The 103,649-nt window shown below is 27.8% G+C and overlaps 3 protein-coding genes across 3 annotated transcripts; all 3 read left to right on the forward strand.

Moving 5' to 3' along the window:
• The first annotated feature begins 15,238 nt into the window (after positions 1-15,238).
• Positions 15,239-70,344, forward strand: LOC103568137 (receptor-type tyrosine-protein phosphatase kappa). The gene is made up of 12 exons (XM_014440900.2): positions 15,239-15,509; positions 47,836-47,957; positions 54,406-54,493; positions 55,962-56,038; positions 57,015-57,149; positions 58,434-58,735; positions 60,897-61,032; positions 62,058-62,307; positions 62,388-62,464; positions 68,930-69,169; positions 69,461-69,805; positions 70,169-70,344. The coding sequence occupies exons 1-12, from the start codon at positions 15,239-15,241 to the stop codon at positions 70,247-70,249; spliced, it is 2,124 nt and encodes a 707-aa protein (XP_014296386.1). The 3' UTR covers positions 70,250-70,344.
• LOC106693398 (uncharacterized) lies at positions 70,262-74,896 on the forward strand (the record flags this gene model as incomplete). The annotated part of the gene is made up of 1 exon (XM_014440899.2): positions 70,262-74,896. A coding segment is annotated over one exon (3,633 nt), but the record flags the coding sequence as incomplete, so codon positions are not given.
• An 8,499-nt stretch (positions 74,897-83,395) lies between these two features.
• On the forward strand, positions 83,396-87,745 carry LOC103568136 (transcription factor Jun). Its single transcript, XM_008544847.3, has 2 exons — positions 83,396-83,892; positions 84,037-87,745. Exon 2 carries the CDS (start codon positions 84,221-84,223, stop codon positions 85,022-85,024), a length of 804 nt encoding a protein of 267 aa, XP_008543069.1. The 5' UTR covers positions 83,396-83,892; positions 84,037-84,220; the 3' UTR covers positions 85,025-87,745.
• Positions 87,746-103,649: the final 15,904 nt, after the last annotated feature.

The raw sequence follows: 103,649 nt of genomic DNA on the forward strand, positions 1-103,649 counted from the left end.
TCTTACTCATTGATGAATAAATATTTAATATTTATCATCAGTAATGACGCGTAGCAGTAATTTCCTAATTAAAGGTTATTAAATATACGACAATTTTTTGAATGAGTAAGTTGGTGGATAGAAAGACCAAGTATTCTACAATTGCGTCCCTTACATTGAGCATTACAACGGCGATGTGTGTGCACTTATATTGTAATAACTACTATTAAAAAAAGTATGTATCGACTATAAAAAATTACAATTATTATTAATTAATTAATTGATTAATTAAATGTTGTTAATATAATTATTATATTAATTAAATACATTTATATAACAAGCATCAATTCACATTAATCCGAACTTGTAAATACTGTAAATGCTCATCCTGGTAAATTGTAATGGTAAAAATGATAAAAAAATAATTAATAATAATAGACTTTAGTCTTTCATTAATAATTATTTTTTTTTAATATTCGACTTTTTTTTATATATAAAAAAAAACTTTGTGCTGAGCAATTGGTATTTAAATTTAAATAAAGTAGCAATAAGGTGAAAAAAAATTACAGTTATGAAAACGTAAAAAAAAAAGAAAAAAAAATAATTATAATTCGTCCGATAGATAATTTGTTTTTGTAATATATTAAGTAATTGAAAATATATAATCATTTATAATCTTAAATAATTTTTTTGACGTTTAATTTTTAGGCTTGTCCTCATTTTATTTAAGAAATGACGTCAGACAATAAAATTTCAGCAAAAACGTCTCATGAAAAAATATCTACGCTGAAATCTATGTCTATAAAATTAGGTATTTTTTTTCAAAATTTGAACCATAAACTTTTGCGTATTTCAAAAAAGGTTTTTAGCTGTGCATTATTATCATTTTTATCATAAAAACTATATTTTTTTCGAATATCATTTCAATCGACTTTGGAACCCGACTTCCTTCGATTTGGCTGAAAATTTTCGCTCTTTTTTTTAATCGATCAAAATCATTTCTCTGAATTTTTTCAAAATTTTTTATCCAACCAAAAAAAAATTACGAATTTAAAAAAAAGGCTTTTTTTTTAAATAGTCATTTTCAAATTTAGTTTTTGAAAAAAATTAGAAAAAAATTATTGAATTGTTTTAAAAAAATTTTCCCATTAGTATAAAGTTCATATTTTATATTACTAATAATTTTCTATTACTCGAAGCAGGCGGGATCTACTTGTTATTGTATATAAAAACAATATTATACATATTATAATTACGATCACGATATTTTTTCATAAGATATATGACAGATATTTCACCTGATATATTTTGACTGATATGTTTTTGGTGATGTAAAGAAAGGTCACCTAATTTTTAATAGATTTTTTTTTGTCTTTTTTTTTATTAAATGCTAGGGTGTTAGTGATGTAAAAAAATTCAGTTACATACTGACTAGATGTCAATTGGTTTGAGAAAATGTTGGTTTACTAACACCTTTTGTATAGTGCATCAATTAACGGAAGCGATGAAGCGTGGACGATAATGGAGCTGAGCTTTTGCGAACTTTATAATATTTCCCTACAGCTTCTCTCTTTCTCACTCTATAAGAGTATGAGAATCAAGTCAATTTAACTTGGTTGCATCACCGTTATTATAGAACAAAGGAGCCGATTTTAAAAATACGTCGCAAAAACAAAATGTGTATAAAAAAAAAAATAGTAAATATTTTTGTCGTAAAAATGAGAAATAGAATTTAGAGACGGGTATTGATGTTGATATTTGATCGTTTTCAGTACATATAGTTTTTTTTTGTTTACTTTAGCATACGTGTTTTTAACGACATCCATAGGATTTTCAATAGCAGCGGTTGTTATTAAAGTTTTAATTAAAAAAAAAAAAAAAAAAAAACAAGTCATTGCTTTATTTTATCATTGATTATTTTTTTTTTCATTTAAAAAACAATTAAATACATTCAGTTCCATATTTGCGGAATAACATGAAATAGATAAAGCCTGAGGGCATCAAAAAATTACGTAAAAAAAAAGTTTATTTCGGGCAGTCGACGTGAAATTTTAATTCTTGACCCTTTTAGATGGTTTTGATTTTTTTTTTTGTGTAAATGGTTTTTTATGTTCATTTTACTTTAATAGCTTGTTTTGAACTGTTCTAAGATAATAGAATTACAAATTTATCGTACAGTACTAGAAGCATACGGGCCGATATTAATGACATTATGTGTCCGTACATGATTTTTAAATTTATTAAGTTTCAATAACGAGACCAGATGAATTTTACCTGCTATATTTCTTCGGTCATGGAATTTGAATTGTTAAATTAATTAACTTCGAATAGATGCTTGTAATAATTTAAAAAATTAATTACTGCTTTAATAACTTTTTAACAAATAATTTTTAAAAATTAAACTCAAATAATTGAAATTTAAAAATTGTCATTTCCAAGGAAATTTCGGTCTTTATAAAATGTAAATTTAGATATCTAAAGTACATCTCATGATATTAATTTAGATTTAAAATTGAAAAAATATTTTCGCGGGGATTTTTAAAAAATTTGTTTATGTGAAAAATACTCAGTTTCTAGTTGAAAAAATTTATATTCTTAAAATAATTATTTTATTAGAACTAAAGGCTTGGAATTTTCATAATGTAAAAAAAAATTTTTAATTTTAAATTTAATTTAAAAATGAATGAAAAAGTTTAAAAAAATTTTTTTATTGAAAGTTTATTAAATTTAGAACGAGAAAAATTCCGGTCATTTTTTATGTCATGTCGATAGTGTCTGAGTAAGTGGACTTAGAAGCTTCTGGAATTTCAGAAAAAAAATCAGTAAATTCAAGTGAGATTGATTTAAAAAAAGAATGAAAAATAGGAAAAAATATATCTAATATTTGAAAGTATATAATGTAGAGTAAAGTGAAAAGTAAATAAAATCGTTGTAAGGTCGAGTTTAATAATGAATTTTTCTCGTAAATTAAAATGCTTTATTCATATTTACTTTACATATTTAATTATATATGAATACGTTTGACTTGTTTATTTACTACTGCACGATGTGTATTCAGTAAGAAAATAAAGTTGATATATAGTGCAGCAATGTTTGACAAATATTAAAATTTAAAGTGATTAAATAGAGGTTTTGTTTTTTTGCGATGACGACTGAGGATGAATTAAAATGTTACCGCACCGGACACATGACAAAAACTTTCGCTCTGTCATAATGCTCAGCGTATTTCCTACTGCATGTTTGGACAACTGCCATGATAACAGTGAAATAATAAATGTAATTTAAGAGGGAAAGAGGAACGAAATAGAGTTAAGAACAGGAAATAAATGAAAAGAAATCCCTTGATTTCATATTTTCGTATATTTTTGTATTTCTTGTCCTGCTTAACAACTCAACCGTCAAGTTTATAATACATTACATTTTCATTTAGCTTTTCAATACTTCCACTCTCGCCCTATAAAGATAAAAGGATTTATTCATCTGTTTTAGACACCCATTGTTCACTTGCCAAAAATGAAACTTGAACAAAAAAAAATTTACCTTATTGACGTGAATTATTGACTCGACTTTTGCACGGAATAACCGACCTATTTATACGATCCATTGTCATAAATGTCCATTTCCTGTAATAATTTAATGCTGTGTAGTGAAAAATTTTATGTTTTTACTCATGTCGATCCATCTGGTGACATTGTATGTTAAATATTTTTAAAAAGGTTTTACTGTACCTCATAATCGCTCCGTTTATTTTTCATTCCGATGGTTGCACATATTTTTAATCATAAAAATTTTTTTTTTCATTTTTAAAACGATATTTGCAGGATGGAAAAAGTTATAAATTCTGATATTAGTTCATATTTAACAATATGACCTGTAAAAAAACATGAGTGAATTCGGAGTGGTTCAGTAAAATTTTGATCGGTCATCCCAAGTCTAATTCAAAGACGTGATAAATAAATTTTAGAATCTATACGGATTTGGTAGACTAAGTTGGAACAATTCATGATGAAAGTCATATTTGTGTTACGATCTGAGTTTCATAATTAAATTCAGATCTGAAGTCATCATCTTGGGTTGCGTAGAAATTTTTCCATCAACAAATTGGATTTATTTTACTTGTCATAATTCCTACAGATGATTTCGAATCCTCAGGGTCAATCGATCCCAAAAAATAAAATTGGTGCAGGGTCAGACCCTCGAATGCCCGAGTTTGTGTTCTTTAGCTGCTGTGAGATGCAGTAACTCATCTCGGGTCGTGTAAAAATTTTTTCATCAACGAATTGGATTTCGGAATTTAAAAAAAAGGCAAATCTAGATCATTGTTAGACATCTGATGCACACGTGCTTGATTTTTTTTACAATTGACGCGTTATATCAAATTCTAGAGCCATCAAGTTGTTTCTGAGAAATTTCCATAAATTCAAAATTTAAAAACTGACTTTAAAAATATATAGCAGAGTTAAATTCACACGCGTAAAATAATTAATTTTTTAAATTCACACTAGTGAATAAAATTATTAAATAAATTCTAGAATATTTTAATCTCCAACAGCGAAGTAGCATAAATGCATAATCAAAAATTTCAGGGTAAAAAAAATGCATTATTTGAATGTATAAATAATTAGCATTCATGTTATCAGCGATAATAACAAAGCTAAATAAATAAACAATACATGAGATTATAATAATGTACAATAAAGGTTATTTAAATGGCATTAGTCGGAGAGAATAACATTCAGATGACTCTTATTTTGTCACAGTACAATAACTGCGGAATCAGTGATGCTTATGAGTCCAAGGAATGCTTGGCCTCTTGGCTATTTGCCAGTGCTTCCCGCGAATACAAACTTCCACTCTGGTATTACCCGCGTGTTACAATTACACTAAACTTCACTCACTCAATTCAACAGTTGAAAATTCCTCTATACCTATTTCTACATATACTTATTCCCCTTTTCCTGCCTCACCCCCAAATGTTCTCTTCAACTCCACGAATATTACGTCGCTTTAACAAAATAAAATTCTATCCAACTCCATCACTTAAATTTTACTTTAAATTATTATTTTAATGTACAATTAAGTTGGGTGATCATTAAAAGTTATTGCATAATATTGTGTAGGAAAACAAAAAAGACATTGGAGCTGATTCTTAACGGCTGACTATTTATAAATTCGACGGTCGACTGTTAACCTTGCCCGCTGTTTAAACAGAAGCGTTTAAAACTATATATATATATACATACATATGTATGTAGATATATATTTAATAAGAGATAGGGAGCCATGTAGTCATATACTGAGGTACGTTACCTCGAAATGTTTCCTCACATTGCGATATCACCAATGCATGCTAGAGATTCGTTCCAATTGGGTCAGGTCCACAACTACTCTATACTACATACTACATGTAATGTATATATGTATGTATACAATTTACCCTACAGTACTCTAAGTATATATTTGTACGTACAGATGTATGAACAGGCTACAGAGAAATTAAACGTTTCATTTACCAGCAGGTGCGTGTTACTGACTCGTCCATAACGTACCATACTCAAATAACATTTTATATTACGTTTCGTTTTGAGATAAAGATAAAGATTTAAATGGAGATACCAGCATAAAGTGACCACGTGGAAATTTTAAATGCTAGTTTTAATTCCACGTTTGTTTGGGAAAAATAATTATTTTGATTTATTTGAGTTTATGTGAGAAGTATAATTTTTATACGGGGTAGGGAGGGGCAAAACGGAATACTTAAGAAAATATTAAGTTTTTGAGGACTCAAATATGTTAAATTTTTTTTTTTTTTTAATGATATTCAAAGTTAATAGAAAAAATTTTCAGTTACTGGTGAAAAATAAAATTTTTCAATTTTGCAAGCGAAATTTCTGGATATTGAATAAATTTGATTAAATTAAATTTTTTTTGTAAGTAATTTGAATCGTTTATTTGAGAAACCCCATAAGTCAAGAATAAAAAATTTTTCAGGAAACACAAAAAATATTTTTCTGGAAAAAGTTACCATTGAAATAATAAATAAATAATTGAAGAGAATAATCTTTGCGTCTCTGAAAAATATTCGAACAAAAAAAAATTCAATATTTTAATTGAAACTACTTGAAGAAATTATTTAACGTTGATTAACTATGGGGTTTCTCAACCAAACGGAAGAAAAAGTTATAAAATTTGTTTTTTTTATTTTTTTCCACTCAAATAATTTATTAAATTGATAAAATGAAGTTTATAATATCTATGTAAACTCTGAAGCTCAGAAATTACAAAAAATAATAATTAATTTAAGTATTTTAATTAGTCATGTTATTTTGTTTTCCCAAAAAAAGCGCGAATTTTAAATAAAAAAGAAAAAATTATTTTTATAAAACTAAAACTGCGTCTGTTTATTTGAAAAACCCCATAAGTCAACAACTTTTCAATAAAATGAAATTTTTATCACCCCGTTAGTTGTTTTTTAAACACTGATTTGATGGATATTTTTATTAATTTCTATGGGAGGACATCCATAGAACCCAAAAATGCAAAAAATCAATTTCGAAAAAGCATGACTTATGGGGTTTCTCAAATGAACGATTGATTTATAGAAAGTATAATTATATTTCATATAATTATTGAAAACGAACAAAGAAAAAAAAATCAAATAGTTTTTATAAAAAAAAAATTAATATTTTTCGACTGACACTCGATTTTTGAAAAAGTTTAACAAAGATATTCGAAATTATACTTAAAAACAGTATTCCATTTTGCCCCGGTCCCCTATATTTAGATAATTAAATATATGAAAATTTTTGATGGCTGTTACATTTAATTACGGAAATGTAAAAATACTTTTCAAATACTTGATAAATTTGAACATTTAATTTTATCGACTTAGTAATTAGGGAGAGAACTCCATTTTATTTAAAATGTAAATAAATTTATTTAATGATGCGAATAAATATTTTTTTAGCTTATAAGAGTTTGAGAGCTTTTGGTACTGTAGTTTAAATAAAAAAGTTTGTGAGCCCACTCTACTCATTAGTGATTGAAAAAAATTTTTAATTAAATATTTTTACTTTATTTTGAAACTGTAATAATTGCCTGGAACTTTTGAGAGGTCATAAAATTTTGTCATATATTTCTTTCAACGTTGGTAAATAAATTAAAAAAAAAAAAAAAAAAAAATACTAATATCAATGTGTGAGTACAAGGATAAAATGAACTTGAGAAAAAAAATCTATTTAGTTCTCTTAAATAAATTTTAATGAAAAGTAAAAAAATAAAAGGGAAAAAAAATATTTCATGACAGGGTTAAAGAACACATGCAACTACAACAGTATCTTTTGTTAAATTTAACCATAAAGGGCAAAGGAAAATCTGGATACTCAACACTAAAGTGACTTTTCACTTGGTATTCTCCATAAGTCTCAACGTGCTCCATTATTTCCGGGTTTGAACGCCTTTGGCTTCACATGCAATCATAAAATATAAATATTTAAATATATACATAAATTCAGTACATATATATTTTTATATAACCATTAATAATTTCTAAAATATAATAAAACGTCGAACAGATATTCCCAAGCTCATTTTTCCATTTTAAATTTATTTACCACGGGCTTTTATTTACAATCACAATTATTATAAATGCAACGGCAAAAATTCGCCGGAATCCTGAAAACGGCTAAAGTCATCAAACAAAAAAACAAATAAATAAAATAAACAAACCAAACCAAAGAAATAAACAAACAACAGACTCGCAGTTCTTTAAAATACTACAAGAGAACTCTTATAAACCTTTTCGACAAGCTGTTTATTTTTTTTATCTCAATTTTTTTACTTTTATTCGCATTCGTCTTTTCCTTTATTTTAAAAACTTGTCGTTTTCTTCTATATTCTACACTTTCTCAACACTCATCCGTAACTTTTGTCCCTACAAAGTCCCCGGAGGCAATCTTTGACCGCATGGGTTTGTAAAGACTCAGCTGAGAGATGTTTGATGCTAGAAAAAATATAAAAAAATTGCATACATATTTGCAAGTATGACTTTCCTCAGGATCAAAAAATCCGTGTAGTAAAATAGCAAGGCCAAAGTTTCGTTATTACATAGAGCTACTAGGCTTTCAATATATATATATATATATATTATATATAGAATTCAAAGAGTCATTGAAACAAGTCCCTGACCTCAGATTTGTTTAAAAGAACGTAGTAGTTGTAAAGTAAAAGATTCAAATTTAAATCTCAAAGTCTTAAATTTGATTTATTCAGTGGATTGACGTAGAAGAGGAGTAGATTGAGCTAAAATAGAGTCGATAGAATCAGAATTGTAGAATAAAAACAAGTAAAATATATGAAGTTGGTTAGTTGGTTGATCTTAACTCATAGTACAAGCGGCATAACATGAATAGGAGTAGTACCCAGTGTATAAGTAGAGAGTAGAGAGCAGAATGATCCGTCTGTGGTGTGGGACCACGCCCTCGCAAAGAACCGTCGCCGTCGTGGCCCTGCCAAGCGTTAGAGCCCTAGTCTCTACAGCGCGAGCTCGTCGCGCCGGCGGCGGCGGTGCCGGCTGCCAGCCCACCCACCCAGCATCCTCAGCGTCGCGACGCCGCTGCCGACGACTCGACAGCTTTTAACATACACCGGACTTACCAGTCTCCCACCTAACCGGTTATAAGTAACATCGTACTAACCACGGAATTATTTACTCCGCGATTTGTACCGCGTCTTCGGTACGGTGTTTTCAATTTTTTTATTTTGTGACTCATATATTTGTTATTTATTTTGTTTAAGTAATAATTAATAATTATTATTTTTATTTTAATTATAAAAAATAGTTTAAATTTTGGAATTGAGTTCTGACCACTCGGACACGTGTCAATGGATTGGAAAATTTTTATGAATAATTATTTTTTTTATAAACTTAAATTTTTTTAGTTTATGTGGTTTATTTATAAAGTTTATTAATTATTTAAGTGCATAATTACGTGATTGGTGGATTACAAAAGGTATGTGATAATATTGTGGAAAATTGTAGAATAAAAAAAAAGGGAGATAAAGAGAAAGAGGAAGAGAAATAGGAAAAGGTGGATAAGAGTATAATGCTTGAGGTTGTTTTTAAAATGAAATTGAGTGTGTTATGATTGGTATTGTCGATTTATCGTGGTTTTGAAACATTGATAATTTGGTTATTGGGTATTTTGTCCACTTGATTGTACGGTGGTTTGTATTTTAGAATGACACGTGTGCGTACGACATCGAGGGGTCAGTAGTTTTCGAGGATTGTTTGTCAGTGTCGAGGGCCAAATGTCATCATTTTATTTTACCCTTAAATTTATTTTTTATAAATTATTTTTCTTGGGTTATTTATTTATGGGTCTGTATTTTTGTCACGTAAAATGTTAAAGTTTCAAAGTAAGAAGAAAAATTTTTATTAACAAGTAATAGTGCCAGTAAATAAAAATAAAATTTTATATTTTAAATTGATGGGGTATTCTTATGAGAAGTAGATTAATCGCAACAAGGTCAGACAAGTGTCGTAAAAATATTAGCCGCTAGCAATAAATTGGCGATGGCTATATGTCATGTCAAGTTAGCTTTTGTATGTATAGCATATACATATATACATATATATATATATATATATATATATATATATATATATAGATATAGATGTATGTTTTATGTTGTAAGTAGACAGGCAACTAAAGTAAAGTGAGAGTTTGTGATCCTGGTAAAATCCTGCTAGACTACACCTTATTTCCCAGTAGATATGTCTCAGATATGGTCAGACCATTTTGCCTCAGTTATTTATCTTAAAATTTTTATGAGTGACAGCTTATCTTTATTTTATCTCAGTACTTTCTTCTATTTCATAAAGATCATTGAAATAATTTATTTGTTTTTTTTTTTTTTTTTTTTTTGTATCAACCATTTTTACAAGAATATCAAATACTGAAAAAAAAAAAAAAAAAAAATTATGAATCATTGATACGAATTTATATTTGAGATACTTATTATTTCAAGGGATGTTGATATTATTCAGAAATTCTAGGTAACGTGGGTATAAAAAATTCAGGATACATTTTCTTGTTAAATCACAACTTTTTGTATGATGATTTTATTAAACTTTTTATACGGCAATAAATTACTAAAACCTAAATACTGAAGTTGTAAATGATGTGTTGAGTTACGTTGAAAGTGTAATAAATTTTCCAAATCATAAACCTCAATAAATTCGGGTCAATTATTTAATTAAATATTATAATAATATTTGTGATTTTTAAATTGGTTTAGGCTGCGAAATACATGAGAAAAAATTTTAACTCTTTGAAAGTGGATGCGAAAAAAAATTTATGGTTGTTAGTGTTACGAAAATAATGACGTGTTGCGCACTGATAACGATAATAAATAAATCCAATAAAGACAATGCTGATAATATAGGGAAATATTATATAAACCATAATTCGCGTAATTTTCCAATGCTTAGCATCCATAATAAACAGATGAGAAGAGCAGTTGGTTCATCGGTTTAATTCAGTCGCGATCAGCATAACCAAATTTATAACGGAATTATTATTCGGCGAACGGTAGTATAGATTTCGCGGATCGAGATATCATTCGTTGGGGTGACGGCAAATTAATTGCATATGAATCCTATCCGATGGATCTAGTTTTATGAATTTGATGAATAAATAAAATTTTTTTTTGCCACCGAAATATTCGACAATCTTTGGCATGCCAGAAATTATTCCACTTTCATGACCCGTGATTTTGTAATCACTGAGTCTATTTATCTTTTAAACGTACTCGAAACTTTACAAGCAAACATATATTGCAACATTTATTTTTAATGTGCACTTCGGTTACCGATTCATACATTTTGTATGTGTGCAGTTTCGGACATTTTTATTGAGATCAATATATATAAATATATGTAAGGGAACCCGGGGAAAAAGGAGACAGTATCTTTGAAATAAAAAAATTTTAAACTTCCCGCTAAAAAAATTTAAAATTAAAAAAAAAAAAAAAAGTGTTGGTTTTGATCCGATTTTTGAAAATTGAATTTTCAACGAATCGTAAGATTTTGAGGTTCTAGGAAATTAGTTTGACTAATTTCGAGATGGTCCGAATTTATGTATGTGTGTAAATATTCTGTAACTTTTGAATGAATAAACCGATTTAGATTTCCGAGGTGGCGTTTGAAACGGCTCATTAATTCCAAAATTTGAGAGAAATTGAGAATGCTTGGTACAGTATATTCAGAGAAGAATATTTAAAAAATAAAAATTTTTCAAAGATGTTTTTTTCGGATTACTTGTATTATTTTAATTGAAAGTATTTCTTACTGTATGGATTGATTCCAAAATCTGATCAGCTCTAAAAATCTATAAGTCGCGTCCAATGCCACCTCAATCATCAAAATTGAATCATCTATTCAAGAGATATCGTTAACGAAAAAATTTCAAAAAAGTGTTTTTTTCGAATAAAATCAAAAACTTTTTATTTTTTTTTTCTCAAAATTATCCAGCGTGAGACTAAAAAACTGCGTCGAATACCGTCTTAAACACCAAAATTCCTTGTAAAATAAAATTCTGCATTTCTATAGCTCCCATCCTTATATTAAAGTTTAACATGGATCTGAAAAATAAAAAAAATTATATTTATATTAATCTATATAAAATATAGGATTTAGATCTTTATATATCTTAGTTATTTTATCACAGTAATATTTTTGACATTTTCTAAATATTTCATTTACCTTTTATATTAAAAATACGACATCACTTGATAATTAATTATATCATCCCGGATTCTATGACTGAAAGGTCAATAGGGATATATATGACGTGTGTTATTAATAAAAGTTAAAAGTCAAGCATAAGTGATTCCATTTTTTATTTTTTTTTTTCATAAGCTTTATGTTTATTTAATTATTTTTTCCTTTCTGTTTGGGAATTATAAAAGCTATTAATAGATCTAAATATCCAATAATAAAATTTATATAAATAGTTTTATTTATAGTTTGCGTAGTTGTTTAGTAAAAAAATAATCCGCGAGTTTGGCAAATCATACGGTATGTAAAATGAGAAATTGCAGGATCTCACCGCTGTGTTAGTGAGTAATTTTTCTGGTTTCCAAATGAACCGTAAAAAAAAGCAAATTCGCCTACACAATTTACTTGATTTTTCAGCCGCAATTATTATCTCGTAAATTATAAATTTCAAGTGAAATGAAAAAAAAAAAATTTTACCCTTGTTATAAATTTTATACCTGAAAATAATGATTAACAAGGTTAATAAAAATAAATTGAAGATTCTGGTATCTTGAAACTTTTTTTTTTATAAATTCTTTGTCATTATTTTCAGGCTTTTTTCTGCTTCTCCTTTTTTTGCTGACGGAGGTTTTTCATACTTTTTTTTTTGTGTTTTCGTGAAGTTATCTAAGAAACAGAATATCCTTGAACGCGAAAAAGTCCTCGTCTGGCACTTGAACCCACTAAGATGTAGGATCTCTCTTACAACGAGGGTCTTGACCTCGTCAGGATAAGCCGCGGTTCGTCAGAGTACTGTCGATTTTTTGTGTAAAAAAAAATTATATGAAATAAGTGTTGCTAAATAAATATTTAAGTGTTTAAAACATTTAAGAATTCTGAAACTTTTTTAATTCTTCTTTGATTTAAAAAATCACACTTTATCTCTTACATTTTTATTTAAATGTTTTTTTTTTTTTTTTTTTTTTTTTTTTTTTTATTTGAATAAATTATAAATTTTTTTATCTCGCTCCTTAATTTAATTAAGTAAATTTACTCTATCCTACATAACTAGACCCAAATTATTTAAATTTAAATATTCCTTAAATCAAATAAAACTTTTTTTAAATTTACTTACTTAAAAATTTTTTTATCTGAAAAAATAATTTTCCAAATTAATTACAATTTAAATTGGAAAAAAAAAAAAAAAATTTCTTGTCTTGAGAATTAATCCCGTATTTTCTTCAAAGATAAAAATAATTTCTCAAAGATTTATTTAACATTTAAAGTAAAAAAGTGCATTCAAAGTTTTAATTCGTAAAACATTTATCAAGCTTACGATTTTAACGGATAACTTTACAGATACTTTATAAAGGAAATCAGATACTAGTTGATTAAATTCACAAGTCGTCACGACTTTACTTCATCGCTATCTTCCATTGACTTTTTTTTTTTTTTAGTATTTTTATCTCCAGAGGATTCTTTTGAAAATTTATGATAAATATCTTAACAATTTATCTAATACACAGTAAAATAAATTGTCTAAAATTTATCATCTGTGTTAAAAACAGTCTACTCAAAATTTGTATTAAAATTTTAACGTAATTCAGGTAATGCAGAAACACAATATTTTTTGCTGTGTAGCAAAGTGATGAAAAAAATACTCCTCTCTCAGTAATCAATTCAATTGGCATCACTTTTCTAAAGTGATTCGATAAATAATAATTTTGTTTGACTATACTATTGAAGATTTTGTATCCAATAGAATTAATTTTATTACGAGAAAGTTATCAAGGCCGTAAAATATTATTTACTGCGTTGTAAAAAATAATCGAGACAATACAATGTATATATATTCTTCATATATGTAAAATAAAAAAAAATTATTATTACGAGTATTGCTGCCAGTTGGCTCATACTACTACTGCATTGTTGTTATTTTATTGAAGTTATTCAAGCTTTTAAAATATTACTTATTTATTAAGTTCATAATTTATTTGTTTATTTAAAATTTTTTTGCAAACTGATAAAAAAAAAAAATCTGAAAAACGGTTGATCCTGGCGAACAACAAAATTTCCTACAGTTTCCGAGCTCCCTGAGCTCGAAAAAATTAGTACACGTAAATTTTAGAGCTTGTCAAGCCCAAAAAACTGTTTGACCGACATAACCTTACTATTCGCTAAAAAAAAATAATTTTTGTCTAACAGTACCTTTGGAACGAACCAACCGATTCATGCGTACATGGTGGCAATCGAAAGAGCTGATTAAGACTTAGATCTGGATACATTTTGAGGCAAATCAGACAAGTGGTTTATGAGTTATAGGAAAAAAACCTCAAAAAACAATTTTTCAAATTTTTATTTCTCGTATAACTCGTAAACTACTTGACCGATCGACTTGAAATTCTATCCAGTTCTAAGTTTCGGTCAGCCCTTTCGATTGCCGTCAAGAACGTTCAAATCGGTTAATTCGTTTCAAAGATATCGTACGACAAAAATAGTATACATGCACTCACACACCCACACACGAATACAAACACGTTGACGGCCGTCTAAAAATCGTCAGAGTAAATTTCTAAAAGCACAGAACGTCGAGATCTTATTAAAATTCGATTTTCGAAAATCAGACCGAAACTAATAACTTATTTTTTTTTTAAATTTTCAATTTTAATAGCGGGAAGTTGGAAATTTATTTAAAAATAAAAAATTGACTTATGTTTCTGAAGATAAAAGAATAAAATTTTATTTATTTAATCAAAAGTAATCTTTTAAAATACCTTTGCTGTGAAGTAGGTCATTTACAAATGCCCGTCGATATTTTAAGTGATAAAATAATGATTTATTGAGTGGATTAAAACTGACGTACATTACACTCAATAAAAAATGTTCATCTTGCTATTTAATTCACTTTCTAATGCTACACTTTTTTTATTTGCGATAAAAATAAATTTATTTGCTTAATTTAAATTTTTATTTAGGTTCTTATCAAATAGAGTAGATGGAGAATGTATAAAATTATCTGAAAAAATAATATAATTCTAGTTTTTGTTGAGATTGCGTTGGATGAAAATAATCAATTTCAAGCTCGGTATATTTTTTTAAGACACTTTTGATTGCTTTGGTATTAAAATTTATTCAAAAAAGCTACAGGTTAAAGAAGTGGACTGCGAAAAATCGTAAAATTTTTTTTCTCTTTTCTTTTAAGTAAATTGCAGCTTAAAAGCCTAAAGTTTTAGTCGTTGACATGAAAAAAAAAATTGAATTCTGTGATTTTTTTTTTTATGATAATGTAAAATAAAAAATTGCTGCAGGAAAATTAAAAAATTAAACAGAAAAAATTTTTCTGCAATTAAGGGGCAAAATTCAAAAATTTTTTAGTCGATTTTTCAAACTGTCGTCTTATGAACTGAATTTTGATATTAAAAATAATTTAAGTATAAAGTAGAGATTTGAATTTTTCTTATATATTTAATATAAATTTAAAAAATATGTTAACAGAAAAAAATGTCTTCTCTACGTACACAATCAAGTGGTGGCGCAGTAGTGGGCTTCGGTAGTGTTGGATCAGATCGTACTGGTGCAACATCAACAGCAGGTGGTTCGCATTCGCATTCACACTCACACAGGAAACATCATCACCATCATCGAAGTAGAAGTGCACCGCGAACTCCAGAGAAACCGCCACGTAAGCGTCATCTCAACACTGGTGCAAGTCTTGCCTCGATACCCAGTCAGATAAAGTTGTCGATGCTCAACAGCGGTCTTATTTCATTCGGTGAGTCAACTTCAGCTAAACTAACTTATAACTAACAACTCTCGGATAAATCCCCTGCCTTTTAAATTTTCCAATTTTTATAAATTAAATTTAAAAAGAAGCCAGACGTAATTAAACTTCCATGTTAATTTAATTTTTTATTTTTACGCCCCTTCTTTGTTCAACTTTTTCCCTGGTTTATCTATCTGACTATCAGACAAAGGAAATAAGGGAAAAAGAAAACAAACTTGGGCAAACACCAGTAGATGGTGATGATTTGAATGTTAAATTTTGTCACCATTAGCAAGTCAATACACAAGCATATATAAGTAATTCCGCCATCGCAAGTAGCGACTATGTCGTCCCTGAACGCTTTCAAGCTTCTCTTGTATTCAGACTTCATTTTACTTCAGAGCTTTCTGGATAAATCTGTGATTATAGTAGAGGTTGAGGGGTAAGATGGCCGTCTTTAAAAATTTTTTACAATATTATCAAACTAACTGGGATATTTTATCACGATTGACTACGAAATAAGTTTTCATAATTTATTTAAAAAAAGGAGGTATGATGGCTCCACCAAAAAATTCTGATCCTGAAGTTAGCAGACAATTAATAATTTTTGGATTTTTTTTTTCAGCAAATGAATTATAAAAAAAAAAATCTAAAAATATGCACATGTAGAAAATTTTAAAAACTACAAGTGCAATTTTTTTAAATATTTTTTTTTTATAATTTATCGTTTTGAATAAATTTTCAAAATTATTAGACGTTGACTAACTTTATGGTACTGAAGTTAGCTGACGTCTAATAAATTTTGGAATTTTTGTTACCGATAAATTATAAAAAAAAAAAATATTTTTAAAAATTGCACCTGTAGTTTTTAAAATTTTCTAAATGTGCATATTTCTAGTTTTTGTTTTTTTTGTAATTGATTTAGAGACAAAAAATCCGAAAATTACTAATTGTCTGCGAACTTCAAGATCATCTAACTTGAGTATCATAAAAAATTAACTTTTTAAAATTTTTGTACTTTACGCACTGTAAGAAGTCAGCAGTGAATTTGGAGTAGTTACGGATTTTATTTAAATCCAAATTCATTCCGTCACTCGGAGCTTCAGAGTTTTTAAAAAAAATTACTACGCGTACGGAGTAAAAAAGGAGTTTGGCTTCTCTAGGAGTTAATTTTCCTCCGAGGGAAAAAATAAATAAGCAGTCGTCTGTTCCACATTCACTCCGAATTTAATTCACGTACATTTCGCAAATTTTTTACAACGTAGGCCCAATAGTTCATAAAAATCGCAGAGCTTTTTAATGTAAGCTGGACTTTGAAGCTTAAAAAAATTTTTTTTTTATTATTTTTAACTCCGCTAAGAAAAGTGTAAATTTTCAAAAATTCAAGAAGTTATTATTTTTACTAAAGATGCCATTTCAGAAAAAAATTTTCTTTGGGCACTCAAAAAATTTGTCTTCCCATGTTATTTTAATTTTTTAAAAATTTGAGTAAATCGAAACAAATCTCCGGTCGTAAAATGGAGAGGAAAAAAATGACTTTAACGAGATAAATATTTTTTCTGAACTAGTAGCTCACTTTACCCCAGATTCCTTATATAAAAATATAAATTTATATTTACTGAAATATGAAAGGTCAATTTATCTTACACCCACATATCATTAAAAACCATAACTTGTTTAAAAAAAAGCCATGAAAGACTTTAGTGCATTAATTAAAATTGATTTTAGTATGCAATTAAATGCATATATATACATATACCTGTATATATACTTATAACGCCGTGTGAGTTAAAGTTTTATATATCACTAGTTTTTATTTGCTCCCATGAATTACATTGGGTTAGCAAGTGTTGAAAAAAAAAAAATAAAAAATGCAATTAAACCTTTGGAAACATTTAAAACGCTTGGGAGATTAAAGGGGGAGTAGCCGACAACTGATGTCTTGTATGCACTTGCAATTTTAAATTCCCATGGCAGACTGCGCTCTCATATATTTCCGTGGAATTGCTCTGTAAGACTTACGGGTCCAGTAAAATAAGGATAATATATATTAAATGTAACATGTGATATTGTATCACGAGAATTTCAGACAATTCTCAATATATACATGTATATATTTTTAGCCCTATATTTATACTGTGGTTCAAACTGTCGCTTGAATTATATTAGTTAATTTTCCTTCACTCTCAGTCACTTACTCCCACTAAAAGCTGATCTTGACACAGATTTTTGATGACACTGACCGAGCATTATTTCTTTCGTTTCTTGCACTCAGCTCATATTAATTTTATTTCATTAAAAAAAAAAAAAACATTTTTTTACATAAAAAAGAAATGCATTTTTTGATAAATTTATTAAATTGCTAATTTGAGTTTTGCGATAAATAAATTTAAATTATGACTTAATTTTGAATTTAAATTTTAAAATTTTAATATCTAATTTTATTAAAGATTTAAAGTTTTTTTTTTCAAGGACTAACATCATAATATATTATTAAATTTTTTATTAAAAGATTATCATGATTTAATAATATTAATAAACTTTAAAAAAAAAAAAACGCTTGTTACAAAAGCATAAAAAATAAAATTTTATTTCGAGCAATAATGTAAAGTAACTATTTTTCATTATTTTTTATTATAAAGAAAAAGATATAAAATACGCACTTCGCCAAGTTGTAAAAAAATAAAAAAGTAAAGAAAAAAGTATATAAACTAAACTGAAATGAAAGCTTGTAATATAAAAAGAAAATTACATTGGGTTGAATTTCTCCCCAGTGGCGGGAAAAGTAGCGAATGATTTTTTCAAAGTATCTCGGTCGCACGTTAACATCGAACGGGGACACATTGCGTTATTTGAGGCGGAAACTAGACGACAGGATCTCGTTAAAAGACCTATTTGCAAAGACCGTTTGCCATTTTCAAGCGCCGGTATAAGAGTTTGAGAACGTCTATAATTCAACGTGAGATATACAAAACATTTACTCGGTTTTATTTTTCTTTTTTGCTGAAACAAAGAGTCAAAGGATGATTACCTGAGATATGCAATTGAATTTTTTTAAATGAAATAAATTTTTTTAATGTCAGAGCACATGAAATGTGAGAATGGGTAATATCTCAGGAGTCACTGGAAATTAACAAATTGTGTTTATAGTGACAAAGCACTCGTGTAAACGTCCATTAGCATAACCCAAGTGAGCCTGACTATTCGGTAATTGACCGTAGTTGGCACTGCGACAAGTACAAAGTTTGTTTCCTGTGATTTAACCTACTACTTTAGTTTCTAATCTACATTGAGTCGAGCGAAATGCCTCCTTGATTAATTTCCATCATTTGCTCCAGTAAATAAATGAATTTTAAAAAATCTGTTTTGTTTTTTTAACTTTCTCCTGTCAAAAACTTGGCGGCATAAAAAAATAATAATTGAAAATTTTTCATTTGAATTTTTATTGAAACCAGAATTTTGGATTTGACTCATTCAAGTTGCAATTTTTTCTGACAGTAAAGTCGACTACCGTAATAAACTGGTCTAGAGGACGTAGGGGAAATTTTTCTTGAAATTTAAATCTCCCACTACCGTGCGTTTAGTTTTGTTCTCGACTACTCGTTATAAGCCTGTTTTATTTTATGGGATTTCAAACGTCATATTTACGGTTTGTTACATACGTCAGTGTCCCGATTTTTCTAGTGCTTATGGCGCTAAAATAAATACTTATCTTTTTACACTAATAATTATTTTAATAGAAAAAATTATAATGACAAGGGTATTAATTACAGTAATAATAATAATAATTGTTATTGATCAACATAATGCTCAATAAAACTTTTAAATTGTAATAGAAGCTTTAATTGTAATTAATGATTACAATTATCAACAATAAATTATATTTTACTTAAGATTGATTAAATTATTATCCGCAAAAGATCGATAGTAAATTTTCATCATTAATTTTGATATTTTGTTCCTCTTGTTAGTTTATAATTTAGAGAATTTTAACGGAGGCTTATAACGGGATGTCTGGTACGAAACTCAAAAAAGTGGTTAAGTGGGGGCTGTTTGGACTCAGTACCTATCGATTGAGAGGAAGAGGCTTATAACGGGTAATCGACTATTAAAAAAATTTCGATTTTTTTTTTACTCTTTTCATATTATCTTCACGGACTGATTTTCGATATAAAATATATTTGATTAAAGTTGAATCAAATTTTGATATCAACAGTGATAAGTTAATTTATCATTTTTTCATAAAAATAAAAGAAATGAAATGTGAATTTTTTTTTTGTCAATCAAAAAGTTAATAAAAAAAATGAGAATACTTTTATATAGTAATTGACAATTTACTTTTTATGACACTGGTAGATAGATGACGAGTGAAAAATGCGAACAAATGATAGAAAAATCTTAAACCAACTAACGAGTTTGCCCCGAGTCTAGAGTGCTTCTATAAAAAAAAGGTACTAGAAAAATAAAAATAAATAAAACATCAAGAGTTTCCCGCTGGTGATCTCTTGCAATTTCTACAAATGCCCACAGGCATCCTAAGGTACTTTAGTAAATAAAATTTTTCGCAGTACTCCAAAGAAATGGAATAAAAAAAATGAAATAAATAAATAAAAATCTAAAATTACCGAGGAAGAGTTAAAGATGGAAACGATCTCAGCTTGTTGAAAGTGGATAGGTGATTTAACTCGGTTCCCAAGAAACCTTATGATTTTTAATTGCAATTGCGAAACTGAAAAAGTTTCATTTTTAATCGGTAGCTCTTTTTTATCCACTATTCTTTAGTTTGACTTTTGTTTTTTAATTTTTTTATCATTTATTCTGTTTTAAATATAGTCACGACTATGTTGAGTATTTTAATATTCAAAAAAAAATTTTTCATTTTAAAATTAAATATATAAATTACTCGGATTAATAAATAGGAAATTGAACAATAAAGCTTTGAATTAACTTATGCCCTAGTAAATTTATTCAAATCAATTTCATAGAGTTTATTGTGTAATTACACAATAAAATAATAATAATAATAATAATATTAAAGAAATTAATAATTACTGAAAAAAAATATATACAGGGGGTGGAGGGGCAAAATGGGGAACTTGATAGAAAAAATTTTTAGTTGCCGTTAAAAAAAATACATTTTTTGCGGGTAAAATTCGGCACTCCCTAAAAAAAAGTGAAGAAAAAATTCTGGAGAATAAATAAATTTGATTAAATTAAATTTTCTTATGTGTAATTCACCTAAATAAAAATTACACTTCACATAACTATAGAATGCAATTGAAGAAAAATATTTTCAATAATTTTTGCCATAAAACAAAAATCGTGAACATTTTTGGACTGAAATTTTCAGTTTTTGAAAAATTTTAACAAAAAAAAAAAAATTCAAAATAATTCTCAATTATATTTACACATAATTTCGGAATGTTTCAAAAATGAACTTTTTTTATAGAATTTCCGGGGTATCCCATAGTGCCCCCTATCCCCCCCCCCTATATATATTACTTAAATTAAAAGTATTTAAAAATAGTTAAAAAATAGGACAATTTACGCATAATTCCCCGAAAATTTAGGCCTCTTTATCAATAAAAAAAAATTTTCTTATCTATTAAATATGATGGTCCATTCTACCCCTTATGTAGATATTAATTTAATAAGCGCATATTAATATGAAATAATTATTGGCCAATTAATAAGTAAAAATAGTAAAAAAAAAATGATTAATAAAAATTTTTTAGCGGCCCATTTGACCCTATTCATCATATCTATTATTAAATAACAACTTTAATATGAATGATAAATGTTCAAATTTGTAAAACTTGAAGTGTAATGACTTGAAGTAAACTAAAATTAAATATTTAATTCAGCCACAACTTTGTAATCTATTTACTCCTCCATCGATTAATATTTATCAAGTGCGAAGATGTAATGCATAGTATATCAAACACTGTCAGCCAGTCACATTCGATTATGCAAAATCGATGAGATCCGTACTGAGACGCCAGAATATATAATAAATAACTCGATTTCGTATGACCACACAAGACTATATATTTCTCACATAGAAACAGAATCCAAGAGCTTTTACTATCCCTGTCACAAGCTCTTTTATCTCCGCATGGATGCTTACATTCCTACAAATGTTATCATCTTTTCCAATATTTTATTTTATTTCATTTCATTTTCTTTCTTTCCTTTTCCCTTTTCTGTATCTTCAACTCTGTGCTTTTTTTAAATTTTCTAAAACGCTCTCATCTAATTACGGTTTCTTTGTAAATATAATAAGAATAATAATGATAATGAAGGAAAAAAATAACGTAATTAATTAGTTGGATCTCTCTGTCGCGTAAAAAAAGTTGAAAGCTATTGATCGGTATACTTTGAAGCTTAAAGGATAAATTTTCTCTTTAGCTTACGGATGTCGACCACACCCTGCATGTCCTAGGTCATATAATTGAGATAGAACCGCATGAATCTCTGCTCTGAATATCCAATCGATCGTATCACCTCATCTCTCGTCCTTTATTTATTTTAAAATTTTAAAAATGGAAATAGAAATGAAAGAAAGAAAGGAAAAATCTTTTGCATTTATTATTGCATTAATGGAGCCGTGTATATTTTTATTAGGATTTTTTTTTATACGTTAATTTAGCTTTTGTTTACCTACATCATATCGGTTGACTTGTAATTCGACTATATTTTATCCTCTTTCTCCTCTCTTCTACTCCTTCAAGCTCACGTCGAACAGTAAGTTTTAATGGAACCAGCAAATCCGATTACTGGACGCCTGGGAATAGTAGTTTTGCGATACTCATTGCCGAATTACTGCAGACCAATACACTACGTGTTAGCTACACATGTGTGAAAATTTATCGAGCTGTTAATATTCTAGTCACTACTGAATATATGTATATATATATATTTACTGATAAGTCAGTGCTGGATTTTTTTTTCTTTTATTTATAAGTAATCGGATTAAATATATGAATAGACTACATATGAATAGTTATATATATATATATATATATATATATATATATATATATATATATATATGTATATATATATATATATGTATATACTTAAGAGATAAAGTCTGGAATAATTATTAAGTACAGAAAATTTTTATTATATTTAATAACTTTTTTATTGAAAAAGTATTAAGGATAAAAAAAAGTTTACATGAAAAAGTAGCTTTGAAGTGGAATCGCTTTTATGTAAAACACCAATCAATTTTTTACTTATATTTATAAATATATAAAGGAAAAAAAATTTTAATATTTGCAAGTTTAAATGCTTCGTAATTTTATGACGTTAATTTACGGCTTAGGAAAACCAAAAATTCCAAATATATGTTTATTTCTTTTTTTTTTTTATTTTTTTTTTGTTTTACCAATGAAAGAAAATATAATAATAAAGTTCACACCGTATAGATTGGAATTGAATTATTTTCCTGGCCGATATGCGCTCATGTTCCAATTTAATTTTACCTTGCAATCAGAGGTTTGGTTATTAGCCGCCTTTACCGATGTAGAATTTCTATCACCTCTATATTCCCTTTAGACTTGCTGCGGATCTAATCCAGAGTACGCTTTTACTCTATACATGTTTCGTGTTATTGTTCGCAATAATACGGGATATTCAAATCATCACTATTATTATTATTATTATTATTATTATTATTATTATTATTATTATTATTATTATTATTATTATTATTATTATTATTATTATTATTATTATTATTATTATTATTATTATTATTATTATTATTATTATTATTATTATTATTATTATTATTATTATTATTATTATAATTGTTAAATTTTTTATTTTTCTACTGTGAAAAATCGGGAATGAATACAAATTTTATTTAAATCCGAATTCCCTCCCTCACTTAGAGTTCCGGAGTTAAAAAAAAATCATTCCTTATGCGGAGTGAATAGGGGTTTTTTTTATGGCGGAGTGATTTTGGAGTGACGTGGATTTTATTTAAATCCGCATTCACTCCGTTCCAGAGTTTTAATACTTAAATAAATTAATATTTAATAGAAACAGCTGTTAATTAGAAACATAATTATTTAAATAAATAATTCATTGAGATATCAATAATTATACTTAAAATATTATGTTTTTAATTTATAAAATGTTTTAGTAACTCACGTAATTATAATTTCATATATATAATACATAGTGAAAATATTAAATTATTGAATAGCTATGGTGACATAGTTTTTATGGGAATATTTTATATTTCAGTACAATATGAAATGTTATCTCGTGGTATGGTTGATGTAAGTCATAAGACAGTTTGTGACTCAGTGGAAATTTTATTATCAGCTGGTTATAATTTTTAAAAATCATTTCGCGCGAATATATAAAAAGGGAGCTCGTAATTATTTCCGTACTCAATATAAATGTCTAAATATCAAAGACAGCTCACTATGTATTAGTAATTTTTTTTATAATTAATATTTTCCGAAACTCCCCTTCGGAGTGAAATTCACTCCGACGGAATTAAATAAATAAAAAATCATCCACTCCGCGTACACTCCGCTAATTCATTACAGTCTATAATTCAAATTACTGATAAAAACAAATTTATTAATACTAGTATAATTATTTGTTTTGTCTGCTTTCAAAACTTTTATTACAGTTGAATAGTCAATCAAACCGGTGATGCAATAAAAAGCTTATTATTGACATTGCATAGAAATCTGCTTCATATAAGAATTGAAATATAACTCAAATAATAAAAAAAAAAAAATATATTATACGTATAAAAGATCCAATATAATGGTAGGATGAACTCGAAAGGTATCGAGATGAAAAATAAAAAGAGGATCCTCAAAGTTTGTTAGATGTACAACATATATAGATTTTATCAGATCCTACAATCAAGAGCTAGGATACGTTTAGTTTGAAAGTCAAGTCTTTGAGACTTTTGATGCTGCGGAATTTCCTTTGCTTATATCTACATACCGCTGAATGTAATCAATGTTCTGCTAGAATTATATGTCATTACGATCCCTTTGTCATACTTAATTAAAATTAAAGAATTGATTAAAGGGAAAAAAAGTAATTTATCATAAAGATAATAGTTAAGTAATTGTCCTTATAAATGAATTTATTTTGGCGGGAATAATAATATTTAAGTTTAATTTCTGTGAGAATATTATTGTTATTATAGAAAATAATATTCTTTAATTAAATTATCAGCAAATTGGTGGCATAATTATTAAACTTTTTTAATCATTTTTATACCTCGCGGGAATATCAATTCCCGTTGCTATTATTTTTAATTAAGATTAATTATCTTGAGGTCATGAAATTATTACTATTTTTTTGCAATGATTTATGAAAATTGTTTTTAAAAAATTAATTCTTAATTATTTTGTGTGCAAATATTTTAAAAAATTAAATTACAATTTTTCTGTGCAATAACTTTTGACGGTTAATTTTCAATTATTTTACGTGCAAAATTTTGTAAAAGATATTTCAACTATTTTTTGCAGTATTGAAAAAATTTTTTTTTGGAAATGAATTTTTAATTATTTTGGGTTCATGTATTTAAAAATATTCAATTACTTTTTATTTTGTGCAATAATTTTTTAAAATTCATTTTCAATTATTTTGTGTGTAAAAACTCGAAAAATTATTTTTCGTAGTAATTGAAAAAAAATTTTTTTTTTTTTTGGGAATGAATGTTCAATTATTTTGAGTGCAAGTATTTCAAAATATTAAATTAATTTTTATTTTGTATAGTTATTTGTCAAAATTGATTTTCAATTATTTTATACGCAAAAGCTGTTAAAATACATTTCAATTATTTTTTACAGTAATTGAATTTTTTTTTTCTTTTGGAAATGAATTTTCAATTATTTTGAGTTCAAGTATTTCAAAATATTAAATTAATTTTTATTTTGTGTAATCATTCGTCAAAATTGATTTTCAATTATTTTATATGCAAAAGCTCTTAAAATACATTTCAATTATTTTTTAACAGTAATTGAATTTTTTTTTCTTTTGGAAATGAATTTTCAATTATTTTGAGTTCAAGTATTTCAAAATAATAAATTAATTTTTATTTTGTGTAATCATTCGTCAAAATTGATTTTCAATTATTTTATATGCAAAAGCTCATAAAATACATGTCAATTATTTTTTACAGTAATTAAATTTTTTTTTTTTTTTTAAATGAACTTTCAATTATTTTGGGTTCCAGTATTTAAAAATATTAAACTACTTTTTTTTTTCATGCAATAATTTTTAAAAATTAATTTTCAATTATTCTATTTGTTAAAGTTCATTAAAAATAATTCTTTTTTTTTTTTTTTTATATTTTCTGACACTTAGAGAAGTTAGAGTTAAAATATTTATAGTATGCGACCTAAAGCTGTGACGTTTAAGTGTTATTAGCTGAGATAAAAGCTTTTTGATTGTGTTCTTATAAGTATATAGAGTATCTGCATCGTGAGTAGAATCCTTTACTGTACAAGGTAATTAATGCCAAGAGACAGAGCTAATACATTGACGAAAACCATCGCGGCAGTCTCTCTGTGTAGAGTAACGAGCCTCTTAGCCTCATTTCCATTACTCACAACCCTATCTCAAAAGCTCAATTATATTTTATTCATACGTACCATCACTCAGTTCACGGCAAATTGAGATGGAAAATTGATTTTTTATTTTCGTTGTTACAAACTACTGGATCAGAGTGAAATACGTCCTACCAATCAGAATCAATATAAAAATTCTTTTTAAAAATATCCAATACTTGCAACTCATACTTTTTATGGCTTGAGCGAAATATATTTTATCGTGAAAAAGGGGTGAAAAATATTATGGGTATTGATCTCCAGAGGGTGCACAACAAAAAATAGTCGACTCAATTGTGCTTAGGTGATGGAAATGTGGGGATCAAGTGTACGAGTACAGATTCTATGAAGAGACACAAAAACTTGTGATATCCGACAGGAAGTTACTGTCAGAAGAAAAGCTGAGTATGAAAAACTCGATATAGTTTTTTTCTATTTTCAATTATAAAATAATTATTTACAATGCAGAAAAAAAAAATAACTAAATTCTGCTGCAGTGATTCTGTAGATAAAAAAAATAAGGATGATTGTTTAAATGCCGGATAAATGATTGGATGGAATGAGAAGCACGTGGCTGAGTAAAAAAAAAAAATAAGTTAGCTTCGAAAAGAGGTCAATAGATCTGGTAATGCACGAGTATAATCCTATTATGAGAAAAAGGATATTCAAGTCTTTCTTACGATATTCCATTTCTATTCTTCTCCAATTTGCCCCATCAGCGATTCGAAAGCTTTATGTAAGACCTCTAACTTTGTTTTCCTCTCGCTTTCTCCTGTTTCTTCTTAAGTACACATACACATATATATCTTCGTATAAAATATGAACAATAGAATTCCTTCTATTTGTCCTTTCTCTCAATCAATGACATGCTCTATTTGAAAATATTCCATAACTCCCTCAATTCAAATCCACTTCTATAGTCGGACATGATCTGTTTTTAAAATTTTTTTTAAACCATCATTTCCAATTTTTATTGAGTAAAAGTAATTTTTAAAAAAAATGTTTGACAGTTCGAGTGTCTTATGTACCAACATTTATAAGAGGTCTACTCGAGAAGTCACTGAAAATCATACTCAGTTTCACCTACACGTGAATTAACAGCAAATTCAGTAGTCTGATTATTCATCTGCTATAAGCCAAGTAGTGCATTTAAAGTCCAAGAGTAGTGTCTATCTAAAATGTATCTAACTTACATATATATACATTGTCTCTTATATATAGTAGTCAAGTAAATTGTACATAAGTAGCAAGTTCACTTAAGATGTAGTATAACAGTATAGTATATAAGCACTAGTACGTAAAGATCGGAGGTGCCTAGAGACATCGCAAAGCCACAGATACCTATTTGATAGAGTTATATATATATATATATATATATATATATATATATATATAACTTTGAAACTTAAGCTACTCCGAGTTGTTTCTATCTATGTTTGTGTCACTAGATGCGATAGTAAGACATTAATCTTCAACAAAATTACTTCATATTATTTATATCTATATATATAAGTTTAAGAATTAAATATATAGTATATACGAAATACTATTAACGGACTTTTGAACAATTGTCATGATAAAATTATTTGAATTACATGAATTTTTTTGTAATAAAAAAAATGTCTGATGCATTTGATACATTTATATTTTATGTGGTAAAGCCAATGAATCGTAATAATTCAACTTTATGGTTATTACTATTATTATTATTATTATTGTTATTTGAATAAATAATGGATGTGACCTTATTTCTTTCCCTCTTATTTAACTTTATATCAATGCATAATTTATCCCTGTTGACGTTCAATTCATTCCTTCACGGCATGGGGCATTAATAACATATTTATATGACGATGTATTTCCGTGTAAATTGAAAGCCAAGGCGCTTCATTGATTGTACACTTCCACCCCTATCATTTTTCACTCTATTTTTATTTATTCTTCATTAGACGGTTGTAATTTTCCGTTGTACGTTTCAAAGTATTTATGTACTGTATGGATATAACATTAAAAATTTAACACGCAATAATATTTCATTGCGCTAATGGAACTATTATTATTTATACTATGATAAATTATGTAGTCGGAAAATTTTCTTTTTTATGTTTTTCTTTTAAAGATCTCATAATAATTTTCAAATATAAAATGAACTGAATATTTTTTTTTACTTTATAATGAAACAAAAAAATAACAAGTACGTGTATAAGAGGGAAATAAATTTTTTGTCTTATATTTTACAACACTGCATGTTTGTAAGTGCACATACTTACAACATGTGGTGACATGTCCTCATTTACTGTCGGCTTTATCTGCCTCACCTCGGCAATGTAACCTTCAGCTACAATAAAAAAAAAAATAATAATAAATAAAAATTAAATAAACATGAGAATAAGATGGATAGAAAAAAAATAAAGTGACGTTTATTGATAATTTCTCATAAATAATTCCAATAAATGTGTGGTCCTTTTTTTTTTTTTTTTTTGGTTGCATCGAATCAGTAGCAATAAAGAATGCAACGATATCGCTCACATTTAATTTAGAGTGGATCGATTTCTACACAATATATATGTATATATATTGTACGTTTTATCATGACAAGCGTTCGGAAAGTGCTATCGGAACATGATTTTTCTATTTCACCAGTATACACTATAGATTGTATTTTATACATTAAATCGTCTTTTACTACACCATCATGTGGGACTCGGCGAGTTTTAAAGGTGAATAGACGGGGATTAAAAATAGAATGATGATTGATTTTCCGTGTGTATGATTGTACAGTGGAAATGTACAACTTTATGGCGATATATTACGGCAGTAGACAGGGGTGAACTCGGTAAATTGTATAAGTAGTTGTAAGAGTAGAGCTACACTGAGGAAATTGTGTAGAGTACTTGATGTTAGGTCCGTGTTGTAGCTAGAGGTGTCTGACCTGTCACAGGGCAATACTACTGACGGAAATGTACAAAGCAACAATCAGGATTATCCTCTGTATATATATATATATATATATATATATATATATATATATATATATATATATATATATAATGTACGGACAATGGTTCAATACTAGAGGATTCTCAATATCCTTGAGACTCTCTCGGTATTCTCTGAAATTAATTGTCTGAGAATTAGTAGTTCATAGGCTGGAAGGATGAGGACTAGGAAAGCTTTGTACATTGGTTAGCTTTGATGAATTTATCTCTTTGTCTCTTTGTATGATTGGTGTAATTGTCTTCTTTGACAATTAAAAAAATAAAATTAAATTTAGTCATTTGGGAAATAATTCTTACACTGTAAAGAATTTACTCCGAATTTCACTTCAAAGATTTTGGAAAATATTAATTATAAAAAAAAATTACTAATATATAAAATGAGATGAGGTCTTTGATATTTTGAAATTTATATTATGGAAATAATTATGAGCTTGCTTTCCAAATATTAATGCGAAAAAATTTTCCAAAATTGTAAGCAGCTGAATAAAAATTTTCACGCTTATGAAGTTAAAGAAATAGACTTTTCATTTTTCTTCATTATTATGATCCCATTGTCTTAAACTGTCATGACTTACATCAACCATACCACGAAATAATATTTTATATGATATCAAATATTCCTATAAAAACTATTCTCTAAACATTAATTCGTTAATATTCACTTATTTCACTCATTCATCTTTACCCTGATTAAAAACTCCGATTAGTTCCGATTGAAATCTGATAGACTTTCAATTAGAATTCCTTGGTTTCAACCGGAGTTTTTTAACAGGGTAGAGTATGTCACTACAACCATAAAAAATGTGTTCACTATGTTCTAAATGAAATTTCAATTTAGAGACCCGTGTAAAAAAAAATTTGTTTCAATAAAATTCTTGAAAATTTCAACGCATGGAAATTCTAAATTTGAAACAGATTGGAATTTCAAACGCAACTTTTGTAATTTTGATAGTAAAATAAAAGAGTGTGTAGGATTTTAGATTAGAGGTTTGACTTAAAAAAAACGTTTTTAAAAAAATATTTTTCAAAAGGTATTTTTACTACATTTTACTCTAGTTCCGTAAATATTCAAAAACCTCAAATTTGGTACTTTTCATGAAAATTTTTGGATTCTTATCAAGTTATTGGTTTCTAATGGGAACTTTTTCGGGACGAGGATAAAATGTAGTAAAAATACCTTTTGAGAAATAAGTTTCAAAAATATGCTTTTATTAATCAAAATTTTTTTTTAAAACAAAAGCTCAAAAAAAGTTTCACTTGAAGTTCTAATCCTCCTCAGTTTAGAAGTTTCACATGTTGAATTTTTTTTTAACCTTTTTTAAACGAATTTTTTTAACAGTTACTAAAACATTTCATAAATCAACAATATAATATTTTATGTTTAATTATTAATACCTCAATCAAATAGTTATTGAAATAATTATGTTTCTCATTATCAGTTAGTGCTATTAATTATCAATTTATTCAAGTATCAAAACTCCGGACTGAAGTGAATACGTATTTAAATCAAATCCATTTTGATAAATTTTTTTATTAAAATTCCATTTTGAGTGGGACTCAAAAAATGTAAAAAATGAATTTTTGTTTGATAATTTATCGAATTGGTTTTGATGTTCGTTTAATATGAAATTATTTATTCATGCTTGGAAATATTCTCAATTTTTTGTTATTAAAATATTAATTGGATACTTAATTAAAAATATTAAATGTTGATAAATTAAAAAAAAAAATGTGTAATAATTTTTTTGCAAGGCGCATTTATTTAAAATTGCTGTAATTAAATATCTCTGGTGTAAAAAATTTAAAGCATGATAATTATTTCGAAATTTACAACCTTAATTATTTTAATTAACGTTGAAAAAAAATCAGCTATTTATTTAAATGCTCGAGTAATTTTTCAGCTAATGTAATTTAAAATATTAACATGAAACTAAAATTTACAGATCATTGTTATAAATAATCTGTGTACCGAATAAAATATTTACTCTCTGGTTTAGCGTTAGTTAAAAAAAAATTTTGCGTACAGAGCAGTACTGGTGATGTTTAGTTTTCTGTTATTGCATTTTTTCTCTCTAGTAAATATATTTTGTTAACCGAAAATACAAGCGGAAGTATGGCTGAAAAAATAATTTTTACAAATACCAGAAAATAAAACTATCCTAAATTCATTAAGCAGAAAAGCTAAAAAAAAATATTAAAAAAAGTTACAAGCCAACAACTTTCAGACTCTTAAAATGACGTCAGATGACCCTGAGGCAGATCCGCGTCAACTATTTTTGGCCACTAGAAATATCTACGTATCAACAACACACGTTAAGACTATAGTTAAAAATTTTTTTAATATATATATGTAACTTATTATTTTTTATTAACACTCGTTATATTTTGCAAGATTAAAATGAATAAACATCATTTCCGGTTTATACTTGGTCACTGATATTTTGCCAAAATTTTTTTTCTCAATTTTATATTAAGAAAAAAAATGTACATATGTATATATATATATATATATATAGAACGGGCAAAAAAAATCGACTATTTTTTTTTTTTTTCGATATTGTGAAAATATTATTCCTGATGACCAAAAAAAAAATCATTGTGCGAATTTGAGCCTTTAATACTGATATTAAGAAGTGTACCGTTACGACTATTAGTTTTTTGACAGAAATTTCATTTTTTACCCAAAACTTGGAAATCATCTATTTGAGAAATTCGAGCAATATATATTCTTGAAGGAAATTGAATTCCCTGCAAAAAATCACTCTTAGTAAATTGACGTAAAACGAGCCGTTTTCTTGTAACCGTGCAGTAAATATTGTTTTGTTTTTTAAATTCTTTGTTTCTATTTTGGATTTTTGTAACTACTAGAAATATTAAAATTTTTTTTAATCAAGAGACATATTTTTAAAGGAAATTTAATGCTCTACAAAAAAGGTCTCTTAACAATTTTTGTTGAATTCACTCCTTCGAAAGTTATTCAGGTTACTGAAGTCGTTTTGACTCAAATTCAACCTTGAATAATTTTCGAAGGAGTGAATTTAGCGAAAAATGTTAAGAGACCTTTTTTATAGAGCATTAAATTTCCTTTAAAAATATGTATCTTGATTTTGTAAAATTTTAATATTTCTAGTAGTTAAAAAAATCCAAAATAGAAACAAGGAATTCAAAAAACAAATCAATGTTTAAGGCACAGTTACAAGGAAACGGCTCGTTTTACGTCAATTTACTAAGAGTGATTTTTTGCAGAAAATTCAATTTCCTTCAAGAATATAAATTGCTCAAATTTTTCAAATTGATGGTTTACAAGTTTTGGGTAAAAAATGAAATTTCTGTCAAAAAACTAATAGTCGTAACGATACATCTCTTAATATCAGTATTAAGGGCTCAAACTTGCACAATGATTTTTTTTGGTCATCGAGAATAATATTTTCTCAATATCGAAAAAGAAAAAAATAGTCGATTTTTTTGGCCCAATAATATATATATATATATATATATATATATATATATATATATATATGTGTGCTTTATTAAATGATAAAAAAGTTTCTTATTTCTTCTTTATTAAAAAAAGTATATATAAAAAAAAAACTAATTCAATAATGACAGAGCTACGGTGGTAGAGTGATCATATTAAATATATTTTTGATAGAAAAAAATAACATAGATGGGACGTAATTAAAGTGACACACTGTCCGTATATAGTAAGAGAGACAACTAGTGTGTTCTCTTCAACACGTCATGTCCTCGCTTTTATTTTCATAACCATTCTCTCCCTCTGTTATTCTACAAGATCGATCTGTTTACATTTTTTGTTGGGTTGTAATCTCATAAAAAATTGTTTGTGTTTTATAAAAAACATAAAAAATATCAATAAATTTTTTTTTTATTCGAAAAGTTTCTAAATAACTTTTTTCGGATCAGAAGATTCATTTTACTTTTTTATCTAAATATCAAACCTCAACTTTTTTAAATCCGGAGTTTCGGCGACTGCGACAAAGAACAAAGAAAAGGCCAAAACTCATCGTTGTAATATTATACGAGGTTCAGACACGCTGATTGGCCGATAATTCTATTTCCCTTGCGGGCTTCCACAACGACTCGTAATATCACATCCACCTATCGATCGATCATTATTCTCAATATAGTTTCTTTTCATTATTCAAATTTTTTTTTTATTCCTATATCTCAGTTTTCATTATAAAATAATTTTATTGAAAAAAAAAAAAAAAACTTTTTTATAAAATCTAGTCAAAATAAATAATTACATTTTAAATTTATAACAAATATCAAGAACCCCAGCTGATTCTATTTCTGACTAAAAAAAAAATTATTATTGACTTTTTATTGCAAAAAAACTAAAAAAGTCGTAAAGCAGACTCTGATGCTTCGCATCATGAGTCGTGCAATTGTCATTCAGAAAAAGTTACATGAAATAGTTTTCACATCGAAACAGCGCAAAATGATTTGCATACATGACTATATATGTATATATACTTGAAATTCCAATCTGGTGCAATAAACGAATGCCTTAGAATTTCATGTTGTCGAGCAAGTGATGGAGTGCAAGAGTTTCATTCGTATTTTCCCGCCCACTATGTTATTAGTCAGATCACGTTAAGTACGGCATCGAGACTTGGAGCTTTAACTCATTAAGCACGTATGCGACGTACAAAATTCATTTACTCTCTTTGTGTCTCATGTCTCCTGCCTGTATTACACTTTGATGAATATACACTCATTTACTAAATTTATTTTATCTCCAAGTATTTTTAAATTTTTATCTCAAAACAAAAAAAAAAAATATATATATATATATATATATAGACATTCTACGATATTTTTAGTGAATGAGTAATAATAATAAATAATATTGATTTAATGAATTACTTTAATTGCAAAAATGCATTAAATAAATATCTCGAATACTTTTTGGCCCTCTGACTGTACGGATCGACGGATGTACCGAGTAAAAATAGCATCGGGTATCGAAACTGCTAAGTAAACGTACGAAAGACCCTGGGCGTCATTGATGTCATGTATACAATCGACAATATTCGCGTTATTGCATCGGACCACGAGATGTGCACACATGCCATCTTATTGAAGTTTTAACTTTATATCTATATATATATATATATATATATATATATATATATATATATATATATATATATATATATATATATATAATTTTTTTTTATTATCAAATAAAAGCAGACCTTTTTTTTATCGATTTTTTCCCAAAATAATTAAATTGTTATTATTGTTATTACAGTCGATTACCTGTCATAAACTGGTCTAGGGGACGTAGGGGAAATTTTTCTTGAAATTTAAATCTCCCACTACCGTGCGTTTAGTTTTGTTCTCGACTACTCGTTATAAGCCTGTTTTATTTTATGGGATTTCAAACGTCATATTTACGGTTTGTTACATACGTCAGTGTCCCGATTTTTCTAGTGCTTATGGCGCTAAAATAAATACTTATCTTTTTACACTAATAATTATTTTAATAGAAAAAATTATAATGACAAGGGTATTAATTACAGTAATAATAATAATAATTGTTATTGATCAACATAATGCTCAATAAAACTTTTAAATTGTAATAGAAGCTTTAATTGTAATTAATGATTAAAATTATCAACAATAAATTATATTTTACTTAAGATTGATTAAATTATTATCCGCGAAAGATCGATAGTAAATTTTCATCATTAATTTAGATATTTTGTTCCTCTTGTTAGTTTATAATTTAGAGAATTTTAACGGAGGCTTATAACGGGATGTCTGGTACGAAACTCAAAAAAGTGGTTAAGTGGGGGCTGTTTGGACTCAGCACCTGTCGATTGAGAGTAAGAGGCTTATAACGGGTAATCGACTGTATCATTGTTTTTTCTATCATTAACTTCCTTTTCTTATTTATTTTTGGTTATTAATATAAATTTAAATAATTCAGGTTAATGTTATAAAAAAGAAGAAAAAAAACATGAAAGAAGTTATAAAAAAAAATAGTAATAAAATAGTATTACTATGCTGTAAATAAAATGAATAAAATTTAAATTGAATTTTATTGCTACAGATTTAAATGGAACGTAAAAACGTCAACATTCTTTGAATATTTAAAACTTTAAATAATTTACCAAGGGCATAATAAAATTTAGTAGAAACCCCAGTATGAGCAATCAAGCAATCTGGCCCAACGATCCAGGATAAGATGAACTGAATTGTCCTCTCGCGCGATTTCCCACCATACTATAATAAGAATCCTGGTGCAATTACCGGAACAAGTGACAGGATGAAGTAGGTAAAAAGTAAGTTAGAACCAATGGAACAAAAAGAATTAACAAGAATGAAAGTAACTTTGAAAAGGGCTAGAGGAAACGAATTACCTTAAAGTGCAGATGTTACATTTAACATTACTTCATAAAAATTTAAACGAGTTTTTGATTGATGAATCACTTTAACGACTAAAAAATAATTTTAAATTAAATTTAAATACTACGATCAAAAAAATAACCAGGAGTTTACTTTTCTAAGATAAATTTAAGTCAAATTCAAGGCAAATTGAACATTTTTGACTTAAATAGATACTTTCTAAAAATGAATCAGTGAAATTTCACTGATTCATTTCAAAAGAGTACTAAGTGGTCGAGTCAGCCCAAAGCAAGTTGAAAATTTATGAAAAACACAATTGTCCATATGAAAAAATATATGAGAAAAATGTATAGTATAATGTATATTTACAACATAAAAATATATGAGAAAATATAATACTTAATATTTTCCCATATAGATATTTTGGCCGTTTTAAATATATAACAATATATTTTCACACTTACGTAAACTCATACATTTTTTGTTACATATATTTGATTAATTAATTTGTATCTTATAAACTATGTATTTATAAATGTATAATTCACAACATATTACATTAATATATTTATTTAACATGAACAGTACATTGTATAAAATATAATGATGTTTATATGATATACAATATACATATATGCTTCATGTCACTTTATTGATATTTTTTCACATTTTTAAATCCAGTAAAGCTTTCCTGAAAATTTTTAAAGTAATTTTTTGCAAGTATGTGTGAGTGCGTACGGGGATGTCATATATATTTTATGACATATGTCATAAAATATGTGATGGAAAAATATAAAATTCAATGGATGGAAATTCACATACTCAAAAAAATAGTTAAACTGGCCACATTTATTGTCTGATACTCCAAATATATTTCTATATATATTTTTACGATTTATGATTATTTGATTTAAGTTATTTTATGACCGGGTACTTAAAAATATTTATAAATACATCTTTTTTTTTTTTCTTTAAATTTATTATCTTATTTCATTGTTCTATTTAACGATGTATGAAGTAAAAAAATATAGAATATTAACAATTCAGAAGCTAGATAAAAAATAATGTACAAAGAACGTGATCTTTGACAGTGATAAAAGCCAACTATCAGCCAGGGTTATTAAAGGAATATATATGTACATATTTTTATGTATACATTGTAAAAGGAAGTTGAGAGTTATCAATGGCCGCGATCTCCAACGGATAATAATCCGATCGATATTGTTAATGAACCATATCTGAACGTAAGAGAAAGCTTTACCGATATTTCCAACTTTCCATAGTAGTGTTATAGTCAGAGTAGAAACCCAAAGTGTGTGGTTACGCCATGAAATTATAATAAACCATGTTCGACTATTTACTAACTAAAACTAATGATTTACACAATAAATATTGCCTTTGAAATATAGTAACGACCGAGTGATTTTATTTATTAAAATACGTAGATATAATTTTTAATTTATCATTATCTTTTTAAATTTGATTAATTGGATTACAGAAGAAGGATAGATCAATATTAAAAATAACTAATAATGTAACTGAGAAACTTATTATTAATTATCGATAATTTATTATAAAATGATTGATCACTCCCACCCAGTCCGCCATGATGAATTCGGAAAATTACTGTCATTGACGGTGTCAATTAATTCTTGGGTTACAAAATCGGCAATGACGATAATCGAAGCTTTATGCGGATTGAAAAAATGTCTAGTCATTATATCATTTATTGGAAAGAGACAATTCCCCTTGTATTCATATCCAGCATCTTTTGCGATAGTACGCCGATCGTGTACTAAGTCATCAAAGCTAATGTCATTGATGTAACATTTGTAACGTGTAGAATCGCTGGCTCTTATTGATTGGACGATATAATTTAATTTGTCATGTTGAAAAACTGCATCATGCGGATGATTCCGTATTAAGCTACGGTCATTTTGAATATGACAATGATTTTTGATATTGAAAGTACATCCTAAAAAAGATCCGTCGGCACTTGCTAGCAATATTTTGTCGCGATACTTTTCAATGGGATCAGAGAGTGACCAATCTTTTACTAGTCGCCACCCACCCCAAATATTTGAAATATGGTAATCAATTATTTCACAGTTGCTATGATCAGGCCTAGTTTTAAAAAGCACAGGATTTGTCTGATGTAAGAATATTATTATAAATTCACCAGGATTGTTATCAAGAAAGATAACTATTTCTCTGAGAACGTCAGAGAATTCAGTGTCAAGAAATAAATTATGCTCATCATAAATTTTAAACAAATTTTCTTTTGGCCAAACGATAATGTCCAAAACTCTAACACCGTACTTCAATTGTTGTGCGAGGTTTAATTCTTGAGTTCGCAAATCTTTTTTCTGCATTTTGTATGACATCGATGAATGAGTCCCAATAAGCGCGATATCATTTAGTTTTTTTGAATCCGGTAATTGCGCTAAGTACTTATCCCGCTGTATATACGGTTTATATATAAATGTTTTACAGGTTTTAGAACATGTTTCTATTAAGTGATTCAATGTAACATAATATAACACCATAAAAAATATCAGCCACTTAAACATATTGAACATTTTCAAAAAAACAATTGGTTTTTTTTATTGTTTTTCACTTGCGTTACTCACTCGTCACTGGTTTATTCTTCAATAATGTTCTAAAATAAGTAGATGGACGAGTGCTTTACTTATCAAATGATTTTTATTATTTTTAAAACATAATTGTTTTTTATTTATTACATTGACGCAACGCTATACTTATATTTGACTGACTAAAATAAAGTATAGAGCAAAGTAAAGTAAGGACGGTGTTCAAAAGTATTCTATGAATCATTTAAAAGAAGTAATAAACCCATTTTTTTTCTTATATTAATTGATTATTGTATTCATAAACTGAAGAAATTCGAACTAGTATTTTAGATATAATTAAAAAAATAATTTTTAAAATCTAAAAGTGCATACTTTAAACTTTCATGTTGTAATTTGTGATACAGCGATCGATTTTTCGTTTGCTCTACTCTTTTGAATTTCAAATAGTGAAAATAGTGACTATTCACTGTTTATTAGTGAAAAGTATACAGTTAGAAATTTTGTGTTAAATTCAACACAAATCGTGTGTTGCAAACGGTCTGCACAGATTTTTGTGTTAATGCAACACATTGCGTTTGTGTTGATCTTTAACACAAATTTTATGTTAAATAAAATTGAACACATAAAATCTGTTCTTTTGACATAAAATTTGTGTACATTTAACGGAACATTTGTGTAAATTTAACACATTTTTCGTGTTAAAATCAACTAATAAACATAAGCACACAACCTAATCAACTCAAGTATACTGATCTACCCTTAGTAGAACTTATGTCAATTTAGCGAACAATTGAACCGCTTCAAAAAGATATCAAAGTTATCTAAGTTTAATTGTAAAATGTATATATTTAATTGTAAATAAATTATAATCCAAATTTCCCTGCAAACAATTCTGCTAAAATACTTTGCTTGGTTATAGTAATAAATAATTGCGCGGGAACGTTTAGTCAAACAACACAAATTTTGTGTGAATTTTCGAATAACACAAGAAATGTCTTACATTCTATATTTTCTAATGATTTAACATAAAAAAGATGTTAAAGTAAAATAACACAAACGAGTTGTGTTGAATTAACAGATTTCTGTGTTAAAAATCAACACAAAAAATTTAACCAAATAATTTTTTAACACAAATACACAAAATTTCTAACTGTGTATGTTACTAATTCAAATAGTAGTATACTTTTCACGTGCAATATATCTGATATAAAAGTCTAATAATCGAAATTTAAATTTATTTTTCGAAAGTCTATTTTTTGAATTCAACGAAAAGCATTATCAGCCGTATAATTATAGTTATTCTCTTTGGACGTTCATTCGTAGTTTTATTACAGTTTATATATAGAGTAGATATGATTATCTTGAGTAGGTCATTAAAAAAATTTAAGGCAACAATGGTGGCGTTTGAAGCGCGCAATCGTATGATTGAAAAAAATAGATAATTACAACTGCGTACTGGGACAATTACTCCCACCCACCTCGCCACGACGAGTTTTCAAAATTACTGTCATTAATAGAATCGATTAATTCTTGAGTAACATAATCAGCTATAACTATCGTCAACACTTCACGTGGATTTTCAAAAGCTTCGGCCATCAGATAATTAATTGGATAAATACAGTGATCATTATTTTCATATCCACCATCTTTGGCAATCGCATCGCGGCAGTGTTTACCGTCATCGAAGCTGATATCATTAATATAACATTCAAAATATCTTGAGTAGCTTTCGCTCATTAAATGACTGATATACATCCACTTAGTATTATAATTTAATGATTTTCGTGGTATTTTATCGTCGTTTTGAAACATACATTCCTTTCTAAGATCAAAAGTACATCTCTGAAATGATTTGTCGAAGCTTGCAAGTAATATTTTCCCGCGATACATTCCAATAGGGTCGTTGAGTGCCCAATTAGTTACTAGCCGCTTTCCACCCCTAATCTTTAGCATATAATGTTTTATAATTTTACAATTATTACATCGATGTGATTTATCAAGTGACTTTTTATTTATTTGACTTATAAATAATATTATGAATTCACTTGGATTATCATCAAGAAAGTCATCTATTTCGTGCAAAATAGTTTTGAATTTATTTTCCAAATGCAGTTGATTATAATAAAAATCTACTTCAAATAAATTTTTTTTTGGACGGACACCAATATCCAAAACTCTAACACCGTACTTCAATTGTTGTTGAAGGTTTAAATCTTGAGTTTGTAATTCTTTCAAGTCCGTTTTGTACGACAGCGATGAGTGAGTCCCAATAAGCGAAAGATTGTTTAGTTTTTTTGAATTCGGCAATTTCGCCAAATATTTAATCCGTTCCATGTACGGTCTGTATGTATATTTATCACAAGCTTTAGGACATGTTTCTACATAATTAAGATTTATATTAACAAATATAATTATCCACTTCAACATACTTGCCAATTTCTTAAATAACTCGCACTTTTCACTTCGCTGCGTTCCACTATATTTTTTCGCTCATCACTTTGCAATACGGCTTAATATATCGAAAAGTCTATTACGTTGTAGTTTTTTCTTATCGATCTTTTTTTATTACATTTGAAATGATTTGTTATTAATACACATCCGTTTAAACGAAATTCGTTAATTGATTTTGTGAAATGATATGATTTTTTTTTTTTTTTTTTTTTTTTTTAAATAAAATAGATCGACATAAGCGTGGAAATTTTTATTGTCAGCTGCTTATAATTTTTAAAAATTCTTTCACGGGAATAGAGTAGAGGTACTGTTTTTGTAACTTTAGAGCCAGTTTTAGACACTTAGAAAATTTTAATGAAACAATTTTCAAAAGATGCAATGCCATAATTAATTTTTTAAATATGTTCAAAGATACTTTTACTCCACTTTGAAAATGAAAATTGTATTTTATACTTTTTCATGAATTTAAATAAATTATTAAATGTCCTAAAATTGAACAGTGGCCACAAATGATACTTTTACCCTATACTCTATAAACATGAATAAGTAAAATAGATGAAAATTCACTAATTTTAAGTGCAAACCGAACCACTTGTTTTAAAAAGTGGTTCGATCGGCACACTGTGAAAAATTTCCAAAAAATTTTACTATGGGCGCATTGTAACCCCGGACCATAAGGAAACTGGTACAAAATTTACAAGTGTCCCATAGTAAATGGTATGCGCAGATGACACGATTGGGACCTATGCGCATACGTTTACTATGGGACACTTGTAAATTTTGTACCAGTTTCCTTATGGTCCGGGGTTACAATGCACCCATAGTAAAATTTAATGGAAATTTTTCACGGTGCACTTAGAATTAGTGAATATTAAGATATTTCACTTATTCATGTTTACAGAATATGAAAAGAGAGCTCGTAATTATTTCCATAGTCAATATAAATCTCAAAATATAGAAAAACTAACCTCACTATAGATTAGCAATTTTTATTATAATTAATATTTTTCAAAACTCACCGTCGGAGGGAATTTCACTCCGTAAATTTTTCACAGTGTATATTTTTAATATTGACAATTAATTTCAATTAAAAATTAATTAACAGTAAAGTCAGCAATCAGATTAATATTTTCGAAAGTAAAAGAAATTTATATATTTGTTTTGTGAAGAAAAATAGACCCCTCAATTTTTTGAAAAAAATGTAAGAGAAGCAAAACGGATCACTCAATATTTTTCTTAAAAACTGCAATAAATTTGTTAAATTATTTAATAATGAAATTTTTCATCTATATAAAAGTATATCAACATCAAAGTAATAAAATTTCCTTACGAAATTCAATTTATATTTTGTTAATACATTATTTATACAGAAATAAATAACCAATAGATAATATTAAATTACAATAAAGTATGTAAAATAAAAATGTCACATAAAGTGATATTTTTGATATATATACATGGATATTTGCAGTATCGAATTTCAAAGCACCATGTAATGTTATGCGTCATGATTAATATATTTCCTATCTACTCTTGCATACTTGCAATATCTATAAAATCCTTCGAAAAAATTTATTATATTTACGGTCGGGCATGGCTTTATTCAATTTTCTGCTCAATACATTTAACAAAATTAAAGAAAAAATAAAAAAAGAAACTCGATATCCTTGGAAACTTTATTTGCCTCTACTTCGCCCCGAATGTCGGCATAAGTTGTTTAGCCAACGATGGTTGGACTTAGATAACGTTCTACCGATACGAGTCGATGTTGATTCAAGAAAATCAAATCTTAGTTCGATCAACTGTACTTTCCTTTCATTTGTATTTTTATTAGTCCGTCCGTAATTGTATCCATAAAATTGCTCGGGATTTGTCGTTGATTTTTTATCAAAGTTAAATATATCTCCAAATCTTTAGCAGACTATTATAAAATTGTCAATGTCAATAAAATTAATTTTTTTCCAATCATCGACTTTTACGAATTTCAATTTGTATAGAAATTTTTTTTGTCATTAACATTGAGATTTGTCAATTAAAAATAAAAAATCTAGAGACCGCCTGGTCCTGCGCGTCGGTTCTAAAACCTGCCACTATTTTTGAACTCTTGAGCTCAAATTACTATTGTTAATACATTTTTGAGCTCTTCAAGCTCAAAAATAGTAATGTTTTTTTTTTTATTTTATATCAGCAAATCTTTGGAAATAATGCACCGATTTTGACGTTCAAGGTGACATTTAAAAAAAAATGTCATTAATTAGTTCAACAATTTGGATTTTATTATAAAAAATACTTTTTCGAAAATTCTTCGAAAACGATTTTTTTTAAACAAATGAACTGATTTTGATGGTTTAGGTTACATTTGACGCGGCTTGTAAAGTTTTAGAGCTGAATAGATTTTGGAATTAATTTCGAGTGTTCAAAAGTCACAGAATATTTACATACATACACTCTATATAATCTCGAAATCAATCAAATTAGTTTTCTAGCACCTCAAAACGTCGATGTCTATTGAAAAGTCAATTTTCGAAAATCAGATCGAAACCAATAACTTCTCTTTTTTTGAAAATTTTCAATTTTTTTAGCGGGAAGTTCAAAAATTTAAATTTAACATATCAAAAAATTGTTATTATTATTATTTTAACCATTTTCTATTTAACTGTCAACGTAACTTATGTCAATTAAATTCATTTGTAAACATTAATATAAACGCCTAAAATGAAGGATTAAAATAACAAAAAAAAATGAAGTTCTATTCAAATATAATAAATGATAATAACCAATAAAATTAATTAGATAAATGACTATAAGATAAAGTAATAAAATTATAGAACGAAATTGGAGATGAAGCTCAGCATGAAGCATGAACCAGCGTCTGTTATTGCGTAACCACAACCCCAACCCACGAGAAATTACAGCCCCGAGCGTGTTGAGGATGCTGCTGGTACAGAGTATGTAGCGTTGTACAATACTGTTACATGCAGCCGTTATATACACTTAAATACTTGAGGCCAAGAAAAGTAGTATAGAGACGAGACCGAAGCGCTAGCTTGTGTACAGAGAATATGGCTTCGCCAACTTTGAAAATTATATAGATGTCTCAACTGTCCGACTTTCTTCAGCTCATTAATTTCCATTTGTTCGTTTTGTCTCTTAACTATTTTAACGTCACTCATTTTTTCTTACTGTCGACCTATTACTTTTTTTTTTCTCGAACTACAACTTTTACAAAATTACAAACGTTTTATCGCAGTGAACTTGAAATTAAATTTGTCTTCAAATTAACTAAACAACAATTTTTAATTAATGCTATCAGTGAGAATTTAAACTGCGCATAAAAGTTTATAAATAAATATTAGTTAATTTTTCATGCAACAGTGAACTATTTAATAGTGAGAAATAAATAATAATTGACAAAAAACCTTGGCTTCAATTTACGCAACTGCTTAAAATCAAATTTGTGATGAGCCAGAAGTTGTACGTATTCGATATATATATATATGGCTTGTTTTTAGATTGAGTTAGACGAGTATAGAATAGAGTACATATATGTATGTGATGTGATATGGATATATGTCGTATATATTTGTTGAAGCTAACGCGAACGAACTTAACAAGCAGCTTCTCAAGATACGTCGTCAGCATGTGTTCACATATATATGTATGTATAGATATATAGTATTGTTTGAGTGTGAGGTTGGTGCAAGAAATAGAGAATTGAGAATAGAGGAAATGTATAAAATAAAAATAAAATAAAATAAGTGAAAATAAGAAAAACAAAGGATATAATAAAAAGAGATAGGGGAAAGAGATTCATGGGTGAAATGGCGCCTCAGTGTCGCTGGACAGAAAACTGACTTCAATATGTCCTGTATGCTCACAGGGATCCTGTCAGGAGTAATATTTTATCGTGACAGGAGAAAAAGTTCTCAAATCTCCTCCGCGTATATCGCATGGGACGTTTTACAATTTTAGAGACGTCAAAAATGTCAATGATAATTCAAATATATTTTCGTTCCACTTTATTATAATTTTTGGCATTTTAATTTAATTATTTTAAAAAAAGTAAATAAGAAGATGTGGGATTTAGAGTAAAAATAGAAATTTTCGAGTGTCATGTGACTGAAAATTTTAAAATTTTCCGCCAATTCCCTTAAAGCGACTGCTAATTATTTCATTTTTCTTTTGTTTCAAACTCTCGTGACTGGCTCAGAAATTTAAATTTTGTAATGTTGGTGGTTTTACAACTTGGCTCAAACAAGCAATTAACAAAAATTGGTGAAGGTCTAGAAGTTGGGCTACACCTATTTTTGCTTACAAAAATACTTATTTGTAATATTGAAAAATCTGAACATTTTAATTGATCGCCAAAGTTTGAAAAAATTGACAAAATCTCATTGATTCTGAGCATTTTAAAACGATGTGTTGATATTCCAGCAGTCTGCCAGAGTTGACCATTTTTCAGTTTTCAAATTCCTGTAATCCATTATCAAGTCAACAAAATGATGACATGGCAAAAAAAAATTAAATCTCTAAAGCCACGAAAAAACTTTCCCGGTCAAAGTGGGTAAAGTCTCTGTACATTTTCTAAAAAAAGCAGAAACAATTTCCAATAGATGTAAAAAATAAATAAATCCCATTGCACAGTACACGGACTTACAGTAGTAAGCCGTTGACTTGTATTTATTAACATTAAAAAGTTAGCTATTTAGCGAAGTGAGAATAACTCGAAAGTTTATAATCGAGAAACGAGAAAACGGAGCATTGATGTATAAGTACAGCAAAGTAGTTGTTTTGAGTTTTCAGTGAGAGCTTAAAGACATCCTCCGAACTCTCGACCTCATTAAAGTTGCATTTCCGGTCGGTGGCGCTCCTATAATCGAGTGAATTTTCCCAACGCCGATTAACGAAAAATTATGGTGCACAATTGACATCATTAACTGTTCACACATAAATATAATAAATAAAAATACAATTTAAAAAAAAAAGGCCGTTCGGCAGCCAAAATGGAAGTAGATTTATCGCAATATATTCATTATTGAATTGCTTAATGATTTAATAATAGTGAACACCATCAAAAATCCATGATGTCAAATTTGAACCATAATAATGTAAATAAATTATTCAAATTTAAGTATTAACTTGAGTAGTATGTACCAAGTTTCATTTACATAAAGTCATAGTGCACTGAAAAAAAAAATTTGTCTTAACAAAAGTCAAGATTACGCAGTTATTTGTTAAGATAACAAAGCCATCGTGGTCAACACAACGAAGTAACATTTGTTATGGTAAGTAAAGTGAAGTTGCCGCTAAATATTAAATTAGGTTTTACAAAGATTTCTTGATTCGAGAAAATTTTACTTCACCTAAGATATTATCGCGTCGATATATTCTCTTGAGTCAAGAAAATCCCTTCTTCAAGGCTCCTGCTTTTAACTATATTTAGACATATTCGTATATTTTTCAAAATTAATAGCTTTTAATATTTTAGCCATAATTTACAACCACAATTTATGTCCAAAATCAAAAACTCGTGATGAATTCTTCATGATATTGTTCACCGAATAGAAGCACAAAATTCTATGGGTATTTAAAAAATTTTTCCTCAACACATATCCTTTGTTACAACAGCAACTTCACTTTACTTACTACAAATGTCACTTCTTTGCGATAACCAAGATAGTTTTGCTATCATAACAAATAGCTGCGTAATCTTGATTTTTGTTATTATAGCAAATTTTTTTTGTGTCATGTGATTTGAAGTTTTTTCTCGAAAAATATCAAGTTGAAGCCATAACAAATTTGTTTTTTAATTTTTTCAAAAATTTTCAGTCATTGATCTATTTGAAACAATTGTCAAAATTGTCAGTTAAATAACGAAAATTAAAGATGATTTCATGAGCTTCCATACACATTTCACAGAAATCAACTATAGCTTCTAATTCAAAAGTTTGGAGAGAAATTGACAAAAAACGATTTTTTTTTATTTTAATTTGAAAAAATTCAAACACCCACGACTTTTGAACTGACCAATCGATTTGGCTCATCTTCGAACCTGACCTAGATTTTTACCCAAAAAAGAAGTGTGTTAAGTTACATTCAAATCCATTTGGAATTGTAGACGTTATCGTGACCACAAGCCAGGTTATATCCCATGTATATACATACATAGGTTATGACAAAATTCTTTAAAAATTCACCATGAGGACAAATGCAGTAGCCAGATTTCTATAAGAAATCAATTAAAAACAATTGTTAAAAATTTTAAAATAATTCTATTGATAAATTAGAAGGCAATATCATTGAAGTATTTTAAAACAGTTTAAAAACATGTGTCATATGTAATAATTATTAAGATAATGGACTTTTGAGTCGTGTAATTAGGCTTGAAGCATTTATTTCTTATGATGTATGCGACACTAGACGTGAGAGCAATCTGTTGATTGAATACACGTGTTGGAGAAAACCCAAGCTAACAAATATAACTATGTCAAGGCGGTTTTTACGTTTTCAGTTTTGTTTTCCCATAACCCTGAGTTCAAAGTCACCGATTTGTAAATATAAAAGGTCAAACAACTTTCGACATATCTCTTGCTCATTGCTCATTCTTTCATTTAATGTAGAGTTAACCAGAAAAAAATGTATATGCATTGGTATATTTATTTTGGTTCATGCTTTTTCCACATGTTTTAACTTGAAAATCGTTCGAGTAGAAATTTAGCAAGTACATTCACCTTTCGCGTTCAAAAACAGATTATAAAAAAAAAAAAAAAAAAAAAAAAAAGAGTTAATAAAAAAGAAAAATATTTGAATATTGGGGCCATACTATTTTATATTTTATTTTTTTACTTTTTATATATTTTTTTCATTTACAGAGATTTTGTTTAATTATCGCGCTATTGATTTGAAATTTTTTTATTCGCGGTTTTTTATTACAAACAGATCGCGAATGAATAGATCACGTAAAAATCATTTGTTCGTTTTTTTTTTTTTTTGTGATCGTGAAAGCTCATTCGTATTTATTGCGCGATGCCAAGTGGGTCAGGGTGCTTTGAATTCTCTCTAATTGTAACGTGAGACCGTGAAATTTTCATGGCATTTATTTATTATCGAAACGCGCTTTAAATTATATGTAAATAATCATTTTTTCATTTATTGTAACAAATAATTTTTAAAGTCCTAATTATGTACCCGCCAAAATAATTAAATCTAACCATTAATTTTTCTTCAAACACCGGAGACTCGAGAAATTTTTTTTACTTATAATTTATTATAATTAAAATTAAATAATTATTTATTTAATAGTTTCGTCTCTTTGTTACAGCGGCTGAAGAACTTGGCGATATGGGAACTACTTTGCCGTCAGCACCAACATCTCTTGCGCAGTATCCAAAACTCTGTGAACTACGCCGAAAGTTTCCCGTATTATATCGCGTTGAATTTCAGGTGAGTACTTTTTACATTTGTTTACACTTCACTCCTTTTCTTTATGTGTAAACTGCATCTGTATATACACGTTTTATTATTATATTATACTATATATCATTATTATTATTATATTTTTTTATCACTTTATTTTCCAACAGTATTTCTTTTTTTTATATTCTTACTACGTTTTTTACTTAAGCTTACCTCTTATATAAAAACCTCAAAGAATTTATTGCGTGAAAATATTTTTATATACTGTAAAACACGCAAAAAAAAAAACTAGTAGATGAAAATAAAATATACATATATATCTTATAAAAGGAAATTGCATGAAATTCAATGCTTACTATAAACGCATACAAAATATATGAAATTTATATAAATTTAAAAATATTGCCTACTATAAAATTAAACTATAAATTTTCATTTTTATTTTAACAAACGGATCAACAAAAAAATGTACAATATAAAAAATTTGCAGAGTGAACGTGGATTAAATCTGAGGTGAATGCGGAGCAGATGAATTAATAAATATATCGAGATGGAAGTCCACCTTCGTTTTATGGGAGGCCGTTTTCGCGCCTTTTTGGGTATACACGCGCTTTGTAACATTCCTACCCTCTACCGTAATATGATAGCGAAATATTGAGCGTAAACTCATTATTGGCTTACATTTGGATCGATGATCAGATCAAAAATCTTTTTGCGTGCGGATGCCGAATCAAAAGCCACTACCTCTCTTAGGCCAAACACTACTAACATCTCAGGAAATAAAGAAACTTCGGTCGAAGTCGGCTTGGAAAGGCCATGGTATCAATTTCCTGTATTGGTCGACAAGTTGCTTCGTGATAAGTGATGAAACGCAACTTCTCCTCAAAACTCCTAAAAAGGGTCTCCTCCATTGATAATCACTAAGATTTCAAACATGTCATTCCCACAAACTTGCCCTGATTCACTAAGTGATTCTGTAATCTTCGAGCTTTTTGGACACCATGATTTTATCTACATCACTTAGATTCAAATCATAGTTCCACAGAGAAAATACTTTATTGACAACTTTTAGAAGTTGAATTCTAATTTTGACACATTCTTTTATATAAAAATATTTAAAAGTACGACCGTTTATTTACTGGCCCAGTCACCCTATATATTTATTTTACAAATTATTATTGATGGAAAATATTTGAACTTTAACAAAAGTTCTTGTAAATCATTTTTTTAAGGTTAGAGAACAATAAATTTTTCAATGAATGGATTTGAGATTTGACAGAAATAATCCGGTCAGTATTTGTCACTGTCTCGAAGCTTTTCATGCTGAGATGCGTGAAAAAAATCTATAGCCTTGGAATGTACAGTGAGTAAGTAACTAGAGAGAGTACAATGGTAGTTAGTAAACTATTATCAACTTACGGGTGAGATGCCAGTTAGCAAACCATTAGTAATTCGTGATATGCCAGTTAGCGAACTATCAACAGCTGAAAGTTGAACCTCTACAAAATGTTTTGTTGGCAAATACTATGCCAAGTATACAAAAATATCGAGTTTAATTGAATTATTATTGAATTTATTAGTTGTAAATTTAAACAAAAGGATCTTATATATATGTACATATATAAGTATAATTTGTTTAGTACACAATTGGAATATTAAATACACTCTGTTTTGTTCGCTTAATGCCGAATGTGCCAACAGCTTTCGAAACTTGGGTAAAGTTTGATGCAGCTTTAACAAGTTCTAGAATCTCCGAGTCTATGCAAAAGTTTACATACACATATACCTTCATATATACAATCTATAATGATGAATCTATTCGAAGCATTCAAATAAACTTAAATGTGGCAAGTTGAGCTAACATGTTAAATATTGAAGTGAACGTAAACCATTGAAGACTGAAAGGTTTTATTTATTTCCAGTGGATGCCAATAGAGTGAAGATGGTACTACATAAAATAAATCTATGTTTGATAAACATAAGATGCATATATATATATATATATATAGATTGAAGACAAGCCGAGTGATAATCCTAGGAGAATGCTTTTAGAGTGTCACCAAAAGGGAAAAAGAGAGGAAGTATCGAGGTCGACATCGATTTCTCGTTTGGCTCAGATTCGAGTCATGAATCTCATAGCAACGGCTTTCCGTCTCGCCTGTTTGTCGTCGTCATTGAACGTGCTTTTTCTTACTATTATCATCTTTATACCTATATATATACCTACATATTCACATAGACATATACATTTAAGATTTTAGTATTAAAATCACAGAAAAGTTTGCGTGGGTTTAAAAAAGATGAAAGATAAAATAATAATAAAAACTTTGATCATTGAACAGTTTTTTTTTGACTTTTAAATAATTTTGACAAATAATAATAAAGAGTAGAAAGTTATTATGAACTCGGATGTCAACTTTGATGTTTTTGATTATTCCATAGAAATACTGGGTTTTGTAATATTCAAGTTGGTACATTTGTCATAAAAATCCATAGAAACTTGTTTTCCTAAGTTTTAAAATCAGAAACTTTGAAACGGTGAATTATATTAGAATATCGTTAAAACTCATTTATATGTGCAGCCCGACAGTTGAACTATTTCCAGCAGTCTTTTGTATAAAATCACTAGGTGAAAAAATTCATACATGTGAAAAAGATTCTTTGATTGTCTTTAGGTTTTTTTATTAAAACAAATAGTACGCAGCAAGAATATAAATAATGGGGATATTGTTTTTTTTTCTTGGTTTGTTCATTCTCTTTTAGACATCTTATTTTTTTTGTCAATATCAATATATGTGCATATATGTATGTTAATATGTACATAGTATAGAGTAGCGCGTCGATAGAACTGGCATTCAAAGACAAGAAATCAATATATAGTACCTTTCGATGCTTCAACATTTATGACAAGGTAACTGATGAAAATGATGAAAATCTTTGGTAAAAATATATGAAAAAAATACATAGAGGTTTCATTTTTATTAATTTTACAGTCGACTACCCATTATAAGCCTGTCGTATTTTATACACGCAGAGAAATTTTTAGTAAAAATTGCCTAAAACGTATGATACTGTGAGGACATGTAAATATATAAATTTTTCCCATGCATATTGTAAAATATGCTACTCGACAGCATGTAAATAAAGTGCAATTTCTACTAACATTGTAAAACCAGGTACTGGCTAGATGTCCTTCCAGTACCAAAATTTATGTGTAATTCAGAGTTTTAATACTAAAATCAACCCTTTAGAGTCAAGTTCACTCCAAGAGGATTGACTAAATAAACAGTCATCCGGTCCATATTTATTCTACATTTACTCCGAATTTAACCCACGTTCACTCTGAAAATTTCTTACAGTAGTTAATTTTAATCATCAATTTGTCCATTTTTTCTTACTCTCAGTTTATAATTTCAAAAATTTAAACGAAAGCTGTCGGGTATGAAACTTGAAAGAATGTTCGTGGGGGAAGCTATTCAAACTGAGTAACTGCCGATTGAGGGAAAAAGCCTTATTACGGACAGGCTTATGCTGGGTAATTTACTGTATATTTTTATTTATGAATAAAAAAAATGTTTTCTTAAATTTCCATATCCTACGAAAATATTAATTCTCGCTAAACTAAAAAATTTTATAAAAACAACGTTTTGGTAAATAAAAAAAAAAAAAAAAAAATACATATACCATAAAATAAGTTTTAAAGAGACAATTATTTTATATATGATAGTAATGTACACTTAATTTACCGAGCAATATCGAAACTTATATTCGATTTTGTAGCCTATCTGCCGGGAACGTGACCACAGGAAGTGAAATAAAAAATAAAGAGACCGAAAAAGCTTGAAAAGAAAAAAGAATAAAAAAAGTGAGTTACTAGAATAAGTTGAGACGGTGGGATTGTTACTGAGGCTTTGTTGAGCAGCCACTTTTTGTCACGCACGTAATCCCGTGACGACTAGAAAGGATCGCCGAGGACTTTGGCTACATTTCAAACTTTCTTTAGTAAATCGAGAAACTGAACAAGTACTCGTGTACATGTACTTCTATATAAAACTGTGTAAAACTATTTTCAGTTATAACTTAGCCGATCAAACAATCGATTACTAATTCAGACCACGTAACCACTTTTCATTTTTCCAGTTATTATTTTTCTTTTCTTTTGGTATTACTCTTATTGAAGCATTGAAAAAAAAAAATTAATATCCATTAACTAATAAGTACTTATGCACAAAGTGCAATTTTCATTAAATTCAATAGATAATAGATAAAAAAAATAGAAAAAAAAATTTAAAAAAGAGAAGAAGAAGACACAAAAGCAAAGAGTATAAAAAATTATCAATAACCTGGATCTAAATGTATGGGTAAATATATCTATGTTAAAACTCGATTTTCCCTTTATTCAGCTGTAGGCCACAAGTACCCAAGTAAAAGGGAAAGAAATGGCTAAGGGTGGGCGTAAAGTCACAGCTGTAACCGCAACCAACTGGATCGTACGATCAGACGGATACCGTATCACTGAAAACACGAAAAAGCTTTTGGTATATGTCACTCTTTTGCCTCTGGCTAACTTTAAATTGCTACTCTGTTGATGGTCAATTCATTTTTTTTTATTTTTTATTCAATGTCTCTTACACTTTGGTCCATTAAAAATCCAACCGATATCATAAATATTTAAATTTTAATCTTTTTTTTTTATTGTTTCGGAAAAAAAGTTATAGCCTCAGTAATTTGTAATATAACTTTATTTACAATTATCACTAAATTTATGCAGAAAACTTGAAATATTAAATGAAAAAAAAAGTTTTAAAATTATAATTTAAAATTTTTCATTGCTAAAGTAAATTAATTTCAATTTGAAACTTTAAATCAAAATGGTATTGACCGAAACTTACGTGACAAAAGTAAGTATAGACTTTTTTCTTTTTTTCTGTAAGATGTAGAGAGAATACGAATTGAAATGAAATAATTATTTTTAAACTTTTATAATTTTTTGAAGTAACAAAACATATGATATACTTTAGACAATAATTTAAATTCTGCTCATACATTGGAAAAAGTTTTATTAACTTTTTTTTTCGAGATACAAAATTTCGAGTTTGTTTTTTCAATTTAATAAATATTTATATAGAGTATATATGAAGAAAAACTTGAAATTTAATATATTCTGTATATTATTTTATCTCTTAATCCAACAAACTTATTTCATTTATACTTGAGTGAAATAAAAATATATATTACTTATTTCCTGAATTCTATAGAGTATCAATGGTGAATCAACAGTAATAATTTCTTCATTGACCCATAATAAATTATCTTGATCTATTGAACAAGTAAATTTTTTCACAATTTAATTACAATTTGAAAAATAGTTTTTGGAAAAATGCCATAGCATATAGAAGTACAGAAAACAATTTTTTTTTCGGAGTATAAGTCGTGAGTCGATTTTTGATAAATTTTCTTTGATAACGATTCTAGCTAAAAATACTTTTTGAGTCTTTGGAAACATCAGACGTTTTTTGGAAAAATGCTTGCATGTGAACGTAAGGAAAAAAAATTTTTTTTTCAGCTGAAGCCAGAGTCCCGATTTTCTATAGAATTTCTTAGAAGGAGATCCTGACCAAAACTATACCATGGGTATTTGCAGATTTCGAAAGTACAAGACGAGTCTTTTGAAAGATCGCTAGCACTAGACGGCTGCCCAATTTCAAAACAAAGTAACTGACAAAAATAAAATTTTTGAAACATGTATAGAATCATGTTACCAAAACTCCACTGGAACTAAAAATATTAAAAAATCGATTTTGAAAAATTTTTCACTGTGTTTTGAAATTGGGCAGCCGTAGAAGTATAGAGAAATTTTTTTTCTGTACATAAACCCGTGAGTCTCGATTTTCTATAGGATTTCTATGGAATTTCTTAAAAGGCAATTTTGGGACTTGCTCGCAGAGTCAATCGTTTTCTATAATTTTTCTCTCCTGATTGGTCGGTGGTTTGAAATATTTTCTGGAAATTAACAGAAACTCACATAAAAAAGGTTTAAAATAAATTGTTATTTAGGAAAGTAGACTTTAGTTGTTGCCCGCATAATTATTTACCTTAAATCCATTCTATTCAATTTCTTGTATTTTATGCGAACCATCGGACACCAAGGGACCAATCAGAGGAGCTTTAGGGATAAAGGGAGCTTACGGGCCTTTAAAAGTTTAGTCCCGAAATGGCCTGACAATAACTTTACGTCGGCTCAAGACCGTCATTTAATTATCTTTAAATTATTTTTACAACTCTTCGGTTCACCTCAAAAAATGAATATCACAAACTGTGCAATTATTTTTTTGTTTGAATGCTAAGTGAATATAATTTAGAATTATAATTTTAAAATTCTTTGTATAAAAGTATAAAAATAATTTTATTAAATTTAGCCATCTAATTATATGAAACCGTGTTATATAAATATATATTTGATTTATATTTACAGAGTGCAGCTAAAGTCGAAACTCATTTGTGCAGGCATGCGATGAAACCAGCTAATAGGGAGAAAAACCAAAACCAACGCTGTATTCCATGTAAGTTCAAAAAATTTTCAGTTTTATTTTAACAAACGGATCAACAAAAATATATAAACTGTCAAAAATTTCCGAAGTGAATGCGGAGTGAATTATTATTTATTTATTTAATTCTTCCGGAGTGAATTTCACTCCGAAGGGGAGTTTCGGAAAATATTAATTATAAAAAAAATTACTAATACATAGTGAGCTGCCTTTGATATTTAGACATTTATAATGAGTACGGAAATAATTACGAGCTCCCTTTCCATACATTCGCGCGAAATGATTTTTAAAAATTATAAGCAGCTGATAATAAAACTTCCACTGAGTCACAAACTGTCTTATGACTTACATCAACCAAACCACGAGATAACATTTCATATTGTAACGAAATATAAAATATTCCCATAAAAACTATGTCACCATAGCTATTCAATAATTTAATATTTTCACTATGTATTATATGTATGAAATTATAATTACGTGAGTTACTAAAACATTTTATAAATTAAAAACATAATATTTTAAGTTTAATTATTAATATCTCAATGAATTATTTATTTAAATAATTATTTTTCTAATTAACAGCTGTTTCTATTAAATATTAATTTATTTAAGTATTAAAACTCCGGAACAGAGTGAATGCGGATTTAAATAAAATCCACGTCACTCCAAAATCACTCCGCCATAAAAAAATCCCTATTCACTCCGCATGAGTGATTTTTTTTAAACTCCGGAACTCCAAGTGAGGGAGGGAATTCGGATTTAAATAAAATCCGAATTCACTCACAATTTTTTACAGAGTATAAATAAATAAAAATTTTCAATGATCGAAGAACAAAGAAGCGACACCGGCATAGTGGAAAGTTTATTGTAATAAAAAATAGTAGTATACAAAGAGTTGAAGCGATGAATAAAGAGAAAGATAAAAGAAAATAAATTATAATGAGTAGATATATAGACGACTAGGTCAGACGTAGTAATGAGCTTGAACGATTTTCTCTATCAACAAGTGGTGCATCTAACCAACACTTCCCTATTTCTTGGGAACGCAAAACCAATCAAGAAAAGTTAATTATCCGAATGATTGTTCTCACTTCATTGATGTTTTGAGCATCAGTACACGCATAAAGACCTTGTTTGAGCCGTACTTTTGGAAACGAGTCAATTCACTGAACGAAAACAAAGCCCTTTTCTGGCACAAGCATCCGTTATAATCATAAACAAGAATAAGTTCGAGAATGTACGGGTAGAAGTAGAAAAACAAAACGATTAAACTGCTGGGGTCGATAATTATCGCGTTATTGTCGTGCGTCAGTAAATAACTATTGTTAATAGAGGGTATTATTTATTCGATTATTGTAGTTTATTTACGCCTACAAAATACAAATATTATTGTGTAGGCTCGATCATTCATTGTACATAATTTCATTGTGGAATATTTTATTCTCCTAATTGTTATTGATCATATTTCATTGTTTTTTAGATGATTACAATAGAGTTGTTCTGGAAACGATAGAGGGACAACCAGACTCCGATTATGTCAATGCGTCTTACGTTGACGTAAGTAATTATTGTTTATTGCTATTATTAATACGTAAGCTTGATATTTAATAAACTGTTTATCAATATCAATTGTTATTAAAATGTATACCTATGAATTTTCATTATATCATTTATTATTTTTTTTGAAAATTAATTACAACAATTGGGGTTTCAAAATCTTAATAAAAGTCAATTTTAAACTTGTTTCAAATTTTCTTGAAAAAAAAAGTTTTGATTTTTTTAAAAAAAATAAGTCAAAAATTTTTTCCATGTATTAAGAAATTTTTCAAAATTTGACTCTTACTAATTTTTGAAACTGACCAGTCGCAGATGTACTGGATACAATAAAAAGGCTAAATGTACCAATTTTGGATATTTAATATTTGCTTTAATTAATGAAAAAGTTTAAAAAAAAATTCCAGTTCAAAAGTGGCCGAAATCGGTACTTTCACCCTATAAACTGTAAAAAATTTGGGTCCATGGTGTGAATTATTCGGTGTTAAAATTTACAATACCGCCAGTGTGAAAGTGACCCGACGCACGGTGTTAAATTTTGGACCGAGTAAATTATAACATTTACACCACTAATGGTGTAAATGTAGGGGAGAGTGGGGCAAAATGGGCCCCTTAAGAAAACAGGGCTTAAATATAATATAAATGTAAGCCCATTTTGCCCTACTTTCCCCTACAAGTTTATTTTATTTTAAAATAATCTACATCAATAATAATATACTAGTGCTGCAATCGATATATTATTTGGTAATTTTTAATTAACAAATTATATTATCGAACAATATTCGAGGTAACAATATCGAATGGTGTGAAAGGAAACACTCATACCCTGTAAAAAGTACACCGTTTGATATTTCACACCGAGCAGACTGTAAAGTCCTCAGGGGCCATTTTCACACCAAAAATTTTTGACAGTCTACTGAATTGAATAAAATAAAAAATTCCTACAGATTTAATTATGAACAGTTAAATATAATTACAGAGTTTACTGAAACCAAATGCCTACATTGTGACTCAGGGACCCATAGAAACTACCGTAACTGAATTTTGGCGAATGGTTTGGCAAGAAAGAGCTTCATGCATCGTTATGTTAACTAAAACATTTGATTTTATAAAGGTGTAGTATAGATACAATATTATAATTTGCTTTTAGCGACCGTCAGCTGTATGCTTAATGTTAATTTTCAATGCTAATTGGACAAAATATTTCATTTGAGGATTGATGTATATGTGTGTAGACAGTTAAATACACAAATGATCACATACAAACGTGTCCAGATACATTTCCATTAACATCAGAAATTTAATGTTTCGTTTTACACGAATTCTGTACTCTTAGTGGTTATGAAAGGGCTGTCGATTACGTTTGTGAGAGTATCGAATGAGAATGACGGAGCAAATTGATTGTCTGGTCAATCGTACATCGAACCTGATTGACGTAACACCTTGTATGCTGATTAGTCGAGCATTAATTCTGGACTGTAGTGTCTCTAAATAGGCTAGGGGTCGCACTATATTTATATATATAGACACAATATACACAATATATTGAACACAAGTCATCTCATCGTAATTCAACTACGACCATCCACAGAATGTGCAATACTACAATTTACAATTGTCTATTTTAACTCTAATGACTATCTAATTAGCATAACTAATTGATATTTATAATCAATCGTTATCGCGTTAAAGATTTTCGATTTAATTTTAATCGTAATTTGAATTTCTGGCGGTTGTAACTATTCTGACATTTCATTTTTGAAAAACGAGATTTATAGAAAATTTTGAGTTTCAATTTTTAGCAAAAATTTAATTGATTCAGAAATTCCATTAAAAATTTTTTTTTCGGCTTTGGAAAAAATGGAAAAAAATGAAAAAAAAAATTTTAATTATTCAAGTAAAAAAATAAAAAAAAAATTACAGTAAAATTGAAAAATTAATCATTGAAAAAAATTATTTCAATTTCCCGGGAGTTTTAAAAATTTGATTTTTTCTGATATTTAGTCGAATTAAGAAGTTTGATAGTTTTTCAGTTGGATCATTAAAATCCATGAAAAAATTTCCAGTAACATGAGTGTGAGTGTAGCAGACATGAGATAATTTATAAATTTTAAATAAATAATTTAATTAATTAATTAAAATAATGAAATTGAAAAAAAAAATGCGCGTACAGATCTTTTGTTTTTCTAAATGCGTATTTTTAAATTTTGACTCTACTTACATTTTATGTTTTTTATTATAAAATTTAAAAAGTTGCCAACTGTCAGCAATATTCACACTCATACAGTAACATAAAGTATAAAAATGCCTGCAGCTTATTATTTTAATAAAATTATTAAAAAACAATATTTTTAACAAAAAAAACTTTTCTAATATTCATAATGATAAATATTTAAAGGTCATGTGTGTACAATATTGGCCAGCAAATAAAGAGAAAAATGAAGAATATGGAGGAATATGCGTATCAGTATTGAAAGAAGAAGAGTTGGCAAATTTTCATATAAGAACGATAAGATTGTACAAAAAAAATGAAAAAGATGAAGTAACAGAAGAGAGGACATTGTTGCAATTCCACTATACAGAATGGCATTCACACACGTGCCCTTTTAGTAATGCGGTACTGGAATTTCGCCGGCGTGTGAGGGCAGTCGTTGGGTCAACTATCAAAAACGAGTCTGGTCCCATGGTGGTACACTGCAAGTAAGTATAGTATATTAATTATACCATACTATATATACATACATATGCATATTACATTTTACAGAGCCCTACCAACCGGAAATAAGATAAAATTAATTAACCTTTTAGTTGCTGCCCGACGCAGTGCTTTCGGTCTATTCATAATGGATTTATTATAAATTGTCCATGAGTAGGCGGATGTGGGAAATAATATTATTTTGTTATTATGTTAATTAGTAATTAGAAATTTAATTAATTTGTTAATATTAACATCAAAGCGTTAGAATAATTATCTATTAAATTTTTACAATTAATTTTTTTTTTTTTTTTTTTTTTTCAAATCAAAAGTTTAGTTTTTTTATGGTTATTAAAATTTTTGAGTATAGAAATTGTTAATAAAAAAATACTTTGATATTTTTATGAGTAAATGAATCATGAATGAGAATTAAAATTAATAGTTCATACCTAAGTCATAAAAAAAGTTTTAATGTTTGAAAGAAAATTTATCACGATATAAAATATTTTATAACTAATATGCATATAAATTAAAACTTTTAACACACATTTTAGTTTAGGAGATAATGTAGATTAACAGAACGTTACAATTAATTAAACGGGTTGAAATATTTAAATAACTCAGACATGTGACGTGAAACTGTCGGTCTTCTTATTAATTTGTTATTATTAATAACTAAGTGGCGGGAATGTAAAAGGCGGGCGATTAGATAGTTCTATTCTTAGAGGATCTCAAGTCTGGAACTTGGTAAAGAAATTATTTGATACGTCTTTCAAAGTTTATCAACCACATACATATGAGTATACAATCAGCGAATTAGTTCTATAATTATATTAAATTTTTTGACATAAATATCAAAGTTAACTGACATAAAATTATTAAATTTTTTTAACCGGTGTATTTTTAATTCCATTTTATGAAATTGTATAAAAAGTAACACTTTTACAATTAAATATAATAAGGGGCAAAATGGACAATTTAAAAATAAAATTTTTAGTTCTTGTAGACAAAAATAAGAAAAAATGATTACACAGAAAAAAAGGATTTCTTAGCGCAAAAATTTTTTTCTTGTTTTAAAGAAAATTTTTACTTGACCCAATAAATCTTTTGTATTATAAAGTGAAAACAAAAATTTTCTTAGGGTGAGAAAAAATTTTCTTGCAACAAGAAAAAAATTTTTTAAGCGAGAAAAAAATTCTTGAGCCAAGAAAAATTTTTGTCTTCAATTCATAATACAAAATATTTCTTGCGCCAAGAAATTCTTTTTTTCTGTGTAGAAAATTTTAATATTTACAGCATAAAAAATAAATTTGTTACTAAAAATAAAAATAAATAATGAAAAATTACGGTAATTTCCGAAACTAACGGTATTCGGAAAAATGGTAAAATACAATACTTTACAGCAAATTAAGATATTTTGCGTTAAGCTACGGTATTTCGCGGTAAATTGCACTATTTTATAGTAAAAGTGCAGTATTTTTCAGTAATGGTGCGATATTTCATCGTAAATGTGCGGATTTACTGCAAAATTACTGCATTTTACCGTAGAGTTAAGTATTTTACTGTGTTATGGAAAAATTCCCCAACTTGCAGTAAACTACCGAAATTTGCCGTAAATTGCCGTATTGTTACTTAACCTGCCGTCTTCTGCCGCAAATTACCGTAAATGCATGAAATTTGCAAAAAAAATGCAGTAAATTACCGTAAGTCAAATCCGCTGAGGCTGTAATTATCTGATAAAAATTTCAATGAAATTATGAAAAAAGTTAAAAATTTCAGCTAGCCCATCTTTCCCACACGATTATTTTTTCACAAATGTAATTTATCAGAGACTAATTTTCCCTGTCTCAAATTACGTTTTAAAAAAAATGTTAATGTCCCTAATTTTCTCTATTAATTACCACGAAATACAAATTAATTTTCCAGTAATTATACGCATGTTAACCGCCAATAATCTCATCTAAATGAGAACCTATTGTATATAAATAAAAAACCCATACCCCAAAATTGACGAGCAGCTAAATAGATGTCAGCGGGCACATTAAATTCTATAGCCATGCAATTAAAATCTTTCTCAGCATGTCCTAAATATTTCAAATTTAATTACTCAAATTTACCATAATGCAAAATTTTTAATTACAATTTAATTTTTTTTTTTTTAATTAGCGACGGGGGTGGACGTTCCGGAGTATATTTAGCAATTGACGCGAATATGGAACTCGCTGAAGAAGAGGACACTTTTGACGTCTTTGGATATCTTAAGAAACTTCGTCAGAGTAGAAGGGGACTCATAGAAAGTTTGGTAAAAAAAAAAAAAACTAAACTAAAATCAATTTTATTTTCATTTCATTCTTTATCCTCTGTCCTCTATTCTCAATATCTACCTCTACACTTTTTATTTTAACTCCACTACATAAATATATATTGGTTATACTAGAGCTTGCACTTGCTCACGATACCAACACTAACGTAGAATACCACGATCTTATCACCGCAGCTTCTATATAAGCACTGGAGCATAAAGTTTATCCGCAATGCCGAACAATAAATGTAAACGAGTGTAAAATAATATAGAACAGTTATATAATTTTATATATTTTATCCTTCATGACAATTTACGATTTTTTTTTAATTCTTGATATTTTGCACAACCCAATTGCGAAGTATGAAGATCTGTTCTGCTAACTGATTCACTTACGTAAAAATCATATTTACACTTATTAAAATATGCTCAACTAAAACAACATTAATACAATTTGAAAAATAAATTATCAGTGAATAAACTAAACACAATTCCAAGTCACTGTTTTGTAAAATAATGATTGAAAAAACCTGACAATCGCGTGACCCTGCGGGCCAGCCCTAAAACTTCGCTCTATCACCGAGCTCCCGAGTTCTTGAACTTATTTTTTGAATATCGGACATCATCTTGAAAATAGTCAATAGAGCTTCCTAGGACATCAAAACGTCAAGATCTATTGAAAACTTGGTTTTCGAAAATCGAACCGAAACCAATAACTTCCCTTGGTTTGAAAATTTAAAATTTTCTTAGCGGGAAGTTCAAAAATTTGTGATATCCATCAGTATGTACGGATGTTAATAAACACAATAATGTAAAAAATTTAAAACCAATTGATAAATTTCATTTTCTATTGCACTGGAATTCTAAAATAGAAAAACCCTTTTGAAAACGACTATCTAAATTCTTTTGGTTTATTTATAATTAACAAAAATTCAAACTGGCGGGTGGCACCTGTTGTTGATTTTTTGAATAAACAAGTGAGTTATGCACTTTTTAATTTTCCAACTTAAATATTTTTACTGCAGGACCAATATAAATTTGTCTACGACACCCTCGAGGAGTTTGTTATATGCGGAGCCTCATGGTTTCCAGTCTCTGAGCTTTCCCAGCGGCTGAAGCAGAAGAGTGTCAAGAATCCAATAACGAAGATGAATGAGTATCAACGAGAGTATCAACAGATCTGCAAGCAAACACCACGATTTACGATTGGTGATTGCGCTGGCGGACATCGTGCAGACAACAGAGAAAAAAATCGCGATGTTTTGGTTGTTCCACGTAAGTATTTTTTTTTTTTATTTTATTTTTATCTTTATTTCAATGCTCATAGTAATAAAAAAAGTTTTAATATATTACAGCTGATAATTTTCGTCCCTATTTAACGAGCTTTCAAGGCAATAGTTTTACCGACTATATAAATGCTGTTTTCGTGGACGTGAGTAGTTTTTTTTCTTACTATCAACTTTTATTTGTTTAAAAAAAAACAAGGAAATTTAAATAAAAATAAAAAGACAATTTTTCATGTCAAGAATATTTTCACTTTTTAAATCTTTAGCTATTTTTTTAAAACCCTTCCAGTGCGAACTTGATAAATTAAATTAATCACCACTTGCACTAGTTTTTACTTGGAAAACTTTTTCAGCCAATAAGATTGAATAACGTCTTTTTTTTTTTTCTTTTATTTATTTTTTAAGTTGTAAAAACTTTTTCTCAATCTTAGTGGAATTTCTTTTAAAGTTTTATAGACAAATTATAAAATTAAAGTTTAAGAAAATAATACATATAAATTTTTAAAATGTCTCTATAATTTTTGAGAAAAAAAAAGGTTATAAATATAATTTATATGAGTGCAATAAAGTACCCGGTTGCCAGTTTTTTACTATTCCACTATCAGACAGGCGATTATTTATTTTTCCGCTGACTAGATGAATTTATTGCTAAACTAGTTATTTTAAATTCATTGAATTATTTTTTTTTTTGCATTGTATGCTTACTGTGGCAACTCTTAAACTTTTTCCTTTCTTCGTCAGATCTGCATATATTGCAACTTATTTACTCGGTCTCAATGTTTATCTGAAAGAAGACGCCGTTTAGTTTCATTCCCTGATAGCCGCACTTTGTTTTCAAAATTTATCTATTCAGTGCTTTCAGTCAGGCTAACTTTAGGTTTGCATCAAATTTTCACTATAATACGAGTAAATGAACCACAAGTTGACATGAATCTATAGCCGCAATTGAAATGTAAGTTAACCCGGAAATTTCCCATCAAGTTACGGAAAAAAAACTTCGAGTAAAAGTTACTTTCAAATTTACTACAAGTTACCGTCAACTATTTGCACCATCACGTTTTTGTAATCAATTTGACGTCTACTTTCGGTTGTAGATTTCTGTCAACTTGGTATTGAAGTGGCTGTTAGCTCGGGTCAAAAATAAAACTTTATTAAGGCTCGTTTCATCTTATTCTCTTTTGAAATTATTTATTTGCTGACGATTTTTCGATAAGATCTCGACTTTTTTTGACTTAAATTAAATTTTGGTCAACTTTTAGAACTTTTTTCATCTTAGTTTGAACTTATTCATCTTCATTTCAAGCACGACGGTCATTCACCTTACTTCTGACTTTCTGAACCATGGCAAAAGCAAGCAGTATTCTTTAGTGTAAAATTTGTTGCCTTATAATTTAAATCGAATAAGTCGATTTCGACTTGATTCAAACTTTTTCGTTTTAAATAGTGACTAAGTAAGTCAGTTAAGTCTAAACTAAGCCGACAACTCATGTATTTCATATCTCTGTAGAAAAAAGTCGAGTTTGTCTTGTGAAAAACGGCGCCAAATTTCGATTTGATAAACCAAATTTTATTTTTGACCCGGAAGATTTATTAGAAAATCCCAGATGAAAATTTTTCTTTACTCTAAACCCATCTCTCGTCAGTGAATTTTTGTTTTACTCAAAAATTAACAAGTCAAAGTCCGATATTTTACTAAAAATTGATTTATATTTATTTTTATATTTTTATCCATTTAAATAAAAATTTTTACTTCTTTGTCGCATATAAATTTATAAAAAAAAAATTTCAAAGGCAACTTTTTCAAAGGGATGGAAACTAGTAATTTACATGAAATAAAATATAAAAATATTTTTACAATGAATTTTTATATGTCAGTAAATCTAAATATTAAATAACTTTTTATGGGATACAAATAGTTATGAGTTATTTTGTTTCCATCAATCAATTTTTAATATACTGTATAACAGAACATCTGCTCTTAATATATACGAAAAAGTATTTTTGATCGATAAACTACAAAAGATAGTACGGTATATTTACCATTATCATATCAATGCTTTATATCGTTTCTATTCTGGCCTTAATATTTTTTGTGCCCTTCTAGTGACGATAAAATATAATCTACATAATAAAAAATGAAATATAAAAGGCATAAAATTTTTTTTTGTAATAAAAATTTTATCATGTTTATAACGAAAAAATATTTATCGCGTTTATTACAAAATAAATATTTATATTAAAGTTAATAAGAAATGTATATATTTTTTTATTCAATAAATTTTATCCTTCTAAAAGTCGTTATGTTGCCGCGATATTTTATCCTTTAAAATATTTTATCTGATCATAAAAACACCAAATAACCCAAAGATTAAAAGCGATTAAGCTAGAACACTGCTAATAGTATTATTGAAAATTAATTATTCAATTGTATAAGTAATTTAGTTATTTATCAAATGCGCGGGGATAAATAAATTTACAATTTAACATTTCAATGAATAATAATTAACAATTATTAATTAATAAATATGTTTTTAGTAAAATTAATAAAATCAATAAATGTTACAAAAACTTATCGAAATATTAGTATTTGATTTGAATTTCATGAAATTATTACAAATTTTGAGTACGATAAAAATTAATATTCAAATTTTATTCCATATAAATTTCGCCTTGTTCTGATTCGCGGCCATTTTATTAAATTCTAATACCCGCCACTATACAAAGAGACACTTCTAATAAGTTTAACTTGCACTGAAAAAGTTATTACAAATTTGTCTTTCAGTTTTCGAGTACTGCAGACCAAAATTTAATAATACCCAGTATTGAACTTTTGAATTTTTTTATACACAAAAAAAAAAGAATTTCTTGGCGCGAAAAATTTTTGCTTACCCTAAAAAATTTTTTGCATTTTTCTTGGTCTAAGAAATTTTTTCCAGGCCTGAGAAAATTTTTATTTTCAATTCGTAATGCAAAATATTTCTTGCGTCAAAAAAAAATTTTTTTTTGTATATATATAAAATTTCATATATTTTATTTTTAATTAAAAAAAAATAAATAAAATAACAATGTAATTATTTTTTCAAATTTAAAATTTTTGATTTTTTAAATCTACTTGAAAATTTTCAGGTTATATATTTACGGCTATAATCATTATTATTTTTTTTTTCCTTTCAATTCAAATCTGCGATCAAAATATTATTTAAAATATATGAGAATATTTAGGGTATCGCTCGGAGTTAATCTTAATTTGAAATGACTAATTATTCATAATTTAAATTACTAAATTTAGCAAAACAATATGTATAATTACTCAACATAATGAACTTCCTTTTGGTTGGAGATTATCTCATCTTGTTAAAAGTGTCATCGCACAAGATCTATTTAACAACAACAACTACAACTACAATCACATTTTACGTTTCTCACTAACAATTATATGCCCCAGCGGTTTTAATTATGCAACATAAATACTCTATATACATACATCTATATAGTTTATTTACGGTATAAGTATAAATACAACGTATCTACATCCTAAATGCGGTATGTTACGACAGTATTACTATCTACCGCAACCTTATCACAAAATACGTATATTTATGTTATTTACATTCTAAATTTATACGCGATGAAATTGCAATCGATCCTCTGTAAAATCGATTTATTAATTTTTTTGATTTGTTTTTTTTTTTTTTTTTTTCAAATATTCTGTAGAAATAGTACAGAGAAAATTTTTTAATCAAAACTACCCCAAAAAAATATGATCTTGAAGTTGATAGATGATCAAAAATTTTCAGATTTTTTTTCAACAAATCATCTATAGTATGCACAAAAAAAAAAAACTAAAAATATGCACATTTAGAATATTAAAAAAACTATAGGTGCAATTTTTCCAAATATTTTTTTTTTTATGATTTAAGTTTTGAAAAATAATCAAAAAATTATTAGAACTCGGCTAAATTCAGTATCATAAAAAAATGTCTCAAAATTTTTTATTCTGTCGCTGAATAATAAACGAAAAAAAAAAAAAAAAAAAAAAAAAATCACACCCATACTAAAAAAAGTAAATTCGTATGAACTGATATATTTTTTGGTTCATCCCTTAATAGCAAACCGTCTAACTCAATATTTTATTTTTTCATTTTATAGACGAGGCACAAAACGGTAAAAAGTCATTTTTTTTTTTTTTTTACCTTAAAAAAATATTTGAGCATAAAAATTATGTAAATATTATTTTTCAGGCAAATTTTCTCTGCTTACGTGCATGAATAAAAACTTTCGGTTTAATTTTTCAAGCTATTGCTCTTCGAAAATTTTCAGCGTTGGGAATACAATTGAAATTTCCATGCATCAATTTTTGTAACTAAAAAAAAATGAATAAATAAACTTTATTTACGTTGTGACAATAACTATCAGAAAACGTTAAAAAGACGCTCTATTGAAAATGTAGAGAAGGGAGTTTGCTAATGAGAACGTCGATACAGGAAGTGGGTCGCAATTGTATAGGAAATCTATCGGGGATATTGAATGTAATACAGAATCAGTATCAATTTTTTTTTGTGTAAGTTTACTCGTATTACCATTCATTTTTACTCTGAAATTATATCCGTGCATCAAAGTGCAATAGAAATATCCTGTACATACCACAGAAATGTTATAAACATCCCATGAAATATTATAAATGTGCAGTTTTGAAATATTTTAGAATATATATATATATATATATTGGTGTAAATTTTAGAGTTTACATATTTACCGGGTAAATATAATATAAATGACAACTGTAGCTGATATTTATATAGTATAACTGTGGGAGTATATTTTACACAAATATACATCCATATTTTTATTTTTTATATATATACAATCAATACGCCATATAAATATTGTCTGTATAATCAAAACTGCTGGAAATTTTTTCAACGAGTTGTTGACAATTGTAAGCTGTATTATCGAGAAAATATAAATTTGATGGTAGTTATATTTTTTATATAAATAAAAAAATGTTTGTATTTCCTATTATATGAAAAAAATTTATTTGAGTTCGTGTCTTTTCATAGTTTGGATATTTTAAAAATTCTAGTATAAATTTGAATTATTTAGATTTTTTAGGCAGAAAAAACGTTAAATTTTTATTTTGACGGTTCATTTGACCACTCTAGCATTCACAGGCGATAAATTAATTCGTTAGATGACGGAAAATAATTTTTTGCATTAAACTTTGATGAGAATTCAAATTAAAATACCAGAAGACAGAAGAAATTACAAATTAAAAATTTAAAAATAAACTTTGCATAAAAAAGACGACGGACTTCCGGTCAATATATAATGCATGGTAAAGAAAACTTGGGAATAATTAACAGAAAAACGAGAATATTCAATGATTTTACTGAAGTTAAATGTTTTTTTGATAGATTTTTTTTTTGTTTCAAAAGTCAATGATTCGATGAATAATTTAATTTAAAACTTGTCAACTGAATCCAGCAACTATACTCGAACAGTCACGAAGTACAGTGGCTGCGGGCTATTGGCCTATTATAATTTAGTAATAGTTTATGTTGATATTTTTTTTGTCAATACCAAAAACCCTGTCAATGGTGTACTGCTGCTATTCGATTAATGAAACAAAATTCCATTATTTTCAGACCCGAAATAAAAACTTTATACACCCTATATTTCCGGTAAATAATTGTGTTAACAAGGTCTGATTAGATCTGTTTTCTAAAAATTTCGAATCTACTTCGATATCATTCGTCATGTACCTGAAGATCGGAACTTTTTTCGCGCAAAAAAAATGAAAAAAAAAATCACGTAATCTGACAGCTTAAAGGTGACGGGTAATTGGGGGTGGCTGCGATTTCCAATTGATTAGCTCTCATGTGAAACATGACAAAAATCAAGATCCAGTAGATTTTTTACTTTTTATTTCCGTTCCGTGGAAAACGTTCCGATCTCCAACCACATTTGACATCAATGTGGAATTCTATTTATGTCTTACGTAGATCAAAGTTGAAATTTGAATTTTAAAAGAGATTTCGGATCTATGAAGATCTCAATGACTTTAAGAAAATTTACTTATATCAATACACTGTTAAAAATTGGGAGTGAATTCGAAATAATTACGGATTTTATTTCAATACGAATTCACTCGGGGTTTTGGAGTTTAAAAAAAAATCACTTCATAAATGGAGTAAATAAGGAGTTTGTTTTTTCAATAGAGTGATTTCCGAGTGATCTGGATTTTTTTTCAATCTACATTCTTTCTGATTTAGAGCTTTAATGTCAAACTAATCTCCTTTTAGAAGTGAATTTTACTCTGAAGAGATTAAATAAATAAATAGTCATCCACTTCACATTCACTCCGTATTTAATTCGCGTTCACTCCGAAAATTTCTTACAGTGTAGATCTAAAATTTGAAAAAATTTCGTCTAAATTTTTTGTTTCCAGATTTCTTTAAACCTTAAAATTATTTTAAACTTTTTTTATCCAAATTTCTAGATATCTGTCTCATTTAAAATTAGTAATTTTTTTTTTTTTTTTTTTTTTGAGTTATGATCTCAGATCATAGACAAAAACAATTTTATCCTAAAAAAATAAAAATTATTTTCAGGGTTACACAAAACCACGTGAATACATAGTTACTGAATGGCCATTAAAACATACATGCGGTGAATTTTGGTCCTTAGTATACGACTACGAGTGTTCAGCAGTAGTAATCCTATGCGTACCGCCCACAACCTCAACAAACTTTCCGAGCTTTTGGCCTGAAGGCAAACACTCGAAGAAATACGGGCCTGTCTTTACAATAGATCATATTAGCCATAATCACTACACCAACATTAAAACTTGGGTGAGTACCGACTACGTGTTGTATATTTACCCTGTCTTGGATATATACATATATATTTGAGAAAACTTATTATTATATAAACTACGTGCATGTAAGTGACGTAATAGTTGAGCGCCGAGGGTATAAAGGCAAAGGGGTGAGTTACCGGGAGTATGAGAGTGATATCAGTGTGCTAGAGTTTTAGTTATTGCTGTAGTTTTAGTGTAAGGATGAAAGGGTATCATATAGGCATGTATGTATACATACAGCACCGATATATTTGTTATAAATAGTTTCATTTTTTGCCCGCAGATATTTAGGATAAACAAGAAGATTGTGTCACTTACGGAATTGATGGCCGGAGTTAAAGCTCCACCTAAAACAGTCCAGCTATTTCAGCTAACGTGTTGGCCAATGGGTCAAGCAGTTCCAACGTCAACCAACAGTCTCGTTGAACTGATGAATATGGTCGAACGCTGGCGACAAAAGGGAGATTATGGTCCAGTGGCTGTGGTTTCGCCTGACGGTAGAAGCCGTTGCGGTGTTTATTGCGCTGCTAATGCCTGCATTGAGCAAGTTATTCAGCACGGTGAAGTTGATATCTTTCAAGCTGTCAAGACTGTGCGACGTCATCGTCCTCAGCTTGTTGAAAACATGGTTATTATTTTCATTCATTTATTAAACATTAACAGCTATTTGATTTTTTTTTTTTTTTTAAATAAAACTCAGTTTCGGAAATTTGCATAATTAATTGCTTTTTTTTTTTACTACTCGACTTTTATAATTTGAGACTGCTATATAGATCTATACTTTTCAATTAAATTATTTCAACAAGACTTGAATTAAAATACTTCCTTTTATATTATCTAAAAAAAATTTAATTATCACTTTTTTTTTTTCGACAGGTTTTTTTATTTTCAATTTAAACTCTTAAATTTAATCTCTTTTAATTTAAACGACTAAAAACAATAATATTATTTTTATGAATGAAAAAATTTTTTTTATTTATTAAAATTACAGACGGAGTACAAATATTGTTACGACCTGGTACTTCACTACGTGCTGCACTACCTGAATAAAGATATGAATGAAAAAAAGTGAGAAAGCGAGTTGAGGGACGAGCTGTGGTTTATTGAGTTCGGGCGTGGAGCAGCCTTACCGTTAACGCCCGAAGAGGCGCCAACAGACGGGGAGCCAGTGGTGCCTTGTGCCCAAGGTCGTATTGTAATTGAAACGAGCCATCCAGCACCACCGCATTTTGCCACCTGCTTAACTTACCGTCATGCGATAGCGATACCATCAACAGAAACACCGCCCACAATATCCCCGAAATTATTTCAAACGGCGAACGAATCATCTGCGGGCTCAACTGCCGATCCGTCATACGTTAGCCAGTTGATGAGCCGCGGTGCCGTTGCAAAAGGTCTTTATCACCGTCAGCACTCAATAAATCAACCACAGAGTCCGGCAATAAGGCCTGAGGACTTGCGTGTGACACCCTGGTTCAGCACCACCGCAAACACAACGACAACAACAATCGACGACTCGATCACCGACTCGACCCAGGGACTTGATCGACCTTTCGATCAAACCAGCTCGTATCCCTCTTCTTCATCTTTCTCCCGTAACAATGATAAGTATTATCCATCTTTGTCAGCAAGACCGGACCTCTATTCAACCAGAGGCAGCAGCATTGACAGCGACAGCGTGCCAATTAAAATTATATCCTCAGCCCCGAGGAAAGCTTACATGGATTTAAGTGACGCTATTGCGTTGCTCGACGAAACTTGTCCCAATCCAGACGCGAGTCCCTCGTTGACACCAAGAACACCCAGAACGCCGCTCAATTTAAACAACTCGAGAAACAAACGCGCGCGTTCTAAAAGTAGCGACAATTCATCAAATTACAGCAACGAACGTCTTAGCGATCGTTCGTCGACCACTGACAGTTGCAAAGAAAAACGACGGCCATTTTTACAAAAAATCGGTATTTCTAAAACAGAAGATCGACCATTTTTATCTAAAATAGCGCCTAGGATTATTGGAAAACCTTATTTAGAAAAAATAGGACCAAGCAAAGCTGTTGAGCGACCGTTTTTAGATAAAATAGGATCCTCTAAAACGTTAGACAAATTTAATTTCGAAGCTTTGCGCGACTTGCCACGTGCTATGATTCGTAGAACGCAGACGATTGTTGAACCCTCTATTGAACGGACACGTGAGGAGCCCAGCAGAGATGTTATATTAGTTGTTGAAGAAGAAGAAGTCGAAGAACCTCAACTTAATAATATATCTATTGATCGTAAACGCAGTGGGAAAGGTCTTTTATTGAAGATGTATTCCTTTGAAACAGAAGATCTTGATGACAATGCATCGATAATTAATGACACACGTGATCCACTAAGAGCTGCGTCACTCGACAACGTCATTGATGCAGGACCACGTTCATTGCCGTCTCTCGATGACAATACTTGTAGCAAAATTATTTCTAGTTCTAAAGATACTGCCTGTTCAAAATTACAGTCGACGTTTATTGACGGCGCGGAACTCGTTAAATGTCGTGTTACTACTAGCGGAGAAATCGTGTCTTCAAGCAGCGCCGCAAATGTTTGCGGTGCTGGTGGTAGTGCTAGTGGTAGTATTGGTTATCTAGGCTCACCGAGGGCCGCTGCCAGTTTGAGTAATTCGCCTCGTTGGCCTGTTATAAGACACGACAAACCGTCATCATCAGTGCAATCTCGCACCCTCGATCGTAATTACAGTTCACGTGATATGTCGATAAGTGACGAGGAGGCAGCACTAATAGTACCGAATTCTCCAACGAAACGTCGCATATCTAAAGTATCACCGGAGCCACAATTGCCAGTAAAAATTGTGCCGGCAAAAGGAAAAAATTCGTCATTACCACGAGATCTAGACGAATCACCAACGAAAACACGCCGACAGGCTTCTGAAGATATTTTACCTGATGCCAATCAGACTAAAAATGATCCTGAGTTTGAAAATTTGTCACGAGTTAAACTGCTGGATGATAAGACACGAAGCGCCGAGTTAATAATCACGTCTAAAACTCGTCGGCAAACATTCAATGACGCGATTGAAAAATTCGGTGGGTCCGACTTCGGCAGCAGGACGGCGACGACCAGACGTCAGATATCCGAAGATATTTTAGACAAGACGGATAAGAAGGACTACAGACATTTGAATGATGAACGTCGCGGTATTTCTTCGGATAATTTAATTTATTCACGCGAGACAGTTGTGGGCTCGGCTCCGTCAGCTTCGTCATTGGGGTACCAGAGTGGTAGTGATTCGCCTTTTCCAAATAGTCAACCGTCATCGAATAACAGTCAGGATATGTTGCGTGGTACATTTAAACTTTTGCATGACAAGTTTGAACTTCAAGATGTACCTGCTGAAAGTTATGCTGCTTTCAAAAGACGCACGCGAACAACTACTACTATTGCCGGAACAGCAACGACAGTTACAGAGTTTCCGATTGCTACTGAACGATTTAAATTTGTTGCCAAGGAAACTACAATAGGTCCCATTGTACAGGTGGGAAAGGTCTACGAAATAAAAAATAATAAAACGTCAAAAGTTGTGGTAAATAAAAATGAAAATCAAGCTAAAGAAATAACTGATAAGCATGACAGCAAAGAATTACTTTGTTCGAGTACGTCAGCGACGACAACGACAACGACCTCGACGACGGCAACAGCAAAGTCAGTACTGAAAAAACAAGAACGGATTGACAATACAAATGATCAGGAGGCCGACGTTGCTGGGTCGCTTCGTAAACCTATGAGACGAATATTCCACGAGCCCTCGCAAGAAACTATGGATCTTCTGACGGAACTAAAAAGAATAAAAAGTTTGTTGAAGACACCGTCGGAGGAGGGCAAAGATTGGGAGCTAGATTGTTTGAGACCCGCGAGATTACCGAAGAAAATTTCACTTTCTGATAAAGAATTTTGTCTGTCTGTTGATCGCGAGAACAGCATTCGCAGACCCTCGGTATTGAGGATTGATAATAAAGAAAAGAAGACAGAGATAGAGGAAGAGGAGCATAAAGATAAAGATAAGGACAGAGACAGAGACAGAGGCGGCAACGAGGTAGTGATAGATGATAACAATAAAGAAGGCTGTATAATTACAAGTGTTGCAGAGCATCCATGCGGACCAGCTTTATTTGAAAAACGATGTTTGTCATTGGATTACGCTGATGATGTTAAGCCAATTAAACCGGATGTACGAGCTATATCCCTCGCATCAGCACGTACTCCTAGGTCGGCAACTGACGAGACTATTGATTCGTTTTATCCAGATAATATTATTTATGACTCGAAAAATTGTCTATCAGATGTTTTTACTTCGTCACCGCCACCGGGCGAATCAAAGTCTCGGACTAGTCCTAGTTCTAGTCCTGTTGGTGTAAACAGTGAAATTTCAAATAAAGTTTGCAAAAGTGATGATAGAGAAATGGGTAAAAATTGTCTGGATGTTGACATTGCGATACCGGTTGATCAAACCGGGTCTGTAAGTCCCAAAAGAGGGGACAAAATCCAAGGGAGGACGAGCGATTTGTACGAAATTATTTCCCCGAGGTCTACGCCGTTTCGAGTTAAAAAAAGATTGGGGAGGATCTCTGTTGAAGACGGCGTTAAGCCGGAAAGTTTTACTATTGATAAGGTCGATTGTAGGTCAGTCGTAACACAAAAAAAGACCAAGTGCTTCCCCTTGTAACGGCTTCCTCTCGGCCAGCCTGCGGCCGGCGGGTAAAACCATTTTTTTTTGCCTTTTTTTATAAACGCGGGCTCCGGACCATTTTTGTATTTTCTTACTACGTTAAGGAAATAATTGTCTTTATTATTTTTATTTGGAATCATTTTAATGATCGTTTACTTTTTTTCAGACTGGATCACCAGGTAATTGTTTTTTTAAACTCTAATATGATTAATTTGCTCTTTCAACTTTTTGTATTATTTTTTAAGTCTTGTCGTAATTAATTTACCAATTATGTTATAAATAATGTAATTATGATTTAAGATATAGAAGACGCTAATTAATCTGATTAGAGTATTTATTTTATTTGGTAAAAAGAAAAACTGTTTACACTGAGCGGAAAAACGAATACTTTTTTTGTGTAAAGAATTTATTATTTAATTTAATTAAATTCAATGGAAAAAAAAAGTTTTTAATTTGATGGCAATTTAGAGAGAGAAAATGAATGATAGGTTTCAATAAATTATGGGAATTCCCATGGGTGTATAGGAACCGTTCTTACATATTTTAAGATATATTATAATAATTGGAAGCGTTCCCATAATTTTATGGGGGCCATTTTTATGCATTGTGAGAATGATTCCCATACAAATTTAGTAACGGTTTCTACACTCACAAATAAATGGTCCTTAGACATTGCAGGAAATATTACTATAATTATGAAAAATGTCCCCATACTTACGAGACTAGTCATCATAATATATAGGACTATTTTTCATAATAAATAAAAATAATTTCCATGGAAGTCAAAGAACCATTTCATGATCCATAGAAATGGTCATTATATTTAACGAATGGTCCCAATATTTATATGGGCATTGCTTTTTATAGGTTATGGGGTGTTCCTAGTTTGAGGTCCACTCTGATAATGTAGACTATGATATTTATCATAATTTGGAAATATTTCCCATAATATATAAGGAAAATTACCATTTATTTATAAGAACCATTTTTAGTTTATTGAAATGGGGCATTCCCATAACTACAGAAAAATCATTTTTATAATTTTCTCTTCATTTATATACTTATTGTTACCAATTGAAATATATAAAATAACGATAATTGTAAATTCAAATTTCTTCGGAAAAAAATTATATTTTATAAATTATCCAAAAAAAAAAAAAAAAAAAAAAAAAAGATTCTTAAATTGATATTTTCTTGCTTACATTTTTTTTTTCGCTCAGTGTAGAGTTGATATTATATTTGTTAATGTACTCTATTGCGTTGAAAGTAATTTGTGTTATTAAAATATATAAATATATATGTGTGTAAAATAAATATAAATTACGCTAATGTAGTTAACGAATAAAAATTTACCACTGATAAAAAAAATGATATTCTAAGAACGAGCTCTGCTAATAAATAAAAATAATAATTGTATATATTGTAACAAAATTATAACTATTGTTTATTTATTATCTTTTTACAAAATTGACAATGTCGATTTTCCCGCAATTTAAAGGATACACTTTTCTATAGAAATTTTATTGTACTATACGCGAAATTATAAATTATAAATAATATATAAATATATAAAAAAAAAATAGTTAGAAATTTCCTACCGACTAGAGAATTAATGCAGCTTAAATTAAACTCTGTCCATATTTTGAAAAATCTGAGTAATGAACGTGTGATTATTTATTAATTAAAAACTACACAATATTTATTATTTATTATTTTTTAAAATTATAATTACGAAAAAATTAAATTAAAGTTACACAAAAAAATAGAATTTTTTAGTGCAAAAATTTTAAATTGTAAAGTGAAAACAAAAATTTTCTTGGGAAAAAAAAAAATTCTTGTATTGAGAAAATTTTTGTCCAGTGAAAAATATTTTTCGCGCGAAAAAATTCGTTTTTTTTTCTGCGTACAATTGAAACAATCTCAAAATATTTCAAAATATAAGAATTTAAATACGAACCTAATAAATTTTAACGAGCAGTGCCTTGTTCATGGATAAATTTATTTAAAAAAAAATGAAAAACCAACGACACAATATAGTTATTATTATTAAAAAAGCGGGCCGGAGTTATTTGAAAGGGTCCACACGAAATTGTGATTTTGATTATTATAATAAATAAATTTTATTTGATAAATATTATTAATAATAATAATAATAACAATTATATAAATAGATAAATAAAATAAAATCACAATTTCATTAAAGATGCGTCCGCCTGCCAAGTCTTTCATTTAAGAAAGACGCGTGATGTCTTTAAATAAAAAATTTAATTATAAAAATAAATAAAATAAGCAGAACTAATTGTTATAAATAAATTAATTTAGATGTTTCAGTGTAAAAAATAAATTAAACTCTGAATTTACGGAAAGTAATTATAAATGTAGATAAAAAAATATATAAAAAATTAATAATAATAATAAAATATATATCGTTACATTGATCGAATATTTGTATGTAAATGTTAAGTATATTAGGTCCTAAGTGAACGGGTATATATATTACATATATAATATACGTATATATTTATATATACCGTCGAAGCTCGTTATAAGCAATCGTCAGGAAATATTTTGCATTATGAATTGAAAATAAATATGTTCGCAAGACTAGAAAAAATTTTTTTTGTCATAAAAAATATTTTCTTGTCCCGAGAAAATTTTGTTCTTAATTTACTGCAAGAAATTTTTTGGGACAAATGAAAATTTTATTGGAGAATAAAAATTCGTTGTACCAAGAAATCCTTTTTTTCTTTGCAGGGAAAAAAATTCTTAAAAAAATTCAAAATTTGAACACCTTCTTTATCTTAGTTTTTGGCGCGGGTTCGACATGTGTGCGCTACACATATGAATCGCAAGTCGCATTGAAGTCAAACAATCAGTGACAATTTTTGAAAAAATTATAAATGCTAACATATAAATTCTCTTTAATTGAAAGTCTGCATTTAAAAAAATTTATCAATTTAAATAATTTTTTTTAAACAAAATATGAGTGAAGTTAATGACAATGACACGAAATTTGAATGACCGAAAAAGAGAGGGAATTTCAAAGACGTAACAAAAAGCGCGACAAAGAGAATTGCTTATAACGAGCTTGGACTGTGTATGTATATATATATATATACATATATTTATTTGTTTACGCGTTCGTGCCAATTTGCATCGCCAATTTCATCTAAATTTAAGTGAATAAAAAAAAAACAACATTGAATACACTATTATTATTTATGATTACAAATGTCTTATAGTATTAGAGTTTGAAGAAAAATAAAATTTGAATATTCGCGGATGTAGTTAATGGTGCCAAAAAAAAACCTACACACAAATCATAAAATGTATGTTAATAATTGTATGTTACTTTTATAATTAATGAGATTAATATTTATGTATTGTGTACATGTACATGGGAATGATATAAAAGTATATCCACTAATATATATAATGCTGAATTTCATGTGGACGTATAAATAAATATATATAGATGATTATTATTATTATCATTAATATATAAAATATTTATATTAATTCTAGAATATTGTCATAAATATTTCCATGTTAATTAATCGTACAAATATTGGTTTGATTACAGACGAAAATATAAATATTTAAATTATCAAAATATTTATGAATTACATATAATAATTGTTAAATGGTTTTCAATTTTTAAAAATATATAATTGTTTTGAGGTTAAAATTTGTTTATAGAAATTTGAGATTATTGTGTGCAAGGTTTAAATTTATTAATTAAATGGTTAAAAAAAAATTGAATTTTTAATTAGTGGATTATTATATTAAAATGTTTGATTTTTGATTTTAGGGCTGATTTGAAAAATTTTGTCGCTAGTAATTGAAATAATGTCAGGTCTTACGGTAATTTTTTTTTTCTTGTAACAAAATATACAATGATTCGGAAATATTTTTTTTCTCTCAGTGTACAATCAATAAACAAATAAACTATCAGGTAATTGAGACCAGAACGAAGTTTGATTATGCATTCATTATAGCGAAATTTCGTTCCCGGTTCAAAAAAATAAAATTATTTTGGCGTGAAATTTAATTTAAAAATTTAAAATAAAGCAAGTCAAGTAAGTGCTTTGTTTTAGTGAATGAGAACACGTTTTAAGATATGAAAGCACATTTGATTTTGACTAAGTTATCTTATTTAGTAGCGATTTACGCCAACCAAATCAAATTAAAGTCACGTTGTTTTGAATTTTACTTAGCTGACTTAAATTTTTAGGTTAGAAAAGTCATATTGAAGTTGAAAAAAGTAAGTGTAGCCAAAATCGAGTTAACTAATTAAATGCAAGTCAAAAAAAGGCCATTCGACAGCTGAAATGGATGAAGATTTCTCGTAATAAATTCATTATTTAACCGCTAAAAGTTTTAATAATAGAAAGCACCTTTAAAAATTCATGATACAAAGTTTGGGTCACAATAACTTTAATAAATTATTTAAATTTAACTTTTCCCTGGTGGAAACTTTTCGGACTTCTGTCCTAAAAAGTCTTTGGAACTCTGAAAAAGCCATTAGAACTCTAGAATTGAGTTTTTAAGACAGAAGTCCAAAAAATTTCCACCAGGGTTAAATTGGACGATGTGTGCGCCAAGTTTCATTTAGATAAAATCATACTGTGAAAATGCCACCATGAAGACAAATGCTATAGATTTCTATAAGAAATCTACTAGAAATTACAGCAGTCAAAATCAAATTGTTTCTTTTACTCGGGTTAGGTATTCCAACTTCCTCAGGCCTTGTATTGAAATTTGTCTTATATATGCGTGAAGAAGTTGGGTTAGCTAACAAAACGTTGCTAAAATGAATATAGTCGTCCCAATGAAAATTTGGGATTTCGCCCTACCTCAATTATTTCACCTCTACCATAATATTCAGGGCTGCGCATGCGCAGAATATATTTTTCAGAATATTATAATAGAGGGGGAAAAAATAATAGTGGAAAAAATCCCAAGCTTTCTCCGGGACGACTATAAATAGTCATTCTTTGTCTAGCTGTAAATCATCTGATAGTTTATTTATTTATCGATTATTTATAGTTATCGAGTCATACTTGAATAAATTTAAAAAGTGGCGCCTTTTAAAAAAAAAAAATTCGACCAAACTTTTTCACTTTGATCTTGATAAAAATATTGAAGTTTCTTTATTCTTTTCAATAATAAACTTTTAATACAACTATTGTTATTACAAATGAAATCGAGTCCTTATAAATTGAACAGCTCGAGTAATCATTGCCGGTTTAAAAAATAAAAGTTATTACCAGACCACATATTAAATAACGCGTACTCGGATTCAAACTTCTATAACTTTTTAAATTTGTATGAATTTTTTTTCGTACTTATTTTTACAAAAAAAAAAAAACTAATTTAATAAATCGTATTTTTTTTGTTATTAATATAAGAATATTTTTTAATTATTCTTTTAAATAAAATTATATTTAAAGTGTGATGTTTATTAAATTTATTGTTTGCTATTAAATATTATTGTATATATTTATATAAATGGTTTCTAGTTAAAAAAAAAGTTTAATTTTCGTTTGTAATCTCATTACTCATATATATTTTACTCATTTAATATAAATATTTTAATGTCTAAAGTGTAAGTTGATACATATTTTTATATTTTTAATTCAAGAAACAAAAAAAAACATGAAGTAACAGAACAGGGTCTATCAGCAATTGCAAAAAATTATGCTTAAAATCTACACTTCATAACTTTCTACCAAAGCTTGACTTGAAAAAATTTTCTATTACTGTTATTATTTAAACTTTTATAATTAATTTTTATATTTAACAATTTGATACTTAAATATAACAGCCATCCGTCCAACTTTTCGGCTGTTATTTTATATAAATTAATAACTAAAATGTATCATAATTATAAAAAAAAAAAATTCATCAAATTTTTTTTTTTTTTTTCGTTAAAAATATGAAAATATGTATCGATAAAATTTTCTCGCGGGCGAGATTATTAATTAAATTAATTTTCCAATGGCCAACTACTTGATGTTAAAAATTAATAATTAAAAAAATTAATCACACTAAAAAAAATTATACGCACATATACCGTATAAAAATAAATATATATATACCCAGCAGAAAATGGATTTTTTAGCAGAAATAATTTGGTCTAGAAAAAATTCGGTACCCCAAGAAAATTTTTCTGTTCAATTCATGACCCAAAAAAATTCTGGGGTCAAGTAAAATTTTTCTAGGGCGAGTTAAAACTTTTCGCCGAAAAATCTTTTTATTTCTGGATACATATATATGCATGCTTGCATAATATGCGTCCAAATATTTTCCAGTTATTTGCAATTATATATATAAAGTATATGAATTTTATGAATTTTCTAAAATTAAAAATAAATATATAAATATGAAAAAATTTTAATAAAGCCGTAAAAAAAAAAAAAAAAAAATGCAGGAACGCTGAGCGTATTGACTATATTCTAATTAAATATAATAAATAATAATATAACTTGGATTGCTTGATATATATATATATATATATATATATATATATATATATATATATATATATATATATATGACTAAAAGAAAAGATTCCACCCATTTGTATGGCCGTTATAAAAAAATATATAACGTATGTTTATTTATGTACGTGTGATGTGGGTGTAAATAATAAAATATAAAAACATAAATAAATAAATAAATAATATATATACAGTAATTTTTATGTAAGACCAATAAAATAATCTGTCACTATAATTTTTCTTTAAATCTTACATTTGAATCTGGCCGGAAATTTAAAAATTAATAGAACAATTATCGAAATCTCGCGACTATGTAATAAATAATTTTTAAATAAAAAAAAACACTGCGTTAATTGATTATAAATTTTTTAAAAAGCGTGATATGTGACCACTAAAAAATTACGACATAAAAATATATATATATAAGTATATAAATATATGAATTATTATTATTATAAAGAATAAAATATGAAGGATTAGTTATATGTTGTTGTAAATAATAAATAGATTGTACGTTGTATTTAAAAAATTAATGAGTTTTATTTATTATTAATTTAGTTTATGATATTTTATAATTAATTACTTTTATTTCCAAGAGTTTATTATTTTAGGTCTATTAATTTTCTTAATTAATCCTTGATAATTCAATTCAAAATTGAAACTTTGATTCACTTTTTTTATTTTACACTATTCATGTTGCACTGTCGCAGTAAGTGGGAAATTGGTCTAGATATTTTTTTTACACTAATGAAAATTTTTGAAAAACAAAGATTCGATTATAGAGTAAAGTATCGAGTCTCATTTTTAATTTTTTTTTTTACAAGTTTTGTTTGAAGAAAAAGTTTGGACAAAAATTATTACAGTGTAAAAAATCGGGAATGGATTCGAAGTGATTATAGATTTTATTTAAATCCAAAATTACTTCGTCTTTGTTCCGGAGTTCCAGAGTTTGAAAAAAAAATCGGAGTAAATGGGGAGTTTACTTTTTCAACGGAGTGATTTTAGAGTGAACTGGATTTCATTTAAGTCCACTATCACTCGGATTCAAAGTTTGAATGTTAAATAACTCTTTATAGGAGTGAATTTCACTTCGAAATGAAGTTTCAATAGTCTAGACCTTAAGAAAAAAATGGGTAAATTTTCTATTCACTGCGCAAGTGTAACAAGGATAGTATCGTTCATCTACTCAAGAGTGATAAAGAAAAAAGAGCCAACTCATTTTAAATAAGCTTTTAATTTATTTAAAATTCAAATTTATATTAACGCCCGTAAGTAAATCAAAAATTTTTACCAGCAGTAAAAAAATTACTTATTGCTAATAAAATCACTCTCACTTCAACCGTCAGCTCTCCTCTATAATCGATAAGAATGTTTCCTACATAAAGTCACACAAATATCAGTTACCGACATTTTTTTTAAATTTCATATTCCACACTTTTATCCCCACATCACCAAGTAGCTTATCTCCCACACATAAAGAGTAGAAAAACTATAACTATACCAGTGATCGTAAATATATCCCCGACAAGTCGGAACTCGCAAAAACTCAAATACCTAGAAATTAAGCCAAAGTGAGTCATAAATCCGTCAAACCGCGGGTGTTCCCGATAACACTGACCAACTGAATTTACTCCCTGCTGGGAGCGAAATATTAAATATTATAGACATGAATCTATTCTTTACATTTCCTTCCTAATATAAGTAAATAAAAACCCGTACGATTTTCGAATTCCACTCATTTCCAGAACTTGTATTTTTTTTTTTTTTTTTTTTTTTTTTTTTTTTTTTGAAATTCTTCATATTTTACTTTCACATAATTAACATTATTTTATGTCTTTTAATTAAAAAAATATATATCTATAATTAACAAAACAATTACATATTTATACACGATCATTAAGAGTTTTTATCATAAATTAATAGTTAATATCATATTATAATTTATCACTTAAAACGCACACCTTTTGCCCGCAACATATTATTCATTGCATTAACATTATTACGCGTGGTAAAGAGTGCAATTTAATATTACATACATTTATCTGTCCATATATTTACATAAGTATTTATGTATATAAATATATTTGAAATAAATGTAAGAAAGATAATGATAAAATTAAAATATCAGTAATTAGTGTACAGAAAATGAGGGTTTCTTGGCGCAATAAAAATTTTTCATTTCATTTTCAAATAAAAACAAAAATTATTTTAGAATCGAAAAAAATTTATTGGCACAATAAATTTTTACTCGTCTCAAAAATTATTTTCTTAACTTAAAATATTTTTTTCTCGCCCTAAAAATTTTCTCTCAGCTCAAGATAATTTTTTCTCGCCCCAAGAATTTTTTTACTACTCAAAAAAATTTTTTTTTGCCTTAAAAAAATTTTTGTTTTCAATTCATTAATGAAAAAATTTATCAGGGCAATTAAAAATTTTCTTGGGACGAGTAAAAATTTTTTGCACAAAAAAATTCTTTTTTTTTTTTTGTAAAATTAATATTTTGATTAATTTTAAAAAATTCTGAGATTTAACTTAAGTGTAAGAGAGTAATTAATAAGATTTAAAATAGTATATATGTATATAAATATATATATATAAATATATATGAAGAAAGAGAGACAAAGATATTAATATTAAGACATTTTATAAAAGTGTAAGAATAAGAGTGAGAGTGAGAGGAAATGAAGATAAGAAACATAAATAAATTAGTAAGTGCAAGTGAGATAAAAACAAGTAAAAAAGAGAGAGAGAAAGAGAAAAAAGAGAGAAGTGTTGTACGATATGAACAGTAGAGTTAAGCAGTGTCGATCCATTGCCGAGACCGACATTTAAATTCTCCCTCCATAACCCTCTCACTACCACTCTACTGGTTCTTGGTAAGACACGCGCGTCAACCAATAGAAACCCTTCACTGACGACACCGTCAGCCAATTGCAGCCCGGAGCCCTGACGTCAGTTCTATTTTTAGAGAACGTGAGTCACGAGATATAAGGCTGTAGTTTTACTTGGGTGTTCACAAGTTGCCGAGACACCGCACCGTTAACTTCGCGTTCGACGTTTTAAGTTTTATCCAAAGTTTGTTATTTGTTATTTTTATCATCGGATTTATGACACGCGTGTGTTTACAATAAATATCACTATCGCAATCGCTGGTATTTTTCGTCTTTCAACACTCGATGATAAACTGGATTTTGCTTCAATAAACAAAATAATAATAATAATGATAAATAATTATTATTTTTGAAAAAGTGAAGTGTTATATCGGAGCGGTGAAATTTTTAAGTGACTCATTGTTATCACGAGTGTTATCAACAAACCTCGTGGATGATTATAAGCCAATAATAAGATTTCTCTAGATCATAGAATTTACTAGAGTGTAATTGTATGAAAAGTATATTGTTCGTACAGACATTTATATAAATATTAAATATAACACTGAGGATTAATGTGGAGTTACATAAATTTTTGATTCCTAGTTGACAACTTGCTCAGGTAAATATTTTTTTTTTTTTTTTTTTTTTTCAAATTGTTATGCAATAGACTAGAAAATAAGTATCTATAAAAAACCTGTAGATAATATTTTTATAAAATTATTTAATTATTTTTAAATTAACGATAACTATTTTTTTTTTATAGGCGAGGAATTAGCAGCCTACGTCTGAACGAGGCGAGGCCTTTCGCTGGTTTCGCAAGAGTTAAATTTTAAAAAAGCTAAATAATAAAAAGAATTAAAGCGGAAGTTTCTTTAAAAAAAAGTTTTACTGTTTAAGTTAAAAAAAAAAACGTTTGGTTAAATAATAAGTAAAAGTTTAAAATTCCGATGGTGCGAAGTCTTACGATGGAGCCGACGTTTTACGAGGAGCCGATTTACGGTAATGGAAATCGTGATAATCTGGGACAATTAAAACGTAATTTGACGTTAGATTTAAATGGACAACGTCAACAACAACAAAATAAAAGGCCACGACTTGGGCCACTACCAACGGTACTTAATAATTGTACATCTGTATTAAGTTCACCGGATCTTCATATGTTGAAATTGGGATCCCCAGAATTAGAAAAATTAATAATCGCCCAACAGGACGGTCTTGTTACGACGATGCCAACACCGACAAATCAAATTCTTTTTCCCCGAACGGTCACCGAAGCCCAGGAATTGTACGCACGTGGTTTTGTTGATGCACTTAATGAATTGCATCATTCAGACAGTTCCCAAGAACCCGGAAGTATTCACGGCGCGACTTACACGACATTGGAACCACCCAGTAGTGTCCAGAGCACGGAATCCCTGTCTCAGAGTTTGATAATGATTAAAGATGAGCCGCAAACGGTACCGAGTGTCAGCAGTTCGCCTCCAATGTCACCCATAGACATGGAGAGTCAGGAAAAAATAAAATTGGAAAGAAAACGGCAGCGCAATCGTGTCGCGGCTTCAAAATGTCGAAGACGTAAATTAGAAAGAATTTCAAGGCTTGAGGACAAGGTCAAGTTGCTCAAAGGTGAAAACACGGAATTGAGTACTGTCGTACACAAACTGAAGGAACACGTGTGTCGTCTTAAAGAACAGGTGATGGACCACGTGCACTCTGGGTGTCACATTGCCGGTATTCCTGTACAATATTAAGATTTAAATCAATATCTGTATTATATTATTATAATTAAATCAAGAAGAAATCAGCTTATTAACACACAGAATCTCATTGGCTTGAGGTTTTGGATGCTATCAAAGACATACGTTAGTGCTCTAACCAACTGAATTTATTTAAATTCAAATCAACTGTAAATCAACATCATTTTTTACCGTTAAATTGTAATTGATGAATTAGAACCTCAAGACATTCAGCGATCGCACTAATTAAGATCATCTTGAACTCAAGATTAACGTGGATTTTAGTCAGTTAAATATGTCTGAGTGAAAAGGAAGTGCCTTTAAGTGGTATGCTGAATATTACGAAAAATAAAAAAATAGTACTAATCTACTTTAAATAATAATATATAGAGATTGTAATAAAAAAGAAACCAGTGAATTTATCTCTGTCCATGCTATCTTGCACGTACGCGATTGTGACGTTTTTTCTAGTAGGAGGAGCTGAAAAGATCGAGAGAGAAGGAATATATATTGAGAATAAAAAATATTAGCTTGAGAAAGAGGGAGGGGAAAAAATAATGTGCGATGATGGAAGTCGAGAGGGGACGGTGGCCATTTTGGAGAACATGATGTAGTAAAAAGACATCTGATCTACAGTATGAACATATATTTTTTAAATATATTTTGTTTATCATTTATTTATTTATTAAATTAACAAGTTGATTTTATTTTATTTAATTGTTTCTCGGGAGCGCTGTCTCCGTGTTGAACTTTATATATTTTCTCTTTTCTGTGTATGATTTTGTTTGGATGTTACGTAAGTTATAGAATACGGGGACTCTTGTTTATATGCACGCAGATTTTGTAGTCAAAATTATGTCCATGTTCTAATTAACAAATTCTCTAATTCCATTTCTGAAAATTCTCCATTTATGCGAAAAAAAAGTAATTTAAAAAATTTTTTTATCTAACAATTAATTCCATGTCTAGTATACATAATAATTTTTGTCTATGTTACTCAAATAATATTTTTATCACGATTACTATCTGAAAATTGCACAGAATCGCCTACTTAAAAATGTTAAGTTAGACAATTTGCTAATTAGAACAATGTTCATTATTATTATTAATTTTTTTTTTTTAATTAGTGATACAGTTTATTAATTTTTACCATAAACTATACAGATGGTTTAAATTTTATTACAAAATATTCTGCGCGCGCATCTAGTCTTGTTTAATTCTCATGCTACAGCCATATGCAGAAATTATGAAAATGGTTAATTTTTTTTTGTTTTATTAGTTTATTATTATTATTGTATTATTATTATTATTATTATTATTAATTGATTGATTAATTAATTAATTAACTGATTAATTATTACACACAATGGAGACGTTAATGGTCCGCATTTAGTCCAAGACTTGAATCGACTATACATAAACGTTTTTTTTTTTTTTATTATCATCCGAATCATAATGGTCTTTGTAATTTAATATATGTACGGCTGTTATTATTTACTGGATAAGAGTACAATGACCTTCGTTGTACTTATTATTATTATTATTATTATTGCTATTAATAATATAATATTATTATTATGTTGAGTTTTAAAAGATTTACGATATTGATATTAATACTGTTTTTTTTTCTTTTTTTTTTCAACAAACTGTTATATTTTGAAATAAAAATAAGTCTTGGATTTAACGCGTTACCATTCACGCCTACAGTGCATAGAAAATAAGTCATAAGGTTACGAGTATTTAACCTTCGGTTTTGATTAACGAACCCGCATTTTTTTATTTTTTTTTTTTTTTTTTGTATAAATTCAAACACCATTTGGTTAATAATTTTTTTTTTGTTTATTGAAAGTATTTTTTTAAAATTAAAAAATTTTTTTTGTTACTATAAATATATAAATCAAAATAATCGTTGCAATATTTATGTTTGTTGTGCAATTTAGTTAAATTTTTTTTTGCAAACATTAAATTTAAAAAAAAAAAAAATTTTTTTACAAAAATAAAAACTGTGCGTTTGCAGTATAAAAAATGAGGAACTATTTTTTTTTTAATGCAATGCACAATTAAATGCAATTCAGTCCATACTGCGTGCCTTTATTTGTACGTTTTAAAAATAAAAATGGAAAGTAAAAGAAAAGATAAAATAAAAATCTCCTATTTTTGAGTAATTTAAAAATTGACATGATAAATAAATAACAAAGTAATTGTAATAATAATAAAATAATGTTTAATTTATAAGAATGCGTGTGTGTGTGTTTTGTATATGAAGAATAGAAGAGAGAAACCGATAATGATATTAACAACACGAAGCGAGCGCTTGTGAGAAACGTCTGTTGCACAAACGTATGAAAGTAAATTTAAAGAAAGCCACTTGTGATTTAGTGTTTAAGATATATTATATATATATATACATATATGTATATTAATTAAATAATATAAGAAAAAAGAAGTAATGAATTAAACCAACCCCATAGACTATTTCTGTTAATTAAACAGTGAATTTAGTACTAATTAAATAATTTAACTATTCAAAAATACCTTCACTGTAGTTGCTTAACATTATTAATAATAAGAGTAAATATTACTTTATTATTATTTCAATAATAATATAATGTAATTGAGTAATTAATTAATTATTAGTAGTAATTATTATTATTATGTAATAACTATAAATATTATAAATATTACACAAGAAATATGTTATATATCGATAAATGAAGATGACCTTTTTTTACGAATAATTTTATTTTTGAAACATGATAAAAATAAAATTCATATTATATTAAAAAAAAAAAAATATTTCATTTATTTTTATTCCCTCTATACACTTGGATTTAAGTAGATTGTTAAAAGACGGGGTATGCCCAGGTGGTGTAGGTGTTAAAATAACACCGCCGACGGTGTAAATATTTTTTACCAGTGTTAAAAAAATTTCCTGCTGTTAAAATATTTTTCGGTGTTGAAAATGTTTTACTTTGTCAATATTTTTACTGACTTGATCACTACAGTTTTTATTAATTTATTAAATTATTGGTGATTGAAATGGCGGTAGTAAAATTGTGTAACTTTTAAATAAATTACGTATAATTTAAATAATTATTTAAATGAGTACATAGTAAGATTGAAATTTCCTTCAGATAATATTCATTTAATTTTTAAATTTTTATCTATGTAATGCGTTTTTTTGTTCTAACTTCTATACATGGATTTCTTTTACACCGATTTAACACCGCCAAATTACACTACCTACAACGGTGTTATTTTGTTTTAACACCGCTCTTTTTATAGTGTATTTACTGAGATAAAATGAATGTTATGAGTAATTATGGAATATTTTTATTAGTAAAAATATTATTTTGTCTGAGTTGTTAGACGTTAATTACGATTTTTTTTTTTTTTTTACTTTATTTTATTAAAGTATTAAGTGAGTATAGTAATAAAACATGGGAGTAGACGAAAATAAATTCCAGTGATGATTTAAACTCAGACAAACCCTTCTTCTTAATTATTGCAATTAACTAATTGACTCAATCGAGAAAAGTTCATGACAGGAGAAATCTACAGTGAGAACCAAAAAAGTTAATGATAGAAATGATATATTCATTATTTCATATTTATCATCATTATTATTTATTATATAGTTTTTCAAAAATTCAAGTTCAAATATTTTTGAAATTTTAAAGATTAATATATCAGACTAATTTTGGTTGACAAAAAATTTCTTTATCTAATCTATAACATTGAATGACGAAAAAAAATTAAAACATTATTGTTTCGAGACACATTTTAGTTTCTAATTTCAATAAATATTTTTGTGTTTATCAAATTTTATGGTTTTTTTTTGTCATATTCAAAATATTTATTCATTTTAAATCTGGCAACGTTGACTTTTTTTTCTACATATAAATTTTGTTTTTCTCAGTCAAATAACTTTTTTTTTTGCATTTAAAAAAAAAACATTTATATTTTTTTTTTTATATTATCTCAATTCAAAATATCTAGATTTATTCACCATAAATTATTTTTGACAGTACAAATATTTCTTAGAATTTTCACTTATATTTTTGTGTGTTGAAAGTAAAATTTTAAATTATTATTAATCAATTAATTGAACGAATTTTTAAATTAATATTTTTTCAATTAAAAAAAAATATATTAGTATTTTTAAAAAATCACAAAATTTAGAGCTCATATTTTTTTTTTTAAATCAATAATTTTTTTCATTACCAATTACATAAAAAAAAAAATCACTCTATTATCAAACTAATTAAATTTTTTATCTAATTATGTCAGTCGTCCGACGCTCTTTCAAAGAAACTATTTAAACTAAACTATTTAATAGTTATTACAGCCCAAGTTTTTTTTTTTTTTTGTCTCAATAATAACTTTTTAACTATAAAAATATTAAATTCACTTTTTATAACTATCAAAATTTTTTTCTCAATTTGAAAACAGTTTTAGAAAAATAAAAATGTCAAAAATAATTTTATAATATTAAAATATTTTTTTTTTTTTATATTTAATAATATTCGATGAACGCAGTGACGGGAATGAGGACAATTATATCAGCGATGCTTGCTACCAATTGCCCCAGTCCTAGATCTAACTATAAAGATATCATTTGACATTCTGACATATTAATATTGGGTTCGTCTCTTCCTTCCTTTATTTCTTAATTACTTATAATTATATATTTATACATATATATACAAATTTATATCCTACATTCAATTAAATTTTTTAATAAATTTAATTACAAAAATTAAATAAATTTTATTTTTTTTAATTTTAATAATCACACAATTAAAAATTATTATTATTATTATTTATCATTATTTAGAAAATAAGGAAAATTTAGTAGCAGCCATATCTTTATCATTCGAATTAAATTAAAATTACACATAAGAAAAAGATGTTCGTATATTTTCTTCAAATAAATGAATATGTTAATTATTCTGTCACTGAATATGTAAATAATTAAGAAACAATAAGACAAATTTCCCCTGGGCCATGTCTTCTATGATGATAAAAGATAAAATAAATTTAATTTGGTATCAGTGAAAAAAAAAAATATATTAGACGTCTAATAAAAAAAAAAAATTAGACCTTGTGAAGATTTTTTTTCGGTAATCCAATGATTATATAAGGTAGAGGTACCTTTGGCCACTTTAGAGCCACACGGAAAAAATCCTGTTGCAGCAACAGGAGGCAGCCATGTTGCAGCAACAAGATTAATACTGATGTTGCGACTTAATAGTACAATGTAGTTACACAGTACAAAATTTCGCGTCAAAAAACTTAATGTCAGAAATTTTTGTGTCAAATATTTAACGCAAATTTTTTTACTGTGTAACTATATTTTACTATTAAGTCGCAACATCAATATTAATCCTGTAGCTGCAACAGGATTTTTTCCTATTGCTGCAACATGCCTGACTCCTGTTACAGCAACAGGAAATTTTTTTACGTGCACTTTTGGACACTTGAAAAATTGAAATAACATAATTAGCAAAGTACGCAATGACATAATTAATTTTTAAAAATTTTTCAGAGATACTTTTATCCCACTATTAAAATGAAAATTTTATTTTACACTTTTTCGTAAATTAAAATAAAGTATTAAATGTCCAAAAATGAAGCAGTGGCCAAAAATGGCACCTCTATACCCTAATCACCGAAATTAATAAGTTTGCAAGTTAATGATGATATTTTTCTTATTAAATTTCAATGAAAATAAAAATAAATAAAAGACTAAAGTGAAGATTTTAATAAACAGAGAAATTCTAATTATATTTAATAAATTTGGCAGTAATGGTCAGTCACTTAGTGACTCTAGGTTTGCTCGTAATTACTATTATTATTATTATTTCTCTACATTAATTATCAGTATAAATATATATGTCATAAAGTGATAGTTGTCATATTTATAACATATATTCGAAAGGCACTCAACATTTCTTATCAATCCCGGAATTCTAAGAACCGTGTTACACTTCTCCGTTACCCATATCCCTCTTTATTTCCCTTCCTCCCTCTTTTCCCTTCCTCACTCTTGTTCTTATCCCATTACTGTACTCTGTTCTACTGCCATAAACTCTAAGAATTCGTATCGTTGTTTATTTAACGTCTCAACTAAAGACTAAAGACTTTAAACCGATATCGGTATTTTATTTTGACTTAAGTGTTTAACTTTAAATATATTTGTCATTGCACTTTCATATTTATTATTTATTGCTTGCATTTACAAGACGTAGAAAAAAAAAATAATATTTTCCGTATTAATTTAAATAGTTGAATAAAAAAACCTGTCGATAAAAAAAAATGATAAAATATATCAATTCCTATTTTATTTTCTTTTGTAATAAAAAAAATTATTTTAATTAAAAGTTATTTTTATTTTTAAACTTTAATACAAACTCGTTAAAAATCACATCCGTATTACGCCTACGGTTTTATGAATTAAGACGTAAAATATATTAATCAATTTAATAACAAATAAATATTATTGATAAATAATAAACATAATTATAATTATAATTATTATTATTATTATTATTATAATCTCATTAACTTGTCATGTGTAACAAGCTTCTTTCCCACGTATTAAAAAAAAAGCCCTGGTGTGTCAAGGTCAGAGTAAAATATATATTTCTCCCACGATATAAATTAATAAACGCAGTAAATGATATTTTATCTTTGACATTGTATATATTTGTATTATTATTTTATATATTATTACGCTGTAAAAAATTTGTGGATTAAATCCAACTGCTTAATTATTTAATTTCCGTAGAGTGGAATTTACTCCAAAAAGGAGTTTATTTAAATATTTAAATTTCGAATCAGAGTAAATGCAGATTTAAATAAAATTCAGATCACTCTGAAATCACTCCGCTGAAAAGCCAAACTTCCTTTTTACTCCGTATGCAAAATATTTTTTTTTTTATTCCGGATTTAAATAAAACCCATATTCACTCCGAATTATGAGTTTAAATGTACCAGACATACAATTTTTTAATTACATATAAAAAAATTAAATAATTAAAACAATAAGATTTTTAAAAAAATCCATGTACATACTGAATTTTGATTGTCTAAACATGTGTTTTTTTATTTTTATTTTAAAAAAATTTTAATTTATTATTTCAAAGTTTTTAAAATTTTCAGATGTCCGGAAATTTTTCTATCATCTCCTAATTCACTCCCAATTTCTTACAGTGTATTTTATTCTTTTTGTTTTATTGGAAAAAAAAAAAATTGAGTATGACATTGAAATGGAAGTTTGATAAAATGTTATCAAGTCTCCAGACAGATCGTTAATCTATCTCAGGATTCGCATCTCATCTCAACAAAGTAGAGAAACTCGAGATTATTTAGCTTCCGGCGAGACGAGTTTCTTCATTTATATATAGTTATAGATATGTTATATAGATATTATATGATTGGAGTTTGTATTGGAGACTTAATCGAATATATACATGCATACATACATACATATATACCTATATATATAAGTGGACAAGTTAAACCTTGATAACTGGTGGGTTGAGGACGACTAGAGATGAGAGTCTGAAAAGGTAAGAAAAATAAAATGCTCTCTCTCTGTCACCTTGGCTTTCATGGAATGTATCTTTTTGTATGTATGTATACATATATATATGTATTTGTTTATTTATACAGACTAATGTAAACTAAGTAGTTTGAAATAAAATCATGAGGACATAAGAAGGATAACACGATAGAGTTTCCGATGGTTTAAAATGTATAGGTCAGTTAAATGTTGTGTAAATCCAACCAATTTGGTCTTGATATTTATTCCCCATGAAAAGAATTTACTTATATGGATAATACTTATGCAATTGTACAAATAAACTTGCACGAATTACTTTATATTTATTGTGTTGTGTTGTCTGGAGTTAAGATAAAAGTTTTAATAAATATGTCATTTTTAAAAAAAAATTTAAAAATGGCCTTTTTTGTTTTTATTAAAATATTAAGAGGTCACATTTGAATGTTTAAAAAAAAAACGAGTTCTCATAATTTTATTTCATAACAAAGAAAATTGATAAATAAATCAGCGTTATGTTGTAATATTTATTTTGAATTATAATTTATTTATTGTCGGGCGATAAAAGTTTTGTTTAAGGAAAATTACTGCTGGTATAAATAATAAAATAGTTTTTTTTAAAATAACGAGTGTGTAAATTATTAAGGAATTTAAAAATTATTGTCTTGCATTAAAAAATGATAATTGCAAACGAGTTGGTGAAAAAATTAGTAGTAAATAAGATAAAATATTTTTAAATAATTTATTTAACAATAAATTATAAAGCCAATGGGTTTAAGTTCTTTATAGAGCCTTTACTCAGTTGGTTTTAAAAAAATCCGAGGCCTCTGGGTCGAGGCGTAGGTCGTAACGTTCATGGACAAGAAGAGAGTCCCAAACTTGTTCCATTCGGTTGGCTGTAGCCATATGCCACACGCGAATAAATTAAAAACACAAAATGCGAGGGAGAGAAAGAACAAACTACACACAACACACACACACACATACATATAGATATATATATATATATATATATATATATATCATACAAGAACCACGACTCTCATTCGTAACGGACGACAATAATTTCGCAACAAGCATACGAGCCCTGAAAGTTATTTTTAGATTTTCCATATAATTTTAAGTATAATAAACAATAAATATATATTTTAATTTATCATAAATAAATAAATTAATTATCACTTGAATAATTAATGAAATGATAAATAATAAAATATATATGACCTTGTAAAAAATGAATAAAAAAAGATATTGCATTATAAACATATGATTGTTTACTGACCATGAACATTGGATTCCATCTAGACAATAAATTTTTTGTCATAAATAGTTACAAGATTATTTACGCAATTGAATAAAAAAAAATTTGGTTATTTTTATTTTTTAAATTTATATACATTACATATATGTTATATATTATAACGTAAAACATTTACGATGGAGATGAGGAACAACTCGGACCTCAGACATTATTATGTAATACTGAAAGAGTCTCGATTTATCGAGGGCACAAGTCCGGTATCTATATTTTATTGTACATGTACAATATATATACATATATACTACTATTATAAATGTAATGAAGAAAACAAGATATAAGTGAATATCTACCTCGTTAAATAAATTTTTTTTCCTGTAGATTCTCATCTTCGTGAATTATTCTAGGCAACAATAATCGCTATTTACGCGTTTTAAAATAATAATAACAATAAGAATAATTATATAAAAGTAAAGTCATTAAATGTATAGTTTAAAAATAGAATTAAAAAAAAAAAAAAAGAAATTATTAAAAAATTCGTGGGTGTACTCAAAGTGAATCCACGAAGACGAAGGTCAATCTATTATCAGTGTTGAAGGTCACGTAGAGCCTAGATCTCTACAAATATATGTATAAATGTATATATATGTGTACATGTCCATTAGCAGATGTGCTCGTCCATAAACGGGAAAAAAACCGAGGACATTTAACTAGTGTAAAAAAGTATTATAAACAGTTTATAAGTATATATGTATACACATTTTATATATTTTTTATTTAACACTCATCATCTTTAAGGTATTTTATTATATTATCTTTAATTATTTTTACTAATAACGTAATACGCAGCAGCTTTTCTCGGGTTAAAAGTTATAATAACTGAGAGCGAACTAATGTCAGCAGTGATAAACTTGGATGAATAATTAATCGTAATATTTCTCACAGTAATTAAATGGGATGGAAAATAAAAGAGCGGAAAAAAATGATGCAGAAAGAGTGTGAAAGATATTTTAACCCTTTGTAATTTTACTAATTGACTTGAGCTGAGTTTTGTATACTTTATTAAGATTAAATTTGTAATTTAATTTAATTCATTATTTAAATAGTTTTGAAGTCTCATAGAATTTTTCAAAGTCAGAAGATTCAAAAACTTTCTGAATTGTTAGACGATTTCATAATTTTTTCAAGTCATCTATGGAAGATGCTGAAATTTTTCAATGTATTTTCAAATTTTCTACAGTTTTTCAGAAGCTTTAAAAATTTTCTGAATTTTTTTTAAACAGTTTTATAATTCTCTAGTGTTCTGAAATTTTCCAAAGTATTCTGCAATTTTTACGAGTGTTTTAGCAGTTTCGACATTTTTCTGGGTTTTTTCAGATAATTTTAGAATTTTCAGAGGTTTTCTGAAATTTTTCGGAACATTCTATAATTTTTCTAGATAATTTAAAAAATTTCCAAAGTATTCAACATTTTTTCCGAGTGTTTCAGCAGTTTCGAAATTTTTCTGGGTTTTTTCAGATAATTTTAGAATTTTACAAAGTTTTCTGAAATTTTTCGGAGCATTCTACAATTTTTCTAGATAATTAAAAAATTTTCCAAAGTGTTCTACAATTTTTCCAAATGTTTCAGCAGTTTCGAAATTTTTCTGGGTTTTTTCAGATAATTTTAGAATTTTCAGAAGTGTTCGAAAACTTTTTGGCGTACTCTACATTTTTTCCAAGTGTTTCATAATTTTATAAATTTTTCGAGGTTTTTCCAGATGACTTTCAAATTTCGTTGAATTATTTAATGAAAATAATTTTCTAACGAAATCAAAGTCATACATTATGAGAAATGAAAACTTGAAAAATGATTGGTCTCTACATATTTTCAAAACTATAATAAACATTCAAATTTCAGGATGCATTTAAAATGCAAACTTCTGATTTTCAAAACAATAATAATTTTCAAAGTAAAAGCGTATTAAATAAGGCTTTATTGTATTTAAAATATTTAAATCAGCAAATTAATGATTTGAAAGTTTTTTACGAGGTATATCCATAAATTTATGACAGGGTGTCGATTGTTGGAACTATGTAGGCCAAAGAGCCACCAATAAACAAATGTATGTATATAATATGTAATGTTAATGCTAAGAAAGACAAGCGGGCGGCTTTGTCATGTAGATAATGTCTACAAGTTGTCGCGTACGTGCTACGCTTGAACTAGTCTTATATATTTTTTTTCATATATTGTTATATGTTCTATGCGGTATAATATAATACATAGGCAAAAACCTATACATCCGTACTATATCTATATATTATATACTTATAAAAATGAAGTATAAATACAAATGAAAAAAAATAAATAAAATAAAAGTTAAGTCGCGGCTGCGCGACGGATTGGATCCAATGGAATGCATATATATGCTATAACACAAAGACTGATCGGCGGTCGGTTGATATGGCGGTGATGGCAATAAGGAAAGAATACAATAATAATAAAGAGGAAGTTGTGTGTATGTGTGAGTGTGTGTTGTTTACAAGACAAAGAAAATTAACATTTTACTACGGCGCTTTAAGATTTAATTATTGTTTAAAAAAATTTTTATTTTAAACTTTTAAATAAATATTTAATGGAACAATTTTTATAAAATATATATAAATATATAGATAAAAGTTGGAAAAAAATTGTTTACAGATTTAAATATTTATTTACTTTGAGTAAAAATAAATAAACATTCAAGGATTTTATTTTCTTTGGTTATCGTTAATAAATCAAAGATAACGAGGCGATATTATTTATGACTGATTTCGATATCCAGAAAATGAACATAAATATATGAGAAATATTTAAACTGCGGGCTATCATTTAAGTTTAAATATAGCGAATATAAATGCGTAGGTATAGAATATTTTCTTAATTCAAAGCAAATAATTAGCGGAATGAAATAAAAAAAAAAAAAGTAATGTGAGAAAATATAAATCACTGAATTAATTGTATATAATTATAAATAATTTAAATCATTGATCCAAGATCTCAGATCCCAGTGTGTCCTTCTTGTACATTTGTTTCGTAATACCAGACACCATTGTCATTGCAAGCATTATTGTTGCAGTTTCATGCAAATATCTCAGCAATTGTTTTTTTACATTTTTTTTATTAACGTAGTAATCGTCTTGTATATAATAAAAGTCGACAGAGCAGAGCCACGTGGTTTTAAATAAAAAAATTATTCGGTTGCAAATAGTTTTTCATTAAACTGCACAGTGTACATGCCAATATTTGCATATATTTTAAATAAATTTTCTATTATTTCATTATTAAAAAAAAAAAATTATAATTACTAGATACTTATATTCGAGCGATTTATACCGATAAAATAGTACTCTTTTTTTTAACTGGCAATAGTCCAATCTAATCCCACGAACCGCGTGGACTTTTGCCAATTGAATTTCCGTGTTTTTTTTTGTTCTACTCCAACGGCCAGTAATTTTTTGATTTACACACTAGCAGTTTTACCAACTGTAAAAAATACCGAGTTCACTGATTCCTTGATTACTTTTTGCTACAAATATAAATTAAAATCCATCAATCAGTGATCATGAAACAAACCAGGTCAAAAAAATAACTTGATGTTGGCTGAATTAACTTGATTTTGGCTACATTTACTTTTTTTAACTTCAAATTTAAGTCAACTAAGTAAAATCCAAAACAACGTTACTTTAATTTGACTAAGTTGACGTAAACCGGTACTAAGTATGACAACTTAATCAAAAGCAAGTCAAAACTAAATGTGTTTTCATATCGACGTTCTAATTAGCGAATTGTCTAACTCCCTTTCAGAAAATCCTCCATTTATGTGAAAAAAAAGTAATTTAAAAAATTTTTTTATCTAACAATTAATTCCATGTCTAGTATACATAATAATTTTTGTCTAGGTTACTCGAATAATATTTTTATTAACTAGTACTATATGAAAATTGCACATAATTACCTACTAAAAAATATTAAGTTAGACCATTTGCTAATTATAGATCGATATTCACGCTACTAATTCCAAAAGGATTTAAAATCACATAAGTTTAAAACCAAAAGGACATATAATTTTTGTTGGTACATAGTAACGATACCAATAAATCTATATAAATATATACACTAATATAAGTGTAGGCGTAGAAGAGTAATTGGAAAGGATCCAGTTTATGACCTCAGGTACTCTCTGTACTTTTGGGTCTACAAGCAACCAATGTTAACCTCAGTATCAATTCAGTTTTCGTGATAATGACTTGGCTTAAAATATAAACATTCATTTGTTCAAGTTCATTCAGTTCCTATTATTGTATTTTGTATTGTTTCAATAGTTATTTCATTGTTAAATAAAGTGTTACAAATATTATCCTATTTTCGGTCCCAAATATTATATTTTCTATACCTTTAACCTCCATTCTTACAACAATTTTATTTTTCATTATCAATTGTTTTGTAGACTTATTCTAAAGCTAACCATAGAAAAAAAAATTTGTAAAGCCAAAAGTGCGTATAATTTAAAATGTATGTCCTTTTAGAATAAGTTTACAATATTTCTGGTCAAAAGGGCGTACAAAAATATGTCTTTTTGGAAATAGTAATGCAATGTCTTAAAATATGTTCTTTATTTAAGGTAAGACCCAGTACCTGATCATAGAACGTATCTGATCACTCATATATTTGTATATCTGTATTTACTAAATTTTACTAAATATATACACAAAAACATGGAGTGAGTACTAGTTCCCTGATCGGGTTTTTGGTCTTTCACCTTTTAAAAAAAATACTTAAACTTGACTAGCCTTCTTTCTAAAAATGAATCAGTGAAATTCACTTTGAAATAGTGGTATACTTATAGAGCTCTAGAAATAGTGACATCCACTGATTCGCAGTGAATTTCACGAATTCATTTTGAATTTTTAAAAATTACTCCAAAATCAAGTTATTTTTTTTTTTTTGGATCCGGGAACCGGGTTTAATTTTTGAGAAGAAATATTCCGGACAACTATTGTTAAATATAAATAAAAGTATATATATAATTGTTTCGCTTGAGCTGGTTTAATTATCTGGCCAATGGTATACTATCTAAGAACGTTAAATAAAAGATTTAAAATTTAACGTCTTGGGTTTATGAGCAAGTAAATGTGAGTGAGTATATAATATAACTGTGAAAGCGAAATGGAATCGATAGCGACAAAAGGAACGACTAAGTTTACATTAGATAAAAACTTGCGTGCGTGCTTATTGAAGCAAAATACCTATACTATGTATTTGTATACATATATATTGCAGTAAACTAAAGTTTGTACATATAAGTGTATTGTATGTAAGTGTAATACGCATTTAGCTTGAGAAAGTGAAATAAAGACGACAATAATCTTTAACTTGTTTAGTTATCGAGACTCTATTATTTCTTCTTATTACATTCTACTGCCATACAAATAACTACGTAATATTACCACAGTAAACTTAATTTTGTGTGTTAACTATACATGCATAAAAATACTTAACTAAAGTTAACTCAACTTGTTTTATTTCTTCTTTGTTTAGGATCGCTGAGTAAGCCACTGAGATATTGAAAACAAAAATGGCTGTCATGGCCGACGGGAAACTTAAGACTCAAGTTCGAAGGCCATAAAAATTTTTTAAATCATTACAATTATTTACTATTCCCTATTTCTACTCTTTGAAAATTTTTTAATTGCTCGTTACTAATTTCTTTAATTGTTCAAATTTAAAAAAAATAATAACAGTAATTATTTTATTGTAAATTGTAATGTTGACTATTTAGACTGGTAATGAAGGTGAAATTTTATTGTGGATTAAATATTTGATTAACTTAATTGGTGTATAGGAGGATGGAAATGATAATGGAGATGAAATTAAATTATATTGATTTGAAAATTGATTTGGAAAGAGAGTTTAATTTTTAAATTCAGACGAGTAGAGGGAGTATAAAAACAAGGTCAGCTAGACCCTATTCCTCATGGGATTCTGGCACGCATGGAATGCACGGTGTTGAAGATAAAAAAAAAATTTATAAATGAAAAAAATAAAGGAGATGCGAAACCACTTGAGATCTTTGCTACTTCCTCGTTCTCGGCCCCGTTTCATTATCAAATTCATAATAGCCTTAGTACCTGACTCAATAATATACTTCAGTTTAATTTTTTTTTCTGGCTCTATAATAGATTGTAAGATCGCGCGGTTTATTTTTTACTTTTAATTTATTTTTTAGGATCTCCTGATGAAGTTTGGCATTAAAAGTTTAATAAATTATTTTGCAAAGCCAGGGAATCCCAAATTTTATAGATTTTTTTCTCTAATTTCCCGGGTCAAAAAAATAACATATTTGACTTTTTGAATAAATAAAAAATTTAATGTATTTTTCATTTATTTGACCTACTTAATATCGATTTAGGTAAAAAAAAAAAAAAAATCAAATTTTAAATTCTTTTTTTGACCCGGGTTGTGTTGGAATTTATTTCAAGTGAAATTTTTTTTTTTTTTACTAAAATTGGGTATTAAATTAAAGCTTATGATCGACAGATTCTTGTAATATTTTTTGCAATTGATTTTTAATTATTTAATTAGTAAAAAAAAAAAAAAAAAAAAAAAAAAAAAAAAAAAAAAAAAAAAAAAACTATGAGACTGAAAATTTCAGGTTTTAAAAAAAAATTATGAATGTCGGTTAATTAAAAAAAAAAAAAAAAAATTATTGGGCCAAGAGAAGGGAATAAAAAATTTTTTGATCTGTACTTGAGAATTGATTAAATTTTTGAAAGCTAAAATAAATTTGACAATTAATAGAGTTATGAGTCAGTTTGATAAATAAACGTCAAAATTAAAGTAATTAATATTTGTTGATTAATTATTTCTGATAGTAAAACTTGTAAATGATGTTATAATCCAAGTAATAAAATAATAATAAAAAAATTAGCGGCGTAATATAAACGCAAGTTCATTGTCCTTACTCCCTTTTGTCTTAATATATCATTCCTGACTCTCGTTGTCGCAATTATTATTATCTTTCCCACAAATGAGAAGCAAAGTTGTGACGGAGATCTCAAATATAACTTTTCCCGAGTTTATCTTTAATCGTAATCTCAATAAAAATAATAAGAATAACAGAAGCAAAAGCCGCTTCTTAGTTTCAACAGTATTGTAACGACCACCTTGTCCCCTAATTTTTATTTTTTCACTGAAGCCAAAACTTATTTTATCTCTCCCCAACTATTCAAAAGAGCTTTGCAGCATTATATTAATCATCTCTATCTCAGTAAAAAAACTTTTTTTTTTCACTTCTCATTTTAAAGCCGAGTCAAAACTCACACTCGGCATTCTCTGTTCTATACAATAACATACATATGCCATATATTCTATATACTCCATATTAATAATAACATATATTGTAGAGTGTCATTTATTCACCACACGTGTGCAAGATAGAGAAAATAAAATTAACAGGAGAAATGTCTGTCTTGTTGTCTCAGCTAAACATCTGGCGTACTACTCTACATATTACATACAATATATATCTATATATATATATTTAATTCTCATTTTGTCTTACTACACACTTCTCACATTTTACCCAGTTTTATTACTGCGTACACTCTGAGCGTTTAATTGCGCACTATATTTATTTTTACCACAAAAAAAAATTATTTAATATGAAATTATTAAATTTATATATATACTAGACTATATAATATCTTTTTTTAAGAATGATTTAGTGTACATTTAAAAAAAAAAATCTCTTGAAAGTAGAGCGCTTAATTTGAATTTCAAAAGTTCCCGCATTTTTTTGAAATTTTTTATAAAATAAGAAACCAAAAAGTTTTTTTTTTACAATATGAAAAATTTCTCCAGTCATATACATGCAATTTTAAAAAAAAAATCTCTTGAAAGTAGAGCGCTTAATTTGAATTTCAAAAGTTCCCGCATTTTTTTTGAAATTTTTTATAAAATAACAAACCAAAAAATTTTTTTTTACAATATGAAAAATTTCCCCAGTCATATACATGCAATTTCCTATAATATTTAATGGGTCAAAAGTCGAAATTTTTATAAAAATTTGTCCGGAAATTTTTTTTCAGACTTAAATTTGAAATTTTTTTTTCAGCAAACTAAGGGCCTAATTATGGTAATAAAATTCACCAGCTTACTCTTAAGCACATTCTCCACGAAAATATAAGCTGATATACGACCGCGAATACCGAAAAATTTATTGAAAAGTGAATACGTTTTTTTCCAGATTTTTTTCTAATAAATTAATTTATATATTTAGAATTTAAAACCTTCAACAATTCTCATATTATCAAATGAAATTAATAAGAAGCTTTAAAGCAACTCAACGAAACTTATAGAATTAAAAAGGAATATTTAAATATTTTATTGCACGCGCCTGCGCTAGCTCACACATATTAATGGCATTACAACAATACACATAAATTATTTCCTGTACTGAGTGTCTCTCTCAACCCGATAACTTTTAGGATATAGTATCACATACTACACATATGTATTGAAAAAAGAAGAATGCAGAAAGAGAGGGTGAAAAAAAAAGACTAAGAATTTAAGCACCATCCGGGATTACCCGACGTATTTCACGCACGCTTATACTCCTGTTAATTTATACTTTTTTTATCTCAACGCTTTTCTCATCACTCTTCTCGCTTTATTTAAACGCTTTACTTGCAGTTGACCTAACCAGCTACCACGTGTTAAGATCTCTTTGTTTAAAATACATACTAAGTTTCATAAACTTTTTTCCTTTATCTCTTTTTATTCTTGCATTACTTGTATTTTTAAATTTTAATTCTTTTTGTTCCTTTCTTTGCTATTATATGTAATGCTCACTCTAGATTTTCTTATCACTGAGATTAACTTGCTGCGTAGTTAACACGCGCCAATGATACCCGCACTCATGGTATTGGTGCATTGTCAGCTCAACAAAGAATAATAACAAAGAATTAAAGATTTAATAAATATGTATGCAGAAAAAAATATATATATAATATTGTATTATTTCAATGACAATTAAATATTTAAATAGTAATACAATAACTCAGAAATTTTATTTAATGATACTGAAGTTAGCCGATGACGTCTAATAATTTTTAGATTTTTTTAAAAACGACTAATTATAAAAAAAAAATATTTCAAAAAATTGCACCTTTATTTTTTTTAATTCTCTGCATGTGCATTTTTTTAGTTTTTTTTTTTTTCGTAGTTTTGTTGAAAAAAAAAATTCGAAAATTGTTGTCTGCTAACTTATATGATCCTGAAATTGACAGTCAACAATTTTCGGATTTTTTTTAATAAATCAATTAAAAAAAAAAAAAAAAAAAATAAGAATATGCACATTTAGAAAATTGAAAAAACTGTAAGTGCAATTTTTCCAATTTTTTTTTTTAATTCATCGTTTTGAAAAATCACTCAAATTTTATCAAGTCAAAATTTTCTGCATGTGCATTTTTTTTTTTTTTTTTTTTTTTTTGTATTTGATTTGTTCTAAAAAAAAATCGTAAAATTGTTAATTATCTGTTAACTTCAAAATAATTTTATTGAATATGCTGCGGTGAAAAATAAATTTTTAAAATTTACGAAAGAAAACGTGATGCATGAAACGTGTTACGAAGAACGGGAAATACCTAAAAGGCTTTTAGTTTATACCCTTTTGGTATTGTACACAGTAACTACCGTAGTTGTATGTACATACTGTAGTTGTTTGTATTTATTATGGTATCCGGAATGGTTACCTGCTGGACTTGTGTATTTAAACGACCGCGAAATACGAAAGG

Source organism: Microplitis demolitor, chromosome 4 (assembly GCF_026212275.2).
Source record: "Microplitis demolitor isolate Queensland-Clemson2020A chromosome 4, iyMicDemo2.1a, whole genome shotgun sequence".
Classification (NCBI taxonomy): Eukaryota; Metazoa; Arthropoda; class Insecta; order Hymenoptera; family Braconidae; genus Microplitis; species Microplitis demolitor.

Bases quoted from the DNA above. Each gene is read 5' to 3' on its own strand.
- LOC103568137 (XM_014440900.2), top strand. From the start codon at position 15,239: ATGTCTTCTCTACGTACACAATCAAGTGGTGGCGCAGTAGTGGGCTTC. The intron at 54,494-55,961 runs GTAAGTTCAAAA...ATTGTTTTTTAG, and splicing joins AAACCAACGCTGTATTCCAT to ATGATTACAATAGAGTTGTT. The intron at 69,170-69,460 runs GTGAGTACCGAC...TTTTGCCCGCAG, and splicing joins ACACCAACATTAAAACTTGG to ATATTTAGGATAAACAAGAA.
- LOC103568136 (XM_008544847.3), top strand. From the start codon at position 84,221: ATGGTGCGAAGTCTTACGATGGAGCCGACGTTTTACGAGGAGCCGATT.